We start from the raw sequence: 144,179 nt of genomic DNA, 5'->3' as shown, positions 1-144,179 counted from the left end.
TGTATCCACAAAGGTACTGTGCTGTTAATTTGTTGAAGCCCAACTATCTGCATTTCCTCATTGAATGGCAATTGTCATGAGATATAAAAGGCACCTTAATTGTCTCAAGATGTTGCAAGTTCAACATATTGGCTTAAGTCAATACTTCTGAGTGAAGAATTCAAAACCAAGAAAAAATATATATATGAGGATAACACTTCAAAGCACCAGCAATGGGAAGATAGGCCCTATTTATGCAGTCTATAAGGAGTTTGTATGTTCACCCAATACCATGTGGGTTACCTCCAAATGCTCTGTTTCCTCCCACATTCCAAGATACATGTGGATTAGGGTTAGTAAGCTGTCCAACCTCAGATCGTGTGGTTTGTTGATGCTAACGACACATTTCATTATATGTTTCAATGATATGTGACAAACAACGATAATTTTTTTTTCATGTTCAGATATCTTCAGGAACTTGCCTTACGGCTTCTTAATATTCTTAATGTTCTTCTTGCGTTTTGTGCAGGGGAGGAGGTTTGGGGTTGACATTCTTGCTGTGTTTTAGTTAGTTTTTTGTGCTGGGGGGTAGTTAGGGGCTGATGTTCTTGTTACATTTTGTGTGGAGCAGAGTGGGGATTAGGTGGGGTTGATGGTGTTGTCATTCTTTTTCTCATGTGTAAATGGGGAGGTGGTGTTACTTGTTTCTCTTTGAAATGACTTCCATGGTTTTCTTGGTTTCCTGGCTATCTGCAGAGGAAGAATCTCAGAGTTGTGTGCTACATGCTTTGATAATAAAATGAACCTTTGAACCTTTTAAGTCTGCCCTACCATTCAATAAGCTACTCCTCTGCTTTGTGTTGCAAATGATTCCTGTGGTGACAAGATTCTGTCAATCTTAGCTTTCATCATGCTGAATGACTGAACAACCACAATAGCTTATTCCAGAAAGCTGTAAAATTTGAAATCCTCTAAGAAAAATCTCTCCTCATCTTCAATGGTTTATCACTTATGCTGGGACATTACGTCTTGGTTCGAGATTATCTACCTTAACAAACCAAAACTCCACTGATTCCTTTTAGAGCCTTGCCAGCTGTTTGTCTCAATAGACAGTGGTCAGTGTTTAAGAAGGAGTTTGTAGTTTGTCATTTTGTGACCCAGTGACTCATGATTTTCCAGGGCAGTAGAGGGAAATAGTACTTCGATTTATGAAAAAAAACTATAAACTAAAAGATAACTCTAGGCATTACTTTATTTATTTTCTCATAAATTATTAATCATTTTGCTTGTTTCAGTAATTGATTTGCTGTATCATTAAATATTTGTCCATGGTGTTCACAGAACAAGCCCAAAATTTCTATCTTGCAGTTTTAAATAATCAATGTTTCAGCAGAAATGCAGCCACACATTTAGGAAGTCTATTTTGTGGAGATAGGTCTTCCTCATCTCCTTTGCTTTCACTCGACGCAGCGGTTTGTCCACATACCATGTTGTTATCAACAAACAACTCACATTCAGGTTCTTGGTAATCAATACCCAGCAGCTCACAATGTTTTCCACATTGACACTTTCTGTGTCATGTAGTCAATGCAGAGTTACTTGTGGGCATGATGCTAAAGATTCTTCTTATCGAATTTATTATCATTGATTATCACTGGAAAAAGATGGTTTCTCCCTTGTAGGTGAGGTCACATCACGAGCACCAAGTAGATTATACGAAAGTGGAGGAGGTAGAAGTGAATGATGGTTTCCCCTGGGAGGAGTGTTGATTATACCACACTGCTCACATCATGCAACAGGACGGCCCCATTCAGTATGCAAATGTGACACTGAGGCTCCAGTTGCTTGCTACTTCAGTTCTTCTTCTCACTTCTGCACTAATCTTTCTGCCTTTGGCATTTTAATCTGTTTTAGTGGAGTGTAATGTAAGCTTCAGGAGTAGATTTCATTTCCTGATAGGCCTGTTGCAGCTCCTAGCACTCAATACTCAATTCAACAACTTCAGACAACCAGCCTTTCCAGATTAATTCAGTACTGGCCAGTTATGATGAAAGATCATCAACCCGCTAAATTAGCTCAGATATTCTCTCTACTACCTGGCTTGCTCAGCACTTCTAACATTTATTTCAGATTTCTAGCATCTGCAGAGTTTTCCAATTCACAGTTCCAACTTTTTTTTAAACTCCCTCCTCTTTTCACATTCTCCCTGCTCTCTTCATATCTCCTTCAGACAGACAGATGTGATTCTCAAGCTAGCACCAACCTCTCTCAGACAGCCCCACCCGTACTTGCGTCACTTCCTTTGTCCTCTGCAACTGAAAATGTATTTAGGTTGTACTTTATACTTTAGAGTCACCAAACAATTGGTACTAGAACGTAAAATCATCACAGCGATATTTGATTCTGCGCTTCACACTCCCTCGATTACAAATATTAAATATTAAAGATATTAAAATAGTTAAAATTAGTAAATATTAAAAATTTAAATTATAAATCATAAATAGAAAATAGAAAAATGGGAAGTAAGGTAGTGCAAAAAAAACAAGAGGCAGATTCTGATATTTGTAGGGTACGGCCCAGATCTAGGTCAGGATCCGTTCAGCAGTCTTATCGCAGTTGGAAAGAAGCTGTTCCCAAATCTGGCCGTACGAGTCTTCAAGCTCCTGAGCCTTCTCCTGGAGGGAAGAGGGACAAAAAGTGTGTTGGCTGGGTGGGTCATGTCCTTGATTATCCTGGCAGCACTGCTCCGACAGCGTGCGGTGTAAAGTGAGTCCACGGACAGAAGATCGGTTTGTGTGATGTGCTGCACTGTGTTCACGATCTTGTGCAGCTTCTTTCCGTCTTGGACAGGACAACTTCCATACCAGGTTGTGGTGCACCCGAGAAGAATGCTTTCTACGGTGCATCTATAAAAATTAGTGAGGGTTTTAGGGGACAGGCCAAATTTCTTTAGTTTTCTCAGGAAGTAAAGGCGCTGGTGGGCTTTCTTGGCAGTGGACTCTGCTTGGTTGGACCAAGTCAGGTCATTTGTGATATTGACCCCGAGGAACTTAAAGCTTTTGACCTGTTCCATTTGCGCACCACCGATTTAAATTGGGTTGTGCGGTCCGCTACTCCTTCTGAAGTTAACAACCAATTCCTTCATCTTGCTATCGTTGAGTGATAGGTTATTGTCTTCGCACCATGCCACCAGGTTCTTAATTTCCTCTCTGTACTCAAACTCATCATTACCCGAGACACTGCCTACAATTGTTGTGTCATCAGCAAACTTAGATATTGAGTTTGATGGAGACTTGGCTACACAAACCTGGGTGTACAGTGAGTACAGCAGGGGGCTGAGTACACAGCCTTGTGGGGCACCGGTGCTCAAAGAGATTGTAGAGGAGACCCTATTTTTACAGCCTGGGTCCTGTCTGTGAGGAAGTTGAAGATCCAGCTGCAGATCTGAGTCCTAAGGCCCAGATTCCGGAGCTTAGGAATCAAGTTTATTTGGAATAATCGTATTAAAGGCAGAGCTGTAGTCAATAAAAAAGAGCCTTAAGTATGCGTCTTTATTCTCCAGGTGTTCTAAGGAGGAATGTAGGCCCAGAGAGATGGCATCTGCCGTTGATCTTTTGCTCCGGTAGGCGAATTGCAAAGCGTCGAGGTTGACCGGTAGGCTGTGGTTGATGTGTGCTGTAACCAATCGCTCGAAGCACTTCATAGCAATTGATGTCAGAGCCGCAGGTCGATAGTCATTCAGCCATGCCAATTTGCTCTTCTTCGGCACTGGGATTATCGTTGCCTTATTAAAACATGAGGGGATCTTAGACTGAAGCAAGGAGCAGTTGAAGATGTCAGCAAACACTCCAGCTAGCTCGCTTGCACAGGCCCAGAGAACCCGTCCTGGGATGCCATCTGGGCCTGTCACCTTCCTTGGATTTATCTTCAGGAAGGCCCTTCTAACGTCGTTCTCAGTGACGATGAATCTCGATGCCACCAGGTCTGGTTCATCCGGAGGGAGCGGGACGCTCCTCTTCTATTTGAATCTTGCATAGAATACGTTAAGTTTGTCAGGAAGAGAAGCACCGCAGTTATTGATATTCCCAGCCTTTTCTTTGCGCCCAGTGATCTCATTTAGACCCTACCACAGTCTACTGGCATCCCTTTGGTTAGCCTGGGCTTCCAACTTGGCTGGATATTGCCTCTTGGCACCCTTAATGGCTTTCCAGAGTTCACTCCTGAATTCTATGTAGTGACTGGTATCCCTGGACCTAAAAGCCACAGCTCTAGCCTTTAAAAGGGACTTGACCTCATATTTCATCTAAGGTTTCTACTTAGGGAATACCCGGATCGTCTTGCGAAACACACAGTCCTCCGTGCATTTCCAAATAAAGTCTGTGACAGCTGAGGCATACTCATCAAGATTAGCTGCCAAGTCCTTGAATACTAACAAGTCCACCGATTCAAAGCAGTCACGGAGGACCTCATCCATTTCCTCCGTCCAACGCGACACTACTTTTGACACCGTGGCCTCCCGCTTCAGTTTCTGTTTATAAGCTGGGAGGAGGAGTACGGCCTGATGGACCGATTTTCCGAAGTGAGGTCGTGGGACGGAACAGTAGGTATCCTTGACTGCTGTGTAGCAGTGGTCAAGTATATTCGGGCCTCTAGTGGGGCAGGAGACATGTTGGTATAACTTTGGCAGCGCCTTTCTGAGGTTGGCTTGGTTAAAGTCCCCGGCTGTAATGAGCAAAGCAAGTTCTGATAAAAAGTCTTCTAACTGAAGTAATAGCTCTGTCTGTCTCTCCACAAATAACTGCCTGAACTGCATTTGGTTAAATTAGTTTATTATCATGTAACTGAGAAGATAAAACATTACAGCACAACACAAGAAAAGGCCCTTCACCCCATGATGTTGCATGGAACTAAATAAGAAACTGATGTTTAATTGGCAAGGTAGCATAGCGGTTAGCACAGTACAGCGCCAGTTGTAAGATTGGGGTTCCATTCCCACCGCTGTCTGTATGGAGTTTGTAGTCTCCGCATGACTGTGTGAGTTTCCTCTACTTTTCTCTCACATTCCAAAAGAAGATGTGAGGTTTGGGCTAGTGACTTTTGTGGTACTGGAAGCATGGTGACACTTGCAGGCTGCCCAGCACAATCGTTGCTGATTTGATTCAATGCAAATAACACATTTCACAGTATGTTTTAATGTATATGCGACAAATAAAGTTAACCTCCATGTTCTATTATCCCTCCTTTCTCTGCATATCCTCTTAAGTGCCTCTATTGTATTTGCCACCATCATCACCCTGACAGCTCATTCCAAGCATCCAGCATTATTTCTGTAAAAATCTTGCCCAGCATATCTTTGAAATTTCTTCTGACTTTAAATGCATGACCTCTTGTATTAGATGTTTTGACCCTACATCTTAATTTTCTGGAAATTCACCAGAAAGCAAAGAAATACCTTGTTCAGCTCAGCTCACAGAATAAACAGCACACACAGTAATAATAAGCACATGAATAAATAAACGAGTTAGCACAAAAGAGCAGAATGGTGCAAAGATTTAGTAAAATCTAAAGTAATCCTGAAAATTATATGAAAGTGACAAAAGCAGAGTAATAAAGACTTAATGTGGCAGACCAGATAGAAAGAGGTGTGCAAAAAAACTGATTGGCTCCAGAATCTGATAGCAGATAGAAGAAGCTGTTCCTAAGTCTGGATATGTAGGCTTTTTAGCTCCTTTATCATTTCCTACATTGTAGGTCATTGAATTTGCCAGCCATCTTAGTCATTCTCTATTCTCTCTTCTCCTAGAGGTACTGTTGATTAAGAGCACAGCAGTTGCCATACTAGGCTGAGATGCAACACAACAGAATGCTTCCAATAGCATGACAGAAATTTTTGAAAATTCACATGGACATGCTGAAACTACTCAGATACCTAAGAAAATAAATATGCTGATATTTACTTCCACATCGGTGTGAAGGAAACTTGTCAGGATGCTGGTGAAATAGATGCCAAGGAATTTGAACCTATTGACCATATATGCAGCAGCACCAATGATGAGGACAGGTTACCGAGTATTTACACTACTTTTATGTTATTCTGTCGGATCAGCTCACTTACCTTTATTGCCCTCCATATCTTGATTGCTTTGTAAATTTCATTCAGACTTTCCTTGAAAATGATTTCAAGTCATCACCTTCACAAAGAGCTTTTATAATAGCAACATATGCCATCACCTCACAGCCATTATTTGCATTTAGAAGTTATTTGATAATAAAAAAGATTGACAGATGTATTCCTATTTTCTGAAGTGGAAAAAAAATGTATATAGATAAAATGAGTCATTACCTAATAGTAGAATAGCCATTACTGACAAAACCTCAATCACAGTACATATGGATGTGAAGAACAAACTTTACGTCAAACCAATCTTTGAGCAAACCATGCTGAGCTCCGGCAGAAACAATCTACTGGTATATTATGTTTCATTTTCCTTTCATTACACGCTTGCCTCTTCATTCCACCTGAAGTCCAAATATCTAAGTCAACAAGCACTTCTAATAAATTATAATCTCTATTTCATCAAGATTGTAGATTTATCCACTTGCAACCCTTTCTCAATAAATGCTGTGCATTCCTCTCAGGAGCTATCAGTAGCTGACCTACCTGCACTTCTTATCTCAAATGTAGATCTTGCACATGGTTTGTCAGCTTTAACCCAAAGCAAGGTGAAGTACAAAATATCTTCCAGTCCCAGGCCATCAAAAAAAATCATTGTCTATTTAACACAAGTAAGTCCAGATACTGGGAACCTTTGCATCCTTGTTGACCGAACAATCCTTTCTATTAGACGGACTACATTATGAGGAACTAGTCACAATGCTGCCTTTTGTTTTCTTTCCATATTCCACAGTGTTTTCTTTTACAGAGTAACTTTTCAAACAACAAGATTCTTTTCAATGTCAAAACTACATTTCCATTGGTTGGGATTTTCAGACTTGGTTATAGTGCAGTATGATTCTCCTGAATACAAAATATAGGCTTCAAAAGTTTTGAAAGGTTGAATGAATTAATGTACTCTAAAGTAGTTGATGTAATTTTACTGTGATTGCGTTAATGTACTAACTCTACAATTTTATCTTTCACCACCTCTGAAGATTCACAAGAGGCTTTTTGGATTATCTCAATCTATCTGGCAAACTGCGCTCTTTACTTTTAGATGTAAAAAGTAAAAGTCTTAGTAAAATTCCATTGATTAGTCAGTAAATAAGTTGCTGGTTATTTGGAAGTTATCAGTATTTGCTATTATACTCTGCAAAACATGGTTACTTCCATTCTTTTTAATGGAAGTGTATGTGCAGGAAGTGAATACCTGTTGAAGTTTGAGATGTTAACCCAGGAATACTGATCTACACGTTAACAAATTCAATGATACAGGTTAACAAGATATTATGACGTACAAGTTGAAGGACTGGCTTCAATTGTTGAAAAAGAGAATTGAACAGCACTGAAGGTATGTTAGGCCTGTGAAAAACATTAAAGAGTCATTTGAAATGCTTTGCACAGCATCCAGTCTGAGAATGTAGTAAGGATTCACAATAGAGAGTGCAAAACACTACACATGGACACTGCGGGAAGAGCAGTGGCATAGCTAATATAGCCACTGTCTCACAGAGCTGGAGACTTTGGCTCAATCCAGTCTGTAAAGAGTTTGTACATTCTTCCTGGGATTGTGTGGGTTTCATCCATGTGTCCTTCTTTCCATCCTACCCAGTGACATATGGGTTGATAAGTTAACTGGCCACTATAAATTGCTCCCAATTTGTAGGGTCGGGGAAGTTAATGAAAATACAGGAAAATAAAAAATAAGATTGATGTAGGATTAGTATGAATGGCAGTTATTGTTCAGTGAGGAACTCTTTCATCTATGAGGACATCACAAAATCCTGACGTGGCATTTTAATCACATGATTTGCGACAATTTCCTCAAGTACTCCCGCAAGTGTTTTCATGAACAAGTATAACAGAACAGTTAGAGCAGGTATTGTCTGTAAGGCAAATTAATACACTGCAAAATGAAGTCAGCTGATTCATGTTAACTTGGGTATTCACTGCACTGTTAGGTTGACCTAAGAATAACTTTGTTTCAGCTTGGGTTCATCCCAACGCTGCTTTCTGATGCATGTAGTTTGCTAATTGTTTTCAGCTGTGAATTGTGATTGATATTCACTTCCTGGGCCAGGGGTCTTCTTGTTTTTTTTTTTACCAAGCTCAGCTTTCTAAAAACAGCAACTGTCACTTGTAAAGATTAACTAAGTTAAACTTCCACTATATTCTTTGTTTAGCTTTCTGATTATAAATGGGAGGTTCTTAATGTAAATGGAAATCAGTAATCAGCATGAAGTTAATAAAATACAACTTTACAACAAGCAGTATTTATAGCAAGGATGCTGGCCATTGCATCTGTACTAATGCTGAAGAGGTGCAGTATAAGACAATGGGTTATTTAATTGTGATTGTTTCAAAGCAGACAACGGTGGCTAAGTTTCTTAGTTCAAGAAAGCTTGCAGACCAGATTGGCACAATCACTTAGAATGTCAAACTGTTCTGTTAATAAGCTGGAAGCTTTACTTAGACCATTTGTGTAAAAAGAGCATTTGAAGGAAAATCACATCTGTGTGAAGTCACCCAAGTGGCACAGAAACATTATAAATGTAGTAAGCAGTCAATGCTTATCAGGAATGGGGCAAGAAACATCAAGAAACACAAAAGAAACATGGGGTCCATTCTTCTGGCTTAGATTTTGGTAATGGATGACTCATTTGTCTGTATCGTTAGTATGTCCTTTTAGCTTATAGGAATTGTACCCATGTTTTGGAAAGCTTTTGTATGTTAGAAATGGTTTGTAATTAGGAAATTTTTTATAAGGTTGAAGTCTTCTGAGTTTTAAATGTGTTTTAAGAATATTGCTTTGATTTGAATGTGTATCACTTGTTACAATGTGAACCAAGTCATCATACAGACACTGAAGCTAGCGGACATAGTGGTTGGCACAAAGATTTACAGTATCAGCGACTCGAGCTCAATTCTGATAGCTGCCTGTAAGGAATTTGTATATTCTCCCCATGATCTCGTGTGTTTCTCCGAGTGCTCCGGTTTCCTCCCACAATCCAAAGACGTCTGAGTTGGTAGATTAATTGGTCATTGCAAATTGTTCCGTGGTTAAGCTAGGATTAAAATTGGAGGATTGCTGGGCAGCATGGCTCATCAGCTGGAGGATCTACTCCATGCTGAATCTCAATAGAAATAATATAGAAGTGTTTTATCAACAAAAATGAGCAGCTGGCATCATTTTCAAACACTCTTGGAGGAAGAGGACTCCTGATCCAATATTACTAAAGATCAAATATAACAGCAGGACAATTCTGCAGTTACAATGTATCTATGATTCTTCCTTTGAATTATGTATAGTTTTCACACAACTCTTTCTTTGCACCCACACTCCAGACACCCAAAATTAATGTTAATCAGCATTGCCTGGTTTGAAATCAACTCTAGTAACAGCTCCAAGACAATTATTGTTAAATTCTACTTTCAATTCTATTGTTAAAAACTATTTTAAATTCAATCTACAATCTATGTTCTTGTCTGAAGATTGGTTGCTAGTGAAATTAATATTTGCTCTATGCCTAACTCCAGAATGTGTATTAACATCACTGAAAGTAAATGAACTGTGTCTTAAAATATTCTGTTAGCTGGAAGTATCTTCTCCTTAGTAGGGAGGGTACCCACTACTTAAATAGTGGATATTGGCTGCTAAACCCAGTGTAGAGAATAAACAAGAAATTAAACTAGTCTTTGAAGATTAGGCAATTGTAGTGTAACCTATTTTTAGTGAGGGCACCCATAGGTAATTTATTACATTGGGCTGAATATCTTCAACTGAGTTTAGAACTTCATGGTCAGTAAACACAATACCATCACAGTACAATTTCCCTGGTGGATCTATCTTGCTAACGTAATCTAGAGTTGACAATCTAGGCATATTAGAAACTTCCAGCAGACTCTCTCATATTCCCATTCAATATAAGGTTGAAAGCATCAAGCACCATGTCCATATCTAAGAAGAAAAAGAAACTACTAATCAATTTCATTGACAGGTTAATCAATAATGAGGACAAAGATAGAGATTAATAGCTTAAATGGCTGGTAATGATATGACTTCTCACTCCAACAACAAAATTAACCATCAACATGACAGATGCTTTTAGGTTCAGCACACCAGATCATAGATCTGTGAACAGATGCAAAACCTTGAAAGTATTTTCTGCTTTATAAGTCAGGTTGCCGATTTACTGCCAATGCTATCTGTCTCCAGTTTCCCTACAAACAGAAACAAGTGCTCATGTGGACATGCAACAGCAGGAGATTCCAGCTGCTGTTAATGAGGACCCAGACATCAGCAGCCTGTTGGTTATGGCTCCAGTTCACCTTAACTGCAGTGACCAATCTAATTCACACCTGCAATAAGTGGCATGCAAATGTTCAAGTTAAAGTTAAAGTTTATTGTCATTGAACTCTATATCACCAAACCAAACCATGGTAAGGAACTGGAGGTGCAGCTGGATGACCTTTGGCTCATATGGGAGACTGAGGAGGTGATAAATAGGAGCTACGGGCCATAGGTTGCAGAAGGCACGTAACTGGATGATGGTAAGGAGAGGGAAAGGGAATAGGCAGCCAGTGGCTGAGGAACTGGTGGGTAGGTTTCAGATTTCTAGATCATTGGACTGTCTTCTTGGGAAGGTACAACCTGCATTAAAAGGCTGGGTTACACCTGAACTTAGGGAGAACCATTAACATTGCAAGCAGGTTTGTTAGAGCAATTGGAGAGGGTTTAGACTTATTAGGCAGGGGGATGGGAACCAGAGTGATAATGCAGAAGATGGAGCAGTTGGTATACAATGAGATGCAGTGTGTACTGAGACTGAGAGGAAAGACAGGCAGCCGATAGGACTTAATTGCAATGAGTGTGATAAAATGAAGTGTAACGTGGGGACATAATCGAAAAGGGTGTTGAATACAAGACTGGAAGTGTCATATTTGAATGCACGCAGAATACGAAATAAGATAGATGGTCTTAAAATGCAGCTAGAGATTTGCAGGGATGATATGGTGGGCATCACTAAGTCATGGATGAAAGAAAATCATAGTTGGGAGCTCATCATCCAGGTATATGCATTGTATCTAAAGGACGGGACAGTAGGCAGAGGGGTGGGGTGGCTCTATTGGCAAAATATGAAATCAAACACCGAGAAAGAGGTGACATAGCATGACTGGAAGATATAGCATCCTTGTGGGTAGAGTTAAGAAACTACAAGACCCTAATGAAAGTTATAAACAGGCCTCCAAACAGTAGCCAGGATGTGAGTAAAAATTACAACGGGAGATACAAAAAGGCATTTGAAAGGGCAATGTTACAATAGTCATGAGAGATTTCAATATAGCAGGTAGATTAGGATAATCAGGTTGGTGCTGGATCCCGTGAGGAGGAATTTCTAGAATACTTATAATGACTCTTTGGAGCAGGTTGTAGTTGAGACCACTAGGAGAAGGACATTTGAGGACTGGGTGTTGTGTAACAATCCAGAATTGATCAGAGGACTTAAAGTAAAGGATCCCCTCGGAGGCAGTGATCATAACATCATTGAATTTATCCTGCAATTTGAGAAGGAAAATCTATAGTCAGATGCATCAGTGTTACAGTAGATTAAAGGGAATTACAAATGCTTAAGAGAAGAGCTGGCCAAAGTTGATTGGAAGGGAACACCAGTGGGAGTGACAGCAGAACAGTGATGGTAGGAAATTCTGAGCAATTCGGAAGGCACCAGATAAATGCATCACAATAATGAAAAGGTATTCTAAAGGGAGGATGAGGAAACCATGGCTGACAAGGGAAGTCAAAACAGCATAAAAGCAAAAGAGAAGGCATATAATATAGCAAAAATGAGTGGGAAGTTAGAGGGCTGGGAACCTTTTTAAAAACCAACAGAAGACAACTAAAGGACCCATAAGGAGTGAAAAGATGAAATATGAAGGTAAGCTAGTCAAAAATATCAAAAAGGATGTCTAATTTTTTTTAGATATTTAAAAGAGGCGAGAGTAGATAATAGACGGCTGGAAAATGATGCTGGAGAGGTAGTAATTGGGAACAAAAACATGGTGGATGCCCTTAAATAGTATTTTGTGCCAGTCTTCTCTCTGGAAGACAATATCAGAATGTCAGAGATTTGAGAGTGTCAGAGGGCAGAAGAGAGTATAGCTGCTGTTACTAAGGAGTGAGTGCTTGGGAAATTGAAAGATCTGAAGGTAGATAAGCCATCAGTGAATGAGATGGATTATGCCCCAGTGTTCTGAAAGAGGTAGATGAAGAGATTGCGGAGGCATTCGTAATGATCTTTCAGGAACAGTTAGAGCCTACAGTAACTATTAGAGCTTGTGACTTGCAGTTTGGAGATCTAGTGTTCTGCTGTCTCTAAGACCATTCCAGGAGATGAGCACAGGCCTCACGGCAAAGCTTAGGGACAGGGAACAAGCTCAATTTTGTTGATTAAAACATCCATAAATCGTGAATTAAAGCATCAAGTGGAATGCAGAAGGCGAGGGAGTGTTCAGCACCGAATACCTGCTTCATTGTGTTGTGACGGATCTCTGCCGGATAAGGTGTCTGTGGGTGACAGCCTATCCCTTTCTGTTGCCAGACAAGGATTCTGTGTGTGACTACCTATCTCCCTTGCTGTTCTACCTCTGCGTTTGAGTGGTCTCCCTCTCTCTTGAGGCTGCCAGAGGATGTTACCAAGGTTCTGCAATTTATGGACTGGACTGGACTCTTTTTCGGTTTTATGTCTTTTATATTCTGTGTTTTCACCCATTCCTTCTTGTTGCCTTCTGAGCAATTTAATTTTGGGGAGCGGGTTGGAGTTTGATGTTCTCGCATTTCAGCATATTTGTTTTTTTGCGTGGGTTGGGGGTTGTTGGTTGATGATCTGGCTTCCGCTGTGTGATTTAAATTTGACGTGATTTGTAAGTTTGCTTGAGTGGGGGGTATGAGTTGGGGTTTGATGTTCTTGCAGTTCACTGATTCGTTTTTCTGTGTGGGGGAGGGGTTGATGCTCTTGTTGCCATTGTGATTTAAATTTGTAAGTTTTTTTTGTGGGGCATTTATATATTTCTTTGAACGGTATCAACGGTTTTCTTTGCTTCCTGGCTATCTGGAGAAGATGAATCTCAAGAGTTCTATATTGCATACATACTTTGATAATAAATGTACCTTCGAACCTTTCAAGAATCACTAGATTCTGGAATAGTTCCGGAGGACTTGATAATTGCAAACGTCACTACACTCTTTAAGAAAGGAGGGGAGTCAGAGAAAGGAAATTATAGGCCAATTCGTCTGACTTCAGTGGTTGGCAAGATGTTGGAGTCCATTATTATGGATGACACTTAGGAGTACTTGGAAGCATACATTAACAAGGCCAAAGTAGTCCTTCAGATGAAATCTTGCCTGACAGATTTGTTGGAATTCTTTGAGGAAATAACAGCAGGATAGACAAAGCTGAGCCAGTGGATATTGTTTATATGGATTTTCAAAAGGACTTTTATAAGATCCTGCACATGTGGCTGCCTAACAAGTTAAGAGCCCATGGTATTAATTTAAAGATTCTAGCATGGATAGAATATTGTCTGACTTTTAGGAGGCAAAGAGTGGAAATAAAGGGAGCCTATTCTGGTTGGCTGCCAGTGACCAGTGATGTTCTGCAGGGTTCAGTGCTGGGATCAATTCTTTTCATGTTATATGTCAATGATTTTGCTGACATAATTGATGGATTAGAGGCCAAGTTAGCTGATGATGCAAAGATAGGTGGAAGAATAGGTAGTGTTGAGGCAGCAGGGAATCTGCAGAAGGTCTTAGACAGATTGGGAGAATGGGCAAAGATGTGGCAGATTGAATATAGTGTAAGGAAATGTATGATTATACACTTTGGTAGAAGGAATAAAAGTGTAGTCTATTTTCTAAATGGGAAGGAAGTTCAAAAATCAGAGGTGTAAAGTTACTTGGGAGGCCTTGTGCAGGATTGTGAAAGGTTAATTTGCAAGCTAAGTTGGGGGTAAGGAAAGCACATGCAATGTTAGCATTCATTTTGAGAGGTCTAGAATGTAAGAGCAAGGATGTGACGCCGAAGCTTTATAAAGCATTGGTCAGACCACATGGAGTACTATGAGCAGTTTTTGGGCCCTTATCTAAGAAAAGATCTGTTTGCATTAGACAGGGTCGAGGAGGTTCACGAGAATGAAATGAAATATATGAAGAGTGTTTGACCTGCACTCACTGGAGATTAGAAGAATGAAGGGGGAATGTCATTGAAATTTTTCAAATATTGAAAGGCCCTGATAGAGTGGAAGTGGAAAGGATGTTTTCTATAGTGGGTGAGTTTAGTACCAGAGTCTCAGAGTAGAGACACGTCCATTTATAAAAGAGATGAGAAGGAATTTCTTTAGTCAGACAGTAGTGAATCTGTGGAATTCATTGCTACAGACAGTTGTAAAGGCCAAGTAAATGGGCATATTTAAACTGGAGGTTGTTAATAGGTTCAGGATGTCAAAGGTTATGAGGAGAAGGCAAGAGAATAAGTTAGAGAGGGATAATAAATCAGCTTTGATGGATGATGGGGAACACTTGAGGGGCTGAATGGCCTAATTTTTCATCTATGTCTTATGGTCTTACAGAAACGCTGCTCTTTCACTTCAAGGTGCACAGCTCAGTACATATAGCAAACACAACAGATAAAATAATATGACCCCAAATAAATTAACAAATAGCAAGGTGCATGTACAACACAAATTCTAAAGTATAACACTACTGGTGCTTCATAAGTGATGAGACCTGTGTGGTGACAGAAAGTTCAGTAGTCTCACGGCCTCGTGGTAGAAGCTGTTTCCTATCCTAATAGTCTTTGTCCTATTGCTACAATACTTCCTGGCTTGAGAAGGGGGGGGGGGGGTCAAAGAGATTGTTGGACAGATGGAAGGGATCTTTGACGATGCTAAGTGCCCTGCCTGCATACATAGCAATGTTGATTAATATCTTGGATAGGTGGAAGAGAAAGCCCTACGATCCTCTCAGCAGTCCTTGCAATCCTTTGTTGGGACTTGTGGCCCAATGTCTTACAATTTCCATACCACGTGGTGATGCAGCTGGTCAGGACGCTCTCAATGGTGCTCCTGCAAGTATTGGTGAGGGAGAGGGAGGTTGTGGGGAGTTTTATTACTTCAAATTTTTTGAGCTGATTTCTGGTGATGAATATATCAAAATTCTATGATATTAATTCAGTATTATCATCATGAAATCCAGCTTACGACTTGTTAACCACAATTGCAGCAGGTGGATATATAGTATATGTTTACAGTTATGGCAGGAATATAAATAATTTTATTGAATTTACTGCTCGAAAGATTTCAAGGCTCTCGAAGGGATAGACAGGCAGAAGTAAGTTAGAGCATGCTGTATAGAATCTGACCTCTATCAGCTGCGATTAGATTGTTGCGTATTAATGGCAGTCTTCATCAAACTGCAGTGAGCAATTGCTGAGCAGACTGTGACCACATTGATAATGTGTGTGGAGGGCAGCTGAAAGGCCAAGTAATCCCACACGAATTGAAAGTAGTAGGGACTAGCCATGAATGAGGACAGGCTATCATTTTTAACACAAAGCAATCATTAGTCATCATCCTAGGGCAAGCATCATCAGACCAGTAAAGGTCTACAATGGTTTCTGCTATACTCAAGGTGTCAGACTAATAATTTATCTTCATAAACTCCTGATGCAGGCAATCAAACTAATATATTAAGTAAAATAGATATCTCAGGAGACAGGTCTGATTGTCCGCGGAGGATTGTATAGAAAAGAGAAGAATGCACAAACATGTTCTTAAAGCAACATGAAAAATAATTTGTTCTTTCACCAGTACTATCTGTCCCCTGTGTATTCTTGTCATCCATCACAAGATTAACCTCCCTTGAAAAGAGCACATTTAAATAGAAGACTACAATTCCACTGGAGACAGAAGATCCAGTTTGACTCTGTCACGCAATTCCATGTAATATAGACTGCTTTTTGCCATCAATGTAATTGGTAAATTTGTAAGACTCACCCAGTCCAAAGTCTGACTCACTGTTCAAACACTTTTTCCTTCCTTTATCATCTTGTTTACACAGAGGTTCTCCAATTTAATCACAAATTTTCAAGCTTTTCTATTTCAGTCATTGCTAGAAACTATATTTTGAATGATTCTTCATTGATTTTACTTCGTAGATATTCCAATAATCTGTTGCAACACTGTACAACAATGAAAAATGATGAAGTTTGTAACTTTCCAATAAACTTTAAATATATTAGTCTTTAATACATAAAGATCCAGGCCTCTTAAGCATTCAGGGTGATCATTCTTATGCAGGTTTATCACCGAACAAATGTGGACACCATGGTAGCATAGTGGTTAGCACGATACTATTACAGCTTGGGGCATCGGAGTTTGGAGTTCATTTCTGACTCTGTCTGTAAGTCTGTAAGGAGATCTTACATCCTCCTTGCAAACATCTGGATTTCATCTGCATGCTCCGTTGTCCTTTCACATTCCAAAAAAGTAACGGTTCGTAGGTAATTTGGTTATTATCATCATCCTGTGATTAGCCTAGTGTTAATTAAGTGGGTTGCTGGGCATTGTGGCTTATTGGGCCAGAAGGGCCAGTTCTAGGCTATTTCTCTAAATAAACAAGAAGGTATCTCTAAATAAATAAATAGAATAAGGCTATGAAAAAAGTACATCCTTAGAATCAGAATCAGGTTTACTATCACTGACATACATTGTGAATTGTGTGGCAGCAGCAGAGCACTATGAGTTAGAAAATAAATAAGAGGAGAATAGTAAGATAGTGTTCATGGGTTTGTAGACTGTTCAGGAATCTGATGGTGGGTTGAAAAAGATGTTCTCAAAAGGTTGAGTGTGGGACTTTGGGCTCATATGCCTCCTCCCTGATAGTAATAATGTGACAATGGCATGTCCTTGATGGTGAGAACCCTGAATGATGTTTCTCTTGTTTCAGAATCTTAAATTTGCTTCCACAAGGTTTTGTGCCATTACTTAATGGCAACAGTTTTCCTTGTCTTCATTTTCCAAATTTTCTGCATCAAATTTCCTTTTAACTTTTTCTCCAAGGAGAACAGCTATTCAAAAACTCACAACACAAGAATAACTCTGGTAAATGTCCTCTGCACACATTCAATGCACCCCTCAAGTCCTTTCTAACATTTGTTGAGCAGCACTTGTTGCAATAGTCTAGATATTTTCCAAATGAAAGCTGAAAAAGCTTAAGTATAACCTCTGCTTTTGGCCTCAATGCCTATATTTATGAAGTATACAATTACACCTACTATTGTAGCAGTTCCTTGTCTGTTCTGTCTTCTTCAAAGATCAATACATATGAATCTCCAAGTCATGCACATGCTTTGGAATCATTGTTATTCCCCCCCTCATCCCCCTGCCAAAATATGTCACCTCATATTCCTCTGTATAAAATTGCACTTGGCAATTGTTTACTTATTCTCTCAGCACCTTGATGTATTTTTGCAGTTGATTTGTCTCTTCCTCACTGGTTGTCACACTTCCAAGTTTAAAATCATTGACAAATCTTGAAGATTTACTTGGAGTTTTGACACTGGAGTCATTTATAACCACTAAGAAAAGCACCTACTCTCCTGCAACATCACAGTCTGAAAAAGAACCAGTTACAAACACTCATTGCTTTCTGTTCTTAAATCTGAGTTAACACCAACCATCCTGCATCATGAGCCTCAGTGTGTTAATCATGAGCAAATGCATTCTCAAAAAAAATTGTTCCTTTCAACAACATTCTTTGTTACTTTATGAAAAAAAAATACAAAATCCATGCTGGCTCTTTTAACTATAAGAACTCCGAATGTCAACTGAATCCTTTCCCTAACTATTGTTTCCATAACATTAATCAACACTGATGACAAATTGACCAATATTTAGTTAATAGGAATGTCCTTATATATTTGTTGTATATGGTTGTCATATTTTCCTCCTACAGACGATTAGCCTACATGAGGAATTGGGAGACGATGACAAACCCTTGAACTATCTTCACCACCACTTCATCTTGCAGCCTCAGACGCACAGTACCCACCTTAAACTTTGTCACTTCCTAGCACATTCTTTGTATCATATTTCAGCCTATCTATTACTGCTGTCAAATTATCTTCTATTTAGTTTATTGAATATTAAACAGCTATTACAGAAACTATTGGCATTTATATCACTCTTTATCTCCAAGCAAGCCATCAGGCAGAAGTTTGAATTCCACACCACCAGGTTTAAGAACAGCTGCTTCTCTTCCACGATTTTGTTCTTGAACCAATTAGAACAACCCTAATCACTTAAGTTTTACAACACTATGACCATTTGATCATATTATATTGCAAAGGACTTCGTTTTTTTTGTGTTGTTCTAATTGTGTTCTTTCCTGTAAAATTTGTGTTTAGTTAATGTTAGATTTATGCCTTGTCTAGTGAATGCTGCTTATATGAAGCTATGTACATGTGACACTGATGAAAGTAAGTTTATCATTGCACCTCTGGATACATAATGCATGTGCATATGACAATAAACTCGATTTTGACTGTTGAACTTCAATTGAATAAATATAAGCTTTTTATCATTACAGTTGCAATCATAACTTCATTTCATTGACAGAGTTTAAAAGATTTTAAAAAGCATCAGTCTCTCTACCTCTGAGTTCCCTTCATTAAATTGCTACACAGGTAGCAAAGAGTACAATGGAGCAAAGCGGAGTAAGCAGATGTTGAATGAATAGCAAATATGACATATTTACCGAATTGGCTTAGTTTTATTTACTTGTTTTGACACGTGTTTGTCTTTTTCAGCATTTAAGTAAAAGTAATGTTGATTTATTATAATGATTTTATCTTTAAATATACTGAAAGCCTTTCAACATTTGTAAATAAAGGAGATCAATAGATTTTAAGTTAAGAAGGGAATCAAAGGATGAGGGGTTAATTCAGGAAAGTGGGGTGGGTTATGGAAAATTTTAAATCTGGAAATGCATATCCATAATTCTTTGAAAATGCTAACACAGAAAGATTGGGTTATAAAAGAGAGCTTTTGGCACATTGGCCTTCATAAACCACTATATTGAATACAGAAGTTCAGATGTTAAGTTGAAGTTGCATAAGACATTGGTGAGGCCAAATTTTGAGTGCTGTCTCTGGTCACCTACCAACAGGAATGATATCAATAAGATTGAAAGAGTAAAGAGAGAATTTACAAGGATGTTGCCAGGACTTGGAGTCTTGAGTTGTATATGCTAGGGCTTTATTCCTGGGAGCATAGGAGAATAAGCGGAGTTTTGATAGAAGTAAATGAAATTATGAGGGGTATAGATAGGGTAAATGCAAGCAGGATTTTTTTTTCCACTGAGGTAGGGTGAGAATAGAACTAGATGTCATAGGATGAAGGTGAAAGGCAAAATATTTAATGGCAATTTGAGGAGGAACATATTCATTCAGAAGGTGGGCAAGTGTGGAACGAGCTGCTAGCAGAACTGGTGGATGTGGGTTTGACTACAAATTTTAAGAGACGTTTGGATCAGTACATAGTTGGGAGGGTTGTGGAGGGCTATGATCCAGGTGCAAGTTGATGATACAATACAGAATAACAGTTCACCATGCTCTAGATGGGCTGAAGGGCCTACTTCTGTGCTGTAGTGATCTATGACTATGACTCCATCAACCATTTTATTGAATGGTGGAACTGGAAGGAGTGGTCAGATACTGGAGTATCATATGAAGCAGTAAAACATCAACACAAGACCTTGGATGCTGAAAGTCCAGAGCAACACGCACAAAATGATGGAAGAACCCTGTATGTAAGGCAGAATCTATGGGAATGAATAAAGAGTCAATGTTTCTGGCAGAGATCTTTCATCAATACTAGAACGAAAGGGGGAAGACGCCAAAATAAGAAGGTGGGGGGCTGGAGAAGAAGGAATCTGATAGGAGAAGAGAGTGGACCATGGGACATCAGACGAAGGTGATAAGTGAGGAAAAGAGGTGAGAGGCCAGAGTGCAGAATTCAAAAAGAGGGAAGGGGGAGTAGGAGTGGGGAAAAATAATATCGGAAGTTGGAGAAATCGATGTATCGATGTTCATGCCATCAGGTTGGAGGCTGTATAGACAAAATATGAGCCGTTGCTCCTTCACCTTTAGAGTGGCTTGTCGTGCCAGAAGAGTGGCTGAATTGCCTAACGCTCTTTCTATTACTGATATACTTACTATCCCAGTAACCTGCCTTCACCTGTAACTTTCTAGCTTGGTTTCCTTCCCTTCCCCCCACCTTCTTACTTTGAAATCTTTTCCCTTTCTTTCCATGGATCGACATGTCAGAATGGGAAGAGGGATTAGAATTTAAATGGCTGGCCACTGGGAAATGTTGCTTTTATTTGTGAATGGAGTGCAGATGCACAGCAAAGCAAACCCCCAATCTATGTCAGGTCTCAGCAATTTAGAGGAGGTCATATTGGCAGCACCAGATACAGTAGATGGCCCCAAGAGATTCGCAGATGAAGTATTGCCTCCTCTTATAAGGACTGTTTGATATCCAGAATTGAAGTGAAAGAGGGATCAGAATCAGGTTTATTATCATCGGCATGTGATGTGAAATTTGTTAACTTAACAGCAGCAGTTCAATGCAATACATAATCTAACAGAGGAAAAAAACAATAAATAAAATAAAACATAAATTAACAAATAAATCAATTGCATATTTTGAATAGATTAAAAAATATGCAAAAACAGAAATATTGTATATTTTTTTAAAAAGTGACGTAATGTGCAAAGCTCAATGTCCATTTAGGAATCGGATGATAGAGGGGAAGAAGCTGTTCCCGAATTGCTGAGTGTGTGCCTTCAGGCTTCGGTATCTCCTACCTGATGGTAACAGTGAGAAAAGGGCATGTCCTGGGAGCTGGAGGTCCTTAATAATGGGCGCTGCCTTTCTCAGACATCGCTCGCTGAAGATGCCCTGGGTACTTTGTAGGCTGGTGCCCAAGATGGAGTTGACCATATTTACAAGCTTCCGCAGCTTCTTTCAGTCCTGTGCAGTAGCCCCTCAGTACCATACAGTGATGCAGCCTGTCAGAATGCTGTCCATAGTACAACTGCAGAAGTTTTTAAGTGTGTTGACATGCCAAATTTCTTCAAGCTCCTAATAAAGTATAGTCACTGTCATGCCTTCTTTATAGCTACATTGATATGTTGGGACCAGGTTAGATACTCAGAGATCTTGACACCCAGGAACTTGAAGCTGCTCATTCTCTCCACTTTTGAGCCGTCTCTGAGGATTGGTATGTATTCCTTCATCTTACCCTTCCTGAAGTCCACAATCAGCTCTTTCGTCTTACTGACGTTGAGTGCCAGGTTGTTGCTGCAGCACTATTCCACTGGTTGGCATATCTTACTCCTGTATGCCCTCTCATCACCACCTGAGATTCTAGCAACAATGGTTGTATCGTCAGCAAATTTATAGATGGTATTTGAGCTATGCCTAGCCACGGTCATGTGTATACAGAGAGTAGAGCAGAAGGCTAAGCACACACCCCTGAGGTGCACCAGTGTTGATCGTCAGAGAGGAGGATATGTTATCACCAATCCGCACAGACTGTGGTCTTCCAGTTAGGAAGTCGAGGATCCAATTACAGAGGGAGGTACAGAGGCCCAGGCTCTGCAACTTCTCAATCAGGACTGTGGGAATAATGGTATTAAATGCTGAGCTATAGTCGATGAACAGCATCCTGACGTAGGTGTTTGTGTTGTCTAGGTGTTTTAAGGTCGTGTGCAGAGCCATTGAGATCACATCTACCATTGACCTAATGTGGCGATAGGCAAATCGCAGTGGGTCCAGCTCCTTGCCGAGGCAAGAGTTCAGTCTAGACATAACCAACCTCTCAAAGCATTTCATCACTGTCGATGTGAGTGTTACGGGGCGATAGTCATTAAGGCAGCCCCCATCATTTTTCTTAGGCACTGTGCATCTGTAGCACTTCTTCCACTTGTAGCCATAAGTCCCAGGAGGAAGATTAGTGTTGAAGGATGAATGGACAAGTGAATCATGGAGGAAGTGATCGCTACAGAAAGCAGAAAGTGGAGGGTGCAGTAAAGATGTGTTTGTTAGTCACGTTCTGTTCAAAATGGCAGAAGTTGTGGAGAATGATGTGTTGGATATGGAGGCTCATATGGAGGACTACTCCATCTGCAGGATGAGGCTTTCATTTCCACGGCATAGGAGAAGTCCTTCTTTTTCAAAGAACAGGGTTTCCCTTCCTCCAGCATTGATGGTGTCCTTACCCACATCTCCTCCATTTCCGATCAACCCGCTGCCAGACATATCAGAATGCTTGTGTTTGTTCTATCAGGCTTTGAAGAATAAAAATAAACTACAGATACTAGAAATATGAAATAAAAGCAGAAATTTTTTGAAACACTGAACAGGCTAGACCAGCAGTCCCCAACCACCGGGCCGGTACCAGGGCTCAAAGTATGTGCTACCGGGCCGCGAGGAAACAATACGGTTTGGCGATATGAGTCAGCTGCACCTTTCCTCATTCCCTGTCTTGCCCTCTGTTGAGCTTGAATGCACGCGAGGTCATTACTCGCGCGTCATCCATGTCAGCGCGGGAAGGAGATCAACTCCTCGAGCTTGCAAATGACAGTGGGCTGAAAAGTATGTTTGACATACCATCTCTGCCGGCATTCTGGATCAAATTCAAGGCTGAATAGCCTGAGATAGCCACGAAAACACTGAAAACGTTGCTTCCATTTCCAACATATCTTTGCAATGAATGCAACGAAAACTAAATTGCGGATTAGACTGGACATAAGGAACCCCCTTCGAGTATCGCTGTCTCCCATCACCCCTCAATAGGACCGTGTTGTTGCAGGGAAACAAGCCCAGGGCTCCCACTGATTCAGCGATATTCACCACACGCTGGAGGAACTCAGCAGGTCGGCAGCATCCGTGGAAAAGATCGGTCGACGTTTCGGACCGGAACCCTTCGTCAGGATCGTCGAACAATCTTTTCCACGGATGCTGCCCGACCTGCTGAGTTCCTCCAGCATGTTGTGAGTGTTGCTTTGACCCCAGCATCTGCATATTATTTTGTGTTTACGATTCAGTGATATTGGTGTGTTGCAATGATTTTATATGTTCATACGGGGAAAATACGTGCTGTGTGTTTAATATCCAAACGTTACTTAAAATGCTATGATTCGATTGACTTATATAACCCTATAACCATATAACAATTACAGCATGGAAACAGGCCATCTCTGCCCTTCTAGTCCGTGCTGAACGCTACTCTCACCTAGTCCCACCGACCTGCACTCAGCCCATAACCCTCCATTCCTTTCCTGTCCATATACCTTTCCAATTTTTCTTTAAATGATAATATCAAACCTGCTTCTACCACTTCCACTGGAAGTTCGTTCAATACTTACTTCAAGCTCCCCTGATAATTGACTTATCACTATATTCATGCGAGGAAAATATGCACTGTGTGTTTACTATTAAATTCATTAGATAAACCCTTTTAGAAACGAAATTGAGTGTATTAGCCACTTATCACCTATATTCCGGTCATGATTAACACCTGTCCCCTCCCCCTCCCCCCCAACAGAATCGCCAAAAACGATTTGTAGAAAAAATCGGCACGTACACGCATGCGCACTGGTGCCCACACAAGGCTTCATGGTCATTGTAGTCTTTCTCGGGGTCAACCCAGCGTATTTGACTGCTACTCTTGTTCGTTGGGAACCCTACCACCGCAAGAATATTGTCAATATGAAACTGGTCCGCAGTGCGAAAAAGGTTGCGGACCCCTGGGTTAGACAACAGCTGTGGAAAGAGAAATAGTTAATATTTCAGCTCTAAGATCCTTTATCAGAAAACAGAAAGGAGAAAAAAGTTAGGCTTTGAAGGATGTTGTCCTTGAGGAAGATTGTAAAATCCTGTGTTCATAAGAGGCATAAATTAACATGGAAACACTGAGTTGTGTCCATCTGTAAACCATTGGAATTCCTTCACCAATTGTTCTTGATTTCTTGCATCACATTTTGTGCAGAAATGTTTTGATCGACTAGACACAGTTATCAAGATTCAGGGCTGTTTCACCAGTTACAAGAAGCTGTTGTCTTTTGCCTGATTGAGTAGTTTAATTCGGCATAATTTTTGTCCAACCAGCTCTGTTGATAATTGGAGATGAATTTTAAGGACGGCAGTTTTCAAAGTCTCTCGATTGCCCTCGGTGTTAGACTTCTGGAGAGATCTTTGCATATGCTTTGCTTCAACGTGCCCGTGCTTTCTAAGATAACTCAGAGCTTTATGTTGTTATATTTTATTTGATGCCTTTGCTTTGTGTGATTTGTATTGGACCTTCCCTGAAGAGTGTAACTAACTTTTTGAGTCCCGTGTTCATCAGAAGCCCTCCTGATTCTATTGCTGCAAACTCTTCTTAACTCCCAACTTCTGGCAATGAAGTCTTCTGATTGACCATAAGACCATAAAACAAAGGAGCAGTAGTAGGCCATTCGGCCCATCGAGTCTGCTCCGCCATTTTTTCATGAACTGATCCATTTTCTCCTATTTAGTCCCACTCCCCTGCCTTCTCACCATAACCTTTGATGCCCTGGCTACTCAGATACCTATCAATCTCTGCCTTAAATACACACAATGACTTGGCCTCCACTGCTGCCCATGGCAACAAATTCCATAGATTCACCACCCTCTGACTAAAAAAAATTTCTTTGCATTTCTGTTCTGAAAGGGCGCCCTTCAATCCTTAAGTCATGCCCTCTTGTACTAGACTCCCCCATCATGGGAAACAACTTTGCCACATCCACTCTGTCCATGCCTTTTAACATTCGAAATGTTTCTATGAGGTCTCCCCTCATTCTTCTAAACTCCAAGGAATACAGTCCAAGAGCGGACAAACGTTCCTCATATGTTAACCCTCTCATTCCCGGAATCATTCTAGTGAATCTTCTCTGTACCCTCTCCAACGTCAGCACATCCTTTCTTAAATAAGGAGACCAAAACTGCCCACAGTACTCCAAGTGAGGTCTCACCAGTGCCTTATAGAGCCTCAACATCACATCCCTGCTCCTATACTCTATTCCTCTAGAAATGAATGCCAACCTTGCATGTGTTGCCTTCACTACTGACTCAACCTGGAGGTTAACTTTAAGGGTATCCTGTACGAGGACTGCCAAGTCCCGTTGCATCTCAGAACTTTGAATTCTTTCCCCATTTAAATAATTGTCTGCCCATTTATTTCTTCTACCAAAGTGCATAACCATACACTTTCCAACATTGTACTTCATTTGCCACTTCTCTGCCCATTCTTCCAATCTATCCAGGTCTCTCTGCAGACTCTCCATTTCCTCAGCACTACCGGCCCCTCCACCTATCTTCGTATCGTCAGCAAACTTAGCCACAAAGCCATCTATTCCATAATCCAAATCGTTGATGTACAATGTAAAAAGACGCGGCCCGAACACTGATCCCTGTGGAACACCACTGGTAACTGGCAGCCAACCAGAATAGGATCCCTTTATTCCCACTCTCTGTTTCCCGCCAATCAGCCAACGCTCTATCCATGTATGTAACTTTCCCATAATTCCATGGGCTCTTATCTTGTTAAGTAGCCTCATGTGTGGCACCTTGTCAAAAGTCTTCTGAAAATCCAAATATACAACATCCACTGCATCTCCCTTGTCTAGCCTACTGGTAATTTCCTCAAAAAATTGTAATAGGTTTGTCAGGCAGGATTTTCCTTTAAGGAATCCATGCTGAGTTCTGCCTATCTTGTCATATGCCTCCAGGTACTCTGTAACCTCATCCTTCACAATCGACTCCAACAACTTCCCAACCACGGATGTCAAGCTAACAGGTCTATAATATCCTTTTTGCTTCCTTGCCCCCTTCTTAAATAGCGGAGTGACATTTGCAATCTCCCAGTCCTCTGGAACCATGCCAGAATCTATCGACTTTTGAAAGATCATTGCTAATGCCTCCACAATCTCCACAGCTACTTCCTTCAGAACGCAAGGGTGCATTCCATCTGGTTCGGGAGATTTATCTACCCTTTGACTATTCAGCTTCCTGAGTACTTTCTCTGTCGTAATTGTGACTGTGCACACTTCTCTTCCCTGCCACCCTTGAGTGTCCGGTATACTACTGATGTCTTCCTCAGTGAAGACTGATGCAAAATACTCATTCAGTTCCTCTGCCATCTCCTTATCTCCCATTACAATTTCTCCAGCATCATTTTCTATCAGTCCTATATCTACTCTCACCTGTTTTTCACTCTTTATGTATTTGAAAAAGCTTTTAGTATCCCCTTTGATATTATTTGCTAGCTTCCTTTCATAGTTCACCTTTTCCCTCATAATGACCTTCTTAGTTTCTTTTTGTAAGCTTTTAAAAACTCCCAATCCTCTGTCTTCCCACTAATTTTTGCTTCCTTGTATGCCCTCTCCTTTGCTTTGGCTTTGACTTCTCTTGTCAGCCACGGTTGCAACCTTTTTCCATTTGAAAATGTCGTCTTTTTTGGAATATATCTGTCTTGCACCTTCCTCACTTCTCGCACAAACTCCAGCCACTGTTGTTCTACCGTCCTTCCCGCTAGTGTCCCTTTCCAGTCAACTTTGGCCAGTTCCTCTCTCATGCCACTGTAATTTCCTTTACTCCACTGAAATAACAACACGTCAGATTTCAGTTTCTCTTTCTCAAATTTCACAGTGAACTCAATCATGTTATGATCACTGCCTCCTAAGGGTTCCTTCACCTCAATCTCTCTAATCACCTCTGGTTCATTACACAATACCCAGTCCAGTACAGCCGATCCCCTAGTGGGCTCAACAACAAGCTGTTCTAAAAAGCCATCTCACAGACATTCTACAAATTCTCTCTCTTGAGATCCAGTGCCGACCTGATTTTCCCAATCCACTCGCATGTTAAAATCCCCCACAATTATCATAACACTGCCCTTCTGACAAGCCAGTTTTATTTCCAGTTGTAATTTGTAGTCCACATCCCTGTAGCTGTTTGGAGACCTATAAATAACTGCCGTCAGGGTCCTTTTATCCCTGCAATTTCTTAGCTCACCCCATAAAGATTCTGCACCTTCTGATCCTATATCACCTCTTTCTAATGATTTAATATCATTTCTTACCAATAAAGCCACGCCTCCCCCTCTGCCTACCTTCCTATCCTTCCGATACACCGTGTATCCTTGGACGTTCAGCTCCCAGAGACATGCATCCTTTAGCCAGGTCTCAGTGATGGCCACAATATCATACCTGCCAATCTGTAGCTGTACAACAAGATCATCCACCTTATTCCTGATGCTGCGTGCATTTAAGTACAACACCTTAAGACCAGTATTTGATACTTTTTGCTTTGATTTCACTGCAACTTTATTGCACTTCAACTCATCCCAATGGCTACAAATTTGCCCCATCACCTGCCTGTCTTTCCTGACATCTTTACTGCTCACTATCTTAGATTTATTTCTGTTTTCCCCTTCCTCCGCTCTATCATTCCGGTTCCCATCCCCCTGCCAAATTAGTTTAAACCGTCCCTAACAGCTCTGTTAAACTTTCCCGCCAGGATATTGGTCCCCTTCGGGTTCAGGTGTAACCTGTCCTTTTTGAACAGGTCATACTTCCCCCAGAAGAGATCCCAATTATCCAAGAATCTGAAGCCCTGCCCCCTACACCAGTCTCTCAGCCACGTATTCATCTACCTGATCCAACTACTCTTGCCCTCGCTAGCACGTGGCACAGGTAGCAATCCTGAGATTACTACCCTAGAGGTCCTGCTTCTCAGCTTCCTTCCTAACTCCTGCAAATCTCTCTTCAGGACCTCCTCCTTTGTCCTATCTATGTCATTGGTACCAACATGTACCAAGACAACTGGCTGCTCACTCTCCCCCTTTAGAATTTTCAAGACCTGATCTGAGACATCCCGCACCCTGGCACCTGGGAGGCAACACACCATGCGGGTATCTCTGTCTGTCTCACAGAATCTCCTGTCTGTTCCCCTGACTATGGAATCCCCCACGACTACTGCATTTCTCTTCTCCCTCCTTCTCTCCTGCACAACAGCGCCAGGCTCAGTGCCAGAGACCCGGTCACCGAGGGTGTCCCCCGTCAGGTCATCTCCCTCAACAGCATCCAGAACAAGATATTTGTTGCTGAGGGGACAGCCACAGGTGTGCTCTCCACTATCCGGGCACTTCCCTTCCCTCTCTTGACAGTGACCCAGTTTTCTGACCCCTGTAGCCTAGGGATGACTACCTCCCTGTAGCTCCTATCTATCACCTCTTCACTTTCCCTGATAAGCAGTAGGTCATCGAGCTGCAGCTCCAGATCCCTAACACGGTCTCTGAGGAGCTGCATCTCGGTGCACCTGGTGCAGATGTGGCCATCAGGGAGGCTGGAAGTCTCCCAGAATTCCCATATCTGACACCCTGAACAAAGCACTAACCCTGCAGGCATGCTATCTAATTCTACAGGAATGAAACAGGAAAAATAAGTGTACTCACCTACTTACCTCGCCAAACAGACGACCTTTTTAAATCGTTAGCTCGTACCGTTAGCTGTGAGAGCCCTGCTGTTCCTATCTGTCCGGGCCGATTCGCAAAAGGGGTGGGGGGGAAAGAAGAAAAAAAAAAGAGTTGGTGCTTCGCTCTCGCCTCTTTACGTTTACTGCCGAAGCCCGTTGAAACCAAAACCCTGCTCTCTGCTCCCACTCACTCCGCTGCCCACTCCGACAGCTGCCCGCCGTATAGGGTGGTCTCCTTTTTAAACTCTCCGCTCGGTCCTGGTGCCGTTTTTTTCAGTATGGGTGTCTCCAAGTGGTCTGGTGTTTGTCAGCATATCTTAAAATTCTGTTTGTAGTCACAAGGTCATGTTCAGCACATTTGGTGAGGAGGAGGAAGCATTGGAATCAAGCATTCCTACTCCTCCTTGTGTTGATATTGGCACTGTTCATGGCAGACCAGAGATTTGGGCCTTAGCAATTTTTGGTGAAATACTTTATGATGAATTTATTACAGAAGTGGGAAATGAAATGCCTGTGGAGGTAGAGACACACGGACATTGTGTTGAGAGAGTTTGCTACATAGCATTCAGATCAAGAAGCAATCACGAGGCCAGGCACCCAGACATGGTGAGGAAAGCCTGAAAATTTAAGAAAACAAGTATACTGACTCGCTGTGTTTGAAAGAACGGCAGGATGAAATAATACTATATCCGAATGTGCCAATTAATCTTGTATGTGACATTGATGCAATCACGAAGAGGGCACACCATTGGATCTACTTTATTAGGAGTTTAAGGAGAGTGGTTACATATGTCAGCAAAGACTCTTGCAAATGTCTATAGATGTATAGTACAGTGGAGAGTATTCTGTCTGGTTGCATCACTGCCTGGTATGTGGTGCCAAAGCAAAGGATTATAAGAGGCTGCAGAAGGATGCAGACTCAGCTAGCTTTATCATCAGAACAATCTTTCCCCCATCGAATATATTGTCAAGAGGAGGAGCCTCAAAAATGTGGCATCCATCAATAACTACCCTCACCATTCAGACCATAAGCTCTTCTTGTTACTAACAACAGGGAAATTGTACTGCTCCCTGAAAACCTACACTCAATGATTCAGAAACCCATTAACACTAGTGCATTTTCCATTTTTGCATGATTTATTTATCTTTGTAAATTACACTAACGTTATGCATTTTCACTGTATACCTGCTGCAAAACAACAACTTTCATGTGATTGAAGTCTGGTAACAGGAGCTTATCTCCAACAAAGGAGTTAGCAAATATTCTGAAGATCTCCATATTATTCTGGAATTATAGTTCTCATTTGTTCTCACCTGGTTTTCTAAACTCAGGCAAGCACAAACCAGGCTAATTCAATTGCCCAACAATCTCATGTTAGCGAAGAAAAATGTCATCCTCTGAATATAAATTATTATGGTGTCTGGATAATTACATTCCAGTAAGCTGAAGTATTTTGAAAAGAGGAGTGAAAGAAAATCTGGAAGCGCCATTTTGGTAGGCGCGCCTGCACATCTACTCCTTAATGAAAATATCCAAGTCAGTCATGTGACAGCAACTCAATGTATAAAAGAATGCAGACATGGTCAAAAGATTCAGCTGTTGTTCATACCAAACATCAGAATGGGGAAGAAATGTAATCTAAGTGACTTTGACTGTGGTATGATTGTTGGTGCTAGACAGGGTGGTTTGAGTATCTCAGAAACTGCCAATTTTCGCACAGTAAGTCCTTAATGTTTACACAGAATGGTGCAATAAAAACAGAAACCATCTACTGAGTGGAAGTTCTGTGGGTGAAAAAAGTCTTGTTAATGAGTGAGGTCAGAAGAGAATGATCAGACCGATTAAGCTGACAGGACAGCATAAATAACTCAAATAATCATGCGATACAACAATGGCATCCCTGAACAGATAACATTTGAACCTTAATGTGTGTGGCTACAGCAGCAGAAAACCATAACCATACATTTAGAGGCCAAAGAGTAAGTAACAGTCTGCATTTCAGCAGGAAAGGTAAAAACAAAAGTTATGAACATTTCAAATTCCTAATTGGAAAACTGATGCATTTTCAAACATTGTTATCAGATGTCACTCTTCGGCTATTTTCATACAACCACAGTGAGTGAGTTTTTATTTTTGTTTAGATGGGCTTGCATTTATATAGCATCATGTATTTGTATAACCTCTTTCACATCCTGAGTGATCATTGTCAAGGAAATGACAGTGACTGTCAGAGGTGCAGAAAGATTTGGAATCCTCATGCAGGATTCCCTAAATGTTAACTTACAGGTTGAGTAGTTGGTAAGGAAGGCAAATGCAATGCTATTTTGAGGGGACATGAACATAAGCGTAAGGGTTAGATGCTGAGGCTTTATAAGGCATTGTTCTGACCGCACTTGGATTTTTGGCCCCTTTATCTAAGAAAAGATGCGTTGGCATTAGAGAAGGTCCAGATGAGGTTTTTGAGAATGATTCCAAGAATAAAAATGTTAACATATAAGGAACTTTTGATGGCTCTGGACCTGTACTTACTGGAGTTTAGGAGAATGAAGGGGGATCTCATTGAAACCTGTTGAATATTGAATAGTCCACATAGAGTGGATGTGAGGAGGATGTTTCCTATAGCCAATGATTCTAGGACCAGAGACCACAGCCTCAGAATAGAGGGAAATATAGTTAGAACAGAGATGAGGAGGAATTTATTTAGCCAAAGCCAGTGAATCTGTGGAATTCATTGCTACTGACAGCCGTGGAGGCCAAGTCACTGAGTATAATTAAAGCCAAAGTTGCTAGGCTCTTGATTATTCTGGGCATCAAAGCAGGAAAATGGGATTGAAAGGTATAATAATTCAGCCATGAAGGAATAGCAGAGCAGACTCAATGGGCCAAATGGCCTAATTCTGCTCCTGCGTCTTATGGTATTACGGTCTAAGTGTCTGAGATGCTAAGATAAGAGCCAAGTTCCACAGTGGCACAAACAATGGAATTATAGAGCAATTATGGCACAGAAGGGGGCAATTGAAACTGTAACTAAACTTTAAGTAAAACAAAAGAAGCTAAGTTCATTACAGTGTGGGTTGTGAGTGCGTGGAACACTGCCATGGGTGTTGTTAGAAACAGATACATTAAAGCCATTTAAGAGACATTCAAAGAGACACATCTATGATAAAGGGCTTTTTCAGAGGGAAAAGTTAGATTGATCTTAGAGTAGATTAAAACATCAGCATAACATTATGGGCCAAAGGGTCTGTACTGTGTTGCAATGTTCTATATTCTATGTTGTATGTAAGATAAGGAATGTAGACAGCTGGCAGAACTTCTCTTCTAGTCTTGTCATCATCTTGGTTGCACTTGAAAATAAAAATTATACTACTGCATTCCATAATCTATGGCATGTATTAAACCCAGCTCTGTGGGAAACAAGTTTAGTTTTCTCAAGGAGAATAGAGTGAGAGCAGATGGACAGCCACCTTTTCAAAAAGAAGGAAGAATTTTAGTGACTGTCTTGTGAGCTGTCCAGAGAATGCCTTTGATATTAGTATTGGGAGTATAAAGTTATAAGAGGCATGGGTAAGTATAATCTTTTTCCCCAAGAAGTCAGGTCAAATACTATGGAAGACTGACTTAAGGTAATCAGGGAATAGTTTAATGTAGAAGTTCGAGGCAAGTTCTGTACAGGATAGTTGGTGCCCAGAATGATTTGTCAGGGGACGTGGTGGAAGCCAATATGATAGCAACATTTAAAAGGCATTTAAACAGACAAATATACAAGTATAGATTGGAGAAATACAGACCATGCACAGACAGGCAGGTGGAATTAACTTAGTTTGGCAGAATGGCTGGAACGGACATGATAGGGCAAAAGACCTGTTCCTGTGCTCTAAGGTTCTATTTTATTTGTTCTACATAGAAATTTTTATCTAATTTTATAAGTCGATATCTGATCTCTTTTGAACACTACATCAAAACCATTTTTTGCCTCTATGCAAATCAACCTTGGCATTGTGCATGGTATAACTGTGACAAAGCCGCCCAAATCACTTTTAAGTCTTTGGCACAAGAAAGAGCTTTCACATTTGCAGTTGCAAAATGATGATTACAGAGCCATTTAATGCAATTGTGGTTATCACAGTGAGGAATTAGAAACTCACCTAGTAAGGAACTAAATGGCCGCTTTTGGCTGTGATTGATCGTGCAAAATGGGAGGGAGTGAATTGGCAGTCTGGGTTCACATCTCTCCTGAATTCTATTCTCATTACTGTCTAAGAGAGGGATTAGCAGATTGCTGACTTGCTATCACCTACCTTATGTCAATGCTCAATATTTTAGGTTCAAGTTCATTCAAGTTTCTTGTCATCTCATTGTACTTATCTACAAGCAAACAAACAGGGTCCATCTACAATACATACATATATCAAATACAGCACACAAAACAAAATATTCCCACAAATAAAAAGATGAAATATAATTCAAAATGAGGTGAAGTGCACAGCACAGGTTAACAGTAAACAGCTCCCTGTCTTAATGATGAGACCTCGGTAAAGGCAAGGTAATCATTAGTTTTACAGTCTGAGGGAAGAAACTGCTATCCAGTCTGGCAGTCCAAGTCTTTCTTAATAGTAGTGGGTCAATGAGATTGTGGGATGGGTATTAAGAATCCTCAACAATGCCTCAGGCCCTTCGTCTATAATGCTGCCAGAAAATGTCACAAGTAGGAGGGCTGGGAAATCCTGGTGATCCTCTCAGTGGTTTTTGCTCTGCTCTGTAGGGTCTTACGATCTGATGACTTGCAGCTGCTGGACAACACAATGATACAGCCAGGCAGGACACGTTCAATGGTGCTTCTGTAGAAAGTTGTGAGAATGGGGGTGAGGAGCCTTGCACAGCTCAGTCTCCTCAGAAAGTGTGGACACAGCCGTGCCTTCTCAACTAGTGAGGAGCTTAGATCATCCATTATGTGCACACCCAAGAAATTTGTGCTCTTCACTCTCTTCACGGCAGAAACATTGATGTGTGCTTTTTTGAAGTTCACAATCATCTCTTTTGTCTTGTCCATGCTGAGACACAAATTGTTGCTCTCGCAACATTTGAAAAGCCTCTCCACCTCCCCTCTGTATGCCAACTCATCATTGTTGCCAATGAGGCCAACCCACTAAAGTATCGTCAGAAAACTTGATGTGGTTTGTGCTGAACGTGGCAGTGCAGTCATGAGATATCAGAGTGAACAGCAGCTGAGCACACAGCCCTGGGCAGTGTGACGGAGATTGAGATTTTTGAGCAGGATCAGGATGGAGTGGAGGGCCAAGTCTATGACATTATGTCACCTTTCACTCTGAGCTTTACACCTGCACAAAAAAAGTTAGTGATTAATGCTCCACTATCCTTGGTGAGCTACGAATCTACCCAGAATTTCTTTTCAAAGTTTTGAACAAATAAGTAGTCATTTTGACTGGGAACCAACAAGATTACAATGAAATATACTATTTCATATGTTGCTGGTCCTCATCTGTGAAATGCTTTGATGGTGATCTGCTTTTATAATTGCTTTAAAAATAGTCCAAAGCAATCTAACTACTATACAAATGTTTAAAATAATAACCAATTGATGCTCCAGGAATACTAATGTAGAATAACATTTGGACAATGGCCAGCAGTATCTGTATTATGAGCTGTAGACTTGCATACAATTTAAGTTTATCTGGTTCATTTTGATCATTTAAACACATAGACCCAGAAATAAGTGTTCTTTCCGTAGAGGAAAGCAGTGGCAAGGGTGCCATAGTTGCACTGCAGGTAGTGCAGCTACCTTACTGCTCCAGCATGGGTTCTGTCTTCATCTTCAGTGCTGCTTTCCCATTTTCACCCTATGCCTACATGAGATTTCCAGGGTATGTTGGTTTTTTTCCCACACCCAAAGCCACACTGGTTGGGAGGTTCATTGGGAGGCAAATTAGTCCCAGTGTAGATATGCAGCTCGGGAGATTACTCATGGGCATTGTGAGAAAACTGGTTTCAAGGAAAACCGTGGGGGAATCGAATAGCTCTGAGAGCTGGCATAATGGGCCAAATAACCAAATTCTGTGTATTACGGAAATAATGAAATTATGTGTCTGTTTGTATTATTGCCCTCTGTCGATTTTTATTTAAAGTGCTTCTTAGAGCAACATTTATCAAGTTTTATAGACAAGGACATTAAACAGACTGTGCTTTATTCCATTCCCCAATACCCCTGCTGTCTACATTTACATAGTCTCTCATAATGTGGCTATTTTTCATGTCCATTACTACTTTGTCCATTAGAAATTTTATTATGTTAGTCTGGAAAAGCATGCTGAGGTAATGTAGACATCCTAGTTTGGAAGAATACAGCAGGTGGCTTTGTGCTGACCGGCATTGGCTTTACAGCAGAATAATTATATAGAAAAGCAATTGTCCATTCTCTATGACTCTGCTTTATCTTTGCAAAGAAGATCCGAGTGCTAATAAATGCCACTATCTACCATCCATTAACCTTTCTCCACCTTGCTGAGCCTTCATAAGATAAAATGAATTCCACCCTGTAAAACACTCAACAAGAAGAGAGTCAGTTCTTTTTCTCGAGCCTCTGAAATGATGGAACAGCACAATATACCATTAAAGTCAGAGTGCCTGGAGGAACTAGAATCCATGTTGTGGTGCATAATTAACATAATACATTTCGTACCTCAATGCTTCTAGCAGCTTACGGGTCAGCTGAAGGTCATCTACCATACATGGTCCTTTCAGCCCTTCATTCTTAACCTGAAAATTTCATGAACTGTGTTTTCCCCCAATGGAATGGTTAAGATTTTTTTTTCTTAAAATAGTTACTCCAAACTGTAATGAATCTTGTCTCTGGTCTATGTTATGAGAGTCAATGTAGGGAAGAATTTTAACTGACAGAAGAGCTTGATATCCGTAAGACTGTGTTCAGAGCTTACAGTTCTGTGCCACAAGTAAGTGACCAATTCCCACCATTCCCAATATATCTGAAGATGTCCCAGTTCGTATCTTGTTCTTGTTTAGGCTATCATGGAAACAAAATAAAATCAGGGAAAAATTAAATATAGCAGCTGGCAGAAATCTGATATTAAAAAAAACAGAAAATGCTGTAAGTATTTAGCAGAATTAAGAAATAGCTTGGAGGAGGCGGAAATAGGAGAAACAAAAAAATTCAAATCAAGAAAATTGAAATTGATGTAATGAGTGGGATGTAGGAACATGCCTGGTCCGTAGAGAAGGTTGATTATGAGGGGTGATTGATAAGTTTGTGGCCTAAGGTAGAAGGAGTGAATTTTAGAAAACCTACCACATTTATTTTTCCTATATTTACACATTTAATCCAGTGGCCGTGGAGCATACGGATCCCTTCTTTGAAGAAGTTGGCGTCTTGGTCCTCCAGAAGTGGTCCCAAGCAGGGGTGATTGATAAGTTTGTGGACTAAGGTAGAAGGAGATGAGTTATTAACTTCAAACTTTCTGCATTTTCTCTCAAAGAGTTGAACTGCACATACATATAACAAGAGCTGTATAACTCATCTTCTATCTAAGGCCACAAACTTATCAATCACCCCTGCTGTGGACCACCTAGAGGTCCAAGACGCTCTCATGTACATGTAAGAGGGCTTTATGTTGAAAAATAAATGTGCTAGGTTTTCTAAAGTTGACCCCTTCTACCTTAGGCCACAAACTTATCAATCACCCCTCGTATGTTAGCCGTCATTTGGCACAAGATTCAGTGGGAGTAAGTAGGGGCTGGATATAGACTGAAAATGGATTAGATTAGACATTGGCATGGTGGGAGAAGCCAGAGAGTGATAGTAGATGGTTGCCTCTCTAACTGGAGTGCCACAGGGGTCGGTGCTGGGTCCATTGTTGGTTCAGTAGTCTAATAGTTTAATGGTTACATTTAATATCAGAAAAATGTATACAATATACATCCTGAAATTCTTGTCCTTCACAGACATCCACAATAACAGAAGAGTGCTCCAAAGAATGAGAGACAGTAAAAATGTTACAACACCAAAGCACCCCTACTCCAAGGGTCCCCATCCTTTTTTGCACTGGGGACTAGTTTAATATTGACAGTATTCTTATGGACCGGCCGACCGGGGAGGGGGTGGTGTCAATTACGACTGGAATATAGGTGATAAACTATAAGTCACTTATAAATGGCTAATACACTGAATTTCCTTTCTAAAAGGGTTTATCTAAAGAATTTAATATTAAACACACCGCATATTTTCCTCACATGAACATAGTGATAAGTCAATTATAAGTCACTTATAAGTCAATAGCATCATAACATTTTAAGTAACATTTGGATATTAAACACACAGCACATATTTTCCTCGTATGAACATATAAAATCATTGCAACACACCAATATCGCTGAATCAGTGGGAGCTCTGGGCTTGTTTTCCTGCAACAAGACGGTGCCATCGAGGGGTGATGGGAGACAGTGATACTCGAGTGGGGTTCCGTATGTCCAGTCTATTCTGCAATTTAGTTTTCATTGCATTCATTGCAGAAAATCCCGCTTTGCAAAGATATGTTGGAAATGGAAGCAATGTTTTCAGTGCTTTCGTGGTTATCTCAGGATATTCAGACTTCACTTTGATTCAGAATGCTGGCAGAGATGTTATGTCAAACATACTTTTCAGCCCACTGTCATTTGCAAGCTCGAGGAATTGATCTTCTTCCTGCACTGACATGAATGATTCACTGGGACATTCACAAATGGGTCACGGATCCATTCCTTTGCATGTCTTGGGTCATTTGTGGTTGGGAAGTAACGCTCAAATTTTGTCAACAGCGAAGATAGGTGATTGCGCACCAGCTGTGAGAAGGAACGGTGCAGCCTCAGTCTCTCCCAAAATCCCAGCTAATGTTGGGAACATGTCAAGTATGCCCTTGTCCACTCACCCTGCCCACAGTTCCAGTTTGGCTTTGAAAGCAGACACTTTATCTGCCAACTTGAAGGCAATTGTCATTCTCCCCTGAAGTGACAAATTGAGTTGAATCAATTCTTCACCAACAGTGAAAGGCTTCTTAGCCTTAGCAGTACGGCTAGCCACTCAGTACGACGCTCTCAGAGCAGCAGCATTTGTGGAGGTGGTGGCTCTCAGCACTTGCTTCTGTCCCGCTTGCTCACGTTTTTTCCGTTCAAAACTCTCAACGGGATTGTATTTAGATAGATAGACATACTTTATTGATTCTGAGAGAAATTGGGTTTCGTTACAGTTGCACCAACCAAGAATAGAGTATAAATATAGCAATATAAAACCATTAATTAATAATATGTAAATTATGCCAGATGGAATTAAGTCCAGGACCAGCCTATTGGCTCAGGGTGTCTGACCCTCCAAGGGAGGAGTTGTAAAGTTTGATGGCCACAGGCAGGAATGACTTCCTATGACGCTCTATGCTGCATCTTGGTGGAATGAGTCTCTGGCTGAATGTACTCCTGTGCCCACCCAGTACATTATGTAGTGGATGGGAAACATTGACCAAGATGGCATGCAACTTAGACAGCATCCTCTTTTCAGACACCACCGTCAGAGAGTCCAGTTCCATCCCCACAACATCACTGGCCTTACGGATGAGTTTGTTGATTCTGTTGGTGTCTGCTACCCTCAGCCTGCTGCCCAGCACACAACAGCAAACATGATAGCACTGGCCACCACAGACTCGTAGAACATCCTCCGCATCGTCCGGCAGATGTTAAAGGACCTCAGTCTCCTCAGGAAATAGAGATGGTTCTGACCCTTCTTGTAAGTGCAGGGTGCTTGGTCTCAAGGTGCCGAAGCAGTTTCGAGGGCTTCATTGCCTCATTAGACAGCTCGTCTCCACATATCACACACAGGGGGCTTGAAGCGTGCGAGTCACAGGTCGCAACAAAACCGTATTTTATGTATGACTCGTCGTAGTTTCTGTTGAAGGAAGCTTTCTTTTTTTTTCGGCAGTCTTGGCCTCAGCTGCCTCTGCGTTATCATCATCGTTACGCCTTTTATGTCCCCTGCCACCTCTTCCAAAAAAAACTCTCAAGCGGTGTTTGTTTCTTACTCATCGGATAGTTGTAGGTTAATGACCAACTGATAACCTCGCGTGCATAATGACCTCGTGTGCGTTCAAGTTCAACAGTGGGCGTGACAGGGAATGAGGAAAGGCGCAGCTGACTCGTATCGTTTCATATCGCCAAATCATATTGTTTCCTCGCGACCTGGTAGCACATGCTTTGCAGCCCAGTGTTTGAGGACCACTGCCCTACTCCACCAGCTTCCACGCACAAGCAACAATGCTACCCCTCTTCCACTCACTTCAGCAAAATAAAGCCATCAGCACCCTCTACCCACCAAGTAACCAATTGCAAATCCCCCAGGAAAGACTGCAATACAGCAAAAATTAATTGTTCACCCGACAATTCAGCATACCACAGACACTCTCTCCCCCTAATAAAGGGAAAAAGAGATGTCCCCTTTCACAGCGAGAGGGGAAACATAATAAACCAACACTGATTTATGGAGTTAAAAGTCTGTCACATGTTCTTTTTCTTCTGAATTCTCCAACCCAAGAATCAGCAACAAACTCCTCTCTCCACCGAGAGAGAAAGAACACGCTTCATCGAGTACAGAGAGTCTGACAGCTGATCCACTGATCCCCATGATCTAGTTTTCTCCTGTGACACATCAGTTGGTGGCACTAGCATAGAAACTGCATGCCTTGGACCCATGAAGGCGCACTTGTCTTCTAGTCTGCATCCTTGGGATTTCGAAATGCTGCCAGTTATGACCCCCCAGAAGCAGATCCCGCCACTGCAAAAACCCAAAGTCTGAGTGAAACTCTGGGTCAGCGTCCTCAACAGAACCACATCCATCCTGAAAAGAGAGACATCAAACTGAGTGATTGCTTGAGCATGTAGACGTTAAAGAAAGAGGATGTGCTGGAGCTTTTGGAAAGCATCAAATTGGATAAGACACCGGGACCTGGTAAGATATACCCCAGGCTACTGTGGGAGGCGAGGGGGGAGATTGCTAAGACTCTGGCAATGATCTTTGCATCTTCAACGGGGACAGGAGAAGTTCCGGAGGATTGGAGGGTGGCAGATGTTGTTCCCTTATTCAAGAAAGGAAGTAGAGATAGTGAATCTCACTTTAGTGGTTGGTGAGTTGATGGAGAAGATCCTGAGAGGCAGGATCTATGAACATTTGGAGAGGTATAATATGATTAGGAATAGTCGGCATGGCTTTGTCAAAGGCAGGTTGTGCCTTAAGGGTCTGATTGAATTTTTTGAGGATGTGACTAAACATGTTGCTGTAGTGTATATCAGAAGTCCCCAACCTTTTTTGCACCACGGATCGGTTTAATATTGACAATATTCTTGAGGACCGGCCAACCGGGGGTGGGGGGGGGAGTGGTGTTCAAGTAGGGTTACACTCACCTCAGCATGTCTTTTACAGTTAGAGTTGCCAACTTTCTCACTCCCAAATAAGGGACAAAATCCCGGGACACTTTACCCCAGGAAAGACTACCATCACCATGAAGCCTTGCGTTCGCACCTGTGTGCGCATGCATGACGTGCGCATGTGATGTGCGCATGCGTATACGTGCCAATTTTTTCCCCGCAAATCGGTTTTGCCTTCACCTTCCCGACTATACTGTATGTAGGTTATTTCTGCTTTATATAGGCTGTGTATGTATCATATCATTCCTGCTTTTACTATATGTTAGTGTTATTTATTTTCAGTTTTATGTGTTATTTGGTATGGTTTGTTAGGTTATTTTCTGGGTCTGGGAACGCTCAAAAATTTTTCCCATATAAATTAATGGTAATTACTTCTGCGCTTTACGCCATTTCGGCACGAAAGGTTTCATAGGAACGCTCTACCTTAGCGGGGAAATACGGGACAAGGGCGGTCCCATATGGGACAAACCAATTTAGCCCAATATACCGGATGTCCTGGCAAATACAGGACAGTTGGCAACCCTGTGTTCAAGTTCAACAGTGCATGACAGGAAATGAGGAAAGGTGCAGCTGACTCATATCATTTTCTCGCGGCCCAGTAGCACCTGCTTTGTGGCCCGGTACCGGTCCACGGCCCGGTGGTTGGGGACCGCTGGCCAAGAGGATCCCTGAAGCATCCAGTTGATCCTGTGATCTCTGCCTCAGATCTCTTGAACATCTTTCAAGAGAGTGAACACTTACAAGGCAGCAGGCCCCAATGGTGTACCTGCTAGGGCTTTGAAAACCTGTGCCAACTAACTGGCAGCTGTGTTCAAAGATATTTTCAATCTCTCATTGCTACAGTCAGAAGTTCCCACCTGCTTCAAAAGGACAGCTGTCAAACCAGGGCCCAAGAGGAGCAGGGTGAGCTGCCTTAATGACTATCATCCAGTAGCACTCATATCTAAGGTGGTGAAGTGATTTGAGAGGTTGGTCATGGCTAGGATAAACTACTGCCTAAGCAAAGACTTGAACCCACTGCAATTTGCCTATTGCCACAATAGGTCTACAGCGGATGTGATCTCATTGCCTCTTCTTGCGGCCTTGGGTCACATGGACAATGCTAATACTTATGTCAGAATCCTGCTTATTGACTGCAACTCAGCCTTAAACACAACCATTCCTACAGGTCTGATCAAAAAGCTCCAAAACCTGGGTCTCTGTACCTTCTTCTGCAACTGGATCCTCGACTTCCTCACCCAGAGACCCCAGTCTGTGCGGATTGAAAATAACACCTCCACCTCACTGACAATCAACACTGCTGCACCTCAGGGATGTGTGCTTAGCCCGCTGCTCCACTCTCTCTATACCATGACTGTGTGGCTAGGCATAGCTCAAATACCATCTATAAATTTGCTGACGACACAACTATTGTTGGTAGAATTTCAGATGGTAACGAGAAGGTGCACAGGAGTGAGATAGATCAGCAGGTTGAGTGCTGTTGCAGAAACAACCTTGCCCTCAATGTCAGTGAAACCAAAGGATTGATTGTGGACTTTGGAAAGGGAACACCCACCAATCTTCCTCGGGGGATAGGCAATGGAAAGGTGAGCAATTTCAAGTTCCTGGATGGCAATATCTCTGAAGATCTATCCTGGGCCCAACATATTGATCCAGTTACACAGAAGGCACAATAGCGGCTATACTTCATTAGGAGTTTGAAGAGATTTGGTACATCACCAAAGACTCCAGCAAATTTCTACAAATGTACCATGGAGAGCATTCTGACTGGTTGCATCTTTAAGGAGCAATGCCTCAAATAGGCAGCATCCATCATTAATGACCCCCTCATCCAGTACGTACCTTCTTCTCATTGCTACTATAAAGGAGGATGTACAGAAGTGTGAAGACACACACTCAGTGATTCAGGAACAGCTTCTTCCCCTCAGCCATCAGATCTCTGAATGGACAATAAACCCATGAATACCACCTTGGTATTTTTTTCTCTTTCTTGCATCACTTATTTAATTTAACTTTTTAAATATATACTTACTGTAATTTACAGTTTATTATGTACTGCAATGTCCTGCTGCCATGTAACAAATTTCACACAATATGGCAGTGATATTAAACCTAATTCCGATTGTGATCACCAGTTCCACTACAAAACCCTCTGTCACCTGCCATTTCTCATTCCCAATAGGACAGGGGTCCCCAACCTTTTTTGCACCGCGGACCAGTTTAATATTGACAATATTTTTACGGACTGGCTGACCGGAGGGGGTTGTTCAAGTAGGGTTAAACTCATCTCAACATGTCTTTCACAGTTAGGGTTGCCAACTTTCTAACTCCCAAGTACGGGACAAAAGTAGTAGTCAAATCCTGGGACACTTTACCCCAGGAAAGACTACCATGACCATGAAGCCTTGCATGGGCACCTGTGTGCGCTTGCGTGACGTGCGCATGCGCGTATGTGCCAATTTTTTGCCCGCTAATCGGTTTTGCCTTCATCTTCCTGACTACAATGTACATACATTATTTCTACTTTATATAGGCTGTGTATTTATCATATCATTCCTGCTTTTACTATATGTTAGTGTTATTTATTTTCGGTTTTATGTGTTATTTGGTATAATTTGTTAGGTTAGTTTTTGGGTCTGGAAACGCTCAAAAATTTTTCCCATATAAACTAATGGTAATTGCTTCTTCACTTTACGCCATTTCAGAACGAAAGGTTTCATAGGAATGCTCTACCTTAGCGGGGGAAATACGGGACAAGGGCAGTCCCGTATTGGACAAACCAATTTAGCCCAATATGCGGGATGTCCCGGCAAATACAGGACAGTTGGCAACCTCATGTTCAAGTTCAACAGTGCGTGTCAGGGAATGAGGAAAGGTGCAGCTGACTCATATCATTTCCTCATGGCCCAGTAGCATATGCTTTGCAGCCCGGTACCAGTCCACGGCCCGGTGGTTGGGGACCACTGGTGTATATAGATTTCAGCAAGGCTTTTGATAAGATAGATAGATAGATATACTTTATTGATCCCGAGGGAAATTGGGTTTTGTTACAGCCACATCAACCAAGAATAGAGCATAAATATAGCAATACAAAAACCACAAACAATCAAACAACAATATGCAAACTATGCCAGATGGAAATAAGTACAGGACCAGCCTATTGGCTCAGGGTGTCTGACCCTCCAAGGGAGGAGCTGCAAGTTCGATGGCCACAGGCAGGAACAACCTCCCGTGACGCCCAGAGTTGTATCTTGGTGGAATATGGCCGGACTCCAACAGCAAAAATTTCAATATCTGGTCTACAAACACGTTCCTTGATCGTAATATGACCAGGATTGAACCATAAGTTACCCCATGCAGGGCTTATTGAGAAAGTAAGGAGGCATGGGATCCAAGGGGACTAGAATTTTTGGATCCAGAATTGGCTTGCCCATAGAAGGCAAAGACTGGTTGTAGGTGGATCATATTCCACATGGAGGTCGGTAAACAGTGATGTGCCTCGGGGATCTGTTCTGGGACCCCTTCTCTTTGTGATTTTTATAAATGACCTGGATGAGGATGTGGAGGGATGGGTTAGTAAATTTGCTGATGACGTAAAGGTTGGGGGTGTTGTGGATAGCGTGAAGGGCTGTCAGAGGTTAGCAGCGGGACATTGATAGGATGCAAAACTGGGCTGAGAAGTGGCAGATGGAGTTCAACCCAGATAAGTGTGCAGTGGTTCATTTTGGTAGGTCAAATATGATGGCAAAATATAGTATTAATGGTAAGACTCTTGGCAATGTGGAGGATCAGAGGGATCTTGAGGTCCATGTCCATAGGACACTCAAAGCTGCTGCACAAGTTGACTGTGTGATTAAGAAGGCATACGGTGCATTGCCCTTCATAACAAGGGATTGAGTCCAAGAGCTGAGGTGTAATGTTACAGCTGTATAGAACTCTGGTCAGATCCCACTTGGAGTATTGTGCTCAGTTCTGGTCACCTTACTACAGGAAGGATGTGGAAACTACAGAAAGGGTGCAGAGGAGATTTACAAGGATGTTGCCTGGGTTGGGGAGCATGCCTTATGAGAATAGGTTGAGTGAAATTGATCTTTTCTCCTTGGAGCAACGGATGATGAGAATTGACCTGATAGAGGTGTATAAGATGATGAAAAGCATTGATTGTGTGGATAGTCAGAGGCTTTTCCGTAGAGCTGAAATGGCTAACATGAGAAGGCACAGTTTCAAGGTGTTTAGAAGTAGGTACAGGGGAGATGCCAGGGGTAAGTTTTTTTTGCAGAGAGTGGTGAGTGCGTGGAATGGGCTGCCGGCGACTGTTGTGGAGGTGGATACAGTAGAGTCTTTTAAGAGGCTGCTGGAGCTTAGAAAAATAGAGGACTATGAGTAACCCTAATTAATTTCTAAAGTAAGTACATGTCCAGCTCAGCATTGTGGGCTGAAGGGCCTGTATTGTGCTATAAGTTTTCTGTGTTACTATGTTTGTATCAAAGGTAGAATTTAAACTGTTTTTGCAGAAGAACTCGAAGAATTCAGCATTGAGTGCTGTTGTAACTCTGCTTCTATATCTTTGTCAATGATCTAGATGATAATGTGGTTAACTGGATCATCTCATTTGCTGGTGACACCAAGATTGAGGGTGTAGTGGAGAGTGAGGAAGACTTTCAAAGCTGCAGCGGAATCTGGACCAGCTGGAAAAATGGGCTGAAAAGTGGCAGATGGAATATTATGCAGCCAGGTGTGAGGTGTTGCTCTTTGGGAGGACCAACCAGGATAGGTCTTGTACAGTGAGTGGTAGGAGTGTGGTAGAACAAAGGGATCTGGGAATACAGGCCCATAATTCATTTAAGTGGCATCAAAGGTAGATAGAGTCATAAAGACAGCTTTTGGCACATTGGCCATCATAGATCAAACTATTGAGTACAGGAGTTGAGATGTTATGTTGAAGTTGGATGAAATGTTGGTGAGTCCAAATTTGGAGCATTGTGTGCAGTTTTGGTCACTTGCCTATGGGAAAAATGTAAATAAGTTTGAAAGAGTACAGAGAAAATTTGCAAGGATGTTGCCAGGGCTGGAGGACCCGATTGAATAGGTTAGAACTTTATTCCCTAGTACATAGAAGATTGAGAGGAGATTTGATAGAGGAGTACAAAATTATAATTGGTATAGAAAGGGTAAATGCAAGCAGGCTTTTTCCACTGAGGTTGGGTGAGACTAAACTAAAGATCATGGGTTAAGGGTGAAAGCTAAAATGTTTAAGGGGAACATGAGGGGAAGCATTTTTACTCAGAGGGTTGAGAGTTGCCAGTGCAAGTGGCAGAAGGAATTTTGATTTTAACGTTTAAGAGAATTTTGGGTAGGTACATGAATGGGAATGGTATTCAGACTATGGTCCGGTTGCAGTTTGACGGGAGTAAGCAGTATAAATAAGTTAGCACAGACTAGATGGGTTGAAGCTCCTTTCTGTGCTGTAGTTTTCTATGGTTCAAAGGTTCAAATAGCCATGAACTACAGAAAAGAGAAGTCATCCATGCTCCTCCCTGCATGAAAAGGAAAAAGGAACAAAACTCACAAACTCTACACCCCCTACCCCCTCCCTCATAGAAAAGCTAACTCATTAACCACACAGAAAATGGCTGCCAGAAGGTCAAACCCCAAACTCCCAAGCCCTCCCTCACATAAAACAGTGACAATAAAATCAAACCCTCAACCCCCTCCCCCTCAGAAACAACGACAATAGTAACAAATCCCCTAACTCCTTCTCTCACACACAAATCGCCTACACAGAAAAACAACAAGAACATCTGACGCCAAATCGCCAAACTCTCCCTTGCACAAAAACTAACATCACTCACTGGGAACCCCAACCCACCAATCAGCAACAAAAAAGAACGCAGAGATAACTGAAGGAGTGCAATATAAGTAGTGTAATAAGTAAGTACAGTCCAATAACTACATAGGACTCTATCCTCATAAAATTTGCACTCTGATCTGGGCAGCATCATGGACCTTCTGTACCCTCTCTAAAGCTTCCACATCCTGTCTGTAATGAGGTGACCAGAAACCATAGAAACCATAGAAACTACAGCACAGAAACAGGCCTTTTGGCCCTCCTTGGCTGTGCCGAACCATTTTTCTGCCTAGTCCCACTGACCTGCACGCAGACCATATCCCTCCATACGCCTCCTATCCATGTATCTGTCCAATTTATTCTTAAATGTTAAAAAATAACCCGTATTTACCACCTTGTCTGGCAGCTCATTCCATACTCCCACCACTCTCTGTGTGAAGAAGCTCCCCTTAATGTTCCCTTTAAACTTTTTCCCCCCTCACCCTAAACCCATGTCCTCTGGTTTTTTTCTCCCCTTGCCTCAGTGGAAAAAGCCTGCTTGCATTCACTCTATCTATACCCATCATAATTTTATATACCTCTATCAAATCTCCCCTCATTCTTCTACGCTCCAGGGAATAAAGTCCCAAACTATTCAACCTTTCTCTGTAACTGAGTTTCTCAAGTCCCGGCAACATCCTTGTAAACCTTCTCTGCACTCTTTCAACCTTGTTCATACCTTTCCTGTAATTTGGTGACCAAAACTGAACACAATACTCCAGATTCGGCCTCACCAATGCCTTATACAACCTCATCATAACATTCCAGCTCTTATACTCAATACTTTGATTAATAAAGGCCAATGTACCAAAAGCTCTCTTTACGACCCTATCTACCTGTGACACCACTTTTAGGGAATTTTGTATCTGTATTCCCAGATCCCTCTGTTCCACTGCACTCCTCAGTGCCTTACCATTAACCCTGTATGTTCTACGTTGGTTTGTCCTTCCAACGTGCAATACCTCACACTTGTCAGTATAGAACTGAACATAATATTCCAAGTGTGGTATAGGCAGAGCAGTGCTTTATAGAGCATTACCTCATGGCTTTTGAACTTAATCTCCTGACTAATGAAGGCAAAAAACTATGGGCCTTCTAAACCACGCTATCAACTTGTGCAGCAGCTTTGAGAAATCAGTGGAAATCCCTCTTCTTCCATGCTGCTAAGACCCTTCATTAACTCTGTATCCTGCCTTCAAATTCCACCTTCCAAAATGAATCACTTCACATTTTCTGAGTTGAACTCCATCTGCCACTTTGTAAGCCAGCTCTGCATTCGTTCTATGTCCCGTCGTAAACTATAACAATCTTCTACATAATCTACCACTCCACCTCTGCATAGTTACTAAACAATCCTTCTACTTCCTTATTCACGTCATTTATAAAAATCACAGAGCAAGGGTCCAAGAACAGATCCTTGCAGAACACTACTGGTCACTGACATTCAGACAGAAAACCTTCCTTCGACAACAACCCTCTATCTTGAATTGGCAAACCAAGCCAATTCTGAATCCATACAGCCAAGTTTCCTTGGATTCCATGCCTCCTGACTTTCTGAATAAGCTTACGTAGGGAACATCATCAAATACTGTATTAAAATCTATATACAACACATCTCGTGCTCTACCTTCATCAATATGCTTTGTCACATCTTCAAAGAATTCAGTCAGGGCTGGGAGGCATGACCTACGCATCACAAAGCCATGCTGACGATCTCTAATCAGACTATGTTTCTCTAAATGGTCATAATCCTGCCTCTAAGAATCTTTTCCAATAGTTTGGCCACCACTGAAGTAAGATTCACAATAATGTGAACCTTATGAATCAATGATAATAACAAATCATTTCCTTTATTGATTCAATTTATCTGACCTTGTGGCAGAGTATGAATTGGTAACCAGCATCACAGTTTGCAAACATCTGAAAAAGAAAATCAGAGGAAAAACTAAACTTGCCAGATTCATGGAAGCTTTGTCATTAAAACAATGATGGTTAAATATTTTCAGAGCATGACCCTTTCCAAGCCATGGAAAAGCTTGTTCCTTCCTGGGAATCAAGTCAGAGTATACCCTTTTCTGATAGTCAGAGGTTGGAGGAAGAGTTAAAATTATCCCATAGTATTACAAAATGAGAAAGGCAGACATGGTTGGAGACCAGGGTAGTGGAAGTCTATCAATAGAGATACTTTCTATAAATTGCTAAAGGTGTTGAAAGCTGTATTTGATATCACTGATCTGTTTTCCACTCTGATAAAAGAAATTCCCCATCTTTGAAAACTGGCTAGAATATATTGGCATCAATGGATTTTGGAGAGCTGATTGGCCAGAAATGTGGACACAAGGCATGGCAATACCCACGATCCTACTCAGTGGCAGAAAATGCTTCAGGGGGCCAATTGGCGGACTCCTGCTTCTCTTTCTATGTTCTTACATGAATGACTGATCTAATTTGTCAGCAGTGTAAAGGCTTGCTGCTGAGATTTAGTTGTTCAGGCCTCCTGTTGTTACATCAACCAGCATTACACAGGATTATCTGAAGTAATTCTTGAACAATTGACACACCAATGTTCAGCAGACTTTGACTGATTAACTGCCTACAGTTAAATTAATTGCCGCTGCCAATTTCTTTATGCTGGCACTTACTCTGAGTTTCTGTGTTCACAACATGACACTTCAGTGTTTGAATTCAATGCAGAAAGTGCATTCAAAATGCTTGTGATCAAGCTTTGCACACAATTCTTTCCACTCCTGGAGTATGTTTAGAACTAGTAGCATTGCTCTGATCTTCATCCCATTTTGTAAAGCACAGACAATGGATGTGTTGAAACGGCTTTGCTGGAGCACGTAACGTAACTCAGGAAACCTATGTCATACCTATTGATATTCCTCCTGAACATTACTGCTGTTTCCAGATATTTGTAGCTGAGCATTTCCAAAGTATCTGCTGAAAACTGAAGCACCCTTTCTGTAAAAGGCAATTTTCAAAGTTGTTAATACGTCAAAGAAAATTGCTAACAATCTTTTAAAAATATATTACAGAAAATTGATAACCATATGTTCAAATCACACTGCGGCAGCTGGAGAATTTAATTGAATTTATGAAATTGTTCATGAACAGTTAGTTCCCACAAGCCATCAGGCTGATCAATAATTCCACCCATTAGCTCACCCCATCACCACTAGCTACAAATCAGCCACCCCTCTCTACATCCTTCGCGACCCCCCCATGCACAGCCACTTTACACTTGCGTTCCACAGCCCATACCTACACTAACATAATCACTGTCCTACCATATTTTCATGAGCCCTGCTGCTACCTAGTAGAGTTATTTAGCTTCACTTTATGTACGTGCAATCAGACTATGTATATACGGGGTGTATGGGGTGTCCAGGGAGGTGAAGCACCTCGGGTGAAGGGGCTTGTCATGTCCATTTTGGCGCAGCTCACTCACCTTTGGTCCCCACCGGACCTTCAGCTCTCACCTGTGGCTCCAAGTAGCTGTTTGCATGTGACAGCAGCCACACCCTGAAACACTGTTTCAACATATGGGCTAAACCATGCGAGAGTAGCTGGTGGCCTCGTACCCCAGTGAGGTAAGGACACGCCTGTTCTAGCATGCAAAGTCAGCTCTGGCAGACTGGACAGTGAGATCCAATGGCCAGAAATGCAGTTCTGCAATGCTCTGTGGAGAGCAAAGGGCATGACAAAGCACAGAAGATGTCCTGGCCATCGACTGCAACCAAGGAAGACACCAGTTGGTTGTACCACTGTACCCAGCCTTCTGAGGTCAAGAGAGTGGAATTGTCTCAGTACAATGACTTTTCCATTTTAAAAACGCTCCTGTACAGGTTTCCTGTCATCATCGGACATGATGGACAGCCACCATCTATAAAAGCTAATCTAATTTACATATGGACACACTCAAACAATTACTTGAACATTGTGTTTTGTAAGGTTACTTTTATGTTTATATTTATTGTGTTTTTATTTTTTTTATTGTGTTCTTATATGCTACATCAGATCCAGAGTAACAATGATTTTTTTTTTCTTTTACACTCATGTACTCAAATGACAATAAACAATCTTGAATCTTGAGACTTGAAATAACTCTGGAATAAGAAGTCAGTATTTGTAAAAATAACTAAAGGATCCCAGAAAGGTTAACTCTGTTTCTCTGTAACTCTGAAGCTGCCTGACCAACTGAATTTACAGGCTTTCCTGATTTTATTTCAAACTTCCAGCTTCTGCAGTTTTTGATCTTCACAAAATGATTTTTTTGTTGTAAAAACCCAAATGGATTCACCAGTGGTTAGCCTGTAAGTGACCTGGCAGTGCAATTGATTTTGAAATGGCCTCTGAAATGACAGTGAAAATTAGGAATTGGACAGTAACTGTTGGTGGTGAATTAACTACTAAAAACTGATTTCTTCTGTTAAACTATCATTAGTAAATTTGCGTTAGAGGTTAATGAAGAACTGCATATGCTGTACATTGCTAGTCTTAATGCTGCCTGCATGAAGTCTTCTTCTGTGAAGCAGCATTAACTTCCTAACGAACCTGGTGAAGACGCACAAAACATAGATAAATGTGTGCTATTGTGTAGTTTATATAAAAACTTCCTCTAGTTGAGCACCTTCACTCCATCTGCAACAAGCCAGATTTCTCAGTGGCCAACAATTTTATTTCTAATCCCCATTCCCATTCTGACATGTCAGTCCATGGCCTCCCTTACTGTTGTGATGAGCCCATTCTCAGGTTGGAGGAGCAACACCTCATGCTCCATCTGAGTAGCCTCCAATCTGATGGCATGAATATTGATTTCTCTCCCCTCCCTGTCTCTCTTCTTCCATTCCCTATTCTGTCTCCCCTATTAGCTCTTCTCTTTTCCTCACCTGCCTATCAACTCCCTCTGGTGCCCCTCCTCCTTCCCTTTCTCCGATGGCACAATCTTCTCTCTTATCAGATTCCTCCTTTTTCAGTCTTTAACTTTTTCCACCTATCACCTCCCAGCTAATCACTTCATCCCCCTTCCCGCACCCACTTTTACCTTCCTCATCATCTGACTTCACCTATCACCTTCCAGCCTGTACTCTTTCCCCTCCCTTACCAACTTATTATGGTGTCTTTCCCCTTCCTCCCCAGTCCTGTTCTCGGCCCGAAAAAATGAACTCTTTATTTTTTCCATAGATGCTGTCTGACCCGCTGAAATCCTCTAGTATTTTGTGTATTACTCTGGATTACCAGCATCCAATGAATCTCTTGTGTTCTACAAGATGAAACTTTTTCCTTGAGTTTCAATTACACAATAGAGTCAATAGTATAATATTGTATGTTAGACCATAAGACATAGAAGCAGAGTTAGGCTATTCAGCTCATCGAGCCCGCTCCACCATTCCATCACAACTGACCCCGGATCCCACTCAACCATGTACACCTGCCTACTTGCCATATCCTTTGATGCCCTGACCAATCAGGGAATGATCAACTTCCACTTTAAATATGCCCACAGACTTGGCGTCCACTGCAGTCTATGGCAGAGCATTCCATACATTCACTACTCTCTGGCTAAAGAAATTGCTCCTTACCTCTATTCTAAAAGGTCACCCCACAATTTTGAAGCTGTGTCCTGTAGCTCTGGATACTCCCACCATAGGAAACATGTTCTTCACATCCACCCTATCTAGTTCTTTCAAACTTTGGTAGGTTTCAATGAGAATCCCCCGTATTCTTCAAAAATCCTGTGCATACAGGCCCAAAGCTACCGAAGGCTCTTCATATGGTACCAACATGCTGAAAGTGCAACATAAAAGCATCATTGATATAAAATACCAGATACTAGATCACTGAGATAAAAACATAAAATATTTAAAATACTCAGCAGATCATGCAGTACTTAAGAAGAGGAAAATTAGAGTATTAACAACCATCAAGCTGAAATATTAACTTTGCACCTTTCTTCCCAGATTCTGTCTAAACTGCTAAATGTTTCCAGAATCTTAATTTCTTTTAATCTAGAGTAAGGGCACAGTAACCAAGGGAATGCAACCCTTCATCCTAACCGTTTAGCCTCCTCAAACTCCCCTTCACTTGTTCCAGTAGAAAGGACCCTCATTGCATCTTAGATTTTGTGATTGATTTATAACTTCAAGCATTCAAAGTGTATTGTGAGATTCACGCTGTTGACTATTTGACCCATTCACTCTGTCTGGAAGCAATGCACACCCCCACCACTGCACCACACAATACAACAGTAAGCCTGAACAGATTCACGTTCAGTCTAAAAGCTGGATGATGCTGAACTTCCCAAAGCCGGGAATCAGAGACAGTAGAGGAAAATGGGACTGTATTGCCAAGGCAAACCTAAGTCATGTTGGGAACAAGGCATCAGTCATGGAAAGCAGGGATAACAAGGTTGATCAAATAATTTTGGATTCTAGATCATGCCGCTCCTGGACCAATAACAATGCTCCAGCACTCAAATTCTGACAGGTATTTACCTGCCCTTCTACCTCTGGAAGTGACTGAAACCTTCATGGCAATACCTAGATCACATCAAAAATGGGAACAGGGCTCTTTTCCTTATCGTAGAGTGTTGACTTCCATGTTCAAAAGGCTTGAATCAGGTGTGTGCACTGGACGCTGAAATGGATACAACTTGTGGAGATGATACAAGAGTACAAAGTGGAAGTGCTTGTAAGTAAATGGTTCAGAGTTCTTTTGATTTTAAGAAAGATCACTTATTGGTAGCTTTCATGTCTATGCTACTACTCAGAATTAATGCAAGTAAATTGCTGTCTTTTAACAAACCTGTTTTTGTGTGTTTTTTTTTCTTTTTGCTGAATAAGAGATAGTGTTCCTGCCTCAGGTCCAGTGGTTCAATCTCAGCCAACACTCAGAAGCTCTGAGAAAGTAGTGTTTGTATGACTGCTGCCTTTGGAACTGAGGGCCTATGTTCACCTGGGCCTCTATTACAAAGTGGGCAATGAAACAAAACCATGTTACTTAGTGTCTTGGCAGCATTGCTGGGAGTCAACTACCACAAATATTATGCTAATATTTCTCCTTCTGCAAATGCTTCACAAGTTTTATCTCCTATTCTCATGTTAGATCTCCAGCTTATCCAGTTTTTTTATGTATATTAGGAGACACAACAGTCACTAGGAGGGGATTCTCTCATTGAGAGGAAGGAGAAGGAGGAGGGGAAGAAATAGAGCTCTCAGCCTAAGAATACTTCATTTAATTACTCTTGCACTTTATTGATATTTATTTTTGCAATAAAATATATTCATAAAAATGCATAAGGAAGTACAGTGTAATCAGTATGTTTCTTTGGTAACTCTCAGAGTCATAGAGATGTACAGCATAGAAACAGACCCTTCAGCCCATCATGTCCATGCCAATACCATTTAAACTGCACTCCCACTGACCTACACTGGGACTGTTGTGTCCATGCATTACTACATATCAATTAAATAAAAGTAAACCAACACGGGAAATGGCTTTAGCAGGTGTATTCACATGGCAACGAGAGAGAGCAATGTGTGTGCATAGACAACAGCACATGCACAGACAACAAATCAATATGTAGAGCTGGGGGGTGGGCAGGGGTTGCCATTGCTCTAAAGGAAATAGACACATACTTCCTCTCCCATATAAAACTGTATATACACATAGCATTCGATTTCCCTTCCATAAACCCATATTCCAAATAAACATGCTTTCACAATAACAGTCCATAACTAACATCACATCGCAGCTGCTCCAAAATGATATTGTATTTGTTAAGTAGGTACCGTGCACAATCCTGATTTGATGGAAACAGACGTGAGGAGCACGGAGGAACATCTGGAGAAACTTTTGAAATGCCTGCTTCATTGCCGTTACTACTGTGCGATCAAGAATCACCGGAGGGGAAGGCCCCAAATCCTCGGCTTTGCCTATTGCCTGTTGCCGGGGCTGGGGTTGAAGCGCTCGGCAGAGATGGTGCTCGGTGTTGGAGGCTGGTCGGAGGCTCGAAGTTTTCGGACGGACTCAGGAGTCGGCTGTGGTCGGGTGCTTCCAGGGTGCTGCATTGGCAAGTTTGTGGTGCTGGAAGCTCATGGCAGGAAGAGAGCTTCTCTTCCTTCTACCGTCTGCATGAGATGATGGGACTTTGGAGAGACTTTGAGACTTTTTTTTTTACCGTGCCCATGGTCTGTTCTTTATCAAATTACGGTATTGCTTTGCACTGTTGTAACTATATGTTATAATTATGCGGTTTTTGTCTTTTTTTTAGTCTTGGTTTGTCTTGGGTTTCTGTGATATCATTCTGGAGGAATATTGTATCATTTCTTAATGCATGCGTTACTAAATGACAATAAAAGAGGACTGCGTGTCTTCATAATCTAATCTAAGGGTTCAGTCTTTCGGGTGGTGCACTGTTTCTTTCAGGAGTGGCATTATGCTTGGCAGGTGTCTTGTCCAAAACAACATTCTCGGTTTCTAGTATCACATTGCTGTCAGTGACATCATCACCAAGAGGTAAGTCCTGTGATGGTAATGTGTCCACCTTGTTTGCTGCAGTTGACTAGGTGTGTTCTTCAGTTGAACATCCAGTATCTGGTCCACATGAGGTCTCCATGTCTGATCTCCAACATCAGTGGTCCAGTTTAATAACTATCCTACCGGGTGTCCAGTTGTCTTCTCGGTAATCATGCCACAGGACTTCCTGTCCGACCTCGAAGCTCTTTGCTGCTTCACTTGGCAACTGGCTGAACTGTTTATTCTGCACTTCCCTCTGTAGATCTGGTTTCAAGAGGTCTGTGTGAGATCTCAGATTTCTGTTCATGAACAGCACTGCAGTTGTTTGATTTGTCATCGCATGAACAGAGTTCTGATACACAAAAAGGAAGTTGTCCACCTTATGCTGTAGAGAAACGTCCTCCTTCTCCATTGCTTTAATGGACTTCTTGAAGGTTTGGATAAAGCTTTCAGCTAACCCATTCGTTGCTGGGTGGTGAGGAACTGATTTGAAATGTCTGATGCCATTTTTCTTCTTGAACAGTTGGAATTCTTCTAATGTGTATTGTGCTCTGTTGTCACTCACAATTTATTCTGTAAGCTATTTCTGGCAAAAATAGTTCTTAAAGTGGAGATAATCTTCGCTGATGTGGTTGACTTCATTGGTATAACCTCCGGCCACTTTGAATGAGCATCCTCAGCAATCAGAAACATGGAGTCCATGAATGGCCCCGCAAAGTCAATAAGCTCTCTTTTCCATGGTGACGACGGCCACTCCCATGGGTATAGCGCTCTTTGTGGGGGTGAGTTTTGAACCTTTTGGCATCCTGAACAGCTTTTGGCCAAGACTTCAATCGGTTTATTGATTTTCTTCTCAAACACCTTCTGATTAGCATTAAGCAGTTGTGCCTGTCTCTGGTTAGTGCTACCATTTAGGCTGCTGTTTCCTGTTGATACTACACTGAGAACTCATCCATTTGCATCCAAAAAGTGCCGGGCCTCCACTTTTCAAGACATATAGCTCTAACTGCTGTGTTTGGTATCCATACCTTCAGTTTGCCTTTGGGAGACACTTTTTCACCTGTGTAAGTCTTTAGCATCACTGGTCTTCTCTAATGGAGTCTCAGAAAACAGTCTGTTGTCGTCATCCTCTAGAATTATAGGTAAAGTTGACCCTGTATCCAGCTCCATTTTCAGTTTTACACCAGATACACCTATTGTGATCCAAATGATTTAGTAATCTGTTTCAGTTATACTATGCAGTTTTAGGCATGACAGCTTAACTTTGTCAGACTCTATGTTGTCTGATTCTGTTTTACATTTGGTAACATTATACATTTGTTTAATTTTGTGTTTTGTGACTTTTCAATCGGTCGTACTTTTTGTCTGCCTTGCACATTCTCTCCATGTGACCTTGTCTGTGACACTTCCTGCAGAATTTTTCTTTGAACCATCAGTCATTTGTATCATGGGAGGATTTGCCACATCGATAACAATTTTGGCTTTTTGCACTATTCAGGGACATTTTGTCCATTTTACATTCTAACCTATATTGTAATGGTCAATGCAGCAGGCCAGGCAGCATCTATAGGAAGAGGCGCAGTCGACGTTTCAGGCCGAGACCCTTCGTCAGGACGAAGGGTCTCGGCCTGAAACGTCGACTGCGCCTCTTCCTATAGATGCTGCCTGGCCTGCTGCATTCACCAGCAACTTTGATGTGTGTTGCTTGAATTTCCAGCATCTGCAGAATTCCTGTTGTAATGGTCAATGCCCATTTCTAAGGCTAGGGCTCTTTCTGCCAGTATCCTTGTTTGAGTGCTTTGACAATGTATACCACATACAAGCCTGACCCTTAATACATCAGAGAGTCCATCTCTAAAGTCACTGCACTGGGAAAAATTTGCACAGTTCTGCAATGTATTCAGACAGTCTTTTATCTTTTGACTGTTTCCTTCTGTAAAATCTAAACCCCTCAGCTATTACCAGTGGTTTAGGGCTTAAGTGATTTTGTACAATTGTAATAAATTTGTTGAATGTGTTGCTTGCTGGCTTTTCATGGGTTACTAGGTTGCGTAAGAGACTGTACATCCTTGCACCTTTAAGCTAAAAAGTGTATGGGATTTATTCTGCACCTCCATATTGTTCACATTACAATACAGTTCAACTTCTCAATATATGACTCCCAACCTTCATTAGCATTATCAAATTCGTCAACTTTCCTGAATGAAGCCACTCCCCATTACTTTCACTTCAAATTCAACGTGTCTTTCACTATTATTATGCACTGTACTCACGCATTTGTTTGCATCTCCGACAGCTTTCTTGTGCTGTTTAACTCTCACTGTTTGTCCCGTAACTGCTGGTGCAGTTTCTGATATTTTCTGACATCCAGGTTAGCATTTGTCATCAATTTGTTGTGTCTGTGCACAGCTACATATCTATCAAATAAAAGCACACACATGGGAGATGGCTTTAACGGGTGTATTCATATTGCAAACAGAGAACAATGTCTGTGTGCAGACAACAGATCAAAACATAGTGCTTAAAGAAATAGATCCATACATTACAGGGACCATAACTCTCTTTATCCCTCCTATCCAAACTTCTCTTAAATGTTGAAATCAAGCTTCCATGGACTACTTGTGCTGGCAGCTCATTCCACACTCTCATGACTCTCAGAGTGAAGAAGATTCTCCTCATGATCTCCTTAAACTTCTCACTGTTCACGCTTAAGCCTTGAACTCTGGTTGTTGTCCCATTCAAACTCAGTGTAAAATGCATGCAGGCATCTATATCCCTCATAATTTTATATGTCATCAAATCAGTGCATTCATTGTGTCCCACCGAAACTCAGTGTAAAATGCATGCTTACATTTGTACCCCTCTTCGTTTTATGTGTCATCAATTCAGTGTATTCATTGTATCATCAAGTTAATGAATTTTACTTGCAAGCACCAATACAACACATGAGGCCTTCTCTGAACAATTTACCATTCTAGTATTAGAGAGACTGGTACACTCGATACAACCCCTCAGTGTCCTGTGGCAACAGGACCTTAGATTGAAATCCTTCCCAACAATGTCTTTGTGATGGTTATGTGAATCATCCCATAGCACACGCTCCTGCAGCCTGGAATGTGCTAGTTGGAATTATTCACTCATTGCATTTGGTTGGACTTAAAGACCATCAGATTTAAGCAGACCAAGGAGTGTCTTTCATTGTTGATACCTTCCAGTAGTAACTGATGTTTTTTTTCAGTATGTATTTCCTAGAACAATGCATAGACTAGAGAATCTTCCATGATGTAACTGCTTGGGATGAACCTTGAGAAGAACCCCACATCCTTTCTCTGATCTTCTTGGCAAGTGCACAGTCCACAAAGAGCTGGTCAGTCATCTCATCCACACTACAGCTGCCACAAAGGCCATGTATGTTAGGAATGAGATCCTGAACGTGTTCTTGCATTTGAATAAGATCATGCTTCAGCTGTAACTTCCAGTCAGAGGAAGGGCCATACTGCCAGTAGCTATCAAACTGACAGTTACAATGAACTCATCTGAGTCTGGCTACTTTCCCTGCTGGAGCTGAAGTGATTGGCAACACCTCACAGCTTTCCATCCTTAGTTGCATAATGGAGATCTCCATGCTGTGAAAGCTGACTACATTTCACTCTCTCCTGCCAGAGACCAGCAGGTGAATAGAATGTGCAGCTTTGCTACCTCTGACTGCATGTCAACCCTGCCCTGTACTGGAGCCAAAAGACATTCAAATCTATTAACTAACCCCCCTCTTCCAAGGAACAGACACTCAGTGGAAACATTTATTCTGCTTTTCTTCCACAGTAGCTCTCTGACCTGCAGAGTGCTCCCACAACTTTTAAAATTTGTATTTCCTAGCATCCACAATTTTTGCTTTTGTATAAATCTAATATCTTCAGGGCTTGCTTTACATGTTGAAGGTGAGTGCAGCAATACAGTAAGTGATGACTGACATCTAATTTACATGTGAGCACTGATAAATTTGTTCTGAGGTTTTCTTAGGTGCACTAGGGAGCCACCTAGAGGGAAATCAGGAATTGATTGTAATATTGAACCGTGGACTCCTATTTTAAAAAATATATATTCAAATAAATGATGAAATGTGTAATGTGTAACTAAATGAATGACATCTATTTTACCTTTTGCTAAAAGCTAAATTGACCTAAGTTGGTATTAAAATGAATTAGGATCAGCATAAGAAAACTTGGCATACTGTATCTATATTTTAAAAGATGAGTTTCATACTCCATTGAGTTTGGCTTGTTTTACATTCATAAAGCAATTGTCATGTAAGAGGAAATTAGGTAAAACTATAGTTAACGGACAGGAGGAAAATTAAAGGCTTGAGCTTATACTATTGGCAGATTATACACCAGGAATGAAGGTGATGTGATATGAGGTAAGATCTGAAGCTCTCACCATTCTCTCACAGCCAAAAGAACACTGCACTTGGAGGACAACTTGCCTTTAATAAGTACGAGCAAATTTTAACTGTTCTTGGTCAATTGATAGTTCAGTCAGCATCGGCTGGTTCCTGAACAAACAGCAGAGGTGGCCTTCTGTTGAAGCAGCACTGTAAAATTAATCAAACATTGTGGTGCTGTATACCTTCTGGAAGCTATCACCTTCAGGCCATACAATATTTAATATGAGTAAGTATTAATTTTATGGAGAGTATGTCTGTGGCAAATATTGAAAAACAAAACTTAAAATATTCTTATTGATATGGGTTATACCTGTCAGTAAATGTGCTTAAAATAATTCCTTATATGCTATTTGTTTTATAAAGCATTGTTGCTTGACGATTTAGATTCTTATACCACCTTATAAGGAAAGACTCAGTTAAGGAAAATAATATGTTAAATAACTGCAGACCTAAAGAACTCGCTGAGTCATAGCTTGATTATTCAGTCTGATTTTAACCAGCTCCATGTTCAAGCATATCCCCCATCTTATTAAAGTAATCAAACCAGAGAAATTAAATATTCCCTTTCTGCTGTAGTTAATATTCCCAGTGCCTGGATCCAAGCCACAATTATTTTTTTGTCAATCATCTTATTACTTATGTTTGATCAAATAGCAAACTGAACACACAGCTTGGATGGTGCTGTAAAATATGTGAAATGCACAGAATGAATACGGTCAGCCATGCCCGTTTCCTTTTGACTTATTACCTTTCATTACTACAGGAGCAAAGGAACCAATTAAAAACAAAAAAAAACAGTTTGAAAATTTGACAATTAAAAAAAATTGTGATCTAGTGTTTTGTACATTGACTGGCTTCACACTTGGAAAAACATTGTGTTCCTTCTGGTTAACCTCTTTCTCCTTTCAGTTCTGTCCTTGTTCCACTTGAGTAGGCATGAACAATAGAGGAAACAACAAACAAACTGATTTACACACTTAAAATAATAATTTCTTAATGTGCGTGGCTTAATTCTACATTTTGTCTTTTTTTTCCTGGAGCTCTTGTTATATTTATATTAACAGGACTCTGGAAAAGGGCAAATGTTATCTTTGGATGTGCTATGTTTTTGTTTTTAGAAACATTGCAATTCCCTTCCAGTAGAATGAACGGATCAAAGCCATAAACTGTCAGCATACTGGGAAGCCCTTCAGAAATCATGAGGTTCTGGTGTCTATCTCACTGCTCAGCCAATTACCTTGTAGAAGGTAAGTGTTCCTGGAAACAAGCAAGTGCCTCTCCATTCTGTGTAACAATAGGGACTTGAAAGCACTGATGATGAATAAAGCCTGACTCTGGTGCTTAAAGGGCCTGAAAGCTGTTTATTTGCTTCAGTGCATTGGAGAAAACAGCTTTTAGCAATGAGCTAGAGATAAAATCGGAGTCCAAGGTGACTCCAACTGGCAATACATAAACACCGAAAGCAATTCACAACTTAGAGGTGAAAAACACAAGCCTTTTAATGTGCTTCTGGTGGGGGAAAGGTCAGGAGCAATGACTTATTTTGTCTTGCTGAAGACAGGGTTATGTCAGACTGGGATCTATGTGCCATTTGATGACAAGGTCATGGATGGAAGGATGTTATCTGTGAGAAGGCAAAGGATTTGCTGGGTTTTGTGGCTCTGTTGTAGATGAGAGATTTCTGAGAGGGGAGATTCAGCACTGGAATTATAAATAGAGTGAAGATTTGTGTGAGTCACTCAAATGCAATGAATTGGATGGGAAGTTTGTTTGTTGCTTCCATTATGATGGGCATACTGATTGAATCCAGGATGGAAGAAGAGAGAAAATTTAACTTTGTACAGGGATCAACAAACTAAGGAAATTAGAATTGAATCAATAAAGATATATTGAACTGGTAACCAGCATCAAGATTCTGGCAACCAGCATGAAGATTCGAACATTGAGGATGGAAATAGGGAAGGAAAGGAGTGTGATATTTGATGGATGGGTGCGTGAAGGGGCTTGACATATGGTCGTAATTTCTGTGGACATATACTGTGGATGAAAAACAAAGTGGTAAAACAAAAGCAATAGCAGAATTTCAGACAGAAAAGGCTATAAGGTTGATTTGTTGTAGTTCATGTAACATAAATACAAAACAGTTACCAATGAATGATAAATTATTAATGGATGATCTCATTGGACTATGGTTGAACCTCCATGGTCCAACATATTAACAAACATAACCATTCTCTTTTTAAGGTGGCCCTTAAAGATATGCTTGCTTCTAATTATGTGAATGGGTTAGCTAAGGAATGGTACAGCAATTCCATTGGTCAGTCAAACTATAACTGCCGCAATAAAGCAAGTTCAAAGTAAATTCAGTATCAAACTACATATATGTCACCATATACAACCTTGAGATTCATTTTTTGTGTGCATACTCAGAAAATCCAAGCAGCATAATAGAATCATTGAAAGACTGCACCCTACAGAGCGGATAAACAACCGGCGTGCTAAGGTAAAAACTGTGCAAATACAACTAGAAAAATAATAATATTAAATAAATAAACAATAAATATCAAGAATCTGAGATGAAGAGTCCTTGAGAATGAGTCCATGGGTTGTGGAAACAGTACAATATTGGGGCAAATGAAGTCGAGTGAAGTTATCCTCACTGGTGATTGAGGGGTAATACTATTTCTGAACCTGGTGGTGTGAGTTCTCAGCTTCCTTATTCCTGATGACAGCAGCAAGAAGAGAACATGACCTGGGTGATGGCTGCTGCTTTTCTGTGACAACGATCTGTGCGGATGGTGGGGAAGACTTTACCCATGATTGACTAGGCCATATCCATTAGTTCTTGTAGGATTTTCTATTCTCGGGCATTGGTGTTTCCATACCAGGCTGTGATGCAAACAGGCAATATACCCTCCACCACAATTCTATAGAAATTTGTCCGTATTAGATATCATGCTGAATCTTCACAAACTTGTGGTGCACCGGTGCTGATGGAGATTGTGCAGATGTTGTTGCCAATCCAAACTGAGTAGAGTCCACAAGTGAGGAAATCAAGGATCCGATAGCACAAGGAGGTAAGAGACCAATTTCATGAAGTTTATTGATGAGTTTTGAAGGGATGACAGAGTTGAATGGTGAGCTATAGTCGGTAAGGTGTATCCTGATGTGTGCATGTTTGCTGTCAGATATTCCAGGGCTGAGTGAAGAACTAATGAAACACCACTTGAGCCGGTGGGCAAATTGAAGTGGATCCAAGTCTCTTCTCAGGCAGCAATTAAGCTGTTTCATCACCAACCTCTCAAAATATTTAATCAGAGTGGATGTATTTGGGTGATAGTCATTGAGGCAGTTCCATGTTCTTGGGCACTGGCTTGAATCAGGTGGCTACCTCAAACAGACCAAGTGAGAAGTTAAAAATATCAGTGAACACTCCAGCCAGTTGATCAGCCCTGATCTTTAGTATTCAGCCAGGTATCCCATCTGGGTCACATGCATTCTATGAGTTCACCCTCCTGAAGGATGCTCTCATGTTGACCTCGGAGACTGAAACCACAGGATCATCCAGGATGTCATGCACCAAATTGACTTGTTGTAAAATGGTTGTTGTATCATATCAAATTCTTCAACTTTGAATTGCAGTGTCTCATTACCAAGGACTTCCATGTACAATATATTACACTTGAAACTTCAGAATATTCTAAACCATTTTGCCTCTAATGAAATCAAAACACACATAACCCTGAAAGAACTCATCAGATTAGGCATCAATGGAAATGAATAAACAGACAATGTCTCAGGCCAAGGACTTTCATCAGGACATTTTTGACGGCCCTATTCAGTATTGTTGCAGGACAAGATATCGAGCTGAAGACTTCTGACTTACATATTTTGGCCTTTAGCTCTCTTATAGATAGGAGGGCACTTTTGTTAAATGGAAAGATGTTTCTCCTCCTACTCGTGCACAATGGTTATGCGACGTTCTGTCATGCTTAGATTTAGAGAAGATTCGTTGTTCAATTTCTGAATCTCGTCAAGACTTTCAAACATTGTGGGGACCCTTTCTGAATTATTTTCAAAACCCTCAATTCATTGTTTAAATTTAGATATTGGCTATTATTAATTTTTATTATATGAGAAGTTATTTTACCATTTTTTCTCTTTAATAAACAACTTCGGTCTTGGTAGGGGTTAGACTCTTTTTTTGTAATAAATTAGTATATTTCAATATAACCTTTACTAACCTACATGAATATGGGGTAATGAGATTGTTATTATGAATAGATATAATGTAATTGGTATTTTTTTTTACCTTTATATATACTTTCTTGTACTCTGTATTCTTCTATATAGAAACTAATAAAAATATTGAAAGGAAATTTAGTCAACATTCTAAACATTGGAAATCCAGTAGCCAGTTGGTACATTGCAAACTCCAATGAAAAGCAATGAGACAATGAGATGATAAGCAATTTAGTGGTATGTTAACTGAGATAGAAATATTGGTCAGGACGCCAAAGGTGGCTCTCTTTTATTCTTTTTTGAACTAGTAGCAGAGGATATCTGGTGTTCATCTGAGTAAATAGATGTGTCTTAGTTTCAAATAACATCGATATAAAAATACCCCTGATGTAACTAAGTTTGAGTTTTTGGGTAAAATCGTTTCAGGCTATAATCGGAAACAGAAAATTTGATGCATTCTCTCTTTGTTCTTCTCATCTCCAACATCATATTTGTACAAAGAGTACAATTACTGACAAACTAGCCTGTAATCTTAAGTGCTGATTACTTCTGCATTAGGAAGAACTTAAAAACAGAATGGTCATTTTTAAAGATTTATTATTATCTCAGCTGGTGAAAGCATAGTGTCTCGTAGCAATAATGCCAGGGTATCTTTGTCAGCCTTTTGCATGCCAGATTGGCTTCGGTGAACTTCCTTAAAGTTCTTCAGTCTTCTAAGGATAATTGGCTATGGTGCTAAGTTGAAAAAAAAAATTCATAAAAATTGCATGTGCATTAGACAGACAGTTCTTGCCAGAAAACTCCCTTCAGATAATATACATCTTCTCTACCTGTTGTGAAGAAAGTCTTTGCCCACAGCAAGGATTGACATTTTTAACAAGGCCAAAAAGATCCTTCAGTCACCTCTCTTTCTGAGGCCAGCTTTAGATGTCTCACATCTGACAGACAGTAAAAAAGAATTAATGAAGGCTTAACTTGGTAGCAGCCCCTTCACCCTAATCTAAGGAAGGTAGGATGATACTGGGAAAATGCTTGAATAACCTGTTCTTGAACCTACTTACGTTTCAAACTTTAAGCGGATTAAAGTGTTTTTGCATCTGTCCTTAGGTTAAGGGTGAAAAACCTACATTTGTAATCAATTGTCATCTGGCTTTCTCAACAACTTTGGAGGGATTTCATAGAATTACAGAGCCTGAATCTAAAAGTCAATTTATTTTTTTTTCTTCGGCGGTTGAACAGGGCACGACTGCGCAAGTGCGTAAAAGTCAGACTGTGAGGCAGCGGGAGAGTTGAAAAGTGAGCGGATTGAGAAGAGTCAGTCATTTCTTCAGTGGTTGAACGGGGCATCACTGCGCAAGCGCGTGAAAGACGGACCACGAGACAGTGGGAGAGTTAAAAAGTGAGCAGATTTAGGGAGCAGGCGATGGAGTAGAGGGAGACAGAGTAGGAGGCTTTGGCTCGAGAGGCTTCTACAAGTAGAGGCTGAGGACAAGCTTCACTCCAAGTGAGGTAAGGCCGGGTAAGTTCCTTTATTTAGTTTAATTACCTTAAGAGTGGGTAATGGAGGCAGCAGTTAGGGCAGTTGAGTGCTCTGTTTGCAGTATGTGGGAAGTCAGGGCGAGCATAATCGTCCCTGATGACTACACCTGTAAAAGGTGCATCCAGCTGCAGCTCCTGACAAACAGAGTTAGGGAACTGGAGCTGGAGCTGGATGAACTTCAGATCATTTGGGAGGCAGAGGCAGAAATAAACAGGAGGTACAGAGAGATAGTCACCCCGAAGAGTCAGGAGACAGGTAGCTGGGTGACTTTCAGGAGAGGGAAGGGGAATAGACAGAATGAGCAGAGCACCCCTGTGGCCGTTCCCATCAATAATAAGTATACCGTTTTGGATGCTGTTGATGGAGACAACCTACCAGGGACAAGCCGAGTGTCTCGTCTCTAGCACCGAGACGGGACACTCAGCTCAGAAAGGAAAGCGGGAACAGAGGAGAACAGTAGTGATAGGGGATTCGATAGTTAGGGGGGCAGATAAGAGGTTCTGTGGGAGAGATCGAGAATCCTGGATGGTCTGTTGACTGCCTGGTGCCCAGGTCCGCGATATCTTGGATCGAGTTCTCAGTGTTCTCAAGAGGGAGGTTGAGCAGCCAGATGTTGTGGTCCATGTAGGGATCAATGACGTGGGTAGGAAGAGTGAGGAGGTCCTGAAAGGTGAATTCAGGGAGTCAGGTGCCAAGTTATAGGACAGGACCTCCAGGATAGAAATCTCAGGATTGCAACTGGTGCCATGTGCAAGCGGGTTTAGAAATAGTAAGATAGCACAGATCAACACATGGCTGAAGACATGGTGCAGGAGGGAGGTCTTCAGATTTATAGATAATTGGGCAGTTTTCCAGGGAAGATAGGACCTGTTCCAATGGGACAGTTGACATCTGAACTGGAGGGGGACAAATATTCTTGCAGGTAGGTTGGCTAGAGAGGCTGCAGTAGATTTAAACTAGATACAAGGGGGGAGGGGAAGAAGAGTGCAGGAACAAATGTAGAGGAGAAGGAAGAAAAAGGAGATAGTAAAGTTGTTTGCACCGTTAGTGATAAAAAGAGTGTAAGAGGTTGAAAATTTCTTAAATGCATTCATTTTAATGCTAGGAGCATTGTAAGAAAGGTGGATGAGCTTAGAGCATGGATTGCTACCTGGAAGTATGATCTGGTAGCTATTAGTGAAACATGGTTGTAGGAGGGGTGTGATTGGCAACTAAATATTCCTGGATTTCCTTGCTTCGGGTGTGATAGAATCAGAGGGACAAGAGGGGGAGGTGTTGCATTGCTTGTCAGAGAAAATATTGCAGCAGTGCTCTGGCAGGATAGATTGGAGAGCTTGCCTAGGGAGGCTATTTGGATGGAATTGAGGAATGGAAAAGCTGTTGTAAGACTTATAGGGGTGTATTATAGGCCACCTAATGGGCAGTGAGAACTGGAGGAGCAAATTTGTAAGGAGATAGCAGATATTTGCAGTAAGCACAAGGTTGTGATTGTGGGAGATTCTAATTTTCCACACATAGACTGGGAAGCCCATACTGTAAAAGGGCTGGATGGTTTGGAGTTGTAAAATGTGTGCAGGATAGTTTTTTGCAGCAATACATAGAGGTACCAACTAGAGAAGCGGCAGTGTTGGATCTCCTGTTAGGGAATGAGATAGGGCAGGTGACGGAGGTATGTGTTGGGGAGCACTTCGAGTCCAGTGATCACAATGCTATTAGTTTCAATATAATTATGGAGAAGGATAGGTCTGTACCCAGGGTTGAGATTTTTGATTGGAGAAAGGCTAACTTTAAGAAGATGTGAAAGGATTTAGAAGGAGTGGATTGGGACAAATTGTTTTATGGGAAGGATGTAATAGAGAAATGGCGGTCATTTAAAGGTGAAATTTTGAGGGTACAGTACCTTTACATTCTGAGTTAGGTTGAAAGGAAAGGTTAAAAGTTTCAAGGGATATTGGAAACTTGGTTTGGAAAAAAGAGAGCTATCTACAATAAATATAGGCAGCATGGAGTAAATGTGGTGCTCAAGGAATATAAAGAATGTAAAAGGAATCTTAAGAAAGAAATTAGAAAAGCTAAAAAAGATATGAGGTTGCTTTGGCAAGTAAGGTGAAAATAAATCCAAAGGGTTTCTACAATGTTGTATTAATAGCAAAAGAATAGTGAGGGATAAAATTGGTCCCTTAGAGAATCAGAGTGGTCAGCTATGTGTGGAACCAAAGAGATGGGGGAGATTTTGAACAATTTCTTTTCTTCGGTATTCACTAAGGAGAAGGATATTGAATTGTGTAAGGTAAGGGAAACAGGTAGGGAGGTTATGGAAACTATGATGATAAAAGAAGAGGAAGTGTTGGCGCTTTTAAGGAATGTAAAAGTGGATAAGTCTCCGGATCCTGACAGGATATTCCCTAGGACCTTGAGGGAGGTTAGTGTAGAAATAGCAGGGGTGCTGATAGAAATATTTCAAATGTCATGAGAAACAGGGATGCTGCTGGAGGATTGGCAAATTGCTCAAGTTGTTCCATTGTTTAAAAAGGGTTCTAAGAGTAAACCTTGCAATTATCGGCCTGTAAGTTTGATGTCAGTGGTGAGTAAGTTAATGGAAAGTATTTTTAGAGATGGTATATATAATTATTTGGATAAGCAGGGTCTGATTAGGAACAGTCAACCTGGATTTGTGCATGGAGGGTCATGTCTGACAAATCTTATTGAATTTTTTGAAGAGGTTACTAGGAAAGTTGATGAGGGTAAAGTGGTGGATGTTGTCTATATGGACTTCAGTAAGACCTTTGACAAGGTTCCACACGGAAGGTTAGTTAGGAAGGTTCAATCATTAGGTATTAATATTGAAGTAGTAAAATAGATTCAACAGTGGCTGGATGGGAGACACCAGAGACTAGTGGTGGATAACTGTTTGTCAGGTTGGAGGCTGATGACTAATATTGTGGCTCAGGGATCTGTACTGGGTCCAATGTTGTTTGTCATATACATTAATGATCTGGATGATGGGATGGTAAATTGGATTATAAAGTATGCAGATGATACTAAGATAGGTGGTGTTGTGAATACTGAAGTAGGATTTCAAAGCTTGCAAAGAGATTTAGGCCAGTTAGAAGAGTGGGCTGAAAAATGGCAAATGGAGTTTAATGCTGAAATGTGTGAGGTGCTACATTTTGGTAGGACTAATTAAAATAGGACATACATGGTAAATGGTAGGGCATTGAAGAATGCAGTAGAACACAGGGATCTAGGAATAATGGTGCATAGTTTCCTGAAGGTGGAATCTCATGTGGATAGGGTGGTGAAGAAAGTGTTTGGTATGCTGGCCTTTACAAATCAGAGCATTGCGTATAGGAGTTGGGATGTAATGTTAAAATTGTACAAGGCATTGGTAAGGCCAAATTTGGAGTATTGTGTACAGTTCTAGTCACCAAATTATAGGAAAGATGTCAACAAAATAGAGAGAGTACAGAGAAGATTTACTAGAATGTTACCTGGGTTTCAGCATCTAAGTTACAGAGAACGGTTGAACAAGTTGGGTCTTTATTCTTTGGAGCATAGAAGGTTGAGAGGGGACTTGATAGAGGTATTTAAAATTATGAGGGGGATAGATAGAGTTGATGTGGATAGGCTTTTTCCATTGAGAGTAGGGGAGATTCAAACAAGAGGACATGAGTTGAGAGTTAGGGGGCAAAAGTTTAAGGGTAACACGAGGGGGAACTTCTTTACTCAGAGAGTGGTAGCTGTACAGAACGAGTTTCCAGTAGAAATGGTACAGGCTGGCTCGATATTGTTATTTAAAGAAAAATTGTATAGCTATATGGACAGGAAAGGAATGGAGGATTATGGGCTGAGTGTAGGTCGGTGGGGCTAGATGAGAGTAAGCATTTGGCACCGACTAGGAGGGCTGAGATGGCCTGTTTCTGTGCTGTAATTGTTATATGGTTATATGATTATTAAGATGAGAAGGTCCTTCAATGTTTTCTCCTATCTTGGCAGACCTGCAGACAAAAATATTGTTGTCATCTGATTATGACACCTATTCTTCATCAATTAGTCTACAACAGAGTGGCCCATAAACCATGGCAATTGTCTTCCATGCTTTCATCCAGTGAATGCAATTGTGTGAACAAATGCCAGTGAAAAATAATAAATTGCATTTAATTATATCTCCATAATTCAGGGAAAATGTTGCTAAGGGAATCTGCATGGATTCAAGCCAAACCCTTCTTTTTCTGGGAAATGTTTTTGCTTTAATCCTACTCCAATAGCTATCTTTATGACCTCGTGTCCCAAAGACGTTTCTTTAATGGAATAATTCTGATGAGTAGTCATTTTTATAATGTAATTCTAGAAACAGAATTTGCACACAAAAGGTGACATAAGCGGAACAAGACAATTACTCAGAGTTCTTTTTAAAATATTGATTGTGATTAAATTTGAACATGGTATGGTGCAAGGCTGAGGGACTTGGGGAATTCTGCTCTTCTTGGAAAAATGTGATTGTCTTTTAACTCTATCTGTTCAACAGACAGTATCAGTTCAATGCTCTGTTCAAAGTTGGTGCCTTTGATCATTCAGCACTCTGTCCTACACTGGAGATTAAATCTAGGTTCATATGTAATGTACTGCATAAATTTGCAACTTTCTAAATCAGAGGGAAAACTTTACAAACAATTCACATGTATCAAAGAAAGCAGAATATGCTTCCATTTTGTTGAATAATTGGTGCTTTGGGATGTCAGTAACATTGGAATAGAACTGTGCTGTAATTATCCTGCTAAAAGTAAGTCTTCTACATCCTATCATATTCAGTCCAGGTCAGGACTGAATGCAAGTACTCCAGTAGTAGTTGTTAATTATGTGCTTAATTTATAGAAGTCAGCACACTTAGTAATTTTTTTGTGGAAGTGACAAACTGTGCTGCATTATCACTGTTCTTGTGATTGTATTAGTTCTTAATTTCAAGAATAAAAGACATTGGACGTTAGAAAGAGAAGCTGAAATATGAAGGGCACAAGTAGATACTTTAACCATGAGCAGAGCGTAATTTCTTCAATTAATTGTCAAATGGGCTTATCTTGTTATCTCCATGGGTACATCTTTTAAAATTTTCACTTATCAGTTTTTATGAAGACAATATTCAAAGGGAAACTACTTAAGAAAGTGGTAATGAATCTTTTGTTCTTGGAAAGGTGCTTGTATTATCCTTAAAACATAAACTCTATGACTCTGATTCAGAGGTCTGTAGGGTGTCCTATGATTTGCAAAAGAATTTGGTGATAAAAATGTTCCATGGTGCTTCCATTCTGTGAATATTTCACTTTCAATATAAGGCCAGGCTGAATTGTTTCTTTCTTGTTTGCAGTTGCTGATTTTTGGATAGCTTCAGTGAAATCTTTATTCTTACAGTCATCAATCTATGGTTGAGGCTTAAGTGGTCAGCTGTGATGTGACATTTGGCTTTAGCCATCTTTCTTTCCAGTCCTGAAGTCAACTGCCCAAAACGTCAACTGTTCGTTTCCCTCCACAGATGTGTGTGCTACTCAAGATTTCTAGCATCTGCAGAATGTCTGGTGCCTATGGCATTAATGCCAATTGAATTTAAAATATTTCTTCAAGTATTCATAAGGTTGAGATGAAACATATAGTAACTCCTGTATAAAAATTACTGGTCACATTTCGCACTCTCAAAGTCCTGCTCACTGGTGAGAGCTTTGCTCTCTGTTCAGCTAATCCCTTGATTATTTTTATATGTGATTAGTTTGACCTAAGTTTTTCCACCTATGAATGTTCTATTCATGGTTTACCTACAGTACATGTAAAATATCATGAATATTTCTTCATTACACCTTGAAGTAAAAATGCAGTTTAATTTTATGTGCTGTCTGAACGCCTTTAAGACATCTCTTCCTTCAGACCGATTCTGTTGATAATCTCTCAAACATCAATGGTAAACAATTATATTTAATGGATTGTCCATCCTTTTCTTCCTCATCCTTTCTTGCATGTCACATAGACCAAATCAAAAGCTGTCTATGGATGTGATTGTGCTGGTGAGTATACAGAATAGATTGGAGGATTTTAGTTATGGGGAAAGATTGGATAGGCTGTACTTGTTTACCATGACTGGCTGGTGACCTGATAGAAGTATATATGATAGGAGCATACATTTAAGGTGAGAGGAAGGAATTTTGAGGTGTAAGAATTTTTTTCAGAGGTGGCAGTAAATATCTGGAATGCGCTGTCAGAAGAGGAGATATTTATAAAGCATCTTAGATAGACACAAATTTCACGACATATGGCAGTGATATTAAACCTGATTCTGATTATGATCACCAGTTCCTCTACAAAACCCTCTGTCACCTGCACTTTCTCATTCCCAATAGGACAGGGGTCCCCAACCTTTTTGTACCGTGGACTGGTTTAATATTGACAATATTCTTGCGGATCGGCCGACCGGGGAGGTGTTCAAGTAGGGTTAAACTCACCTCAACATGTCTTTTACAGTTAGAGTTGCCAACTTGCTCACTCCCAAATAAGGGACAAAAGTAGCAGTCAAATCCCAGGACACTTATGTTTACCCCAGGAAAGACTACCATGACCATGAAGCCTTGCGCAGGCACCTGTGTGCGCATGCGTGACGTGCGCATGCACGCATGTGCCGATTTTTTTTTCCACAAATCGGTTTTGGCTTAATCTTCCCAACTATACTGTACATACATTATTTCCACTTTATATAGGCTGTGTATTTATCATACATTTCCTGCTTTTACTATATGTTAGTGTTATTTTAAGTTTTATGTGTTATTTGGTAGGTTATTTTTTGGGTCTGGGAACGCTCAAAAAATTTTCCCATATAAATTAATGGTAATTGCTTCTGCGCTTTACACAATTTCGGCACAAAAGGTTTCCTAGGAACGCTCTACCTCAGCGGGGGAAATACAGGACAAGAACGGTCCCGTTTGGGAGAAACTAATTTAGCCCAATATATGGGATGTCCCGGCAAATACGGGACAGTTGGCAACCCTATGTTCGAGTTCAACAGTGCATGACAGGGAATGAGGAAAGGTGCAGCTGACTCATATCGTTTCCTCGCGGCCTGGTGGTTGGGGACCGCTGCTCTACAACTCGTTCTCAATGTTATTTATTTCTAATTTCTTTTTATTATTATTTTGTTTTTTAGTAATTACACAGTTTATCTTCTTATGCACATGGTTTGTGTGTCCGTTTTTATGTGTAGTTTTTCACTGATTCTATTGTGTTTATTTATATCGACTGTGAATACCCGCTAGAAAATGAATCTCAGGGAAGTATATGGTGACATATACACACTTCAATAATAACTTCACTTTAAACTTTCTTCCTCTTAACTCAGCTTACAATTTCTTTCAGTGCTTGCACACAGTCCTTCATTCTGGGAAGAGGTACAAAAGTTAATACTTCATTATTAATTTTATCTTGCATGCATTTTTCACCATATTTATCATTAATGCGACCTTTCTGTCATACTATAAACGTTTCTTTTTGTAACTTTCACTATAGATTTCCGAAAGAACTCCAGAAGAGAATTAGGAAAATCAGGACAGGTCATGAAAAGTCCTTGATAAGTTGGATTAAAGACAATCTTGAAGAGCAAGAGAATAACTAGGGAGCAGGTAGGACAAGACAAGGACAAGTGGAGGAACATGTGCTTGGAGGTTGATGACGTGGGTGAGGTCTTAAATGATTACTTTAAGTATTTTTATGCGTACTTGCCAATGAGAAGGATGTGGAGGATTGGAAGATCAGTATGAGTATGATACTCTTTTGAAATAAAGAAGGAAGTAGTGTTAGATCTCTTTAAGAAAATGAAGGTGATAAAACCCCATGGCCTGATGGCATACACTTCAGGTGATTGAGAGAAGCAAGAGATGAGATTGCTGGAATCTTGACAATATCTTTCTTTCTTTTTAAATCTTTCTAATATCTCTCGCCAGAGTGATGGTCCCACAGGACTGTTGAGTTACTAATGTTGTTCTATTAGTCAAGAAGGGATTTAAGACTAAACATGGAAACTATATACTGGTGAATTGCATATCAGTAGTAAGGAAGTTACTCGAGCGGATTCTTGGGGATAAGGTTTATGTGCATTTAAAAGACAATAGTCTAATTAAAGATGTTCAGCATAACTTTGTGTGGAGCAGATCATAAGACCAAGGAGCAGAAGTCAGCCATTTCGCCTATCGAGTCTGCTCCGCCAGTTTATCTTGAGCTGATCCATTCTCCCATTTAGTCCCACTCCCCCGCCTTCTCACCGTAACCCTTGATACCCTGGCTACTCAGATACCTATCAATCTCTGCCTTAAGTACACCCAATGACTTGGCCTCCACTGCAGCCCATGGCAACAAATTCCATAGATTCACCACCCGCTGGCTAAAAAAAAATTCTTCGCATCTCTGTTTTGAATGGGTGCCCTTCAATCCTTAAGTCATACCCTCCCGTACTAGACTCCCCCATCATGGGAAACAATTTTGCCACATCCAATCCGTCCATGCCTTTCAACATTCGAAATGTTTCTATGAGGTCCCCCCTCATTCTTCTAAACTCCAAGGAATACAGTCCAAGAGCAGACAAATGTTCCTTATATGTTAACCCTCTCATTTCCAGAATCATTCTCGTGAATCTTCTCTGTGCCTTCTCCAACATCAGCACATCCTTTCTTAAATAAGGAGACCAAAACTGCCCACAGTCCTTCAAGTGAGGTCTCACCAGCGCCTTATAGAGCCTCAACATCACATCCCTGCTCCTATACTCTATTCCTCTAGAAATGAATGCCAACATTGCATTCGCCTTCTTCACCACCAACTCAACATGAAGGCTATCCTTAAGGGTATCCTGTACGAGGGCTCCCAAGTCCCGTTGCATCTCAGAACTTTGAATTCTCTCCCCATTTAAAAAATAGTCTGCCCGTTTATTTCTTCTCCCAAAGTGCAGAACCATACACTTTCCAACATTGTATTTCATTTGCCACTTCTCTGCCCATTCTTCCAATCTATCCAAGTCTCTCTGCAGACTCTGTTTCCTCAACACTACTGGCCCCTCCACCTATTTCTGTATCATCAGCAAACTTAACCACAAAGCTATCTATTCCATAATCCAAATCGTTGATGTACAATGTAAAAAGAAGCGGCCCTAACACGGACCCCTGTGGAACTCCACTGGTAACCGGCAGCCAACCAGAATAGGATCCCTTTATTCCCACTCTCTGTTTCCTGCCAATCAGCCAACACTCTATCCACTTGTAAGTGGTTTCTACTTTTATGTCACTGCGTATGTTAATCAAAATGGCTTCTTTGTTATGTTAATCTCTTATGTTACTGTGTATGTGAGTTAAAATGGTTTCTTTGTTATGTTAAATGCTGATAAAGTCTCTAGCTAGCACTTTGCTTGGGTTATAACAAATAGCAGAGTACTATGAACCAATGGGTGTCCATGTGATTCTTTCTTGGGGTGATATGCTGTCTCATATGACTGGGAACCAGAGGCTTTTGGCGGGGAGTCGGAGGAGAGACCGTGAGGACGACGGATGTGCGGGGAAAGCTCAGGTTGATCACTCCGGGTGGTTCTGAGCTACGAGTCACCGGGGTCAGAGTGGTCCCGAAGAGGTCCCCGAGCTCCAACGTGTGCACGAAGAACTTGAACTTTGATAAGTCTGTCACTTTTTCCGTTCATTTTATTGTATTGAACTTCTGTTAATCTCATAGATTTAGTAATATCTATAAAGTGTAATTGGTAAAACGTACAGTGTGTGCTGGGTTATGATTGATGTTTGACGTTGAATCAGGTGGCAGTTGTACAGCAACCGACACAACCGGGAGAGCAGGCAGGCAGTGGACGGGGTTTCCCTGAGAGAAATACGAGCCAATATATCTGAGCGTTACACACATATATAACTTTCCCGTAGTTCCATGGGCCCTTATCTTGTTAAGCAGCCTCATGTGTGGCACGTTGTCAAAGGCCTTCTGAAAATCCAAATATACAACATCCACTACATCTCCCTTGTCTAGCCTACTGGTAATTTCCTCAAAAAATTGTAATAGGTTTGTCAGGCAGGATTTTCCTTTAAGGAATCCATGCTGAGTTCGGCCTATCTTGTCATATGCCTCCAGGTTCTTGGTAACCTCATTCTTGACAATCGACTCCAACAATGTCCCAACCACTGATGTCAAGCTGACAGGTCTATAATTTCCTTTTCGCTTCCTTGCCCCCTTCTTAAATAGCTGAGTGACATTTGCAATCTTCCAGTCCTCCGGAACCATGCCAGATTCTATAGACTTTTGAAAGATCATTACTAATACCTCCCCAATCTCCACAGCTACTTCCTTCAGAACATGAGGGTGCATTCCATCTGGTCTGGGAGATTTATCTACCTTTAGACTATTCAGATTCCTGAGTACTTTCTCTGTCGTAATTGTGACTGCGCACACTTCTCTTCCCTGCCACCCTTAAGTGTCCGGTATACTGCTGATGTCTTCCTCAGTGAAGACTGATGCAAAATACCTATTCAGTTCCTCCGCCATCTCCTTATCTCCCATTACAATTTCTCTAGCATCATTTTCTACCACTCCTATATCTACTCTCACCTGTCTTTTGCTCTTTATATACTTGAAAAAGCTTTTAGTATCCTCTTTGATATTATTTGTTAGCTTCTTTTCATAGTTTATCTTTTCCCTCTTAATGATCTTCTTAGTTTCCCTTTGTAAGCTTTTAAAAACTTGCCAATCCCCTATCTTCCCACTATTTTTTGCTTCCTTGTATGCCTTCTCCTTTGCTTTAACTTTGGCTTTGACTTCTCTTGTCAGCCACGGTTGCATCCTTTTTCCATTTGAAAATTTATTTTTTGGAATCTGTCTGTCTTGCACCTTCCTCACTTCTCGCATAAACTCCAGCCACTGCTGCTCTGCTGTCTTTCCCGCCAGTGTCCCTTTCCAGTCAACTTTGGCCAGTTCCTCTCTCATGCCACTGTAATTTCCTTTACTCCACTGAAATAGCGACACGTCAGATTTCAGCTTCTCTTTCTCAAATTTCACAGTGAACTCAATCATGTTATGATCACTGGCTCCTAAGGGTTCCTTCACCTCAATCTCTCTAATCACCTCCGGTTCATTACACAATACCCAATCCGGTACAGCCGATCCCCTAGTGGGCTCAACAACAAGCTGTTCTAAAAAGCCATCTCGCGGACATTCTACAAATTCTCTCTCTTGAGATCCAGTGCCGATAAACTGTCTCTCTTGAGATCCAGAGCTGTCAGTGATCATGCCTTACTGACTTACTAACATGCCTTAAAAACTAAGTTTTTTGAGGAGGTGTCAAAAGTGTCTGATGTAGGTGGAGATATGCATATTGTCTATGTGGATTTTAGTAAGACCTTTAACTAAGTCCCTCGTAGGAAGCTCATCAAAAATATTAAGATGCAGGGATCCAAGGTAAATTTGCCATTGGGTTTCAGAACAAGCTTGCCCATAGGAGACAGAGGATAATGGTCAATGGAATTTATTTTGACTGAAGGTCTGTGGCAAGTGCAGTTCCATAGGAATCCATACTAGAACTTCTGCTGTTTGTGATATGTATATAAAAACTTAATGAAAATGTAGATGGGCGAGTTAATAAGTTAGTAGATGATACGATTCTCTTCCAACTATTGGAGATACTTATCATGAGTGCTGAGTATGCAGGACCCTTAGCATTGTCAAAGATTCCTCCCAGGCATTATTATTTGTTAATTTTTTGTGGTAATATTACTATATGTGTTGTTTGTAAGTTATATGTGCTATGTTGTGCACCTTGGTTCAGACATATATACAACTGAATAATAAAATATTTCAGAATACTGACATTCAGTGTAAGGTGCATTAGAATACAAGTTAAAAAGGAAACACATTAATGCTACTGGCTCTTCATTCCTGATGAGATCTGAGTGGTGGTAGGGAGTTTAATAGTCTCAGCACCTAAGGGAAGAGGCTACTTCCCATCCTAACAGTCCTGGTCCTGCGTAATGGTAGGGGTCAAAGAGATAGTGGGACGGATGAGACAAATGGCCAATTCAGTTTGAATCCTATGTGGTGTACATGTATATGGTTGAATGACAATAAACTTGAACCTGATCTAGAATTTGAAGATTTTTAGTGCTGTGGACAGGGTTGAAGATTGCCAACAGATACAGCAAATATAGGTTAATTGCAGCTATGGGCAGGGAAATAGCTGGTGGAGTTCAACCTGGCCAAATCTGAACTGTTGCAAGATGGGAGGTCAAATGTAAAGGGACAGTACATTGTTAAAGGAAAGCCTCAAAGCAGTGTTGATATACAGAGTCCAAGTGCATAGTTCCATAAAAGTGGTAAAGAAGTTGCTTGCCTTTATTAGTTGAGGAATTAGGTTCAGCTGTATGTTTCAGCTTCATAAAATTCTAGTTAGGCTATATCTGAAATATTGCATTCAGTTCTGGTCTCCGCATTGTAGAGAGCATGTCAAGACTTTGGAAAATGTGCAGAAGTAGTTTACTAAAGTACTGCCTGGGTTAGAAGGCATGTGCTGTAACAAGAGGTTGGACAAACTTGGGCTGTTTTCTCCGGAGCAACAGAGGCTGAGGGGAGATCTGACGGAGTTTTATAAAAATTATGAGGGGGCATAGATGATTAGACAAAGTGTATCTTTTCCCCAAGATTGAAATGTCTACTGAAATGTAAGCGTAAAGTGGCAGGACATGGGATGATGAAGGGGACTGAGGAGCTGTCCAGAAGAGGGCTAATATATACGCATGTGTTATTGGTACAGTGGGTTAATGGATGGAGGTGTTGATCAGCCTGGTGGCTTGGGGAAAATTACTGTTTTTGAGTCTGTTGGTTCCTGGATGAATATTTCATAACCTGTTCCCTGATGGGAGAAGTACAAACAGTGCATGTGCAGGGTGGTACGATCCTTCGCGATGTTACTGCACTTTTTCAAGCACCTTTCTGTATATATGTCATTGCTGATGGGTAGGTTGGTGCCAGTGCTGAGTTTTAGGTAACATCTGTGGAAAAGAGTTAATGTTTCAGGTAAATCTCATTTCCATTGATTCATACTGATGAACGGTCATCAACATGAAACTTGAAATCTGTCTCGCCCTGCACAGATGCCAGCTAAGCATTTCCAGCATTTCCTTCTCTTTACTTTCAGACTTCCAGAGCTGCAGTCTTCATAAACATGGAGGCTTATTTAAACTGACAATAATGTACTTCCATAATACAAAGGACCAGGGATGTTGAATCCCAACATCACTAGTCCCCGACAAATTTATCTTCCCAATAGCAAAGTAAGTTTCAGTCAGTAAAATGATCCAGCTTCAGTTTGCAGTGCATCTACTTCAACGATCGATGATCCTTTGGGACAGAAAATCAGTGTACATTCTAACATTTTTAAAAAAAGAACTAAAGATGCTGGAACTCATCTAAAATTATATTTCTCTCCTTCCTGTTTCTGATGAAGGATTCCAGACCTGAAGCATTAGTTGTTCCTTTTCCTACAGATGCTACTTCACCTGGTGAGTATTTCCAGGGTTGTCTGGTTTTACTTGTAGTCTTGGTTTTGTTTGTATACAACTGTTCCTTGGCTAACGTTATCATATCATTTGATATCCTTAAAAATCAACTTTCACAAGAATCCCATTTATATGCACCTGAATTATTAAAAGCTGCATTTTAACGTAATTATGGTTAATCATAAAATTTCAAAATATTGATTTAATTGAAAAAGACCATTCAGTCAAATCTGAGTTTAATTGATTTGGCAAGATATTTTTGACTTGGGCGCCACAGTAGTATAGCAGTTAGTGTGATGCTATACATCGCAGGGTGTTCTGGAGTGCGGAGTTCAATTTCAATGCCGTTTGCAAGCAACTTGCAGGATCTCCTCGTGAATCACGTGCATTTTCTCCAGGTGCTCCAGTTTCCCCTCTCAGTTCAAAAACATACTGGTTAGTAGATTAATTGGTGATTGTAAATTGTCCTGTGATTAGGCTAGTGTTAAATAGGTGGTTTGCTGGGGGTGGGGGCACAACTCATTAGGCCAGAAGAATCTGTTCCACACTGTATCTCTAAATAAGTAAGTAGATAAATAAATAAAAGATCAGTCCAACTAGCTTCCCTATGTGACATTACTCTTTCCTTTCTCTGTCATCTAATTTCCTTTCCCTTATTTTGCATGAAACGAGACATTGTACAGATGCAGCATGGTACCATGGCAATGTCTCCTTACCTGAGCTCCTATGTTTAATCAATATCCCTCTCACTGTATTCACTGCACTTATTCTGAGCTCATAACACTTTTCTTCTCGATGTTTGAAAACTTGAGTTAAAAATTGTCTCCACTACATTTCAACAGGAATAATTAGTTGATTTTACCCAAAGGATAAAGTTACATATGGAGACATTAAATTCCTTTGTACAGATTTCACAACATCTATGGCTGATAGTTTCATTTTGAAATTATAAACTAATTCTTTGCAGTTCAAATTAATAATATGCTCTCTAGTTATTTACTGATTTTATTCTTATCCCTTTATTTATAACACTTTTTGCTGCCCTCTCTCCTTTATATTACTGACACATTGAGGTTCTTTATGACCTTGGGAAGTTAGATATGCACGGATATCCCTGTCATCTTCAGTTTCATGCATGCACCACAATATTAATTGGTCCTTTCATGTCCGCTTGACAGCCAGTTTTTAATTGGCCACAGATAACCCTCCATCTCTGGCTGTCGGAAAAACAAGTGCAATGTTGTTAGCTCAAAGAAGAAGCTTACTGATTGCTTACTGATTGATACTGAACGCTGTAGGATATCTAGCCTGATGGAGCCACATCTTCAAATCTTTTCATATATCTGTACAAGGTCAATGTTGCTCAAAGATTATATTTAAAATTAATATACAATGTCAATGGCCAGTGAGTTCTAAACTGACGGTTTAGTGTTTCCAATGCAAGTTTCATGTATGCATTAAATATACAGCAAAAACTTAAATCGTACCATTCTGCCCAATTTCATCAACAGGTTAACATTGGGATACAATTAGACAATTGGGATACTGATGCTATTTCAGCTCTAAGTCACCCAAAGGACTGTAAAATCTGGAAGAATTCTTGTGTTGAAGCCACTAGAGGTGTTCGTGAAGCTCTGCTTCTGTAAATCACAGGATCATTTAAGCTGGGTGTTTATAAAATATGTCTTAATTCAGAGGGATTTAAATTTTTAGGCTAAGATATTGCATCAAACAACCCAAGAAAGATTAGCATAATTTACAATGCTGTATAATTTTTACCTTTCGTTCACTGTGAACCCATAGGTCAACGCTATAAAAATGCAACTCTTTTGAAGCAATTACCTGCAAGTCTCAGGAAGACTAATGGATTATTGAAGAGCTCATGGTTAATCACACTTGAATGCAAGAGGCTGTGAGAGCTCAGCTGAGCAAGAACTCTCATGTACCCTGCTAAGTCATACTCCATCGCTACTCCTTTCTGCCACAGATCATCAGTTCCACTGATCTGTGAGCACAAACAGCACGATAGGGGAACTCTTTCTCTGCATGTGCTCCAAAAAATGTCCAAGGAGGCAGTTCCACCATTCCTGCAAATGTGTGTTGACCATTCACATTTGCAGGAATGGTGGAGTTGACCATTCATGTCAAGAACTAATAGACAAAGAAAAAAAATAACTGCAGATGCTGGAAATAAAATCAGAAATTCTTAGAAATACTCAGCAGGTCAGGCAATATTCTGGTATCAAACATTCAGCCCTTTTCTCTTACCACAATAACGTCTGACCCGTTGATTATTTCCAGCACCTCTAGTCTTGATTTCAGGAATGGGACCTCTAACTCCCACATCCTGTCCAGACAACCAGACAGGTTTTGTTTTTTAGACTGTCCATGCCCCCAGCACCTACTGCTGACTCCCCTTGTTGAGACTTCTCACTATCAGAATCAGAATCGGGTCTAATATCACTGGCATATGTCATGAAATTTGTTGTTTAGTGGCAGCAGTATAGTGCAATACACAAAAATACTATAAATTACAATTGGAGTATATAATAAATAAGTATATAAATGCAAAAAGAGAACAAAAGTACTGAGGTAGCATTCATGGGTTTCTTCATTTTCCTTTCAGAAATCTGATGGTGAAGGGGAAGAAACTGTTCCTAAAACATTGAGTCTGTGACTTCAGGATCCTGTACTTTCTCTCTGATGTTAGTATTAAGAAGAGAGAATGTCCTGGGAGATGGGGTCCTGAATGATGGGTGCCAACTTTTTGAGGCATTGCCTTTTGAAGATGTGTTTAATGCTGGGGAGGGAGTGCCCATGATGAAGCTGGCTGAATTTGTATCCCTCTGCATCTCCTTCTGATTCTGCGCAGTGGCTCTCCATACCAGATGGTGTTGTAACTAGTTAGAATGTTCAACAAGGTACAGCTGTAGAAGTTTGCTAGAGACTATCTAACCTGAGTGATGTGTCAGGGCCTGGATTGGTGGTTGAGACAGAAGATGAGTATAGTCGGGTATCAACAGGTCTATTTTCCTCCTTGTCTTCTGCACTGTCATCAGTGCCGGACTTCGGGACGAAAGGTCCCGAGTTTGAATCCAGCTGGCTCCCCTGCACGCTTTCCATCTAAACTGAGTTACGAGCTGGTGGTCTCTTTGGAAACTCAACCGGCAGAAGGCAATGGCAAACTACTGCTGTAACTTGCCTCGTACGCGGTTCGCCACTACATCAGAGAGGCGTGAAGGGAAATTGTCCGCTAACCGGAGAAACTCCAGATGCGACGTACCTTTCCTTTCCTTCTGCATTTACTGTGGAGATCACTCAGATTAAATCAGAAAAGGGCAGGTATTGCACTGTACCAAAGATTTTCAACTGTTTCAATTGCCAGGTGTAGACAGATCAAAGTGTATCCAATTCACTTTTTTTATTATTTTACTGGCTGTAGGGAAGAATAATTTATCATTGACTAATTGCGACAATCAACTTCTAACAAATGATCTGTAACAGACTCAGCTCTAATAAAAGGGAGACTTCAGATATTCAGAACTCAGTGGCTCTCAGATACAGTGACCTTTTAATCTCATTCAAGCTACAGTAACACACATCGTTTCTTGACTTGTGTTTGTATGCCATTGCAAATATTGTGTGACTCAAGGAATTTCTGTTGAATACATTCTGACAAAAGCTTTGCATTCATAGCGACTATTTTTTAAAAAATTACAATAATATGCTAGTAGATACTCAGCATTCTATCAGAGTGAACCACTAATTGCACTGCAATTTAACTTGAAGACAATGGTACTGTCGGTAAACCTTTGTCACCTTTATAGAATAAACTTAAAAGAATCTACTTGTAAGTGAGTGATTTTAACATTGATTTATCACACCATTAATATTTCTGCCAATGCTACCATATTAAAACATATTTCCCACACTGTCCCAATAAGGCCAAAAAGTTTGTTTCCTCCAGATTCCAGTTCCATAGGAAGAGTGGAATGACTGGGTTTAGATTTTATAAAACAGTTACTTGCTCATCTAAATCAAGGCAGAACAACAAGTGCAGTCTCATTTATCACTGCCATTTCAACGTGATTTCTAAACTTGGATTCTCAAGCGGTTGAGGTTTTGATGTGAAGGCAATTATCTGATTCCGTGTTTCCAATCACAAGGGAATAGCTCAGACCTTCTATTTCAGTAGTACAGGAGGGTGGGAGTGCTTGGTGGTGGAGATTTCCACCATCATTCAGAGATGTGAATAGTACATTGTGCAGAATGGGCACTTGGCACTTAATTCATATATGCCAAGACAAGAAAGATTACTAGAAGAAATGAATGGTCAGAAAACCTTACCTGCTAGCTACTTACTTAACCAAAGAAATATATACATATTTCTGGTTTAAGACGATCTGATGATGTCCAGTGACTGCTTATCAGTGGCAATAAAAAGCAAGAAAACTACTAAATAACTTAATAGTAACACTTTGTTAATAGACCATAAGACCATAATACAAAGGTGTAGAAGTCAGCCATTCAGCCCAACGAGTCTGCTCTGCCATTTTATCATGAGCTGATCCATTCTCCCATTTAGTCCCACTCCCCTGCCTTCTCGCCATAACCGTTGATGCCCTGGCTACTCAGATACCTATCAATCTCTGCCTTAAATACACCCAATGACTTGACCTCCACTGCTGCCCGTGGCAACAAATTCCGTAGATTCACCACCCTCTGACTAAAGAAATTTCTTCGCATTTCTGTTCTGAATGGGCGCCCTTCAATCCTTAAGTCATGCCCTCTCGTTCTAGACTCCACCATCATGGGAAACAACTTTGCCACATCCACTCTGTCCATGCCTTTTAACATTCGAAATGTTTCTATGAGGTCTCACCTCATTCTTCTAAACTCCAAGGAATACAATCCAAGAGCGGACAAACGTTCCTCATATGTTAACCCTCTCATTCCCGGAATCATTCCAGTGAATCTTCTCTGTACCCTCTCCAATGTCAGCACATCCTTTCTTAAATAAGGAGACCAAAACTGCCCACAGTACTCCAAGTGAAGTCTCACCAGCGCCTTATAGAGCCTCAACATTACATCCCTGCTCCTATACTCTATTCCTCTAGAAATGAATGCCAACATTGCATTCGCCTTCTTCACTACTGCTTCAACCTGGAGGTTAACCTTAAGGGTATCCTGTACGAGGACTCCCAAGTCCCGTTGCATCTCAGAACTTTGAATTCTTTCCCCATTTAAGTAATAGTCTGCCCATTTATTATTTCTGCTAAATTGCATAACCATACACTTTCCAACATCGTACTTCATTTGCCACTTCTCTACCCATTCTTCCAATCTATCCAAGTCTCTCTGCAGACTCTCCGTTTCCTCAGCACTACTGGCCCCTTCACCTATCTTCGTGTCATCAGCAAACTTAACCACAAAGCCATCTACTCCATAATCCAAATCATTGATGTACAATGTAAAAAGAAGCGGCCCCAACACGGACCCCTGTGGAAAACCACTGGTAACCGGCAACCAACCAGAATAGGATCCCTTTATTCCCACTCTCTGTTTCCTGCCAATCAGCCAACGCTCTATCCACGTATGTAACTTTCCCGTAATTCCATGGGCTCTTATCTTGTTAAGCAGCCTCGTGCGTGGCACCTTGTCAAAGGCCTTCTGAAAATCCAAATATACAACATCTACTGCATCTCATAGAATTTTTTGAGGATGTAACTAGTAGAGTGGATAGGGGAGAACCAGTGGATGTGGTATATTTGGATTTTCAAAAGGCTTTTGACAAGGTCCCACACAGGAGATTAGTGTGCAAACTTAAAGCACATGGTATTGGGGGTAAGGTATTGGTGTGGGTGGAGAATTGGTTAGCAGACAGGAAGCAAAGAGTGGGAATAAACGGGACCTTTTCAGAATGGCAGGCGGTGACTAGTGGGGTACCGCAAGGCTCAGTGCTGGGACCCCAGTTGTTTACAATATATATTAATGACTTGGATGAGGGAATTAAATGCAGCATCTCCAAGTTTGCGGATGACACGAAGCTGGGTGGCAGTGTTAGCAGTGAGGAGGATGCTAAGAGGATGCAGGGTGACTTGGATAGGTTGGGTGAGTGGGCAAACTCATGGCAGATGCAATTTAATGTGGATAAATGTGAAGTTATCCACTTTGGTGGCAAAAATAGGAAAACAGATTATTATCTGAATGGTGGCCGATTAGGAAAAGGGGAGGTGCAACGAGACCTGGGTGTCATTATACACCAGTCATTGAAAGTGGGCATGCAGGTACAGCAGGCGGTGAAAAAGGCGAACGGTATGCTGGCATTTATAGCGAGAGGATTCGAGTACAGGAGCAGGGAGGTACTACTGCAGTTGTACAAGGCCTTGGTGAGACCACACCTGGAGTATTGTGTGCAGTTTTGGTCCCCTAATCTGAGGAAAGACATCCTTGCCATAGAGGGAGTACAAAGAAGGTTCACCAGATTGATTCCTGGGATGGCAGGTCTTTCATATGAAGAAAGACTGGATGAACTGGGCTTGTACTCGTTGGAATTTAGAAGATTGAGGGGGGATCTGATTGAAACGTATAAGATCCTAAAGGGATTGGACAGGCTAGATGCGGGAAGATTGTTCCCGATGTTGGGGAGGTCTAGAACGAGGGGTCACAGTTTGAGGATAGAGGGGAAGCCTTTTAGGACCGACGTTAGGAAAAACTTCTTCACACAGAGAGTGGTGAATCTGTGGAATTCTCTGCCACAGCAAACTGTTGAGGCCAGTTCATTAGCTATGTTTAAAAGGAAGTTAGATATGGCCCTTGTGGCCACAGGGGTCACGGGGTATGGAGGGAAGGCTGGGTTCTGAGTTGGATGATCAGCCATGATCATAATAAATGGCGGTGCAGGCTCGAAGGGCCGAATGGCCTACTCCTGCACCTATTTTCTATGTTTCTATGTTTCTATCTCCCTTGTCTAACCTACTGGTAATTTCCTCAAAAAATTGTAACAGGTTTGTCAGGCAGGATTTTCCGTTAAGGAATCCATGCTGAGTTCTGTCAATCTTGTCATATGCCTGCAGGTACTCTGTAACCTCAACCTCGACTCCAACAACTTCCCAACCACCGATATCAAGCTGACAGGTCTATAATTTTCTTTTGCTTCCTTGCCCCCTTCTTAAATAGCGGAGTGACATTTGCAATCTTCCAGTCCTTTGGAACCATGCCAGAATCTATCGACTTTTGAAAGATCATCGCTAATGCCTCCACAATCTCCACAGCTACTTCCTTCAGAACACACGGGTGCATTCCATCTGGTCTGGGAAATTTATCTACCTTTAGACTATTCAGCTTCCTGAGTACTTCTCCGTCGTAATTGTGACTGCGCACACTTCTCTTCCCTGCCACCCTTGGGTGTCCGGTATACTGCTGATGTCTTCCTCAGTGAAGACTGATGCAAAATACTCGTTCAGTTCCGCCGCCATCTCCTTATCTCCGATTACAATTTCTCCAGCATCATTTTCTATCGATCCTGTATCTACTCTCACCTGTCTTTTACTCTTTATATACTTGAAAAACCTATTAGTATCCTCTTTAATAATATTTGCTAGCTTCCTTTCATAGTTAATCTTTTCCCTCTTAATGACCTTCTGGGTTTCCTTTTGTAAGGTTTTAAAAACTTCCCAATCCTCTGTCTTCCCACTAATTTTTGCTTCCTAGTATGCCCTCTCCTTTGCTTTAACTTTGGCTTTGACTTCTCTTGTCAACCACAGTAGCATCCTTTTTCCATTCGAAAATTTCTTCTTTTTTGGAATATACCTGTCTTGCACCTTCTTCACTTCTCACATAAACTCCAGCCACTGCTGCTCTGCTGACTTTCCCACCAGTGTCCCTTTCCAGTCAACTTTGGCCAGTTCCTCTCTCATGCCCCTGTAATTTCCTTTACTCCACGGAAATACCGACACATCAGATTTCGGCTTCTCTTTTTCAAATTTCACAGTGAACTCAATCATGTTATGATCACTGTCTCCTAAGGGTTCCTTCACCTCAATCTCTCCAATCACCTCCGGTTCATTACACAATACCCAATCCAGTACAGCCGATCCCCTAGTGGGCTCAGCAACAAGCTGTTCTAAAAAGCCATCTCGCAGACATTCTACAAATTCTCTCTCTTGAGATCCAGTGCCGACCTAATTTTTCCAATCTACTCGCATGTTAAAATCCCCCACAATTATCATAACACTGCTCTTCTGACAAGCCTTTTCTATTTCCAGTTGTAATTTGTAGTCCACATCCCTGCAGCTGTTTGGAGGCCTATAAATAACTGCTATCAGGGTCCTTTTACCCCTACGATTTCTTAGCTCAACCCATAAAGATTCTGCACCTTCTGATCGTATATCACCTCTTTCTAATGATTTAATATCATTTCTTACCAATGAAGCCACCCTCTGCCTACCTTCCTATCCTTCTGATACACCGTGTATCCTTGGACGATCAGCTTCCAGAGACATTCATCCTTTACCCAGGTCTCAGTGATGGCCACAATATCATACCTGCCAATCTGTAGCTATACAACAAGATCATCCACCTTATTCCTTATGCTGTGTGCATTTAAGTATAACACCTTAAGACCAGTATTTGGTAATTCTCGTTTTGATTTCACTGCAACTTTATTGCACTGGAACTCATCCCAATGGCTACAAATTTGCCCCATCACCTGCCTGTCTTTCCTGACATCTTTACTGCTCACTATCTTACATTTATTTCTATTTTCCCCTCCCTTCCTCCGCTCTGTCATTCCAGTTCCCATCCCCCTGCCAAATTAGTTTAAACCCTCCCTAACAGCTCTATTAAACTTTCCCGCCAGGATATTGGTCCCCTACGGGTTTAGGTGTAACCTGTCTTTTTTGAACAGGTCATACCTCCCCCAGAAGAGACCCCAATTATCCAAGAACCTGAAGCCCTGCCCCCTGCACCAGTCTCTCAGCCACACATTCATCTGCTTGATCCTACTATTCTTGCCCTTGCTAGCACGTGGCACAGGTAGAAATCCCGAGATTACTACCCTTGAGGTCCTGCTTCTCAGCTTCCTTCCTAACTCCTGGAAATCTCTGTTCAGGACCTCCTCCTTTGTCCTATCAATGTCATTGGTACCAGCAAGTACCAAGCCAACTGGCTGCTAACCCTCCCCCTTCAGAATATTCTGGACCTGATCTGAGACATCCCGTACCCTGACACCTGGGAGGCAACGCACCATGTGGGTATCTCTATCAGGCTCACAGAATCTCCTGTCCCTTCCCCTGACTATGGAATCCCCTACAACTACTGCATTTCTCTTCTCCCTCCTTCTCTCCTGCACAACAGCACCAGGCTCAGTGCCAGAGACCCGGTCACCGTGGGCGTCCCCTGTCAGGTCATCCCCCTCAACAGCATCCAGAACAAGATATTTGTTGCTGAGGGGGACAACCACAGTGTGCTCTCCACTATCCGGGCATTTCCCTTCCCTCTCTTGACAGTGACCCAGTTTTCTGACCCCTGTAACCTTGGGATGACTATCTCCCTGTAGCTCCTGTCTATTACCTCTTCACTTTCCCTGATAAGCAGTAGGTCATCAAGCTGAAGCTCCAGATCCCTAACACGGTCTCTGAGGAGCTGCATCTCGGTGCACCTGGTGCAGATGTGGCCATCAGGGAGGCTGGAGGTCTCCCAGGATTCCCACATCTGACACCCTGAACAAAGCACTAACCCTACAGGCATGCTATCTAATTCTACAGGAATGAAACAGGAAAAATAAGTCTACTCACCCACTTACCTCGCTAAACAGACAAACTTTTTAAACCGTTAGCTCCTACCCTTAGCTGTGAGAGCCCTGCTGTTGCTGTCTTTCCAGACCGATTCGCGGAAGGAGGGGCGAGAAAAAAAATGTTGGTGCTTCGCTCTTGCCTCTTCCCATTTACCGCCGAAGCCCGTTGAAGCCAAAGCCCTACAGTCTGCTCCCACTAACCCCGCTGCCCGCTCCAACAGCTGCCTGCTGTATAGGGTGGTCTCCTTTTTAAACTCTCCACGCTGTCCTGTTGATGTCACGCGCCTGCGCAGTCCTGTCCTTCTTGCACTCGAAGATGTTTTTAAAAAAACTGCCTTCCTTCAGAATTCAGCTCCGAAGGATAAAGGATCAATGCTAACAATAAGAGCTGATCAGTGGCGGTGGCAGAGGCACAGGCACAGGCAAGAAATGGTCAAGGAATGTGGAGATGAGTGGTAGCAGAGATGGAAGCACAGGAAAGTCCTGGTTGAGGCAAGCAAAAGCAGAGGCAGATCACAGTAGAGTCGTGGCTTCCCTGAGAGCAAGGAAAGTCCCAATGTCCGATCAATAGGAAACGTCAGGCATGGTCCGAATTATTGCAGCAGGGTTCAGGCCCCAATAGCCATCTGAGAGCAAGGAATAGGCCAATGCTTGGATGATTTAAGCACTGGACCAAATGGAACAAGTCAGGGTGTCTGGATTTTCAGCTTCTGCAGAATCTTTTGTGTTCCTGGTTAGTGTTTGTCTGAATGTGACCATTTGCGATTAAAATATTGGAAAATCCCACGCAGTGTACACCTCAATTACTGATAAGCACCAGTAGTGGATGAGATCCTGACAAAAGTATGGTCAAAAGATCTTTATAAGTATTATTTATTTTCAGTCACCATTGATTGAATGTCACATCTATCTGACGGTCTAGCTCATTAAATGCTAGTCAATACCAAAATTTCTAGCTGTGTAATTAGGTTCCTTGGTCTAAACGGATGAGTTTCAGTTGCAATAAGGTGCTAAAGGGATGCACTCTCATGGGCTGTCTTTATGCCAAGTGCTATCAGAGTTCCGTGCTCCCTTTCTGCTTTCTGTTTCTAACATGAAACACTCGTGAATGTCACCAATACACCAGATGATAACTGTGGAGCACTTGCTTTGCAGCTGTTGTTCCAACTCTGCTTCAGAGTGAGCATTGACTGCTTTGGTAAAGGTCAGTAGAGATCACAGCTAGTTGAAACAATTGCTCCACAAGTTAGTTTTAATTAACTCTGACAGTGAAAACACAAAACTGTTTAAGCTGTTGAACACTTCAGAACTGAACAAGTGATTTGTGCTTGAAAGTTAGTTCAGTCTTTTATTTGAATTTTCACAATGTGGCTATTCCAACTACAGGAATGTTAAATGAAAATAACAGTTAGCCACACCCTGGTTGTTAAAAATACAAATCTGGACTATTTATTTAGAGAGCATAATAAGCATTGTGAAGTATTTAAACTGGGGGATGGCACAGTAGTGTAATAGTTAGTGCAATGCTTTATAGCATCCGCTGTAAGTTTGGAGTTTGATTCTCACCACTGCCTGACGGGAGTTTTATGTTCCCTCCATGATTGTGTGGGTTTCTTCCAGGTGCTCCAGTTTCCAAAGAGATGTACTTAGGGTTAGTGAGTTGCACCAGAAGCATTACGAACCTTGTGGGTTGTCCAGTATAATCCTCACTGATTTTATTTGATTTGACGCAAACACCACATTTCACTTCATGTTTCGATGTATATGCAACAAATAAATATCTTTACTGGGTGTGCACATCTTGCACAAACCTCTCATGGTCCCAGTTTAGTTCCTCCACAATCGAGATAGCTCACCAATGCCTGTACTTTCTAAAGAAGCTGAAGAGAGCTGGACTATGCATATCAATACTGATGACATTGAGAGCTTCCTAGCATGCTGCATCATTGTGTGGTATGGAACTTGCATTGTGGCAGATGGGAGGGCTCTAGAAAGGGTAGTTAAAACTCTGGTTTTGCTTTGTGGTATGTCTGAATATCCTATTTTTGTATCAGAACTTTCCAGACAATGTCTGTGAAGCTCCCAAGAATGCTCTGAGTATCAAGGAAGACTATCTTAAGTGGTTCCAGACATTGTTTAAAGAAATGTCAAAAATTTGCTTCACTATAGAACTCAGAGTAGTAGTGGAGTGATGTTATTCTGTCTGGAGGTCTGCGTGTCACCAACTCAGGGGAAATCCTGGTCTGGGATCACTTAAAATGGAGAAGCAGCATTGGGAAAGCACTCAGTTTGATTGTCCTGACCGTTACAGAGCTAATTAACACAGTTCTGGTACAAACTCTTGAAAGGTAAGGCTTCCTGCTAGAGATTGGTTCAGGAAGCTTTCATCATTCTCCAGTAGGCTTATGCCTATTACCTTTCTTTACAGTATTGATTGCCTGATAAAGTATTCTGATGAGGATTCACTTTTAAAATTATCATACTTTTAATGACCAAACCTCAAGCACTTTGAAAATCACTGACAATCATTTTAATTGTTCTCATCTCTTGCAGTGTGATACCATTAATAATGTAACTAAAAGGGATAAGGGATCAGAGAATTAAGCTGAAGTCTCAAATTACCATTTATTTCCAAACTCCCTGCTGATGTGGGGACGCTTGATGATGGCATTTGGAGGTGACCAAGTACTTTAGCAGGGAATACATCTTAATACATTTTCTATCAGACTTCAATTACTTCAATCTCCAGTCTGTTTTCTTTTGTGGTTTTGCTGTATAAATTTGTTTTCCTTCAAAAACTCGTTAGTTACTTGATAAATTTGCACAGCCTCAACATTCAGAACTATATATTAGCAATCTGGGAATGTGCTAACGCAGATCAAAGATACAGCGTAAAGTGATCAATTGTGATTCCTCATTAGGGAGCTGGAAAATTACTCCATTTCTGTCATCTGGAATTGAATTGTCTGTCTTATTTTCCATGTAATTGCATCCCACACACTCACTTAATATCTATTCAAACATATGAAATAACTACAAAATGTGCTGGGTATTAGGACTGATGAAGGGTCTCGGCCCATAACACTGACTTTTTATTCCTTTCCATAGATGTTGCCTGATCTGCTGAGTTCCGCCAGCATTTTATGTGTTACTCCGGATTTTGAGCATCTGCAGAAGCTCTTGCATTTATGAAGCAATTAGGGATGCCTCGATACTAGAAGGTACTGCAGAGATAAAGATTTTTTTTTTCTCTTTTACCTATTCTTTAAGACTGCAAAAGACTCTAAATGTAACAATACACAGTCAATCGAAATATGTTTTTTAAATCTGCAGATGCTGAGGATCTGAATTAAGGACAGAAATAATCAGTTGTAATAGCATAATGAAGTCAATGGAGAAATGAAGCAGCTTCTTTATTCGGCAAAAGAGGACACAGCAGGCATCATACTGAGGCGTTTTCGGTCGAAAGGTCTTGCTGGCTCAATGTGGAACTCAATATTTTATGTGCTAAACATAAAAGGACAACTCTATATTTACAATGTATCCACAATGATTTCTTTGAAACTACGCACAAATTTCACACCTCCCAATTCACAGCCATACCACAGACATCTAAATGAATTTTAACTGGTATTTCCTGGTCTGTGATTCACAGATTTTAGAAACTCATTGTTCATTTATATTAAATCTATAATTTACATCTGTATTTGAGGATTGGTGGCTGAGAAGTCATTTACTAAATGTAAATGTGCTAAACCCAAAATTGCTCTAACACAGGTTTGCAGCATCTGTGAAGATGTTATTCAGCATTTGTGAAGGTGCCCTTTGAAAGGAAAGAGAGAGAGAAAAGAAGCATAACTAAAAAAACAATTAAATATAAATATACAAGGGAGATGTCTTCCTTTTTTAAAGAAAGGGGCTTCCCTTCCTCCACCATCAACTCTGCTCTCAAACGCATCTCCCCCATTTCACACACAACTGCTCTCACTCCATCCTCCCATCACCCCACTAGGAATAGGGTTCCCCTTGTCCTCACCTACCACCTTACCAGCCTCTGGGTCCAACGTGTAATTCTCCGTAACTTCTGCCACCTCCAAGAGGATCCCACCACTAAGCACATCTTTCCCTCCCCCCCCACCCCCGCCCCACCCCCCCCCGGCTTTCTGCAGGGATCACTCCCTACGCGACTCCCTTGTCCATTCGTCCCCCCCCCATCCCTCCCCACCGATCTCCCTCCTGGCACTTATCCTTGTAAGCGGAACAAGTGCCACACATGCCCTTACACTTCCTCCCTTACCACCATTCAGGGCCCCAAACAGTCCTTCCAGGTGAGGTAACACTTCACCTGTGAGTCAGCTGGGGTGATATACTGCGTCCGGTGCTCCCGATGTGGCCTTTTATATACTGGCGAGCGCAGACTGGGAGATCGTTTCGCTGAACACCTAGCTCTGTCCGCCAGAGAAAGCAGAATCCCCCAGTGGCCACACATTTTAATTTCACATCCCATTCCCATTCTGATATGTCTATCCACGACCTCCCCTACTGTAAAGATGAAGCCACACCCAGGTTGGAGGAACAACACCTTATATTCCATCTGGGTAGCCTCCAACCTGATGGCATGAACATTGACTTCTCAGACTTCCACAAATGCCCCACCTCCCCCTCGTACCCCATCCATTATTTATTTATATACACACTTTCTTTTTCTCTCTCCTTTTTCTCCCTCTGTCCCTCTCACTATACCCCTTGCCCATTCTCTTGGCTTTTCTCCCCCCCCCCCGCCTTCCCCTTTTCTTTCTCCCTAGGCCTCCTGTCCCATAATCCTCTCATATTCCTTTTGCAATCAACTGTCCAGCTCTTGGCTCCATCCCTCCCCCTCCTGTCTTCTCCTATCATTTCGGATCTCCCCCTCCCCCTCCCCCTCCCACTTCCAAATCTCTTAATAGCTCTTCTTTCAGTTAGTCCTGACAAAGGGTGTCAGCCTGAAACATCGACTGTACCTCCTCCTAGAGATGCTGCCTGGCCTGCTGTGTTCACCAGCAACTTTTATGTGTGTTGCTTGAAATTCCAGCATCTGCAGATTTCCTCGTGTTTGCGAAATATGTATAATTAGTAATTTTAAATTGTAGAGAAATTTGCAGGAGCATTAGAAAAAACTGTAATGTCTGTGATTTAGTGAGAACAGATCAGTAGATTAATGGGACATTTAGATAACTACTTTGTGTTGCCATAAGGAGGCTGTGTGACATGCCAAAATACTTAGACTAATCCTTTAGTACAGCCTGATCTATCTGACCTGTCAGTGTCTCCTCCACTGTTACCTTGAGGCAGAAGACAAGTTCGAGGAACAGCACCTTATATTCCACAGCCTTCAACATTCAATATTCCAGCTTTAGGAAACACACTTTTTCTATTTGTATCGGAACTGGCCATTCTATTGTAAGTCATCCATTTATGATGGCTTCATGTTTATTTCTTTTATTCATACTGAGCAGCCCACTAAGTGTACATAATTCTTTGATTTTAAATAATGAAATGCATGATGTTTTTGTCTAGAGACTAAAGTCATATATGATGTTAATTATTTCAAGTGAAATGAGCGGCACTGTCAAAACAAGCATCAATTATCCTTCCTTAAATGAATATAGGAATGTGTTGGTGTAGAGTCACTATAACAAATGAGTTCCATGTGCTAAAGGGATTGTGATGCTGTTGTTAGCATGGAGTTCTCAGACACTGACCCATATAGAAAGAATGAATGGTGATATTGAGATGGTGGGGACTTGGAGTGAAACCTACAGCTGAGTTTGTTGTTCTATTGCTTTTAAGCAAGAGAGACTTTGGCTTTGGAAGGTACTGTGAGGGAAAACTTGCACATTGCTGGAGGATACATTGTGGATTGTACAGCCTATATCATTATTCCGTCAGCTACTATGATCCAAGCTCTGTAACTCCCTCAATTTCGCTGTTAGGTGGCCCACAGGACATTAACACCAAAGTAACTTCCCCCTTTTGCTCCTAAATTTAACTCATAAGACCCAATATTGATCTTTCCAGCATCTCCTCAAATATTGTTTTTGTTTGCTCAATCAAGGAAAGAAAAATAAGTATTTAAAAGTTAAAGATACAGGTTTCATAATATGTGACTGTAGGTATTTTGATCTGAGGCAAACTCTCAAGCTGGGAATGATGACATCCGGCCATATTTCCCCACAGCCTTCCCTAACCGTTCTCAGCTTCCCAGTTTTGGAATTTACCTCCAACATACATTGTCTACAAAAACCTGGTACACTAATCAAATTCAATCCCCTTCACAATCACTGTTTCTGGCTGAAGCTTTATCTCTCTCCTACCATAACTTCCACCAGAAATGACCATCCATCACCCATTCCATTGCTTTGTGTTCTGTAGCAGTACCTCAAGCTTTCCCAGTTGGTTGGATTCCTTCCATAAATTCAAAAACATCAAGATTTAGTTGTCCTATATATATTTACCCTCACCAAATTCCTGTTAATTTTTCACCCCATTGACTTCCATTGGATCCCCACCTGCAATACCTGAAATTTGAAGCATAAAACATACTATTATTTTGACTCTCTCTAGCTTTGCCGCTCTGTCTCCCAAGCTTTTGACCTGTCTGTCTCCTTTTTTTTATATCAGTATTGATTGTGATCCATTTTGACCTAACACTGTGGATTACTTGCACTGAACCACTTGGCCTCTCACCAACCTCTCAATGTTTTAAACCCTCCTTTAAAACCCATCAAAATATGAAATATTAACCTTAATATGCACCAGATCAGAGTTTATTTTCCCACTAAATACTTCATTTTGCAAGGTTTCTAGACTTTACAGGTTCTATATAAATGCAAATCTTTTTATGACTCACGACCTGTACTCTGTTTATAAACTGTGAACTGGAAACTATGTATACTTCAACCCTTGAAAATAAATGGAAGTAACAATGAATACAGAAGAATTTTCAAGAGGTTGGAAATACAAACCTTTCAGAATGTTATTTGCTCAAATGAAAATCAACATATTACTGTAAACTGTAAAATGATTCATCTTTAGTTCCAGTCGCTGGAAACATCCAGATTACACCACTCAACTATTTTGTCAAACTGATGACTAACAGCAAAGCAAGAGACTGACAGTCGTTTAATGCTTAAGGATTTTAATACTTTTTGGAAAAAATGTTAGAGCAGCATCATAAATTTTACTTTGAAAGCACATATACTATGGCAAGTTCTCTCGGGAATTTCAACACTTGACTCCCATTGTCAAGTTTGAAAAGAATAGATAACGTAGAACGTGTGAGAATTAACTTTGCTTTTATTAATTTGTTTTTCCCATCAATTTGAAAATAAATAAATTGGAGAAAGTTTATCTTTCTTTTGAATTTATTGTTTGTTGATTCAGCTGCTTCATTCTCATCAAAGTCTAATGTAATTACCTTCAGAATGCCTTAGGAATGTTGAACCTGATTTGGCTCTCAGGAGGAAAGCTGTAATTCATAACAATGCTGACAGTGATCTGATCACTTCTGTGTGCATTTTGCTTATAATGTTATGCTTTGCATCTTGCCACTTTGACCCATGCGTCTGTTGGATTTACTGTTGATCCTGTTACTTTACTCATTTGGCACAGAGCTGATTACTGCCCTGTTTTTGAACACCTTCCATTGTGCAATTATTTGAAAATAGCTTTCACAAGTGCATTAATCAAGAAAAAAATATTTATTGAGTAAATGCAGGCATTTAAATATCCAATACAATATTCATAGGAGCTAATTTGATGCTCTCACTTAATTGGATTTGATAAAGTGACTGTGGAGAAGTGGTTCCCTTCTGGGGTGTCTAAGACTAGGAGTCACATACAGTACTGTGCAAAAGTCTAAGGCAACCTAGCTTGTTTGTGGTTTCAAATGGTATGGCTTTCACAGGGCCCTGATCTCAACAACATTGAGACTGTCTGGGATTACCTGGAGAAACAGAAGCAATTGACACAGCCAAAGTCTACAGGAGAACTGTGGCAAGTTCTGCAAAATACTTGGAACAACCTACCAGCCAATTTTCTTATAAAACTGCACAACACTGTACCCAAGAGATTTGATGCCGTTTTAAAGGAAAAGGGTGGTCACACCAAATATTGGCTTGATGTTTTTTTTAACGGTTTGCTGATCTCTATAGTAATCTTTTTGATATTTAGAAACATCCATGGTCTTATTGAACATGGAGCATGGTTTGAGATGACATTTAGCCTACAATATCGCTGCTTCAAGAGGTGATATCTGTTATCAAAAATCCCTACCATTCGAGCCATGCCAACTTCTCATAGCTACCATCAGGTGGTAGATAACAGAAGCTGCAAGTCCTGTACCAACAGGTTCAAGAACAGTCCCCTCTCATTAACCAATTAGTCTTAGAACCAACTTCAGTGTAGCAACTCTATAATCACTTTTCACTACAATGAAATTTTTATAGATCTAATCGTGTTCTTTCTTGTATAATTCATCTATAATTTATATTTTTCTTGTGAATTTGCATATATGATTCTATATGCCTGTGATGCTGCTGCAGTTATGTTCTTCATTGCACCTGTATTTGTTCAGATGACAATAAATTTCACTTACATTTTGACATTGGCGGCAACTGATTTGGATCCTCAGGTGTACATTGTTATTCAAATGTTGTGTAACGCTCAGCTATACTGGCCTGTATTTCTCTCGGGGAAACCCCGTCCGCCGCCCGACTGGTCTCCCGGTTGTGTCAGTTGCTGTACAACTGCCACTGGATTCAGCGTCAAACATCAATCATCAGCCAGCACACACTGTATGTTTTACCAATTACACTTCATAGATATTACAAAGTCCATCAGATTAATAGAAGTTCAATACAAAAGAAATGAACGGAAAAGCCGCCAGACTTATCAGAGTTCAATTTCTTCGTGCACACGTTGGAGCTCGAGGACCTCTTCGAGGCCATTCTGACCCTGTCGACTCGCAGCTCGGGACCACCCGGAGTAATCAAACTGTGCTTTCCCACACGTCCGTCATCCTCATTCTCTCTCCTCCGACTCCCCGCCAAAAGCCCCTGGTTCCCAGTCATATGAGACAGCATATCACCCCAAGAAAGAATCACATGGACACCCATTGGTTCATAGTACTCTGCTATCTGTTATAACCCAAGCAAAGTGCTAGCTAGAGACTTTATCAGCATTTAACATAACAAAGAAACCATTTTAACTCACATACACAGTACCATAAGAGATTAACATAACAAAGAAGCCATTTTAATTTTAACATAACAAAGAAGAAACCCCTTACAGTTGGAATATTCTTTGCTCCCCTTCCTAAATGTTATTGATTTACAGGTTATGTTGGAACTGAACACAATGGAATGTAGTCTTCCACTAATGAACACAGAGACATGAGAGAGTGCAGGAGTCTGGAGCAACGGACAATCTGCTGGAGGGATTCAGAGGATCAAGCAGCATTTGTGCAGGGAAGGTAATTGGTGTTTTAAGTTGAAACTCTGTATCTGTCTGGGACAACTCCAGGCTTTCATCAACAATTCCTCTAATTTCACTTGAAAAGCAAGCAATCCAATGTCAGTAACCTCTCACAGGCTGGCATCGACAGTACGATTCAACAACTGATCAACACTGTTGAAATGGACACCTATTTCCGATCTCTGTCATGGGAAGAAAGTTCCAGTTAGGTTGAGGAAAATATTCAAAGATATGTGCAGAACTTCCTTGAAATGTTACAATATTCCTGCTGATTCCTGGGAATCTCAGGCCAAGAACCACAAAGCAACACTCGAGGTGATATTGAGGACCCCAAGTCCATGCATCACGAGCCCACAGATGTCTTGTGGAAACAGCAGAGCAAGTCAATCACTTCACAAAACAGAGGGCTGTAAGACTGGAGGAGATTACAGAGCAAGAAGGTGAAGTCATGAAAATCCGGAAAGCAAAGATAAGCATAGATAGCTAAAATGATAAGAACATAAAATGAGAAATAGAAGCACAGATAGGACATACTGACATTTGTATCCTCTCTTATTTGTCATAGCTAGTCTTCTGTCTCTGGTGCACTTATGATTGCCTGATTGGAGCAATCTAACAGCACTCAAGAACAAGCAGCTACCGTACATCCTAGGATAGGCATTTCAATATTTATAAGCTTCACTATAAAGAATTTCACCTATCCCAGTCATGAATGGCTGAACTCTTTCCCAGAACTATGCCAATTAATTCTAAATTCTCCAGTCAGAAGAAAACATTTTGGACGAAGCACAGTATCTGCAACACTGTTGATTTGAATGGTGATTATACAGCAGTAGACAACAGTAGTATTTTTGTTTAATAAGTATTTATTCTTTGGTTCGTTTATAACTATTTAAAAGTGTGTTAATTTCTCTTTTTTCATTTTAAAGGAGTAACACGTACATTCTATCAATTCATTTTGATTGTTGAGCTATTTTGACAGGTTTTGAATGATGGCCAAGCTGAGGTGTGGCTTTGCCATGTGTCAGTTGTTTGCAGACAGTTTTGAACACAGATTCATTCTAGCATGATCACCTTGCCAATTACATCATTCATGCCCCACTTGTTAAACCACAGAAATACAGGAATGTTTCCTGCTGTATTGTTTCTCAATTCATTGAGATGGAAGTTGTTCTGTGAACTAAGCTCAAAGTGACATTAATACTTAATGTGAAAAAGACTAAGGAGCTGGTGGTAGACCTGAGGAGAGCTAAGGTACCGTTGACCCCTGTTTCCACCCAGGGGGTCAGTGTGGACATGGTGGAGGATTAGAAATACCTGGGGATACGAATTGACAATAAACTGGACTGGTCTAAGAAAACTGAGGCTGTCTACAAGAAGGGTCAGAGCCATCTCTATTTCCTGAGGAGACTGAGGTCCTTTAACATTTGCCGGACGATGCTGAGGATGTTCTACGAGTCTGTGGTGGCCAGTGCGATCATGTTTGCTGTTGTGTGCTGGGGCAGCAGGCTGAGGGTAGCAGACACCAACAGAATCAACAAATCATTCGTAAGGCCAGTGATGTTGTAGGAATGGAACTGGACTCTCTCACAGTGGTGTCTGAAAAGAGGATGCTGTCTAAGTTGCTTGCCATCTTGGTCAATGTCTCCGATCCACTACATAATGTACTGGGTGGGCACAGGAGTACATTCAGCCAGAGACTCATTCCTCCGAGATGCAGCACAGAGCATCATAGGAAGTCATTCCTGCCTGTGGCCATCACACTTCACAACTCCTCCCTTGGAGCGTCAGACACCCTGAGCCGATAGGCTGGTCTTGGACTTATTTCATAATTTACATATTACTATTTAACTATTTATGGTTCTACTACTATTTATTATTTATGGTGTAACTGTAACGAAAACTAATTTCCCCCGGGATCAATAAAGTATGACTATGACTAAAGTTTCTGAATTTGCATGGATAACACCAGGTCTGTGCACCTTGCACAGGGCAGTGCAGTCTTGTTTCTGTGAATGGTCACTGGTTGCACATTGGTAGAATAGTACCTGTCTCTGGTGATGAATTGCAGGTACTCCAGTACCCTGTTAACCATCTTCACAGCCCAAGTTTCTCCTCATGCAAAGGTTCCTGGGCTGTCAACATCACACGTGTTCTATCCTGTGCCCAACACATAGATGCAGTCGTGGAAGTGTCACGTCAGTAGCTCTACTTCATGAGGAGTTGGAGGAGATTTGAACCATCATGAACAATTTCTACAGGTATACAGTGGAGAGCATTCTGTCTGGCTGCATCACCACCTGGTGCAGAGACCTCGAGGCTACAACGTGCTGGATCGTAAAAGGCTTTGGAGAGCTGTAGGTACAGCCAGCTCAGTCACAGACTCAACCCTGTCAGCTATAAGGGCATCTTCAAGAAATAGTGCCTCAAGGAGGTGGCATACGTCATAAAGGATCATTCCCTCGTCTCACTATTACCATCAGTAATCAAGATCGCTCACAGTGGAGGGACGCCATCAGAAAAGGTGTGGACGCTGCTGAGAACAAGCTCAACTAGGCACAGAGGAAAGGCACCGGAAGTGCCACAACAGAGCTTCTGCCCCTCCAGGCCTCACCTGCCAAGTATGTAGCAGGCAGTGCCTGTCAAGGATTGGCCTGTACAGCCACTCCAGGACGCACATATCAAACCCCACTAACTGACTGAAAGGAACCATCATCATCCGATGGGATGGATAGCCAGAGAGAGACAGAGACCATCAGTGAGGAGGTGCGGGAGCCTGAAGATACAGACTCAGTGTTTTAGGAAAACCTCCTTCCCATCTACCATCAGATCCCTGAATGTCCATGACCCATGAACACTACCTCACTATTCCTCTTGTGCTATTTAATTTAGTTTTTACTGTAATGTACAATAATTTTGTCTTGCATTGTACAGCTGTCTCAAAAAAAACAAATTTCATGACATATGTCAGTGATAATAAAGGTGATTTTAATTCTGATTCTATGATGAAAGCTGTGGGCTTTCCAGGTTCTTGCATGGTTATCATGTAGTGTGTGCTTTAAAAAAACATAGGAAAAAATGCTCACAGGCACAAGTACACCCAATAGCACTGGCTAGAGGGACTAGGAGATACCCCACTCGGAATGGTTCAGCGTCCCTCCCCTGCTGTATCTAAAGCAAAGACACCTGTTGGCTCATATACACCAAGAGCAAAAAGGATCAAGCAACTTTTGGCTATAATGAGATGAATTAGATGACCAGAAGTTGCAAGATGACAACTGGCAACCCACAGTGCACTAGATGGTTAAAACTTGTGATTTGCAGCTAAAAATGTGTTAGAACCTGCTCCATGAACATTTAAGTCAAAAATATAATTAGTTTTTGCTTGATACAAGGACCATAATTTGAGGTTTAAATTCAGTGGGGTTGGTGTATTGGGGAGAAGGGAGAGGTGGGATGGGGGAGGGGATACTTCACATCCCCAGGGTGTCACTTCAACCTATTAATTAGGATAAAGGATCCTACTTGCTTGGAGCTGCCACTCAATATGCAGCATGTTAGAATAACAGGAGTATTGGGTCAACTTACAGAATAAGGAGAGTGAGATCTGTGCAGATGTGAAAGTTAACTCCAGATCCAAGTTTAACTTCTTCCGCTCTACCATTCACCCATTGGACGTTACCAACAAAATAGCAAAAACTCAAAAAAAACATTAAGGTGCTTTGAGTTTCAGCATCCACAATATCTCTAGTTGGGTAGTTGGTTAAAATTTAAACTCTAATTTCTGATTTTAATATATTTCAAAGAAATGCAGAAGTAAACGTTCACATGTTTAGGCAGAAATCTGATAAAGGCCGGATTCAAGTGATTAGAACATGTAACCTTCGAACAGCTTGCAGAAGAAATAGTCTTTGTAACAAATGGACAGAATGACTAGAATTTTAATGTTGCCCTGCCTCGGGATAAAAACAGAATTGATTGTTCTTTGAACAAGTGAAGTACATTTCACATTAATCCACACTGTACAAGCACTTGGTTAGATGTAGTATGTTTCAACACAATAGCCTCCATTTATATAGCAGCTACAGTCAAAAATTAGGCAAAAATATCCCAGATTTCTTTATAGGAACATTATCAAACAAATTTTATACAGCCTATTTAAGTCAATGACCAATATCTTGGACCAAAAAAACATGAAGTTTGGGAAACAACTTTCAACTAAGCAGACTATTGCTAAGTCCTAACTGCAATGAATCCAACACTTTTAGAAATATAACATTTTTTGCTTGCATTTGTATTGGCACTTAAAATTATCAACCTACAGAATTGCGCCTCTATTTCTCTTTCCATTCTTGCCCACAATTCTTTCAGTCCAGTTACATGGTCTCAACCTCAAATATTGACTGTCCATTTTCTCCAGGGTGCTCCCTGATCCAAAAGTCCTTTCGCCAGCTCATTTTTTGTTCCTTCATCACCCCTTCTCGACATCCACCACACAACTATCATTTATATTATCCTTTCTTTTCTTAATCTCCATTCTATCAAAGACATCTGCTTTGTTCTCTCCTTACCCCACGTCAACTTTTCTGCTACTTAATATACTTAATATGGTTGATTCTTAAACTTCCCACAATTTAATAAGGTATCATAAACCTTAAACATTAATTCTGATTATCTTTGTTTAGATGATGCACATCTGGTAAGAATTTCCAGGTTTGCAGCATGTACAGCACGTTATTTTTGAATCTTAGACACTAAATTGTTTTAAAGTTTGTACACAAAAATAGTAAAATCTAAGCATGCTATCCCACCACATATAATACAGTAGGAATCCAACTGGTCACTTGGAATATATTTATTTGTTGCTTCAAGTAACTCATGCAGAACAAAATGCTCACAAGCACACTCACAATACCACTGCACAAGGATAGAGGAGATATCCCAGTCATACATTATGGATTAGTCTCAGAGTATCATTTTAAATTGGAACAAACTGGTGTCAGGTAATTCTTCTATGGAATTAATTACATACACATTAGCAGGAAAAGGAGACTTTTGCTGATTCTAACCAACATTTTTTTCTTGTGTCTTTTGTCTACATCCTGTCTAAATATACATGAAAAATTAAAGAATGACTTTAATCAGGCTAGCTTCAAGAAGTTTCTGCTTAATTATTATCAACATATCAAATGCAGTACAAGGGGACACAACACACTCAACCACTGCTATACCACCATCAAAAATTGCTATCCCTCACCCGCAAATTTGACTGACTGGCTGTGCTTTGTCTGCCTGCATACAGACAAAGACTGAAGAGCATGGCACTGGTGAAGAGGCCTGAAGAGCTAGATGTCAGAATCAGGAGTGAAAATTGAGGACTGTTTCGAGTCGTTGGACTGGAACATGTTCAAGGGTTTGTCAGCAGACCTAAATCAATATGCCACACAAAATTCATAAGAACTTCAGTGGATGAGTGTGTACACATGAAAACATTCTGAATCTGCTCCAACCAAGGCCCTGGATGAACCAGGAGATTCATAATCTTCTGAGGGCAAGGTCTGTTGTGTCTAGGGCTGGAGAACCAGAATCATATAAGAAGTACAGGTATGATCTTGGGATAATCATTATGAGAGTAAAGTGTCAATTTCAGACTAAACTGGAATGACAGGTGGATGTTTGACAGCTGTGGTAGCACATCCACAACATACCTTCCTACAAGTTGAGACTGGCAACAAGCTAACCTTGTAAGAAGTGACAACAACTCACCACTCCCAGATGAGCTCAATGAGCTCTCATATAAATTTAGATAGAGTGAACTAGGATACATCCACACAAGTCCCCGCATTTCCAGATGAATCTGTAATCTCATTCTCTGTGGCTAATATTTGGGCATCTTTCAAATGGGTGACTCTTTGAGACGTGTCTGAACTGGATGATATAGCTAGTACTAATGATCTGTGCAGACCAACTGGCTGGAGAATTTATGGGCACACACAATCTCGTACTTCTGCAGTCTGAGGCTTCCACATGATCCAAAAGGACATCTATTGTATTCATGACAAAGGAGTGTGTGGTGATGTGCCTCAATGACTACTGCCCAGCGAAAGGTTTGTTATGGTGCAAATCAACTCTTGACATGGAGATGACCTGGGACTGTTCTAATTTGTCTAGCCCTGCAACAGATCTACACTAGATGTAATTTCTCTGGATCTTCACTCTGCTCTGGATCACTTGGGCAACAGGAGTTCATAAATCAGGCTGCTGTCCAACTACAGTTCCCTGTTCAACACAGTCATCTGATCCAAACTTATCACAGACCTTCAAGATCAGGGCCTCTTTGACTCTCTGTGCAACTGGATGCTTAACTTCCTCAAATGCAGATTTCAATCAATGAGGATTAGTAACAAAATCTCCTCCTTTCTGATTATCAACATAGGTGTTCCCTGCTCTACTGTCCCTATACACATGAATGCATTGCTAAGCACAGCACCAAAGCCATCCTCAAATTTGTTGAAAACGTTACTGTTGGAGGATGAATCACTGGTGGTGATGAGTCAAATTACTGACTCAGAGTGAGATTGATACCAACCTCTTGCTCATCGTCAAGAAAATTAATGCTGATTGTTGACCTCAGGACGAGAAGCAGGAATATGCCCCAATTTACATTGGGGGAAAATCGGTAGAGGAGAAAATCAGCAGCTTTAAATTGCTGGGCATTAACATAGTAAGTGGCTAGTCCTGAGCCAAGCACATAGACACAGTCATAAGGAAAACACACCAACATCTTTACTTTCGTAGGAGATTGAGGAAGTTTATTTTGTACCTGAAAACTCTAACTTCTTCAAATGTACTCTTGAAAGGATCCTGTCAGGTGCATCATGGTCTGATACAGTAGTTCAATTGTGAAAGAAACTATGACGCTGCAGAGAGTAGTGGACCCCACCTTCTTATTCTGGCTTCTCTTGTTCTTTCCAGTCTTGATGAATAGTTTCAGCCAAAACTCTTGACTCTTTATTCCTCTCTTTGATATTGGCTGACGTGCTGAGTTTTTCCAGAATTTTTTGTGTGTTTTACTCTGGATTTCCAGCCTTTGCAGAATCTCTTGATTTGGAAACTGCAGCTGCAAGATAACCAGAGTCGGGAGTTGATAATTGAGAAAGGACAGTTATCAGGAAGAGGAGTTTATGCAGCACCATTAATAAAGGAGGCAATTGGGGTACTTCTAAGCAATGATTAGGATGTAGGATAGGGATCTATTTAATTCAACTTAAACAAAATAACAGGATATCAGAAACTGATAGATATTAGTTTTCAGGCACATGTGCTGGAGGAACACAGTGGCCCTCTTAGGGCAGAAAGAAATTGCCAATGTTTTGGGTCAAATCCCTGCATCAGACACTCTTGCTTCAGATTCCAGCTTCTGCAGACTCCTGAGCCCGGGAATGGGTGCAGGTATGTACTTCAGTCTTTAAAATTTAACAACATTATGGGAGCTCATTTGTATGTAAAGATATCCATAAGCCAGGCGTTCTTACCAGGGACAACCCAAGTATAAAACAAGTCAAGTTAACAGTAAAAAGATAAAGGATAAATTCATGATTGGTTTATTAGATCAACAGGTTGACAAGCCTACTGGGAAAAAAAAGTTATCAAAAATCTCATTTAGTGTATGATAATGGTAAATTAATAATTTTGTTGTAAAGGGGTCCATGTGAAGATTGACCATAATATAATGGAACTTCCAGATGGGTTTCAAAGTAATATAATTGAACCGGAAACCTGGGTTTTAAATCTTAGGAAGGAAACAATGAAGATATAAGACCTGGCTGGTATTGACCTGGAAAATACAATGAAAGATTTGAGACTGAACAATTAATGATTATTTTTTAAAGAAATAATGCAACAAATGGAAAAGAAATATCCTTTAATCCTGTAATCGCCAAGAAGAAGTGATTTAGATGACAAGATAAATTAAAGGCATCATTAAATCAAAAGAGGCTTTATACTTTGCCAGAAATAGCAATAGGCCTGAGGATTGGAAGCGTTTTGAAATTCAGGAAAGGATGCCCGAGAAATAACAAGTTAGACGGAAGTTGACTGTTGAGAAACATACAAATAAGACTGTAAAAGCCTGCAGACTATAGGGTATGCAAAAAGAAGAAAAATTATGGGGCAAATTCAGATCCCTTACTGATAGAGTTCTGAGGATCTGACACATCAGCTCTGATTCTATCTCTCCAGTTGCTGCCTGACGTGGTATATTATTTGCAATATTTCTGATTTTACCTCAGAATTCCAAAGTTTCCAGTTATTGCTTTTAGAAACACAAAATCAGTTTTGTATTATACCAGTCATGTGCCAGTAATACTTTGCCAGATGAGCAATTTGACATTTTCCTGCAAGAGAAATAGGGCTTGCTAGATCTTTACTCACTCAGTTAGCCTGTGTACATCCCTTTGAAACTTCCTCTGATGCTCTTCACTACTTACTTCACAACTTACTTTCATACTGATCTTGTGTCACCAGCAAATTTGGTAACCATACTTACATTCAAGTCATTTGTATAAATTGTAAAAATTGAAGTTCTCAGCACCTATCCCTGGAAACATAACTCGGCACATGTTGCCATCCAGAAGCAGCATTTATGCTTACCATTTTTTCCCTATTAGGTAGTCATTCTTTTCAAGTTATGCACGATGGGAACAGGCCATTCAGCCCATCATGTCTTCTGGCCATTCATCTGCATTAACACATTTTCTATATTCAGGAGCTCAAGTGCTTCTCTAGATATTTTGTAAATGCTGTTAGCAACACTGGTTGAAACTCTCTCAGGAAATAAGTCCTCCAAACACATATGCCACTTATTTACACAATACCTATTACCAAGTGTCTTCTGGAATCAACATTCCCTTTTACATGTTACTTTTTCAACAAACATTAGCAAATGAGGCAAACATATTTCTAGTTCCACACAACAATGTTCACTTTACTTGATTACATTATTTTTAATTTTAATTTTTTTTTTATTCGGAGCACAGAATAGGCCCTTCCAGCCCTTGGAGACACGCTGCCCAGCAACCCACCAATTTAATCCTAGCCTAATCACAATTCAATTAATGATCAATTAAACATAGAAAACAGAAAACCAAAAACCTACAGCACAATACAGGCCCTTCAGCCCACAAAGTCGTGCCAAACATGTCCCTACTTTAGAAATTACTAGGGTTGCCCATAGCCCTTTATTTTTCTAAGCTCCATGTTCCTATCCAAAAGTCTCTTAAATGATCCTAGTTTGTCCGCCTCCACCACCATCGCCGGCAGCCCATTCCACGCACTCACCGCTCTCTGCGTAAAAAACTTATCCGACATCTCCTCTGCCCCTACTCCCCAGCACCTTAAACCTGTATCCTCTTGTGGCAGCCATTTCAGCCCTGGGAAAATGCCTCTGACTATCCACATAATCAATGCCTCTCATCATCTTATGCACCACTATCAGGTCACCTCTTGTCCTCTGTCGCTCCAAGGAGAAAGGGCCGAGTTCACTCAACCTGTTCTCATAAGGCATGCTCCCCAATCCAGGCAACATCCTTGTAAATCTCCTCTGCACCCTTTCTATGGTTTTCATATTCCTTCCTCTAGTGAGGCGACCAGAACTGAGCACAGTACTCCAAGTGGGGTTTGACCAGGATCCTATAAAGCTGCAGCATTACCTCTTGGCTCCTAAATTCAATTCCACAATTAATGAAGGCCAATACACCGTATGCCTTCTTAACCAGAGAGTCAACCTGTGCAGCTGCTTTGAGCATCCTATGGACACGGACCCCAAGATCTCTCTGATCCTCCACACTGCCAAGAGTCTTACCATTAATATTATTTTTGACCTACCAAAATGAATCACTTCACACTTATCTGGGTTTAACTCCATCTGCCATTTCTCATCCCAGTTTTACATCCTATGGATGTCCTGCTGTAACCTCTGACAGCCCTTTACACTATCCACAACACCCCCATCCATTGTGTCATCAGCAAGCTTACTAACCCATCCCTCCACTTCCCCATCCAGGTCATTTATAAAAAAATAACAAAATGTAAGGGTCCCACAACCGATCCCTGAGACACACCACTGGTCGCTGACCTCCATGCAGAATATGACCCGTCTACAACCGCACTTTGCCTTCTGTGGATCAGCCAGTTCTGGATCCACAGAGTAATGGTCACTTTCCCACTGTCACACTTGATAGGTCTTATTCTTTCATGCACATACTTGTAGAATGCCTTGGGGTTTTCCTTTATCCTGCCCACCAAGGCCTTCTCATGGCCCCTTCTGGCTCTCCTAATTTCCTTCTTAAGCTCCTTCCTGTTAGCCTTTATTCTTCTAGATCTCTAACATTACCCAGCTCTCTGAACCTTTCATAAGCTTTTCTTTTCTTCTTAACTAGATTTACTACCACGGCTCTTGTACCCTATCATAACCTCCCTGTCTCATTCGAACGTACTTCTTCCGTACCTTTCCCTGATAACATCTGTTCCCAATTTAAGCTTCTAAGTTCCTGCCTGATAGCTTCATAATTCCCCTTACTCCAATTAAACGCTTTTCTAACTTGTCTGTTCCTATTTCTCTCCAATGCTATTGTAAAGGAGATAGAATTATGATCACTATCTCCAAAATGCTCTTCCACTGAGAGATCTGACACCTGACCAGGTTCATCTCCCAATACCAAATCAAGTACAGTCTTTCCTCTTGTCAGTTTATCTACATATTGTGTCAAGAAACCTTCCTGAACACACCTAACAAACTATATCCCATCTAAACCCCTTGCTGTAGGGAGATGCCAATCAATATTTGGGAAATTAAAATCTCCCACCACGACAATTCCGTTATTATTACACCATTCCAGGATCTGTTTCCCTATTTGCTCCTCGATATCCCTGTTACTATTGGGCAGCCTATAAAAAACACCCAGTAAAGTTATTGACCCCTTCCTGTTCCTAACCTCCACCCACAGAGACTCTGTAGATAATCCCTCCATGACGTCCACCTTTTCTGCAGCTATGACACTATCTCTGATCAATAGTGCCACACCCCCACCTCTTTTGCCTCCCTCCCTGTCCTTTCTGGAACATCTAAAACCTGGCACTTGAAGTAACCATTTCTGTCTCAGAGCCATCCAAGTCTCTGTAATGGCCACCACATCATAGTACTGATCCACGCTCTAAGCTCATCCGCTTAGTTCACAATACTCCTTGTGTTAAAATAGACACATCTCAAACTGTCAGTCTGAGCGCATCCCTTCTCTATCACCTGCCTATCCTCCCTCACACACTGTCTCCAAGCTTTCTCTATCTGCAAGCCAACCACCTCTTCCCCAGTCTCTTCAATTCGGTTCCCACCCCCCAACAATTCTCGTTTAAACTCTCCCCAGTAACTTTAGCAAACCTCCCCACCAGGATATTGGTCCTCCTGGGATTCAAGTGCAACCTGTCCTTTTTGTACAGGTCACACCTGCCCCAAAAGAGGTCCCAATGATCCAGAAATCTGAATCCCTGCCCCCTGCTCCAATCTCTTAGCCACGCATTTATCCTCCACCTCATTCTATTCCTATATGCACGTGGCACAGCCAGTAATCCCAAGATTACTACCTTTGCAGTCCTGCTCCTCAGCTGCCTTCCTAACTCCCTGTAGTCTGTTTTCAGGACCTCTTCCCTTTTCCTACCCATGTCATTGGTACCAATATGTACCACAACCTCTGGCTGTTCTCCCTCCCACTTCAGGATATCGTGGATAAATCTGAAACATCCCAGACCCTGGCACCTGGGGGCAAACCACCATCCGAGTTTCTTCCCTGCGTCCACAGAATCGCCTGTCTGACCCCCTAACTACAGAGCCCCCTATCACTACTGCCTTCCTGTTTCTTTTCCTACCCTTCTGAGCCACAGGGCCAGACTCTGTGCCAGAGGCACGGCCACTGTCGCGTCCCCCTGGTGGGCTGTCCCCCCTCCAGCAGTACTCAAACAGGAGTACTTATTGTTCAGGGGCACAGCCACAGGGGTACTCTCTAGTACCTGACTCTTCCCCTTCACTCTCCTGACTGCTACCCACTTGTCTGTTTCCCGTGGCCCCGGTGTGACCACCTGCCTATAACTCCTTTCTTTCACCTCCTCACTCTCCCTGACCAGATGAACGTCATCGAGTTGCAACTCCAGTTCCCTAACACGGTCCCTTAGGAGCTGCAGCTCAACACATCGGGTGCAGATATGGCCGTCCAGGAGGCTGGGAGACTCCAGGGCTTCCCACATCTGACATCGAGCACAGAACACATACTTCCTTTCCGCAATTAACACAGGTGAACCCACCTTGCCTCGTCCCATTACTGCCTAAGCCCATTGAGCCAAAGCCCTGTCACTCTGCTACCCTCTCACTCCTCTGCCCACTGGATATGGCAGTCTTATTTTTAAACTCTTTCTGTTCTACTGGCTGACGTCAAGCGCCTATGCAGTCTTGCTTCTCTTTACCTCGAGTAGTAAAATGCCTTTGCTCCGTAATTAACTTACCAATTTGGACTGTGACAGGAAACAGAAGCACCAAAAGGAAACTCTCAGTCACGGGGAGAACGTACAAGCTTCTTACTGCCAGTGGCACCATGCACTAACATCTTAATAATCATTTCTACTATTTTCCCTTTGACAACCATTAAACTAACTGTCCCATTGGTTTCTGCTTTCTGTCTCCCTCTCTTTAAGAACAACATGATAACTGCTATTTTCTAATCTAATAGAACCTCTCCTGACTCTAGGGGAGTTTTAGAAACTCATTTACTATCTTATTGGTCAGTTCTTTTAAGGTCTTCCAATGAATTCCATTGTCATCCAAAGACTTGCCAGAGCTTCAACAATTTACTCAGTACCTCTTTTTGGTTGGTTGCAATTTTCCTGAGTCCCAATTTCTGGATTGGAAGATTTTCATACAGGAAGAAATTGCACGGGAAGCTGGAAAGGAGACTGAAAGGTGGTCTGATAGAAATAAGTAAGGTTAGCTTTTGGAAATACATAAAGTAATAAAAGGCATAGATAGTTAACATCAATTTGCCAAGATTGGGGCATCAGAAACAAATGGACATATGTCTAAGGTGATAGGAAGAAATTTAAAGCATTGTTCCTTTTTTTGCACAGAGTATTTTATATATAGGACATGTTGCCAGAACAAGTTGTAGAATCAAATACGATTACTACATTTAGAGCCATTGAATGGATACATGGAATTCGTGTAGCCAGGAATGCAGGTAGGCATGGACTTACAAGAGACTGTAGGTGCTGGAATCTACAGCAGTAAACAAGATGCTGGAGGAACAAACCAATCAGGCAGAAACTGTGGAGGGAAGAAGATAGTTGATGGTCAGGTGCATGACCCACTGAGTTCCTTCATTGACATGGACTTTCATATTGAAGCCTGATGAAAAATACCTGTGTTACATGAGAATGGCGGTGGACAAACCCAAGTGCAGAACACAGATGCATGGGCAGAGTCAGGAGGTGTTATTGCCATAGCAAGCGTGGAATCAGTTTCCAGGAGAGTCTTTACCCAAAGTCTTGGGTTTGGAGAGAATCCAAGAGCCATACTAGACTTAGAATTGATAGTCCTAAGAATCATGAAACAAGGTTACTTACACCACAGTCAACCAACAAACTGGCAGCTCCTTGTTGTGATCACAAGGTCTTTATCCTGCATTTTCTGATGGAAAGCAGGTGTGTGCAGTTAGTGGAACCTGGGAATGATTAGAAATTGAACGAGGGGATTGAGACCCAATTCCTGAGGTAAATAGCAAGGTAGGGGGATTGCCAGAAGGGACCATGACTACCTGCTTATCTGCTTTGTCTTGTGTTTTCCATTAATATTTCCCAAGCTCACTCTTTAACAAATTAATTTTACTTTGCTTACTCGTTCCTTATTTAAGTATCTGTAGAAGCTCTTGTTACCACTTTAAAAAAAAATTCTAGCCAGAATTATCTCATACTTCATATTTTACCTTATCAATCTTTAGGTCAATTTTCGCTGAACTTTAGATTCATGTCAATTTCCTGACCTGCCACTCATCCTTATGCAATTGTAAGCTTAATTTCTAAATTTAATAGAATATATATTTATTTTTAGATAATCATAAAATTTCACAGTGAAATAGCTTAAGTCCATTTCTTCTGAGAGCCCTTTAAATGCCTGTCACTACTTCTTGATTGACTGGTCCTCTAAGCCATTTTTTTCCAGATTACTTAAGATAAATCTGCTTATAAATCTGTATTTAAGTTTAAAAGATGAGTCCTGGACCCATTCTTTTCTCCTATAAACTACCTGTAAAATTCAATTGCATTAGGATTTTGCTACCCAAGGGCCACTTTGTAAGATCGATCAGACAGCAGCAGCGTCTCCTTGTGCAAGTTCTTGTGCCATCACTTGTCAGTCATTCAGTTTCCCAGTCTCCAGGTAGAATCAGTGGGATCTAAGGAATGATCAAGCATGATCAGATCAACAGTATTAACATGGAAACATAGAAAATAGGTGCAGGAGTAGGCCATTCGGCCCTTCGAGCCTGCACCGCCATTCAGTATGATCATGGCTGATCATCCAACTCAGAACCCTGTACCAGTCTTCCCTCCATACCCCCTGATCCCTTTAGCCACAAGGGCCATATCTAACTCCCTCTTAAATATAGCCAATGAACTGGCCTCAACTGTTTCCTGTGGCAGAGAATTCCACAGATTCACCACTCTCTGTGTGAAGAAGTTTTTCCTAATCTCGGTCCTAAAAGGCTTCCCCTTTATCCTCAAACTGTGACGCCTTGTTCTGGACATCCCCAACATCGGGAACAATCTTCCTGCATCTAGCCTGTCCAATCCCTTTAGGATTTTATGCGTTTCAATCAGATCCCCCCTCAATCTTCTAAATTCCAACGAGTACAAGCCCAGTTCATCCAGTCTTTCTTCAAATGAAAGTCCTGCCATCCCAGGAATCAATCTGGTGAACCTTCTTTGTACTCCCTCTATGGCAAGAATGTCTTTCTTCAGATTAGGGGACCAAAACTGCATACAGTACTCCAGGTGTAGTCTCACCAAGTCCTTGTACAACTGCAGTAGTACCTCCCTGCTCCTGTACTCAAATCCTCTTGCTATGAATGCCAGCATACCATTCGCCTTTTTCACCGCCTGCTGTACCTGCATGCCCACTTTCAATGACTGGTGTATAATGACACCCAGGTCTCATTGCACCTCCCCTTTTCCTAATCGGCTACTATTCAGATAATAATCTGTTTTCCTGTTTTTGCCACCAAAGTGGATAACCTCACATTTATCCACATTAAATTGCATCTGCCATGAATTTGCCCACTCAGCTAACCTATCCAAGTCAACCTGCATCCTCTTAGCATCCTGTTAACAGCTAACACTGCTGCCCAGCTTCGTGTCATCCGCAAACTTGGAGATGCTGCATTTAATTCCCTCATCTAAGTCATTAATATATATTGTAAACAACTGGGGTCCCAGCACTGAGCCTTGCGGTACCCCACTAGTCACTGCCTGCCATTCTGAAAAGGTCCCATTTATTCCCACTCTTTGCTTCCTATCTACCAACCAATTCTTTATCCACATCAATACCTTACCCCCAATACCGTGTGCTTTAAGTTTGCACACTAATCTCCTGTGTGGGACCTTGTCAAAAGCCTTTTGAAAATCCAAATATACCACATCCACTGGTTCTCCCCTATCCACTCTACTAGTTACATCCTCAAAAAATTCTATGAGATTCGTCAGACATGATTTTCCTTTCACAAATCCATGCTGACTTTGTCCGATGATTTCACTGCTTTCCAAATGTGCTGTTATCACATCTTTGATAACTGACTCTAGCATTTTCCCCACCACCGATGTTAGGCTAACCAGTCTATAATTCCCTGGCTTCTCTCTCCCTCCTTTTTTTAAAAAGCGGGGTTACATTAGCCACCCTCTAATCCTTGGGAATTAGTCCAAAATCTAAAGAGTTTTGAAAAATTATCACTAATGCATCCACTATTTCTTGGGCTACTTCCTTAAGCACTCTGGGATGCAGACCATCTGGCCCTGGGGATTTATCTGCCTTTAATCCCTTCAATTTACCTAACACCACTGCCCTTCTAACATGTACTTCTCTCAGTTCCTCCATCTCACTAGACCCTCTGTCACCTACTATTTCCGGAAGATTATTTATGTCCTCCTTAGTGAAGACAGAACCAAAGTAGTTATTCAACTGGTCTGTCATGTCCTTGTTCCCCATAATCAATTCACCTGTTTCTGTCTGTAAGGGACCTACATTTGTCTTAACCAATCTTTTTCTTTTCACATATCTATAAAAGCTTTTACAGTCAGTTTTTATGTTCCCTGCCAGTTTTCTCTCACAATCTTTTTTTCCCTTTCCTAATTAAGCCCTTTGTCCTCCTCTGCTGGACTCTGAATTTCTCCCAGTCCTCAGGTGAGCCGCTTTTTCTGGCTAATTTGTATGCCTCTTCTTTGGAATTGATACTATCCCTAATTTCCCTTGTCAGCCACGGGTGCACTACCTTCCCTGATTTATTCTTTTGCCAAACTGGGATGAACAATTGTTGTAGTTCATCCATGCGATCTTTAAATGCTTGCCATTGCATATCCACCGTCAACCCTTTAAGTATCATTTGCCAGTCTATTTTAGCTAATTCACGTCTCTTGTTAAGGTTCAGGGATGAAATCTGGATGTAACCCAATACTTGACCTCTCAGGTCTAAGAGGTGAACTGAACAGTAGATTTTCAATTATTTGTCAAACAAATTGATTGCATTTAAGATAGTTTGCATCCATAGCATCATTAGGAACATATTATAGTGTGTATATTATTTATTGCTGGATTTTGTATAAAACCCAAAGTGTATAATTTTCAGTTTTATACTTAGATAATTTAACTTATATATTTATATGTACATCTGAATTGTTGAGGTGGTAGTTTCATATGGTGAGTTTTAGAGTGCTGTACAAATTTCATGGGAAATCTTTTCATATGATGATTTATTCAACTCTCAGCACATTTTCCAAAATTAAAACAAGCCTATGAATCAGTATGGCTCATCCTGGGAAATGTCATAGAATCGGAGTAATGTAACACTGGAGAGGACCTCAGTATATGCCTGCTTTTCCATTGAGTAATTTAGTTAAAACCATGGTCCGCCTTAGTCTCATACTCTTGCAATCTTTTCTCCTTTGGGGTTGATTCAATTTTCTTTTAAAGGTTGTCTTTGAATTGTTTTCTCCACCCTGTCAGACAATATATTCCAAATCCTAACCACTAATTTAGAATGTATTTCCTCATGTCACTACTTGTTCTTCCAAAAAGTGAACTTAAATCTCTTTCCTCTGGTAACTGGTTTTTCAGCTGCAGAAAATAGCTTATTTTTTACTCCATTTTAAACCCTCTGTGATCTGAAACAGCTCTGAAAAATTTCCAAACCTATGCAAATCCACTTCTATTGTAATTTCATGGCCACACTTTGTGTACAGCTTTTTCTGGATTTACTAAAAAATGAAATTTGATTTACTACAGAAGCATGCTTACCTTTGTCTCAACACAAACAAAAAATCTTACTGTGCCCAACGGACACACAGATAGAGTCAATTGGTATCAAGTGATTGTGAAGGCAATAATGGCAGATCCAACATCTTCATCAGAATTCTGAGGGATATCCTGACTCCATACATGACGAAGCAGGCACAAAAGTGCAGAAACTGAAAATAAAATTTGTATTGTTTGGTCTAATTGTGCTTTTTTGTAAACACTATCTAAAATTTATGCTTAATGTATGTTTTTCTTCTGAATTCTGCTTATATTATATTATTAGATTATGAAGACATGCAGTCCTCTTTTATTGTCATTTAGTAATGCATGCATTAAGAAATGATACAATATTACCTCCGGTGTGATATCACAAAACACAGGACAGGCCAAGACTGAAAAAAGTAACAAAACCACATATAACATGTAGTTACAACAGTGCAACAATACCATAACTTGATGAAGAAGTTCATGAACACAGTAAAAAGTTGAAAGTCTCTCAAATGTCCCACATCTCACGCAGACAGGAGAAGGAAGAAAAACTCTCCCTGCCATGCCCACCACAGTCCGACTCTGAGTCATCCGAAAACTTCGAGCCTCCGATCAGCTCTCCGACACTGAGTACTGAGCGCCATCTCTGTCCGAACGATTCAACCTCAATCTCAGTCGCCAACAGCAGGCAAAGCCGGGGATTTTGAGGCCTTCCCTCCGGAAGATTCCCGACTGCGCAGTAACAACAGCAGCGAACTGGCGTTTCAGAAATTTCTCCAGATGTTCCTCTGTGCTTTCACGTCCGTCTCCATTAAATCAGAATTGTCCACGGCCCCTATTTAACGGATACAATATCATTTTTCACTGGAGGGCTGCGCGCGCACGGCGCGCTGCTCTCTCTCCTCCCGTGATGCTATATGCTTGTGATACTGCTGTAACTTTTTCATCACACCTGTACATACTGTACTTCTGAATTTGGAAATGTTGATTTTAAATTTAACCTCATGTAATTGATTTTGGAGTTATGGAATTATATTCCCTATTATTCCAATAGGAACCATACTTCAGTTCTGGATGTCAGTTGCAAACAGCAATCAGCCTTAGGTTAAAAAGGCAAGCTGTACTGTCTACAGAGCACAGGCCTACAGCAGGAGTCTGGCAAAGTAATGTGACCATGTATGCATCAGCCAAATATAAGGTAATGAGATTATGTTATTTGCCCACATCAAGTGAGGCAGCATTAACTAAATTGTTTTGCACCATTGTGACTGAGATCGAAGAGATTTCCAAGCAGACTGATTTTGTCACTTAACACATCAAATATATTTGCTCTTTCAGTAATTAGGATACTTATGAACAAAGGAAGTTAGCCCTCACAATTTTAATTCTGGGTATCAGAGTTCTCTGTCCTTAGAAACTTTTACACCTTGCATGTTAATTACTTTGTCCCATTAGAGGTCTTTGAAAATTCAGAGGTGTCTTATCAGTTACAATATGCTCTCATCGTAAATACACCCAATGGTCAATTTATTAGGTACCTCCTCTTCTTAATAAATTGGTCAATGAGTGTATGTACATGGTCTTCTGCTGCTGTGGTTCATCTGCTTCAAGGTTCGACCTCTTGTGTGTTCAGAGATGCTCTTCTGCACACCACCTTTGCAAGGTATGGTTATTTGAGTTGCTGTCCTGTTCCTGTCAGCTTGAATTCATTTAATCATTCTCCTCTGATCTCTTTCATTAACAAGGCATTTTCATGCACAGAACTACCACTTATAGGACTTTTTTTTTTGTTTTTCGCACAATTCTCTGAAAATTCTAGAGACTGTTGTGTATGAAAGTCCCAGAAGATTAGTAGTTTCTGAGATACTCAAACCACCATGTCTTGCACCAACAATTATTCCACAGTCAAAGTCATCTTGCTTCTCAGTTCTGATGTTTGGTTTGAACAACTGCTGAAACTCTTAACCACATCTGCATGTTTTTTTTTGCGTGTGCGTGCATGCGTGGGCATCTGTGTGTGCGCGTCTGCATGTGCGTGATGATGTCTTTTTTAAGCCTTTTATAAGGCGCGGAGCGAGAGAAGAGACTGTGTGGCGCACCACTCCTCACACAGACATTTTCCCAGTATTTTCCCCTTTTTATTTTACGAGGGTGAGTTGCAATATCGACACTCAACCGGGCACGGATGGAAAGCATACTCGGGAGCGGTCCCGACTGGATTCGAACCTGGGAACCTCCGTTCTGGGGTCCGGCGCTGATGTCATTGCGCCACCAGCCGGTCACATCTGCATGTTTTTATGTATTAAGTTGCTGCTATGCAATTGGCTGATTAGAAATTTGCATTAATGAATAGGTGCACAGATGTACCCAATAATGTGGCCACTGAGTGTATGTGATTCAATAGAACTATTTGTTTGACTTGGATGTTGAAGTAAGTAATGTCATTGGGGACGGTGAAAAAACACTGAATTTGTTCTTAAGAGTATAGAGTCTTGCTGTATTTTGAGTTTGAGAGAGGGCATTCAGTAGAATGCCCGCTTGCTGTGGTGACTACCATCTTCAGTGTTACTTCAGTGACTCAGTTCACAGTAACAATTCCTACAACCATTAACCTGTTGGCATGCTCCCTTGCTGTCATGAGGACACATGAGTTGATCTGATGAGAAGTCTGTTAGTTCCTATATCTGTGAATAGCTACATGCTTGCTCTTCCTTGTAATCAAACAGTCTCAAACAAAACATTGTGTACTTAACGGGAAACACACTAAAAGTGAAGTTCAACAAAAATAACAGTGATTTAGATGCAGTTATTTACCAATAACATCATATAACAATATAAAAAAATTACACCCATTTTAATTGAAAGAGTCATTCTGATTTTCTTTGTCTTCATATTTTTCCTTAATTTAAGTTTTACTTTGTTGCATAGTGACAATATCTGCAATGCTGCCATCACAAATCCTTTCGTGATTGTCCCTGCAGATTACCAAATATCATATGGAGTTGTTTGCTTCCTTGTGCAGTTTTCACATTTCATGGGAACTGTATCCTGAAGCGTTTATAGCATAGATCTGAACTTCATGCTTCTCTCCATTGACTTTCCTACTGTGTTGGTCTGCCTTTGTCACAATAGGATACCGTAGATGTTGTCACTTTTCTCAGTGTCTACATCCAGAAAAAATCTAAACATACACTGTGTGAAAGGGATTTTAGCTGATGGCATTACTAGCAATAAGTGCAACGTGGAACTGTTAAAAATGTTAAAGTTCGTGCTTGCAAAATTGAATTTAGCATGTAAGTATAGATGAATTTCTTCAGCATTCACAAAAATATGTTCACATCCTTCAAGTTCTCAAAGGCTTATTAACTTGGTATGGTTACATTTTCTACATAAATTATTCTGTTTTTCATCAGCAGGGGAAACATTGGCTAACTGTCATCAGAGCAATAGAGCAATATTTTCATTGATGCCCACAATTATTCTTCATTGGCAATTCTGAGGAGAATACTGTTGGGTGTTTATCTTCCTTCTCTGATCCTAGTTACAGCTGTATTCTCTAGTTTGTTTTATATCAGCTTCTGCAATTTGAAAGAGACTTGTTAACTCAGTATCAAAGAGCTTGATGTCCCTTTCAAGGGCTTTGATTGTTTTGATATATATCTTTCAAAGATTTGCATTTTCAGTTTTCACCCAAAATCGGAAAATTGATATTTTACAGCAAGTGATCTCAGAATTAAAATATTGCCTTTATTTGCTAGTTCCCTTACATTAAGGGAGATTAGCATCTCCCATACCACACTCTATAATAAAATGTAGAGTCAGAAATATATACCTCTGTATAGAAAATCTCCAGTGCTTCTGTACCAGCTCAATATTTGCAAGTGTGTGCAACATTATAGTCAAAACGTCTGCAATTTTTATCTGTTTCTCAGCAATTTAACATGCATTATATCAAGAAATTTATCCTTTCTAATATATAACTTTTCCATGGCAATGAATAAATGTTGACTGTTCATTCATTTCCATAGATACTGCCTGACCTGTTGAGTCCCTCCAGTATTTCGAAAGTGCTGTTTTGGATTTACAGCATCTGCAGAATTTCAATATTTATAACTTCTCTGTCCATTTTTTAGACTATGCTGTACCGTACCTGAACCACCTCTTTCTTTCCTGGAGTTCACGTTTTCTCTTCTTATTTCTTTTTTTTTTAATTCTCCTTCTGAAGTTTCCATAATCAGCCTAGTTCTTAACCTGACTTGAGTCATAAGTCCTGTTTTAATTATTTTACTTTCAACTTCTGAGCCAAAAGCTCATGCATAAATGTCCTTCCTTTTCACTTCTACTAATGGATCTAGACAATGACAGCATCCCACTTGATGTGGTGAATTTGGACTTTGAAAAGAGATACAAAAGAAATACAGCATATGACAGGTTTATCATCGAGACTTGAAAAATAGAGTTAAAAAGAAGTAGCAACATGGGTAGGAAATTGACTTACTAACTGGAAACAAACAGTGGAGTGAACGACTTTTTCACTGGAAAGAAATAGATGCTGCAGTTCCACAGAGATCAATATCGGACGACGATGCAGTATTTCCTTAATATACTGTATATTCACAACATAGGCCTGAGTACGATTTCCAAATTTTCAGATATAATAACATGCACGAGTGGACTGAATAGTGAGAGAGATAGTAACAGAATTCAAATGAAGTGTAAAACGTTATGGGCAAGCTGGTGGGAGCGGATGGACACATGCCAGGTGAAGGTGAAGGATGTAAGGATGTCATCAGACTCAAAATTAGGTTTAATATTATTGATGTATATCATGAAATGTGTTGTTTGCAGCAGCAGTACAGTGCAATACATAAAACAAACAGTAATAACAATTTTATATATTTGAAAAATAAAATTAAATAAACAGTGAAAATAGACGGGGCCAGGTTCTGAGTTTTTACCACACTTGCTTTGGTACAAGTATCAAGAAGTGTGAAAATTGCCAGTGCTTTGCAACATTGAGGTCTGTGAAAAACAATAGTTTCGAACTGCCAGGGTCATCTCCTGTTCATTACAGACGCTCTTTCAGGGCAATGCTTCTCAAGTGACACGGGTGCTCCAGTGAGTGTGCTGCCAGCATCACCTCTCGACGAGAAGGCAAAGAGCAACAAAACCTTGCTGGAGACTGGCAATGGCAACAGGATCCAGACTTACAGCACACGACAGGTGATGCTCTGCCTCAGTAGATTTATGTTGTACATGCCACTTCATCCTGGCTATAGTGGCTAGACCCCTGCGCAGTGCAGGTTTCCTGTGTGCCAAAGGACTGTTAGTCGATCTTAAGAAATGCAGGATTGTAGATGTCAAGGAATTTGGTCCGTTACCCTATTCCCCACAATGACTCTGTCAAGCACACGCATATGAGTTCACTCGACTGCTGGGCAAATTCCCGAACCTCACCAAACCTACATTCTCCACTATGGTCTCAAAACATGGGGTCAAGCACCAAATTCCCACAGCTGGACCACCAGCGCATGCACACGCACATGGACTGGATGGACCCAGAAAAGCTGGTAACCACAAAGGCTGAGTTTACCAACATGGAAAGACTTGGCATTGTATGCCGGTCAAATAACCCCTGGGCTTCATCCCTCAATATGGTCCCTAAATACGAAGATGGTTGTCATCCACGTGGTGATTATCATTGTCTTAACAAGGTTTCTACTGCCGATTGTTACTTGGTTCCAAACATCCAAGAGTTTCAGCACATTTAGGTTGATTATTAACCCTGCTAAATGCCAGCTTGAGTTGTCAACTATTGACTTTCTCAGTCATCGCATCTGCGCAGAAGGTATGAAGCCCTCCCACCAAAAGTAGATGCTATTTTGGATTTCCCACCGTTACACACTACTAAAAAACTACAAGAGTTGTTAGATGCAATGGCCTGTGCGAGCAGTTTCACCATTCCTTAAAGTCTGCTCTGAAGGCTTCCCTAATAGATGAGGGTTGGCGTGACTGTCTCCCATGGACCCTGCTGGGGCTCCAATAGAGGACCTGCAGTCATCCGTGGCCAAGCTGGTATACGGACAACTATAACTAAGGTGATTTTATTCCACAGATCACAACCGCCTGGTCAGCCTCTCAACATGTTCCACCCTTCTCAGTAAGTTCAATTCCTTTGCACCTATCCCAACCTCCAGTCATGGCGCACAGTACTCACTTTCTCCTGTTGGGAAAAAACGACATTGGGTTGGGGTTTACTTTAAAAGGCTGGGCTGACCTGATGATGTATCCTGTGAAGTTCTGTTCCTGTGCTTCTTGTTCTCAGTGTTTGGAGTACAATAAATAAGTTGTTATGCCATTTTGTTTGCAAAAACCTTCATTTTATGCAGCTTTGGTTGCCACAATCTCTAAAGATTGCAATTATGTTGGAGAGGAAACAGAGGAGATATACCTGGATATTGCTTGAGGTGGGATGTCTGGATTGTGGGAATATACTGGATGGGCTGGGGTTGTTTTCCTTTTGAGCAGAAAAAGAGTTTACGAAATTATGAGAAGCATAGATAGTATAGACAGTTGTGAAGTTATCCCAATAGCTGAGGTATTGATAATATGAAGACTCATAAGTTTAAAGGACTTAAGCAAAACCTCCTTTTTCACCCAGTAGGTGGTTGGAATCTCACCCAATTCTTTGACAAATTATCTTGAATCTTTGATATCCGATTAGCTATTGATTGATGAGATTTCTTCCTAATGACCCTGTCAAAACCATCCATAGGCTTTTACAAAATCTCAATTTTTTAATCTCTCCAAACACCAGATTTTGTTAGTACAAGTCAAATATATCTCTTTTATTTGATATTATTCAACTATAATACCAAAGTATTTAGAAAGTAGCACTTCAAAGAATGATGAATGTAGAATATAGATTCAATGAGGACTTTTAGAATGAAAAACAGTTATTAACAAGATGCTGTGGCCTTATGGTGATAGAACAGAGGATTGGGATTAATCAAATAGAACTTTCAAAGAACTAATATAATGGTTTGAACATTTCTTTATGTTCTATCTGATTCTATCATTTAATCAAGTTGTCAACTGGGAGCTGTCTCTCTTTTCTATTCAATGAGTATGTACTTTTTTTTAAGTTGCGGGAAGGAGGAGGAAAAAACAATGTAAAACCCAAAAGTGACATAATTTTCTATTAATATTATTATATATCTAATATAAACCTATTTAAAATGTGCAAAAATTGTTAAAGTCACTGCTATTATTTCTCAGTTATTGCAGCTTTTTGGTTTCACTTCCATTTATGTGATCTCTCAGTTTACTTTGAAATGCAATAGACTTCAATCCTTTTTGCCAGACTTACGGTTTCAATTATTGTCTCTGTATAAGAATCTACTTGCTCCTTCATTCCACTCAGAAATATACCAGTTCCTATAGTGGGGGAGTCTCGGACCAGAGGGCACAGCCTCAGCCTTAGATATTCCTTTACAAGGAAAATGAGGAAAATTTCTTCAGCCAGAATCTGTAGAATTCATTGCCACATTCAGCTGTGGAGTTCAAGTCATTTGGTATTCTAAAGTACAGTTTGATAGGTCCTAGATTAGTAAGGGTGTCAAGTGTTATAGGGAGAAGGCAGAAGAGCAGGGTTGAGAGGGATAATAAAATAGCCATGATGGAATGGTGAAGCACACTCGATGGACTGAATGGTCTAATTCTGCTCCTGTGTCTTATGGTCTTATGTTATGATTTAAGCAGTAAGTTTCATCTTGTAAAATTATCTACTACTCCAACTCGAATTAAACTACTTTCAGTAGCTAGTGGTGATCATTTTAGGATTACTTAGTGCACCATAAGAGAGTTAATCAATGATATTTGTTCAAGAAACAACATAGAGCTGTTGAGAATACAGATCATACCTTAATGAAGCGACAGAGTGTGTGGGGGGCAATCTCTTCTCCCAGTTTACTTGTTGTCTGAGCAGGTTTGTGATCCTATTGACATGTGTCAAGTTCTGTTACTGGGTCGGAACAATTATGATTACAGGCTTACATGTCTTGGGAAATCTTAATCTGTTCAAAGTAAATCTTCTCTGCACATCAGTAGGCACTGAAACAAATTTATGGTCCTGATGAACAACAGTGTTTTATATGGGAGAACATTCCATATCATTAACACTGACCAAGTGGCTAAAAATAGCACACGTCAGCAGAGAACATTTCCTTTTAGTGCTGCTCCTCCAAGGAAAACCTTCCAAGGCACAATAGTGCCGCTAATAATTAATTGAGGGAATGCATTACTATTAAGGTATGTGGGTCAAGAGCTCATGAGTGTGATCTCTGACCTGCAATGCATTCAACAACATTGGCTAATGTTAGACAATGTAACCTGGGATACAACGGCATAGTAGCAAATGATCAGGACCTGGACGTTGATGAAGAATCTTAGCCCAAATGTCAAATCTATAGATGCTGCCTGACCTGCTAAGTTCCTCCAGCATTTTGTGTGTGTTGCTCTGGACACTTGAGCTCCACTTCACTTAATGCAATTAATACCAGAATTAAATGTAAATGGTAATCAGTAACTGGTAAACAGAAATATTAACTATGAAACAGCCAGACTGTCTCAAGGTGTCACTAAAATCCTCTAGAGAACTATATCTATTATCCTTACTCAGTCAGTCAGTATAGTTGACTCAAGCATCCTCTAAAATGGTGTAATAATCCATTTTGTTCAATGACAATTAAGACGAGCCATAAATACAAATATAACAGTGATGCTCTAATCCCAATAATAGATGAAAAGACGTTTTTGATGCCCCTGGATGTGACCTCAGGATACCTGAGGAAGCTCCCGTCCATATCCTGGTGTGTGTCTGTAGGCAGTAAGTCATGGTGAATTAGGCTCAGATGGAATAAACATGGTGTATTGGGTTGATAGGTAGCTGCAGCGTTTGCAGAACAGATTAATCAAACAGGTTGCTCTCCCATCGCCAAATCCACCTTATTCCATTGATTGCCCCATGGGCAGTTCATTTGTAAAGATTTCCTGAGCACTCTTGTCTCTGCAGCTAAATAATGAAGAAAAGACTAATGAATAATAATGATGGCACATTTTCAATGTTCTGCACTCATTCATTAAAAATCACTCATCAGAATTACATCCCACAGTGTCTGAAATGATGCCATGTTGCAGTTAGATGGTTTGTTTTGAACTGTCTGCCTAATAGCCATTGTGCCCAAGCCTTTAATATTTACTCAGTCCTTCGGAACTGCTCATTGCTTCATAAGTAGAGCAGTTCAAAACTCTCTATTGTTTCATTTCCTTCGCTGGTCATCCATTAAATTCAGTCCCTCTGAGATTAAGATTTCCAAACCTCTCACTGGAGGAGGTTCCATCGATATTCCCAGCAATATCAGATATTTGTGGAGATAAAATAGAGAATGGAGACACTGGGATTCAAAGGGAACAACAAACTGCTGGAGGGACTCATTGGGTTAGGCAGCATCTGTGAAGGCAAATGTATTGTTGGCCAAGAAATTTGCTCTTGTAGTAAGATATGTAGACACAAGGAATAGCCAAACACTCAAGGACAACCCCAGTATTTCACCAGAAAGATGCCTCAAAGACTAACCTGCAATAGCCCTTAATATTCAGGAATCATAATTTGCCATTGAAAGGGGGAGATCATAAACCCAATAACACTTTTCATTATACAGAATGGAAAAGTCAGAAACACATGTCAGATGATGTTACATCTGTGGAGAGGGGTGAAAGAAAATAACAGTATTTCAGGTCAATGACCCTGTATTAGATTTCCAGAATTTAAAATTCTTAATTTATCTTTTGCTTGTTTATATATTAGAATATATTACTGATAACAGTGCAGCACAGGATCAGGGTCTTCACCCAGCATGTCTTTTTGACCATGATGCAAACCTAACTAATTCCATCTGCCTACATGTGATCTGTATCTCTCCATTTTTCCCTGATCATATGCTTGTCTAAATACATCTTAAACTTTGCAAATGTATCTGCTTCTCCTTCTTTCCCTGGCAATACGTTGCAGCCACCTACCCCTTTCTTCATAGTATTAATGGTAAGACTCTTGGCAGTGTGGGGGATCAGAGGGGTCTTGGGATCCGAGTCCATAGGATGCTCAAAGCAGCTGCGCAGGTTGACTCTGTGGTTAAGAAGGCATACGGTGTATTGGCCTTCATTAATCGTGGAATTGAAATTGGGAGCCGAGAGGTAATGTTGCATTACCTGGTCAGAACTCACTTGGAGTACTGTGCTCAGTTCTGGTCGCCTCATTACAGGAAGGATGTGGAAGCTATAGAAAGTATGCAGAGGAGATTTACGAGGATGTTGCCTGGATTAGGGAGCATGCCTTGTGAAAACAGGTTGAGTGAACTCGGCCTTTTCTCCTTGGAGCGACAGAGAATGAGAGGTGATCTGGTAGAGGTGCATAAGATGATGAGAGGCATTGATCGTGTGGATAGTCAGAGGCTTTTTCCCAGGGCTGAAGTAGTTGCCACAAGAGGACACAGGTTTAAGGTGCTGGGGAGTAGGTACAGAGGAGATGTCAGGGGTAAGTTTTTTTACGCAGAGACTGGTGAGTGCATGGAACAGGCTGTCGGCAACTGTAGTGGAGGCAGATACAATAGGGTCTTTTAAGAAACTTTTGGATAGGTACATAGAGCTTAGAAAAATAGAGGGCTATGGGTAAGCCTAATAATTTCTAAGGTAGGGACATGTACGGCACAACTTTGCAGGCCGAAGGATCTATATTGTGCTGTAGGTTTTCTATGTTTCTATGTTTCTGTGTAAAAGACTTGCTGTGCACATCTCACCTTAAGCCTAAGCACTCTAGCATTTGACATTTCTACGTCAGCAAAAGCAGTCCAAGTGTTTACCTTATCCATGCTTCTCATAATCTTACACATCTCTGTCAGGTCATCCCGCAGTTTCCAATGCTCCAGAAAAAACAAGAAGTTTTCTCCTTCGAGCTAATATCCAACAATCCAGGCAACATCCTTGTGAACTGCTTCTGCACTCTCTCCAGCACAATCACATCTTCCCTACAGTGCAGCAACTAGAACTTCACATAATATTTTGGATTAACGTAGCTTCCCAAATTTAAATTTGCCAGCTGCCAAGAACAAATGTGAACTCACGTGTCTAAGTCATGATTTAGAGCACTACTCTTGCAACTTCACCACAATGCCATCATAAGCATATCAATAGGAGAGGATGGATATAATATCTCTAAGCAGTACTGGGAGATTCAATATCCAACATTCTCAGTGTTTGATAAACGATCTATAATCTTGCCACCTAGAAGGACTTCCATCATAACATGTATCTATTAGATTAGATCAGAATTGATTAGATTTATTTATTAATCACATGTACAGTGAAATGTGTTATGTTTTATGTTAACAGCCAACTCATTCTGAGAATGCGCTGATGGCAGCTCACACATCCTGGTGCCAATAAAGCATGCCCTCAATGTTCAACAGAACAACATAGAACCACCATTCAACCCACACACACAAGCAGGCTGCCAACCTCCAGATCATGGACCCAGATTCAAAGGCATCGGGCCTCTATCCTCTGGACACTCTAACCACAGGTTTTGACCTCTAGATTTTCCAAGCTCAAGGCTTCTCTGGTCTGGAAATATAAATCGACTAAAACAGTGGCACAGCTGGTAGAGTTTCTGCCCCACAGCTGCAGTGACCTGATGCCCAAGGTGCTGCCTGTGTGGTTTGCATATTCTGACAGTGGTGCTCTGGTTTTGTACTGTCCTCCAGATTGCTCCAGCACAAACATTACAACAATCTAAGAACTACCTTAATTTCTCTCTCTCTCTCTGCTACATGTTTTGGGGCCAGCCTGGTATCAGTTTTGTATCTTGTATGCCAACTTCAAATATTCTGACTACAGTTATGGGATCATGTTATTGAAGTCCTTACTGAACATTTACGACATTACCTTTGCACTTCTTTCAATAAGTTCAGTGAAGCATGACATTTCCTCCTGAAGTTCCTGTGTTGAATAAATTCATCTGTTGATGGGTGAAATGAATGCTTGAAAATGACAAAAAGTGCTCATTATTTTCTTTTTCCTGAAACTCAGACAAGGAAGTCCATGGAGATAACTTCAGATGTGGAATATTGTGTAGTTATCCTATGTGACTAAAAACAGATTTTTAAGAGTGGCGCATGACTATAGGTCTTGTTGACTCAGGGAAGTGGGGTAACAATGTGTTTTATATGATAGGTGGCAGCAGTAGTGTGGATAGAGGAAATCCAATGGTTTTGGTGCATTTGGAACGGTTTTAGATAAGCTCCCACATAAGAGATTAGCATCCAAAATTATAGCATATGGGAAGGGGAATAATGTTATGTCATGGATAGAGAGCTAGTTGGCAGACAGGAAGCAAAGAACAGAAATGAACAGGCCCTTTTCTGAGTAGCAGGCAGTGATTAGTTAGGTACTAGTTCAGGACCTGGGTTATTCAGGATGAGGAAATTAAGTGTAATATCTCTAAGTTTGCCAATGGCACAAAGCTGGGTGGGAGTGTGAGCTGAAGGAAAGATGTAGGAAGGCACTTGTCCGGCTTGGTAGGTGAAAAGGATATAAAGTGAGGTTATATGTTTTGATGGCTGAACAGGAAACAGATTATGTCCTGAAGGGTGATAAAATATTAAGGGGAAGATGAAGCGAGACCTGGAAGAGCTTGTGCACAGGTTGATTGAGATAAACTGATTAGCACAGCAGGAAGTTAAGAAATTGGATGGTATGTTGGCCTTCAAAGGAAGAGGGTTTATGTCCAGGAGCAGAGGCATCTAACTGCATTTGTACCAAATGTTGCTGAGATTACACCTCGAGGCTGTGTGCAGGTTTAATCTCCTAATCTGATGGAAAATGTTTTGGCTATAGTGGGAGAGCAAAAGAAGGCTTGATTCCTGGCATGGCAGGACTGGCTATGAACAATGATTGAGTTGTTTGGACTTCAAATCATCAAAATTTAAAAGACTGAGATTGTCGTTTATAAAATTCTCATGGGACTGTACAGAAAAGACGCAAAAGGAACATCTCTGCAGATGTGAAAGAACAGAACTAGTTGGTCACATGATGTATGTGATATAGAACTGAGATCTGGATAAATTTCTTCAATCAAAGCACATTGAATGTGGGCAACTACTTAACACAGAAGGCAGATGAGACCAAATTATTAAATATGTTCACACATGAGTTAGACATAGTTCTAATGGCTAAAGAGATCAAATAATATGTGAAAAAAGCAGGAAGAGGACACTGAATATGAATGATTAGCTGGGGTTTTTATTTTCTTATTGATTTATGAAGCTGTAATTAATGATAGAACATACTCAATTGTCTAAATGGACTAATTCTGCTATTTTCTAAGGATATAATTTCCATTCTATTGGCTCATTTGCCTTTTCTAGCTTCTATTTGATTTGACTTCCAAACATTCAAAAATATAGGTTAGTTTAATTAAACATGAGAAATTTGATTCTCGTTGTAAGTTCAACTGTCAGTTTGAAACATTGGCAATAAATATGCTTGACTTTTGTCTCCCTGTTATTGCTTTGAGATTGATTCTGGAGGGGAAGGGTAATTGCCACAATTATTTTGACCATAAGACCAATAGTAGTGAGGTCGGAGATGGTATTAAACAGGAAATTAGAAATCTGTGCAATAAAGGAACAGCAGTTATAATGGGTGACTTCAATCTACATGTAGATTGGGTGAACCAAATTGGTAAAGGTGCTGAGGAAGAGGATTTCTTGGAATGTATGCGGGATGGTTTTTTGAACCAACCTGTTGAGGAACCAACTAGAGAGCAGGCTATTCTGGACTGGGTTTTGAGCAATGAGGAAGGGTTAATTAGCAATCTTGTCATGAGAGGCCCCTTGGGTAAGAGTGACCATAATATGGTGGAATTCTTCATTAAGATGGAGAGTGACATAGTTAATTCAGAAACAAAGGTTCTGAACTTAAAGAGGGGTAACTTTGAAGGTATGAGACGTGAATTAGTTAAAATAGACTGGCAAATGACACTTAAAGGATTGACGGTGGATATGCAATGGCAAGCATTTAAAGGTTGCATGGATGAACTACAACAATTGTTCATCCCAGTTTGGCAAAAGAATAAATCAAGGAAGGTAGTGCCCCCGTGGCTGACAAGAGAAATTAGGGATAGTATCAATTCCAAAGAAGAAGCATACAAATTAGCCAGAGAAAGTGGCTCACCTGAGGACTGGGAGAAATTCAGAGTTCAGCAGAGGAGGACAAAGGGCTTAATTAGGAAGGGGAAAAAAGATTATGAGAAAAAACTGGCAGGGAACATAAAAACTGACTGTAAAAGCTTTTATAGATATGTAAAAAGGAAAAGACTGGTAAAGACAAATGTAGGTCCCCTACAGACAGAAACAGGTGAATTGATTATGGGGAGCAAGGACATGGCAGACCAGTTGAATAATTACTTTGTTTCTGTCTTCACTAAGGAGGACATAAATAATCTTCCAGAAATAGTAGGGGACAGAGGGTCCAGTGAGATGGAGGAACTGAGCGAAATACATGTTAGTAGGGAAGTGGTGTTAGGTAAATTGAAGGGATTGAAGGCAGATAAATCCCCAGGGCCAGATGGTCTGCATCCTAGAGTGCTTAAGGAAGTAGCCCAAGAAATAGTGGATGCATTAGTGATAATTTTTCAAAACTCGTTAGATTCTGGACTAGTTCCTGAGGATTGGAGGGTGGCTAATGTAACCCCACTTTTTAAAAAAGGAGGGAGAGAGAAACCGGGGAATTATAGACCAGTTAGCATAACGTCGGTGGTGGGGAAACTGCTGGAGTCAGTTATCAAAGATGTGATAACAGCACATTTGGAAAGCGGTGAAATCATCGGACAAAGTCAGCATGGATTTGTGAAAGGAAAATCATGTCTGACAAATCTCATAGAATTTTTTGAGGATGTAACTAGTAGAGTGGATAGGGGAGAACCAGTGGATGTGGTATATTTGGATTTTCAAAAGGCTTTTGACAAGGTCCCACACAGGAGATTAGTGTGCAAACTTAAAGCACACGGTATTGGGAGTAAGGTATTGATGTGGATGGAGAATTGGTTAGCAGACAGGAAACAAAGAGTGGGAATAAACGGGACCTTTTCAGAATGGCAGGCGGTGACTAGTGGGGTACCGCAAGGCTCAGTGCTGGGACCCCAGTTGTTTACAATATATATTAATGACTTGGATGAGGGAATTAAATGCAGCATCTGCAAGTTTGCGGATGACACGAAGCTGGGTGGCAGTGTTAGCTGTGAGGAGGATGCTAAGAGGGTGCAGAGTGACTTGGATAGGTTGGGTGAGTGGGCAAATTCATGGCAGATGCAATTTAATGTGGATAAATGTGAAGTTATCCACTTTGGTGGCAAAATAGGAAAACAGATTATTATCTGAATGGTGGCCGATTAGGAAAAGGGGAGGTGCAACGAGACCTGGGTGTCATTATACACCAGTCATTGAAAGTGGGCATGCAGGTACAGCAGGCGGTGAAAAAGGTGAATGGTATGCTGGCATTTATAGCGAGAGGATTCGAGTACAGGAGCAGGGAGGTACTACTGCAGTTGTACAAGGCCTTGGTGAGACCACACCTGGAGTATTGTGTGCAGTTTTGGTCCCCTAATCTGAGGAAAGACATCCTTGCCATAGAGAGAGTACAAAGAAGGTTCACCAGATTGATTCCTGGGATGGCAGGACTTTCATTTGAAGAAAGACTGGATGAACTGGGCTTGTACTCGTTGGAATTTAGAAGATTGAGGGGGGATCTGATTGAAACGCATAAAATCCTAAAGGGATTGGACAGGCTAGATGCAGGAAGATTGTTCCCGATGTTGGGGATGTCCAGAACAAGGCGTCACAGTTTGAGGATAAAGGGGAAGCCTTTTAGGACCGAGATTAGGAAAAACTTCTTCACACAGAGAGTGGTGAATCTGTGGAATTCTCTGCCACAGGAAACAGTTGAGGCCAGTTCATTGGCTATATTTAAGAGGGAGTTAGATATGGCCCTTGTGGCTATGGGGATCAGGGGGTATGGAGGGAAGGCTGGGGCGGGGTTCTGAGTTGGATGATCAGCCATGATCATAATAAATGGCGGTGGAGGCTCGAAGGGCCAAATGGCCTACTCCTGCACCTATTTTCTATGTTTCTATGTTTCTATAAGATATAGGAGCAGAATTAGGCCATTCAGCCTATTGAGTCTGCTCCACCATTCCAGCATGGCTGATTTATTATTCCTCCCAACCCCATCCTCCTGCATTCTCCCTGTAATTTTTGATGCGCTGATTAGTCAAGAATTTATTGAACTCCACCTTAAATATACCCAATGACTTGTCCTGGAAAGCTGTTTATGGCATTGAATTCCACAGATTTACCACCACCTGCCTAAAGAAATGATTTCCTCATTTCCTTTTTAAATAGATGTCCCTCTATTCTGGGGCTGTACCCGTAGGTCCTAGAATCCTCCACTATCAGACGTATCCTCTCCACGTCCACTCTTTCTAAGCCTTTCAATACTCGATAGGTTTCGATGAGATTCCCTCCCTCATTATTCTAAACTCCAGTGAGAACAGACACAGAACCATCAAACACTCCTCATGCATTAACCTTTTCATTCCTGGGATCATTCTCGTGAATCTTCTCTGCACTCTCTCTAATTCCAGCACATTTCTTAGATAAGGGGCCCAAAGCTGCTCATAATACTCCAAATTATGTCTGACCAATGTCATATAAAGCCTCAGATTTACACCCTAGCTTTTGTATTCTAGTCCTCATGAAATATATGTTATCATTCCTTACCACTGACTGAACATGCAAATTAACCTATAGGGAATCCTGCACAAAGACGCGCAAGTCTCGTTGCACCTCTAATTTTTGAATTATCTTCCCACTAATAAATAGTCCACATCTTTATTCCTTCTGCCAAAGTGAATGACCGTACACTTCACTACGCTATATTCCATCTACCACTCCTTTGCCCATTCTCCCAACCTGAATAAGTCCTTCTGCAGACACCCTGTTTCCTCCAAACTACCTTCCTCTCCACCTACATTCACAGTGTCCACAAATATGGCCACAACATCATCAATTATTTCATTCAAGTCATTGATGTATATTGTGAAAAAAAGGTGGTCTCAACTCTGACCCCTGCGGCATAGTACTTGTCACTGGCAGCCAACCAGAACAGGCCTCCTCTATTCCTACTCTTTGCTTCCTGCTAGTCAGTCAATCTTCTGAGCATGCTAATATCTGTCCTGCAGTACAATGGGCTCTTATCTTCTTAAGCAGCCTCATGTGCAACACCTTGTCAAAAGGCTTCTGAAAATCCATATAAACAACATCCACTGACTCTCCTATTTCTATCCTGCCTGTTACTTGCTCAAAGAATTCCAGCAGATTTGTCAAACAAGATTTCCCTTTTAGAAGAAAACCATGCTGACTTTTGCCTATTTTATCATATGACCCCAAATCTCATCTTTAGTAATAGACTCCAACATCTTTCCAATCACTGAAGTCAGACTAACTGGCCTATAATTTCCTTTCTCCCTCCCTTCTTAAAGAATGGAGTGACATTTGCAAATTTAGCAGTTGTCTGGTGATTCTTGGAAGATCATTACTAATGCCTCCACAATCTCTCCATCTATCTCTTTCAAAACCGTGTGGTGTAGTCTGTCTGGTCCAGGTGACTAATCTACACACAGACTTTTCAGCTTCCCAAGCACTTTCTCCTTCTCCTTAATAATAACCATGGCACTCAGTTCTGCTCCCGACACTTTCATATTTCTGGTATTTTGTTAGTGTCTTCCACAGTGAAGATGGATCGAAAATACTAATTTAGTTCATCTGCGATTTCTTTGACCCTCCCCCCCATAACTACCTCTCCAGCATCATTTTTGAGCAGTCCAATATTCACTCTCATCTCTCTTTTACTCTTTATATATCTGAAAAAATCATTTTGTATCTTTTTTTATTATTTGATAGCTTGTCTTCATACACTATTTCATATTTTCTTTCTTTATGACTTTTTTAGTTACCTTCAGTTGTTTTTTTAAAACTTCCCTTTTCCTCCACTTTTCCACTATATTTTGCTACATTATATGCCTTCTCTTTTGCTTTTATGTTGTATTTAACTTTCCTTGTCAGCCACAGTTGCCTCAACCTCCCTTCAGAATACGTCTTCATCCTTTGGATGTATCTTTCCTGCGCCTTTTGAATTTTCCGCAGGAAAACTATTCGTTGCTGTTCTGCCTTCACCCGTTAGTCTCCCCTTCCAATCAACCTTGGTCAGCTCATTACTTGTGCCTCGGATTTCCTTTACTGGTATATCTGATTTCAGCTTGTCCTTCTCAAACTGCCATATTATGATCACTACCACCAAAGGGTTCCATTACCTTAAGCTTCCTAATCACATTTGGATCATTATGAAACACCCAATCTAGATTTGTCATTCCTCTAGTTGCTAGCTGCTCTAAAAAGCCATCTCATAGCCATTCTACAAATTCCCTCTGTTAAGATCCATCACCAATCCAATTTTCCCAATGTACCTGCATATTAAAATCCCCCACGATTATAGTAACATTGCCTTTTTTACATGCCTTTTCCATCTTCCATTGTAATTTGTACCCTACATTTTGGCCATTGTACATAACTTCCGTCAGGTTCTTTTTGTCGTTGCATTTGCTTAACACTACCCATCAGGATTCTACATCTTCCGATCCTATGTCGCCTGTTTCTAAGGATTTGATTTTATTTTTTACCAACAGAGCCACCCCACCCCCTCTTCCTGCCTGCCTGTCCTTTCAATACAATGTGTACCCTTGGATGTTAAGCTGTTTGATATGTTCCATATTTTTTCTCATCTGTTTCAACATCTGTACACTGACCAAAAATGTGCAGTGTATAGGAAAATAAAGTACTAAATTTGGAGTAGGTTCCCAGAAGAATATAATCCTATCAAAATACATCAAGATATGCTAATACAAGAACTTTATTTCCATTACATTTTAGAGCATATAAGTCATCTTCTATTGTGAAACAGAATTATTGAGGCTACAAATCGAGTTACGTCGATCCCCTGAGAGAAGAGGAAATTTGTTTTCAACATCTGCAGGTACAGTGCATTGTTTTCCTATCACAATAACAGTATCTTGAGGAGATTTAATAAGATGGAGTTTCTGACGTACTTACTGAGTCTACCTAACCAAAGCCTTAATGATCTGTTGCAACACAGTCCAGCCAATTATGTAACAACAGTGGAATGGCTATATTGTCAAGTGTACACTGTGCATTGATGTCAACTCTGGTGTGATGTTCATTTAATTTTTCCATATCAGCAAATGTCAAGAGATGCTGTCAAAACCCCAAGCTCTGGATTTCACTTCCTACTTATTTTCCTCATTAACTTTGCTGTTTCTTTATTATACTCTTTATAATCTGTTCCACTCCTGAATTCTGGCCATCTGTCCTAGTATCTCCTTCTGTAAGTCAGTGTCAAAAGTTTCTGTGGCCACCAGTCTTGTCAGAATCTCAAGATGTTTTACTGTGTTAATCATGTTTTACAGGTGCAATACAAACCAACCTAAAACCTTCTGTTCCCCTCTCTACAGATCTTGCCTGGCTTGTTAAGCATTTCCAACATTCTGTGCTTTTTTTTGCCACCTTCATCTTTGACAATCCCTTGATGTTGAGAATGTTGATGTTGCTTCATTCTGGTTTGGCGACCTCTCGGGTGGCTGATGAGTTCAATGTAGGAACTGTGTATTGATCCAAAGATGAGTTTAATAATCTGTTTCTTCTGCTACATATGGAGCACATACATGTACTCCTATGCAAGCTTGACATTCTCAATGTCATCCTGCATACCCCTTTTCCATTTTGAGCACAATGGGCTACATGTTCCTAGCTGTCACTAGGAATGTTACATATCTTTAACTCTGGATTCTGTCTTTTTGAGGCATCACCTTTTGAACGTATGCTTGATGCTGGGGAGGCTAGTGCCCATAATTGAGCTGGCTGAGTTTATGACTTTCTGCAGCTTTCTCCGATCCTGTGCCATGGCTCCTCCATACCAGATGCAAGAGTCTTTGGTGGCATGCCATTTCTCTTCAAACTCCTAATGAAATATAGCCATTATCATACATTCTTTGTAAATGTATCAATATGGTGAGCCCAGGATAGATCGTTAAAGATGCTGACATCCAGGAACTTGAAACTGTTCATCTTTACCACGGCTGAGCCCTCGATGAAGGCTAGTGTGTGTTCCCTCAACTTCCCTTGAAGTAGGAAGGCCTTGGTAATTGGGTTATCCTTCTCACAATGTACCAAGGTCCAGTGGATAACTTTGTATTGCATCCCATCCATACAGACCATTACAAAACATAAGTAGAATCAGGCAATCAAAGGGAAAAGCAATAACAAAGTGCAGAATATTGTGTTACAATTACAGAGGAAGTGAAGTGCAGACAGACAATAAGCTGCAAAGGCCATGAATATGGTAGATTGTGAGGACAAGTGTTTATCTTTATTGTTCACTCAGTAGTCTTCTAACAGTGAGAAAGAAGCTTTATTGACCTCATTACAGGAAGGTGGTGAAGGCCTGGAACGGGTGCAGAAGAGACACTGCCTAGATTAGATGGTATTAAGAATTATAACTAGTGTTGTTTTCACTGGAGTGTCAGTGGCTGAGGGGAGACCTCATACATGGTTATAAAATCATGTGAGGCATAAATAGAGCTGACTGTCAGAATCTTTGTGCTGGGGTAGAATTATCAAATTCCATGCATACATTGAAGGTGAGAGGGGGAAATTTCAAAGGCCAGACAAGTTTTTTTACACGGTGGTAGGCACTTGAGCAGGTTGCCAGAGAGAACAGTGGAGGCAGATAGTGGCATTTAAAAGGCTATTGGATAGATACTTGAATATGTGGAGAATGGAAAGATGTGGATAATGTACAGAAAGAAGAGATTTAATCCAATATCATGGGAGAAGTGCCTGTAACATCCACGTAGCTGGACCAAGACTCCCAATGTTTACTCCCAGTGACTAGAAGCTCTCAAACATTTCCATCTTAGCGCCATTGATACAGACAGTGGTGTGTACTCTACTGTGCTTCCTGCTTAAGAGAAGGACCAGCTGTTTTGTTTTGCTGATATTCAGAGGAAGGTTGTTGCTATGAGACCAGCAAAGGTCCAAGGAATTGGACGATTTTGTGGACCCGCACTGGAGACAAGTATTGGGGCATACATGGGAGCATTTTGCAATTATGGGAAATAGCTCAAAGGTCAGAAGTAAAATTAAATTTCTTGGATTTTGAGTTGAAAAATATCAGAATAATGTCAAATTTCAGTCATATCAACAATTCAGATCAGGAAGCATGATATAAAAATATGTTGGAATGGTGTTGTCAAATTGGGGATAAGGTTTATATAATGTTGTGGAAAAAGCTAAAGAATAAGAATCAGAATCAGGTCTATTATTACCGACATGGAAAGTAATTAAAAACTGTTAATAAACTTCTTTTTTATTATGACACCAAAATTTTATAGAGTTACAGCTCAAGGTCATGAACTGAACCATGGAAGACAAGACTGGAGATTTTTTACTTTACTGTCCAAATTCACCATTTATAAACAAAGCCTCTAAAGAGGCGATGCTTCAGGAAGGTGGCATCTATCACTATGGGCCCTCACTGTCCAATATATGCTTTCTTCTCAGTACTGGCATTGGGGAGGAATTACATGATCCTGAAGACCTACACTCAATAATTCATGAACTGCTTTTTCCTGTGCGCTCTCAGATTTCTTTACGGTCCATGAAACCACTATCTTATTACTCTTTTTCTTTACCTTATTCATTTATTTTTGTACTTCATACATATTTATATATTGTCCTGCAATACTATCTTAAACAACAGATTCCAGTTTGTGTAAGTCAGTGGTAACAAATCTGATTCTGATTCTAAAAGACAAATTTCACTTCTTTTTCCCTAGAAACTACACATCCATCCCAGAACTAATAGTAATGTCGGACTTCCAGACATGGAAAGCACTGCCTGCCTCAACACAGTCACTTCCCTTTACAAGCAAATTTAGGATGTTAACCTCCTTCTCAGTCTTCCTGATCCTCCAGATCAGTCTGCTCCCTTAAGATTTTTAAGAGTGTTCAGCTTCAGAACAGCCCTTGGACGGAGGATGCAAACATCCTGAGTCACACTGGTAGAACAAATTGTTTCTCTGGGTCAAGGCAAATTTTTCAGTACAGTGAAGGTTTTTTTTTTGTTTGTAGAGGGAATGTAATTGGTGCTTGGAATGGACTTGCATATTTGTAGAGTCATACAGCACAGAAACAGGGGCTTTGGCTCAACTCTCCAATGCTGACCATGATGCCCATCTAAGTTAGTCGTCTCTGCCATTTTTTGACTCATATCTTTCAAAATCTTTCTTACCAATCTTCTCTCTCTTTGTATGTTTTGCAGAGGTTTCACTCATTAATGTTTAGCTGCAGCAGTTGTATGCAAGCTGTTCGATAAAACTAGCACAGACACACCAAATATTCTGCAGGTGGTCCCACCAGAACATAAAGGATTAATGGCACTAAATTTTTACTTTGTTTCTCTTGCCATCTTTGCTGCCAGATCTAATGTGATTTTCCCACATTTTGTGTTGTTACTTCAGATCACAGCATCTGCAATTTTTTTGCTTTTGATTCAGCGTAACTTTCTTACTCAATATTTAATATCCTTATTGAGAGTGGTTAGCAAACACGTGGAATCTTGGGCTCTATAAATATGTCCTGCCCATGATATTTGATATGTCCATGAACATCTCACACCTCACTAAGTTTCTGTTTCGTAAACACCCCACTTAGAACTATGACATAAGTTTACATTGCTTCCCCCATTCTTTCTATGAAAAGACATCACCTCTGTATTAAACACCACTTGCTCCCTGACTTCTTGTCATCTGTGTCTTGTTGCAATTGATTTGTATCACCTGTTTTTTTTAACCACATTTCCAAATTTGAGATAACGTCAGAATAGAAATATTTTACAACACAGACACAGGCCATTTGACCCACAATGTTCATGATAACCCTTACTTGTATCCGCCTTATTTCTTCTTCACCCTGTTGTATCTGTCCCTTCAGATCCATTGTCAGTCACCCCACCCTCCATGTTTCTACCTGTGGCCAATCATATTTATGCATTCCTAGCTTCATTGTCCCTTCACTGTGGCCAACACTGTCCCTGGTTCATTCTACGTGGTCCCCTAGACCTTCACACTTCCATATCTGCTTGAATGACACCCTGACATCTCCTTTTCACACCCACCTCACAAAAGCATACAGGTGTATTCCTATCAAGCTCTCCTGAGCTCCACCTTGCCTCTCCTTTTCAGCTTGACTTCACCTGCAGTCTCTTCTATTCTCCATTCATCTGAACCCAGCAGAGTCCGCACCCAGTTTATTCGATTCAGCCTGGGTCATTATACCACCTTTATAGTCTACTTAATTGCCAGCTACAGTACCTATCCAAATGCCTAAGGTACATACAGTATATACAGCTAGTGTAACTAAGACTTTTGCACAATACTGTATTTGTCAACGTGGAGCGGTGAGTGAATTTGTAAATCTGGGGGGAGCAAAGGATGTTGGGAATGGAGAGGGTGAGTAACACAGGAGGGGTGTGGGACAGGTGATGGAGAAAGAGTTCCAGGAGCTGGGGTTGGCAAGGGCGCAGACATACACAGCCCTGAGGCACCAGGCAAGGTCATTTGATTCCAATCAATTGGTTTATTGATCATTACAGGATGTCTCTCTGGTGTTTCCTGCTCCCTCCACTCTCCCTTCTCCTTTTCCCAACCATGATTCCCCTCCCCCTGCACCTTCCCACTCTCAGTCCACAATAGAGACCCATATCAGATATAGGTTTATCATAACTCACATACCGTACATCATGAAATCTGTTTTTGTTTTTGTGGCAGCAGAACAGTTCAATACATACTATTGCTACAGTACTGTGCAAAATTCTTAGGCACCCTAGTGTTTATATGTAGACATAGAAACACAGAAAACCTACATCACAATACAGGCTCTTCGACCCACAATGCGATGCCAAACATGTCCTAACCTTAAAAATTACCTTGGGTTACCCATAGCCCTATATTTTTCTAAGCTCCACATACCTATCCAGGAGCCTCTTAAAAGACCCTATTGTACCTGCCTCCACTATCATCCAGCAACCCATGCCTCGCACTCATCACTCTCTGTGTAAAAAAACTTACCCCTAACATCTCCTCTGTACCTGCTTCCGAGCACCTTAAAACTGTGCCCTCTCCTGGTAGCCATTTCAGCCCTGGTAAAAAGCCTCTGACTATTGTTACATGCTCAAGGAGATCTGTTTTTTTTTGTGAGAATGCTGTAATGGTCTTTTGGAGGTCACCTAATGTGATTTTCCCGCTGTTGTGAGGTCACGTGATGACATGTGCCCCCCGTGACTATATAAGGGTCAACTCAGGTGACGCAGTAGAGATTTTGAGTTTGTAGATTTCCAGGTAGAACGTGTTGTATTTCTGTTTCTGTTGCATTTGTTTTTGTGACGCAGTTTCATTTTTAAAACGGTTGTACATTCTGTTGAAAAATTCCATATTACTTGGACTGGGAATTTGTGGCTGGAAGTGCCAATTTACTCAATTCCGACAGTTTTGAAGGGAGAGTGAAGAATTCATCGAAGTGAAGGATCGAGAGAAGTCGGTATAGGTTGGCAGTTTAATAAAGGATCGACCTTATTGAGTCTTCGTTGAAGAGAAGCTGCATTGAGGTAACTCTTGTAAGAGCGCAATGAGTTCATGCAAAAAGGCTCTCTCTCTAAAAAGAATTCAAGGTCAGTCGATTTAAACTGTTTATTTTCGGCATCAGGAATCCTGTGGACAGAACCGACAGTAAAGGTGCGTCGGTGAAGAAATCGCTCTCCAGAGAAGTCTCTCCCGATTGAATGTGTAAACTGTTGGACTTTCGAAGTTATCGCTTTAAGAACTATATCTGACTGTATTGCTTTAAGAACTGCTTTCAGCATTTAACGCTTTAAGAACCAGAGCCGAGTGGAGTTGATGAACGGCTGTGTACCTGTTTAACCTCCGGTTAAAGTTTTCCTTTGTTTTTTTTTCCCCTATCGCTTATACGTGTTTAATAAATGTTTGGTTGTTTTTATAAAACCTGTCTCGATTAATATTCATTGTTGCCAGTTACGTAACACTATCCACACGATCAATACCTCTCATCATCTTCTACACCTCTGTCAGGTCACCTCTCATCCTCTGTCGCTCCAAGGAGAAAAGGCCGAGTTCTCATAAGGCATGCTCCCCAATCCAGGCAACGTCCTTGTAAATCTCCTCTGCACACTTCCTATGGTTTCTACATCCTTCCTGTAGTGAGGCAACCCAAACTGAGCACAGTACTGCAAGTGGGGTCCGACCAGGGTCCTATATAGCTGAAACATTACCTCTTGGTTCCTAAACTCAATCCCAAGATTGATGAAGGCCAATGCACCGTATGCCACCTTAACCACACAGTCAACCTACACAGCAGCTTTGAGTGTTCTATGGACACGGACCCCAAGATCCTTCTGATCCTCCACACTGCCAAGAGTCTTACCATTGATACTATATTCTGCCAACATATTTGACCTACCAAAATGAACCACCTCACACTATATGGGTTGAACTCTATCTGCCACTTCTCAGCCCAATTTTGCATCCTATCAATGTCCCACTGTAACCTCTGACAGCCCTCCACACGATCCACAACACACCCAACATTTGTGTCATCAGCAAATTTACTAACCCATCCCTCCATTTCTTCATTCAGGTCATTTATAAAAATCATAAAGAGCAGGGGTCCCAGAACAGATCCCTGAGGCATACCTCTGGTCACCAACCTCCATGCAGAATATGACCCGGTTACAACCATTCTTTGCTTTCTGTGGGCAAGCCAGTTCTGCATCCACAAAGCAATTTCCCCTTGGATCCCATGCATCCTTACTTTCTCAATAAGGCTTACATGGGGTACCTTGTCAAATGCCTTGCTGAAATTCATTAACACTACATCTACTGCTCTCACTTCATCAATATGTTTAGTCACATCCTCAAAAATTTCAATTGGGCTTGTAAGGCGTGACCTGCCTTTGACAAAGCCATGCTGACTATTCCTAATCATATTACGTCTCTCCAAATGTTCATAAATCCTGCTTCTCAGGATCTTCTCCATCAACTTACCAACCAATCAATAAGACTCACTGGCCTATAATTTCCTGGGCTATCTCTATTCCTTTTCTTGAATAAGGGAACAACATCTGCAACCCTCCAATCCTCTGGAACCTCTACTCATCCCCATTGATGATGCAAAGATCATCGCCAGAGTTTCAGCAATCTCCTCCCTCGCCTCCCACTGTAGCCTAGGGTAATTTTCGTCTGGTCCTGGTGACTTATCCAACTTGATTCTTTCCAAAAGCTCCAGCACATCCACTTTCTTAGTATCTACATGCTCAAGCTTTTCAGTCCACTGTAAGTCATCCCTACAGTCACCAAGATCATTTTCTGTGGTGAATACTGAAGCAAAGTACTCATTAAGAACCTTTGCTATCTCCTCCAGTTCAATACACACTTTTCCACTGTCACACTTGATTGGTTCTATTCTCTCACATCTTATCCTCTTGCTCTTCACATACTTGTAGAATGTCCTGGGGCTTCCTTAATCCTGTTCGCCAAGGCCTTCTCACCCCTTTTGGCTCTCCTAATTTTTTTCTTAAGCTCCTTCCTGCTAGCCTTATAATCTTCTAGATCTCTATCATAACCTAGTTTTTTGAACCTTTCATAAGCTTTTCTTTTCTTTTTGCCTACAACAGCCTTTGTACACCACGATTCCTGTACCTTACCATCCTTTCCCTGTCTCATTGGAACGTGCCTATGCAGAACTCCACGCAAATATCCCATGAGCATTTCCCACATTTCTTCAGTACATTTCCCTGAGAAGACCTGTTCCCAATTTATGTTTTCAAGTTCCTACCTGATAGCCTTATATTTCACCTTACTCCAATTAAATGCTTTCCTAACTTGTCTGTTCCTATCCCTCTCCAAAGCTATGGTAAAAGAGATAGAGTTGTGATCACTATCTCCAAAATGCTCTCCCACTGAGAGGTCTGACACCTGACCAGGTTCATTTCCCAATACCAGATACAGCCTCTTTCTTGTAGGCTTATCTACATATTGTGTCAAGAAACCTTCTTAAACACACCTATCAAACTCTACCCCATCTAAACCCCTCGCTCTAGGGACATGCCAATGTACTCTAAGTGGGGTCTGACCAGGTTCCTATATATCTGCAACATTATCTCTCAGCTCTTGAACACAATCCCATGGTTGATGAAGGCCAATGCACCGTATGCCTTCTTAACAACACAGTCAATCTGCGCAGCAGCTTTGAGTGTCCTATGGACTTAGACCCCAAGATCCCTCCGATCCTCCACAATGCCAAGAGTCTTACCATTAGTACTATATACTGACATCATATTTGACCTACTAAAATGAACCACCTCACACTTATCTGGGTTGAACTCCATCTACCGATTCTCAGCCCAGTTTTGCATCCTATTCATGTCCCACTGTAACCTCTGACAGCCCTCCACACTATCCACAATAACCCCAACCTTTGTGTCATCAGCAAATTTACTAACCCATCCCTCCACTTCCTCATCCAGGTCATTTATAAAAATCACAAAGAGAAGGGGTCCCAGAACAGATCCCTGAGGCACACCACTGGTCACCAAACTCCATGCAGAGTATGACCCATCTGCAACCACTCTTTGCCTTCTGTGGGCAAGCCAATTCTGGATCCACAAAGCAATGTCCCTTTGGATCCCATGCCTCCTTACTTTCTCAATAAGCCTTGCATGGGGTACCTTATCAAATGTGCCTAGGACTTCTACATAATACTGTACCTCTCTGCTCTCTGTTGTTTGCTCTTGCTTCATCTTCTTAGTGTGATCATACTTCACTCTACCTGCTCTGCTGGCTCTTCATCTGCATCTTTTCACACTGCCTCACCCACTACTAGATGCCCCTTTGTTCTCTGCAACCCAGCTCATGTTTCAACCTACACGGTCCTCTAGGCCTTCAGCCTTTCAAATCCCCTTGATCTTAACTTCCAAAAACAATTGTAGATAAAAACATTGCTGAGAGTGTTTGATGGTATGTTAACCTTTTCTTCATGCTTTTCTTTTGCAATATATCGACTTGTTTTGCCTCTATCTTAAAACGTTGAAGCAACTCATAAAGGGCTGCAGGAACTCAGTGGGTGAGGCACCACCCATGGAGGGAAGGGGACCCCTTGAGTTCTTCCAGAGCTTTATGTGCAGCTCCAGAATCACCATCTGCAGTCTCTTGCATCCGTTACAAAACTAACAGGTCTTTTTCTGAGCATAGAACATAGAATATAGAAACCTACAGCACATTACAGGCCCTTCGGCCCACAGTGTTGTACCTCCCATGAAACCTGCTCTAGAAACTGCCTAGACTTTCCCTAGCGCATAGCCCTCTGTTTTTCTAAGGTCCATGTACCGATATAAGGGGCTCTTTAAAGACCCTATTGTATCCACTTCCACCACCATCACTCTCTGTGTGAAAAACTTACCCTTGACTTCCCCTCAGTACCTATTTCCAAGCACCTTAAAACTATGCCCCCTCGTTGTAGCCACTTAAGCTCGGGAAA

General features: G+C 41.0%; 1 long non-coding RNA gene across 9 annotated transcripts; it reads left to right on the top strand.

Moving 5' to 3' along the window:
* The first annotated feature begins 59,117 nt into the window (after positions 1–59,117).
* Positions 59,118–140,608, top strand: LOC134359047 (uncharacterized). Of its 9 annotated transcripts, none has more exons than XR_010021021.1 (10): positions 59,118–59,309; positions 60,224–60,330; positions 72,408–72,520; positions 74,388–74,555; positions 78,376–78,430; positions 91,332–91,444; positions 97,599–97,734; positions 116,381–116,524; positions 134,427–134,529; positions 137,408–140,608. It is a non-coding gene; the product is annotated as an uncharacterized LOC134359047 (long non-coding RNA). The 9 variants fall into 9 exon arrangements; XR_010021013.1 differs by having other exon boundaries at positions 60,202–60,330; XR_010021023.1 differs by lacking the exon at positions 60,224–60,330.
* The last annotated feature ends 3,571 nt before the right edge of the window (positions 140,609–144,179 follow it).

The sequence above is a fragment of the Mobula hypostoma genome, chromosome 2 (assembly GCF_963921235.1).
Source record: "Mobula hypostoma chromosome 2, sMobHyp1.1, whole genome shotgun sequence".
In the NCBI taxonomy this organism is placed as follows: domain Eukaryota; kingdom Metazoa; phylum Chordata; class Chondrichthyes; order Myliobatiformes; family Myliobatidae; genus Mobula; species Mobula hypostoma.
Note: the sequence above shows the minus strand (reverse complement) of the source record. Positions and strands in the feature narration are given on the sequence as shown.